This window comes from Lycium barbarum, chromosome 5, assembly GCF_019175385.1.
Source record: "Lycium barbarum isolate Lr01 chromosome 5, ASM1917538v2, whole genome shotgun sequence".
NCBI lineage: Eukaryota > Viridiplantae > Streptophyta > Magnoliopsida > Solanales > Solanaceae > Lycium > Lycium barbarum.
Genome location: NC_083341.1, coordinates 14393032 through 14537210, shown reverse-complemented (window position 1 = coordinate 14537210; position 144179 = coordinate 14393032). Strand labels below are relative to the sequence as shown.

At 37.3% G+C, this 144179-nt stretch overlaps 9 protein-coding genes across 13 annotated transcripts; 7 read left to right on the top strand and 2 right to left on the bottom strand.

Annotated features, from left to right (window-relative positions):
- Window positions 1-2845: 2845 nt before the first annotated feature.
- LOC132642317 (uncharacterized) lies at window positions 2846-3656 on the top strand. The gene has a single exon (XM_060359550.1). The coding sequence runs from the start codon at window positions 2979-2981 to the stop codon at window positions 3399-3401; it is 423 nt and encodes a 140-aa protein (XP_060215533.1). The 5' UTR covers window positions 2846-2978; the 3' UTR covers window positions 3402-3656.
- A 30683-nt stretch (window positions 3657-34339) lies between these two features.
- LOC132640537 (uncharacterized) lies at window positions 34340-51257 on the bottom strand. Its single transcript, XM_060357151.1, has 14 exons — window positions 50754-51257; window positions 47277-47353; window positions 46633-46791; window positions 43893-44106; window positions 43331-43417; window positions 43103-43242; window positions 42122-42202; window positions 40021-40085; window positions 38541-38716; window positions 37819-37949; window positions 37647-37734; window positions 36651-36864; window positions 36283-36389; window positions 34340-35473 (listed from the first exon to the last, which is right to left on the bottom strand). The coding sequence occupies exons 1-14, from the start codon at window positions 50919-50921 to the stop codon at window positions 34976-34978; spliced, it is 2205 nt and encodes a 734-aa protein (XP_060213134.1). The 5' UTR covers window positions 50922-51257; the 3' UTR covers window positions 34340-34975.
- A 5517-nt stretch (window positions 51258-56774) lies between these two features.
- Window positions 56775-58938, top strand: LOC132640536 (histone H3.3). The gene is made up of 5 exons (XM_060357150.1): window positions 56775-56913; window positions 57944-58015; window positions 58105-58181; window positions 58307-58397; window positions 58519-58938. The coding sequence occupies exons 2-5, from the start codon at window positions 57944-57946 to the stop codon at window positions 58687-58689; spliced, it is 411 nt and encodes a 136-aa protein (XP_060213133.1). The 5' UTR covers window positions 56775-56913; the 3' UTR covers window positions 58690-58938.
- A 136-nt stretch (window positions 58939-59074) lies between these two features.
- On the top strand, window positions 59075-63030 carry LOC132640534 (WEB family protein At3g02930, chloroplastic-like). The gene is made up of 2 exons (XM_060357148.1): window positions 59075-62192; window positions 62481-63030. The coding sequence occupies exons 1-2, from the start codon at window positions 60831-60833 to the stop codon at window positions 62895-62897; spliced, it is 1779 nt and encodes a 592-aa protein (XP_060213131.1). The 5' UTR covers window positions 59075-60830; the 3' UTR covers window positions 62898-63030.
- Window positions 63031-65198: 2168 nt separating this feature from the next.
- Window positions 65199-85208, top strand: LOC132640533 (ADP-ribosylation factor-like protein 2). Of its 3 annotated transcripts, none has more exons than XM_060357145.1 (6): window positions 65199-65387; window positions 70904-70987; window positions 71085-71195; window positions 80463-80625; window positions 84460-84540; window positions 84910-85208. In XM_060357145.1, exons 2-6 carry the CDS (start codon window positions 70923-70925, stop codon window positions 85045-85047), a joined length of 558 nt encoding a protein of 185 aa, XP_060213128.1. In that variant the 5' UTR covers window positions 65199-65387; window positions 70904-70922; the 3' UTR covers window positions 85048-85208. The 3 variants fall into 3 exon arrangements, with proteins under 3 accessions (XP_060213128.1, XP_060213129.1, XP_060213130.1); XM_060357146.1 differs by lacking the exon at window positions 65199-65387 and adding an exon at window positions 66193-66347; XM_060357147.1 differs by lacking the exon at window positions 65199-65387 and adding an exon at window positions 67906-68089.
- Window positions 85209-86318: 1110 nt separating this feature from the next.
- Window positions 86319-89408, top strand: LOC132640532 (prohibitin-3, mitochondrial-like). 2 transcript variants are annotated; one of them, XM_060357144.1, is made up of 3 exons: window positions 86319-86818; window positions 87384-87873; window positions 89063-89408. In XM_060357144.1, the coding sequence occupies exons 1-2, from the start codon at window positions 86465-86467 to the stop codon at window positions 87867-87869; spliced, it is 840 nt and encodes a 279-aa protein (XP_060213127.1). In that variant the 5' UTR covers window positions 86319-86464; the 3' UTR covers window positions 87870-87873; window positions 89063-89408. The 2 variants fall into 2 exon arrangements, with proteins under 2 accessions (XP_060213127.1, XP_060213126.1); XM_060357143.1 differs by lacking the exon at window positions 89063-89408 and having other exon boundaries at window positions 86323-86818; window positions 87384-88050.
- Window positions 89409-91244: 1836 nt separating this feature from the next.
- Window positions 91245-94028, top strand: LOC132640531 (pentatricopeptide repeat-containing protein At1g06143). The gene has a single exon (XM_060357142.1). It carries the CDS (start codon window positions 91549-91551, stop codon window positions 93238-93240), a length of 1692 nt encoding a protein of 563 aa, XP_060213125.1. The 5' UTR covers window positions 91245-91548; the 3' UTR covers window positions 93241-94028.
- A 1260-nt stretch (window positions 94029-95288) lies between these two features.
- LOC132642316 (disease resistance protein RPP13-like) lies at window positions 95289-98217 on the bottom strand. Its single transcript, XM_060359549.1, has one exon. It carries the CDS (start codon window positions 98154-98156, stop codon window positions 95541-95543), a length of 2616 nt encoding a protein of 871 aa, XP_060215532.1. The 5' UTR covers window positions 98157-98217; the 3' UTR covers window positions 95289-95540.
- A 2999-nt stretch (window positions 98218-101216) lies between these two features.
- Window positions 101217-117032, top strand: LOC132640530 (uncharacterized). 2 transcript variants are annotated; one of them, XM_060357141.1, is made up of 16 exons: window positions 101472-101489; window positions 102462-102550; window positions 102914-102952; window positions 103799-103865; window positions 103991-104106; window positions 108518-108584; window positions 108672-108720; window positions 108828-108913; window positions 109095-109360; window positions 109468-109523; window positions 111984-112069; window positions 113195-113287; window positions 113956-114247; window positions 115538-116067; window positions 116247-116472; window positions 116554-117032. In XM_060357141.1, the coding sequence occupies exons 4-16, from the start codon at window positions 103845-103847 to the stop codon at window positions 116769-116771; spliced, it is 2106 nt and encodes a 701-aa protein (XP_060213124.1). In that variant the 5' UTR covers window positions 101472-101489; window positions 102462-102550; window positions 102914-102952; window positions 103799-103844; the 3' UTR covers window positions 116772-117032. The 2 variants fall into 2 exon arrangements, with proteins under 2 accessions (XP_060213122.1, XP_060213124.1); XM_060357139.1 differs by lacking the exon at window positions 102914-102952 and having other exon boundaries at window positions 101217-101489.
- Window positions 117033-144179: the final 27147 nt, after the last annotated feature.

The following is a 144179-nucleotide window of genomic DNA, read 5'->3' as shown; positions in this document are numbered from 1 at the left end:
ATAAGTTTTATGTTGAAAGCGTGCGCACGTAAAATTTGCATAATTAACAAACGTACTTCGGACGATACTTTACAATTTCGATTCATTTTTAAGTATATTTAACAATGATAGTCTATTTGTATTTATTCTTTTGATTTTAAACTTAATTTTACCTTAAGTGAAATCTTTGTTAATTACTTATTTTTGCCAGCATGTACGACACAAAATTACAGGAAAAAATATTTTTTTATCTATAACCGGACGAAGAAATTTTTAAATAGCAAATGATATCTGGTAATTAACATAAAAAATAACAAATAGTATTATAAAAATAATATTGTAATTCAATAATTAAGCCCATATTATAGAATTTGATTGACATGATAATTACATTCTTTAAGTGTCTATAATAAATTCTTAAGAAAATATATAATTTTAAACAAATTTAAGATATTTCTCATAAAAGACTCAAATATGTATAAGCATGTTTTGTAGGGACCGCTAATCTTTTCCATGACATTATCATCTTTAGTGGCATAAAAAAAGCCCTTAATATTCTCAAAATTTACCAAAATTTGTAAGAGTTCACAAAGTAATAAAAACTTTCATTAGGGGTAAAAAGAGACAAAAATTCCATGTGAGGACTACAAAAAATTAGTATTCTCCCTTATATATATTAGTAATGTATGGGCAACACATTTTTTGGCCTCTCATTTTTTGGCATCTTGTGTGGGCAACAAGGCCGTGGTGGTGCAAGTACGTCTCCTGGTGGCAAAACATCTCGGAGTAAAAGAGCCTCTTGTACTTGAAGTTTTATTTTGAATATTTTGTTATTATAAAAAATGATGTATTACTTAATGCAATGAATTATTTTTGAATTATTTTGAACCTCTCGTATTAGATGAATTATTTTTTAATATAATATTTTTATTTGTACATTCGACTTGATTAAATAATAAAACACTTAAATCAAGACCCTATAAAATATGACACTTAGATCTAAAGATGACAAGTTTCCAAACAAACAAAACTTACTTCAGGGCACTTTACAACCCCTAAAATGACGATCCAAACGTTTAGGTATACTTGATGTAATGAGCCGACGTTATTGTACACAAAAAAAATATTAAGTTTTATATAAAATATTGATATTTCGGGGTTTTGAAACATGACTAATCTTTGCCCAAAATATGAAAAAAACGTGATTTTGATAGCTTAAAAAAAAAGTAGCCTCTTTCACGCACAGATTCGTGCGTGAAACCTACTTTTGTAACTTTTTTTTGTGTGTTATTTTGGTTCCAATTTTTTTTTTTTTTTTGTGTGTCACTTAAGTCGCGGACTCTGAATATGACAGTTGAACACTAAATTGATTTTAGTAAAATACCTTTAGTAGCTTAAAATGACTCTTTAAAAAGGTAAAAACTTGTACATTATTATTTGTTGTTTGGCTGAATCGTTGAAAATCATTAAGCGATACTCCAATGTTCGATAAAAAATATACACCATCTAATATGTTATAGCTGACAACAACGACAAAAACAACAATATAAACAGTTTAATCTCACAAGCGGGGTTTGAAGAGATTTGATATGTACGCGGCCTTACTCCTAATTTTCTGACCTTGTGAAGACAGAAAGATTGTTTCTGATAGATCCTCGGCTCAAATAACACATATTAAAAACTAAGTATGTGAAGCAAATACAGTACTAAAGAAGCCACACGGATAATAAGGGAGAACAGAATGGTAGCATGCAATAACAAATAATATGATAATCGAAGCAAAGAAAACAACAAGTAATATTAAAATAGAAGAATAAGCCAGTAGGAGGAATTTAAAAACTTTATACCCTATTCCTCGACGTCTATATCTTCCTATCTGTTACAATTGACTAAATTGTTGGTAAATAAGATCCAACTATAATGCTAAATTTGTAACTTCACAAAAATGATAAGCATTAAATTCTTTGTGCATACGCAACTGTCGGCCGCTCACGGTCCCCCAAAAACTCCAAAGGACACAAAGTCCAATTTCTCACTTGCCTATATGACTCATCTTTCAAACACCTTCTGCTTCTTCAATCTTTGACCCCGCCTATCCCATAGATGTGAATTTAACATTTGTAAGTTATTATTGTAATTTTAAGCTAATACTCATTCTATTTCAATTTGTTTGAATCTATTTTTTTTTTTAATTCGTGTCAAAATAAATGACATTTTTCCTAATTTGAAAACAAATTCACTTTATGAATGATTTACAACCACACAAATTTTCAAGACTTATTTTGAACCACAAGTTTCAAAAGTCTTCCCTCTTTCATAAATGTCGTGTCCAATCAAATGGGTTCATATAAATTGAAACGGAGCAAATATAAAATAATAATTAAGTTTACGATTAAAATATTTACAGATATTTAATAAATTTCTTCTCGGAAACAGCCATCCTACCTTGGTAGGAGTAAGGTCTGCGTACACTCTACCCTCCCCAGACCCCACGTTGTGGGATTTCACTGGGTTGTTGTTGTTGTTGTTGTTGTATTTAATAAATTTCTTCATATATAGATAAACTCAGTACAAAAGTTATTAGGTTCACTTAAACTCACGTGCAATTACAAGATCAGAACTATAACAAAAGAAATTCAATATGTAATTAAAGAATTAAATACATTAAAAAGTCAAAAATTTGACATCTATAATATATACATAAAGAATAAATTTTAACCTGATATATACAGTATAATTTTTTAATGAAAATATTTCAAACCCTAGCTCCGCTCGTACCCACATCTTAAATTGTATATCCGCACCTATATCCCACTCCCCATAACCCACCCCTAACATCCGCCCCATCGGTATGTCATTGTAGTCTATATATAGTATACTTAACGCCTCGTCTTTTATATTCCCCTCACATGCAATTTGGTCATTAGTCAATATTCATCATTCATTACGTGAGAGAAGAGCTATAACCTAGTCCAAGACAATATCTCAAACAATCAAAAATGGTTTTTGTTGACCAAGAAGTAATATGGAAGAAGCACCCACATCACAAGCAGCAGCCTGGAGTATGTTATTGGTGTCTTGGAGAAAGACTCATTAATCTTTCTACTTCAACACCAACAATATCACTAAGTTCTTCATCATGTACGTATTCTTCTTTGTCTTCCTCTGCTTCTTCCACTTCTGATTCTCCCCGCCATCGTCGGATCACCTCCGACGTCGTGGGTCCCTTCTCTTTCTCTTTCGTGAGCATTATCAGTGCCGGTGTCGGTGCCGGAGGAGTTTTGAAGAAGAGTAAATCAATAGCTTTTGTTGCAAGAGGTGGTAGAAGTGGATTGTTGAATGGGCAAAAGAAGAAAAAAGGATTTTGGTCAAAGTTGATAAGGTCCAGGGGTAAAAAGACCAAAAGTGTTCTTGTACATTAATCATCTTCTATTCAAGAGATGTTTTTTTAACTTAGATACATTAATGATGTAGCGGGTTATTCATCATCTTTTGCAAATTACCAATTTATACTTCCTATGAAAAAGTTACTATTAGTACTTACTTTTAAGTGACACGGTAATGTGAAAATTCTGTGACATGGTAATGTGAAAATTCTTTATAATGTCAGGCTCATGTAATAGTTAAATTCTTCAAGAAAATGTTAAGCAATGAGTAAGGTATTCCTTCTGTCCCAATTCATGTGAAGAGGTTTATGTAAATAACTCAATATTGATTCATAGTCGACGGAGTATGAGGGCCGGGTCAAGATACTTTATTTTCGATGTAGTATAAATTTTTGATATTTTTTAAAGTAAAATTTAAGTATTTGAATAATCAACACGGGAAAATCGTGTAACAAGTATAATTTGTAATTCACGTATAATGAATGTTACAATCTCTATAAATTCTTTTTTATTTTTTTATTCAGTCAAGAGCCTTTAAACTTAATCTCGAAGTTATGTTTTTGGCACGAATGATAATCATGAATTCAACTAGTACGAACATATGATTTGAACTTATACTCCTTGAATTTTGATTTGAACCTCATTCTTGAACTTGGACTTGGGCATTCGATCTTGAACTTGAACCCGAGTGCTTGAGTATTTTTTTCGGGTCTTGAACTTGTAGAGAAATTTGGGGTGTTTGATCCACAAGCTCTTTCTTTGATTTCTATATCTTTTCTGGATTATGAGGACCTTATTTAATTTACAGTAAGGAGTAATTGTAATGAGAGCAAACTGTTTTTGTTTGATTTAATTGGTTGACTTGAATTGCGGACCAATCAGATAAAAATAGTGCTTTGACTTGAATACCATATCAACTAACATTTGATTCATTCATTTGACTTGACGTCCGGCGTCATTTGATACGTAGCATCATTCCGAGCCTCTAGGATAAAATAACATTTTGGACTTAACAAATTGGGCTGATTATTTGAAACTATTGAGATCGGGTTTGATCGGATTAGTTTGTCCGTTCATGTAGGTTAAGTCGATGAGTCCCTGCGTCGGTGGGAACTCTATTCCAGTCTAATTGTAATAGGTTTGGTCTATTTATGGTGAATTTGTAATTATGGTAATATAGGATTTGTTGTTCTATTGAAATATGGTTACCTTATTAGATTAGGGTAACGAGAACCTTACTTGTATATAAGGAGATCATTATGATGAATGAAAAGTAGAAAGAACTCTCCCATTCCCCCATTATTCTTGTCTCTCTAAATTCTCGTCCCTGTCTTGATTTTATCATGGTAACAGAGTCACATTAGAAAGAGCACAAAAACCCTAAAACAATGGCAGGTGACGAAGAAATCGGTGATAAAAGCAAAGGAATTGCTAGTGAAGAAAACAAAACTCAAAGAAAAGCAATCTCTCCCTATGACATTACGTCGAATGATAAATCTGGAATTGTGGTTACACAAGTCCAATTGAAGGGTGAAAATTACGAAGAATGGGCTAGATCCATGAGGACAGCCCTAAAAGCAAGGAAGAAATTCGGTTTCGTGGACGGTACGATCAAGAAGCCGGATGAAGAGTCGCCAGACTTGGAAGATTGGTGGACTATAAATTCACTATTGGTGTCGTGGATTCGCAACACCATAGAACCAACGCTTCGCTCAACGATTTCACATAAAGAGGAAGCGGAAGAATTATGGACCAGCATCCGAGAGCGGTTTGCCGTTATCAACGGCCCTCGGATGCAACAACTAAAGGTGGAACTCGCAGGGTGTAAGCAGAAGGGAAGGACCATAATGGATTACTATGTAAAACTCACTCAGCTATGGGAGGAATGGAAAATTACGAACAAATTTTGACTTGCAAGTGCGGAAGGTGCACGTGCAATCTAGGGACAACCTTAGAAACCAAAAAAGAAGAATAAAAAATGCATCTTTTCCTCATGGGATTGGATGAAGCACTATATGGAATGGTGAGGTCGAACATACTGGCCCAGGAACCGTTGCCAGCATTCAACAAGGTGTATTCGAAGCTAGTGCAAGAAGAGCATGTGAGAGAAATTACACGAAAAACGGAGGATCAGAATGAAACCAAGTCTTTTGTTGTTCAAGGGAGAAACCCTCACCGAAGGTGAAGGGAAAACCGATGGTGCATTCTGCACTCATTACAAGAGATCCGGACACATTCTGGACGGATGTCTTCGACTCATTGGCTATCCGGATTGGTGGTCAGGAAATCAAAAAAGAGATGAAAAAACCAGAAGAAGAGGACAGAAACAGCAGCTAGGGGTGGATCGGGATCCAGTCATGGAAGAGGCAACTACCGGGCTAACGCCGTGGTTGCCAATGAAGGATCTCAAGGTAAGATATGACCGGTGAACATAGGCGGGGCAAGAACTCACAATTTAAGCGAAGAGATCCGTAAGACTGTGATCTGTGTTAAATTCCCAAGGAATAAACCCAAATGGCAAGATGGACGATAAGACCGAAAACTAATCCTAGATCATTGAATCCGGAGCTACCAATCATGTGACAGGTAATTCGAAGGAACTGAGCGATCAGCGGGACATTCCTGAGTGTTCGGTTGGGCTTCCGAATGGAAATAGCTCGGTGGCCATAAGAGAAGGAATAATCAGGCTAAATAATAGGATTTGATTGAAGGAAGTCTTTTACGTTCCAGATCTAACATGCAATTTATCTTTTGTGTCACAACTAGTTGATCATTTAGATTATGATGTAAAATTTAATAAAATTATGTGTGCTATAAGGGACCCACCACTAGGAAGCTGCTTGGAACGGGTAAGCGTCAAGGTGGACTTTACTATTTCCGGAATGTGCCGCGGATACGAGCTATGAAGGCAGAGGCAGTTGATTGGTTCAATTTTTGGCACAAACGGTTAGGTCATCCTACATCACAAGTAACGAAGTTTATTACGACATTAGGCCTAAAAGAAAGTAGTACTAGATTAGATAAAGAATGTGATGTATGCCAAAGGGCAAAGCAAACTTGAAGTGTTTTTCCTTTAAGTGATAATATAGCTTCAGATATTTTTGATATGATTCATTGTGATTTATGGGGACCATATAGAACCCCTTCATCTTGTAGTGCTTCGTATTTTTTTTTTTTACTATTGTAGATGATCCTCCGTGAACTGTGTGGATTTTTCTTTTAATCGATAAGAAAGAATGTCTCAAACCTTGAAAAAAAAAATCGCCTTGGTAGATAGGCAGTTTGGTAAGAAGGTGAAAATTATTAGAAGTGATAACGGAACTGAGTTCACATGTATGAAGACTTATTTCTTCGAACATGGAATTCTTTTACAAACATCTTGCACAGAGACTGTCACGCCCTAACCTTGGTAAGGTGTGATTGGCACCCGGCACCTTACTGGAGCGTAGCGAACCCAGCTGTAACTTGCATCTTCTATATCTTGAATGGCAAAATAAGGCCAAAGAGGCTAACTATGAATATAATATCATGCATGTGTATATGTACAATGGGCCCACGATACCGACATAACCACTGACAAGACATAACTAAGTTGTATACAAGAAACTGTCCGCGAAACCTCTATGAACATGATTGAAGTATACAAGTCGAGACAAGGCCCCCGACATACCCGTAACACACAAAAATACACATACGAACCCAGACTCGGCAATGCTCCAGGAAGAAGTAGAGCCCACCAATCAAGACTAGTACCTGGAGGCAGCCTACTATGGAAGGACCTCGTCTCATCTGTCTATACATGCGGGCATGAACGCGGCGTCCACAAGTAAAAGGACGTCAGTACGAATAGTGTACCGAGTATGTAAGGTGAAAATGTAACATAATAAACATGTACTGCAAAGAAGAAGGATAAAAATCAACCTGGCACTTCTGACTTACCAATGAGAATCTAGTATGCATGTCTCTCTATACTCTCATATATTTAACTACATCTATGTACAATATTGTGTCTCTAACTTACTTATCGTCCTGGTGCTAAAATGGCCAACTAATCAGTGGTAATTGCCCGACCGACCGTAGCACGGTGATAATAACTGCCCAACCAGCCGTAGTATGGTGATAAATACATATCTGCCTAACCGGCCGTAGCTCGGTGGTAATAACTGCCCAACCAGCCGTAGCATGATGGTAAATACATATCTGTCCAACCGGCCATTGCTCGGTGGTAATAATTGCCCAACTGGCTGCAGACTAGTGGTAAATATGAATGCATGTGCTGCGGAACGTGCAGCCCGATCCAAATATCCCCTATAGGTACCCTTTATATACTTCTAGTACTCATTCTTTACCTATTAGCTTCTAAGCGCTTCTCATGGTCATCACTTATCCGTTAATGCCTACATGATCACATAAGACATACAAGCATATTTCTGAGTCATTAGGACTTCTTCCCAATTAACTAAACCTCAACAAATCCTGAGATACATCATAAACCTCTCTTCTAGCATTAAATACCTCATTAGGGATCTTCTACTAGCTCACTATCCATGTCCTACAAAGCATTCCTTAAGAACACATTTCTAAATTCATCGAAGTGACGTAAGGTCGGTAAACCTCCAATTTCCATTATGAAGCTAGCATCATTGGCATATCTCACCTTGAAGGAACAATAATCATAAGGTGAGACCAACATCAATAACATCTTAAGAACATCAAGAATGTAAGCTTTTAGCATTTCTATGGGAGGAATCATTATGGACATCATTTGTAAAAGTTCGTAACAATAGGATCATGCCTTAAGAAAGAAAGGAATAGCCTTAACAAACCTTGTCGTCTCCTTACTACTTAACGCTTATCCTCCCGAACTTGTAAATCTACATTCAAGATGATTCGCACCAAGGTTAAGTGGTTGAAACGCTTATAAGATCAAACTACTTTAATTGGTAAGCTAACAAAAATCGGACAGCAATTCCCCTATACCATCTACTTCCTCCTATTTCCAAAACAACTCCTAAACATCAATCAACATCAACAACGACATAATCAAGATACTACATGACAAAAATATACAAATTCGAAACTTCCTTCGAAAATCAGTCCATAGACCAACAACATCAACATATCAAACTACGACCTTTATGCCACATTTTCCTTTACTTAAAACCATTAAAATCCTCCAAAACAACAACTAAATATCAAAGTCAAGATGAAGAACATACCTTATACTTGAATAACCTCAACTCACACAACTTGCTTCAAAACCAAACTCACCACAACATCACGTAGAAGCAAGAACAATCACTTTCCACGGACTAATTTAGCGGAATCTTGTTGAATCCTTAATCTAATGGGCTATAAGTCCTTAGGGGATGTGTTGAGAGGTTTCTAGAACTCTTGGAAGTGTAGAATGACGAAAAAATGGCGTGGATGGGGTATTTATACCCTTTTAAAGTCGGCTCCACCGACTTCAACTTTGGCCTTCGCGTTTGCGAGGCCTTTGGCTCGCGTTCGCGAAGAAGCTTCTGACAGCCAATTTTGAAACGTCCATAACTTTCTACTCCGATGTGATATTGACGAACGGTTTATTGCGTTGGAAACTAGACTTCCTGAACTTCAATTTAGGATTTTGTTTCACTTCAAAACTCCTAGTATATTAGGAGATATTCCTTCCTCAAATTGGACCAAAATTGTCCCCATCTTTTCTCCAAAGTTCCAACAAACTTAATTTCCTTAATTCACTTGTTCTCTAATCCTTCCATAGCTTAATTTATGAACTTAAACCCTCATAACCATAATATAGGCGCATATAATCTCATATATCCTAGAAGGTAACTCCAGTGTCCAAAATTAAAACAACCAACACCTAACGAATCTCAACGTACAAAACTACGAGGTGTAACAGAGACACCACAGCAGGATGGAAGAGTTGAAAGAAAAGACCGTCACAATCTAAATGTGGCGCGAGCATTAAGATTTTAGGGTCATCTTCCAATCAGATTCTGGGAGAATGTGTTTTGACTGCGGGGTATTTGATCAATAGAACAACATCTTCGATTTCGTATGGGAAAACCCCCTATGAAGTTTTGTACAGGGAAGCTCCCAATTATGACAACTTAAGAGTGCTAAGATCACTATGATATGCACACACAAAGGGAAGAACGAGGGATAAGTTTGAAAGTCGGAGTCATAGGTGTGTCTTCTTGAAGCGGAGTACAACATATTGAAGATTCCTATATTGCTTTGTTTTAAGGAGTCGCCACCTAATTGATTCTAAGGTGAATTAGGGCACCTAATTACTAACTAAGGTAAAGTTAACTAAACCTCCGTTAATGGTCTGCTTAATCAGGGTGATTCTAGGTAAGGGTTCTTTATTATCCTAAAGGAAAGGGGTTAGGCATCCTTTAGAATCCGTTAACTACGGTTATCCGGCCAAACTTAGGTTAATTAACTAATGCTAAATAAGATGCTTTGAATTTTAAGAAAAGGGGCTAGGAAAGGTTGTTAAGGTTTTAACGAAAATATAAGAATGCTGCTTAAAATAAGATTTAGAGAAAATATAATAATTTGCATAAAAGAAGACTTTAAATAATTTTAACATAAGAACTGAAACCTGGGGAATTAACTATGATTTCTCCTTTAATTTAACTACCTGTTACTACTAACATCATCCCCACTAATCCGCTAGGATTCATCGAATGTTAAGAAAACGAAACAAGGCAAAGCGTTAGTCATTCAATACCAAAGCAGAATGCACAACGGAGCATAAAATAGAAGAGGAAAGGAATTAAATGGATCGGCCCATTTCAGGCCAATTGTTGTGCACTGTTGCCGCAATTATGGGCCTCGGCCCGGAATCATTTTACACAGCTGATGGGGCTGACTCGATAGAATGTTTCGTTGGGCTTTGGCCCAACATCGAATGCGGAAGAAGATGAGTTCCTCAGACTCGCACGCGGTGGTCATGCATAAAAACGAAAGGAAAAATATTAGTATGTAATCGATAAATGTGGCTAACGATAGACATAGAACATGCTACAGAGATCTACTTCCTGACAGATTAATACTTCAAACAAATAGCAGATTAAATATTTCAAGCTTCTCTGAACTACACTACTATATTTGAATCATAGACATAATGGGATAAAGACTAGCAGCTAAATATACATGAAACTAACACTCCAAACTACCTTAAAACATTAACACGAAACAAGGAGGCAAACCATATAAGCAGCTAACATGAGATCATACTGTTGATTACTAACCAACTATATTAAGCGAGAAAGCGAAACAAATGAGCAAGAATTAAAACACACATAGGAAAACAATAAAACTAAAAGGAGATGAAGATTACCAACTAAACAATACAATACGGCTGAACCCGAAACAATGCTAAAAAGCTAATGCGCCTAAACATGCTTGCAACCACTAACGAACATAACTAAATAAGAATGACAATCAACACACATAAGCAGATATTGAACTAGTAATTAAAAGCTACCACCATACCATCCTAGAACACAACTAAAGCCTTGACACTTAGCAAAAAGAAGCTAATCACACCTGAGGTGTTTACCCACGTGAAACCAGCCAAAAACACATGTTATAACCACATCATATTCCCACATAGATCAGAACTTTCAGAAAAGTGAAATGATAGGAAGAAACTAATCTGAAACTACAGTGATCATCTATTCACACATGAACACACAAATGGATATTACCCGATCATACATGCTTCAAGCCGTAAGTGTACTTATAATACGATAAATAAGTAGTTTCATCCTTCATTACTGTTCAAAACATCATGCGAAATAACATTCATAGTATTTTGTGTGAAGCAGGCGATTTAAACTTAATTTGATACTGCAGATTTCATGGGTGTTTCTTATTTAGAACAGGTCTATTCTAACACATATGTAGATACCAAACTACACACACAAATCCCATAGGGTTAGTAAAATAAACTAACACAGGACAAACATTATTTAGCTAACTAACTCGTCACATAAACATTTTAATCACAAAAGTGGCAAAACTGAGCTAACACATAGTAACTAAGGAAACAGAAAAATGCAAAAATAAATGGGAAAGGGGAATTACCTTAATCGGGTGCAGCGAAGTGAGGCGTCGAATCTTCGAACTACCTCGAAACAACACAAACTCCGAGTTCTCGGCACTCAGATTCGAACGAGCAAAAAAACAGAAGGGATTTATAGTATTTTTGAGATAATACCAAGAAAACTGAAACTAATATTTTAAAAGGGAATTTGAACGATTAAAGACTTTGCATTTTCGAGTATTCAAGAGGGACTGAAATAACTCTTATTTTCATAGATTCGAAGCAGCTAAGAATAATCTTTTCTTAGGGGGATCTCGGCCAACTCTACTTGTTCTTTTCAGGAGATTTTGGGCTTCAAAATAACTATTTTTTCACGGGGTTTCCGGCGGCTAATCTCCACAATCAAAAAAAAAAACCCTGCAATGAACATAGACATCGGTATTTATAGGGAAATCTAGGGTTTGCGAAGAAGAGAGAGAGGAGCATGGGGGACAGAGGGACGTGGAGATGGCAGAGGCGTGGGGAATAGGGAGAGGTGGAAGACAGGCAACGTGGAGAGAGAAAGGGGCGGGAGAGAACGGGAGAGAAGAGAGAGACGAATGAGGAAAGGAAGAGAGAGAACAGGAGAGGGAGGCGGCGATGACGGTGACAAAAAAAATGAAAGGAAACCCTAAAAAGGGTTTCCTTTATTCTGAAGGATGGGCTGGTCCCAAATGTTTATGAGTTGATTGGGCTTTGATTTGGGTCAGATAAATCAAAAATACGAACTGAGTGCAAGAAATAGTTTTGCTTCTAAAATTAAAAAGAAGACCTATTTTAATTAACCATATACTGAGTGTGACAAAATATTACCTAATACAAAATGTGTAATTATTCGGGCTCAGGTAATAAAATTATATGATGTTGTAATAGCCGTGCAATAATATTTTAACAATGAATAAACGCTGTCATTTAATTGTGCGAAATAAATACGATGCGTATACATAAGGTGGTAAAAATGCTGAGACGCAAATTAGAATAATACTGGTAATAAATAATAGTAATGGTAGTGGTAACGGTAGTGAAAGATAATGACAGAATAATGAAATGACGGTATTAATAAAAGCTAATAATTATAGTGAAATATAAATAATTATTTTTTAAAGTTGCCAAAATATTAGAAGCGAAAAATAGGTATTTCGGAGGAAAGGTGGGACAAAATTGGGTGTCAACAATGAATATTTAGTCTCAAGAGATGTGGACTTCTACAAGACTAAGTTCCCCTTTGTTGTAGGAGTAGGTAACTTAGTCGACAGCATAGAAGTGAACCCGGACGAAATGGAGAAGAAAAGAAACCAACACAACTTTGAAGAAGACCAGACTGTTAATGTAGGAATGTACGAAACCCGGATGGACGAGTACTGACACCCGATAACAAATCCACGGAACAGCCAGAATTGGTCCAAACACATACCGGTCCAAATAGAGAAAATGTGGAAGAAGTACAGACAGAAGATATCGGGGCTAATGATATGCCACCGAAGGAACAATTGGGTCGGAGTAAACATCAGAAGCATGAATCGATTCGGTTGCATAACTACGTCACTGAAACATTCCGGAAAGAAAGTCTATCAACGCGTCCGCCCGATCCTCAGCAACCCTCAGGTGAGCCTTATCCTTTAGCTCACTATATATCTTGTGATAATTTTTTCTTGCAACACCAAAGCTTTCTGGTAGCAATCACCAGAGGAACCAAGCCAAAAAACCTTCTCGGAGGCCATGAAAAAAGAACATTGGAGAAAGGCCATGCAGCAAGAGATCCAAGCATTGGAGGACAATAAAACATGGACATTAGAAACATTGTCACAATTAATGATTAAATAGTAAAATGAAAAATAGTAATCATTAAATAGTAAAATGAAAAATACATATCACGTAACTATGATTAAATGGTCAATCGAGCGATATAAATATCGATTGTTATTTTCATAAATAAACAGGAGGAATGAATTGAATACAATGAAACGTTTGCTCCGGTTGCCAAGGTAGTAACCGTTTGGACCTTCCTGGCAGTCACGACTGCTCGTAAGTGGGAGTTGTATCAGATGGATGTTCATAATGCCTTTTTGCACTGTGATCTTACGGAGGAAGTTTATATGAAATTGCCACCGGGATTTCGTGTACCTTGTCCGGGCCAAGTATATCGACTCCGAAAATTTTTGTATAGTTTGAAACAACCCCCACGATGCTGGATTGAGAAATTATCAAGTACATTGATGAAATATGGGCTCAAACAATCGTACTCCCTACTCTCTATTCACGATGCACCGAGGAGGTATGCAGCTTAACGTCTTAGTCTATGTGGATGACTTCATTATCTCCGGCAACGATCATAGTGCGATTGAACGATTCAAAGACTACCTATGTGCATATTTTCACATGAAGGATTTGGGTCCTCTGAAGTACTTTCTGAGAGTTGAAGTTGCACGTGGACCGACTGGGTTATTTCTCTTTCAAGGAAAATATGTCTTGGATATAATCTCTGAGTCCGGTTTACTGGAGCTAAACCAATCAATACTCTTATAGAACAGAATCACGGTTTGGCGCTGGCCAAAGAAGTCTTATTGAATTTTGTCATGTAATATTGTCTTACCATTTAAAGGAGTATTCTTAACTATAATTAGATCCAAGAATATCAATTAATTATATTTCTCCAATCTAATCCACCAAATTAGGTGAGTGTTATGAATACATTATGTTATGAGATGGGAACATTATGTTTATGGTGGCTACCCATTTAGCTTCCCAAATATGTTATGAATCCATTTATAGTGTGAATGTTTTATTCAATGAACTACTAGCATACATGTACCTTATTAATGTATAACTTAAGTCTTGTATCTAAAGAATTATTTTTATATCCTATTAAAGGGTATTCTTAAACTTTGTGGAAGATAGACTCGAAGTGACTTGAACATACTTGAAATAAGAAGAAAAGTTTTCTCCTCCTCTCTACATCATTGTCTACATTTCTTGTCTTATATTGCTCTTATTTTACAACACGTTATCAACACAAAGCTCTAATCAACTGAAAAGGTTTCAGCATGGTTTTCATTTTTGTGTTACAAAAGTGAGGTATGTTTTCCAAACGATCTACTTTATTTGGTTCTTGGAATATAGAGGTATCATTATGGTTACATTCTATTACATGTCAATATAGAACTTAATTATATCTTGTTTTCTCAGGACATAAGCATGAAATAATACTAACACTATTGATTGCTCTAGTAGCTTAAATGAATTTGATAAGATTGATTGTCTTTAGTCATATAATTACAATCACGTTCTTGTCATTACCTAATCTTATCTTGATTCACTATTACGTTTTTGAATATGTGGCACGATGTAAGAAAATTATCACTCATATTTTGTATTATTTGATTATCCATAAAATGCCAAAGTTATTTAACACAGGTGAACTATGACAGTTTACGATAAGAGATTGCATATGTATTATTTTATTCGGTAGCTATATAGCATGTGAATTAGATGCTCAATTAACTATCGCATGAAATCTTTGTGTGAAAAATACTTTTCTCCATGATAAAAGACTCTACACATGTATGACTAAAATTTCCATTAAGATGTGAATGTCAGCAATTAATTGTATAAAAAATTTTATTCATGTTAAGGAGTGATGTCACCATATTTATTTGGTTATCAACATTTTCAATAAATTTTAAAGGTTATAATACGATATACATATTCGTTTCATATAACTTACGGAATTGCAAGAAAAACATGACCATTAATGTGATAATAAATATTTTCATAAAGGCATATTATGACTAACCATTTAACTTTATAACTGTTAAATTAAGTGACTACACGTTCAAAGTATTATTAATTATGGTTGGTTATTATGATTACTTAAAGTGAAAATATTTTCAAATGCTTACTATTACTCATGAACTGCTCTATTGATTGTAAAAATATTATTCTTTGTAAGCTTTCTAATAATGTGAAAAAGTTGTAGCTCACAGCTTTACAAGGAAAGATGAGCTTTGAAAGCACTCATCAGGTAAGCGGAAAGTTGTGTTTCCAATATTTTATGGCATTTAATTATTCCAACAGATCGAAAATACATGAATATTGATCTAATAAATTTGAGATCGATTACGAAAATGTATAAGAAAATATTCTCAATTTTTTTTATCTTAAATGTGCTCCTAAAGCAGCATTTACGAAAAAAGAGTTTTAAAATACATTATGAGATTATTTTATGCCTAATTGTGACTAAACAAAATTATGTTACATTCTTTAGTGAATAAGACAAAGTTTGATAAATATTGAATAAGACAAATGTTGATAAACATTATATAAGGGTGAGATGGTGGGTTCAAGTCCCAACGCACCATTAGGGTAAGACATCGGTTTCAAGTCTTGATACACCATGATGATAAGATATAGGGTTGGGTCCCAACACATTATAGCCTAACACGGCTTAAGACCTTGGGTTCTAGTCCTAGCACATCACGGCCTAACACGCCTTTATATGGGTAAGCGTTGGGTTTAAGTCCCAATGAACCATGGTGATGATAGAATGATGACTAAGGAAAAATAATGAGTTGCAGCTCGATCAGTATAAGAATAAAGCCACAAGGTTGGCAGGAAAGATGACTTTCTTTTCCTTTTCGACTTCTTCCTTTAGAACTTCATGTAAAGTGGAAGGGCAGGCCTTTGGCACCAAAAAGGTGAGGATCGAAATTCGGAGAGTGAAGAAAGGAAGGAACAAGATGGATTGTACCAAGAAAGTACCGAAGAACACGCTTCAAAGCTTTCCAGTGAAGGTCAGATGGTGATTGCATGAATTGAGACAACTTATTGACCGCATAGGAAATGTCTGGTCTTGTAAAAGACAGGTATTGGAGTCTACCTAAGACTCGTTAGAGAATAACGAGTTGCATCAGTTAGGTGAGTGCCATCAGATATGTTGAGTAACTCAGAGGCACTCATTGGCGTGTGGACACTTTTGCAGTCGTACATTAGCTCTTCATTCAAAATCTCATTCACATAGTTCGCTTGGGTGAGAATTAAACCTACAGAATCCCAGTGACAATAATGTCGTCGACATGGACGAGGACAAACAATGTGTCACCAAGACCATGCCTGACAAGTGGCGAGGTATCTGATTTGGTCTTAACAAAGCCCATGGATGAGAGATAATCGGTGAGAGCATTGTACCATGCCCGAGGGGCTTTTTTCAAGCCATAGATCGCCTTACACAACCGAAAGATGTCATTTGGCTTGTCATTGCTAGCAAATCTCGGAGGTTGCGCCATATACGCCTCCTCATTTAAGTCACCCTGAAGGAAAGTGTTACTAACATCAAGTTGACGGAGAGGTCAGTTGTAGCGAAGCGCCACAGAGAAGACGATGCGAACTATGGTAAGCTTGGCGACCGGGCTAAATGTCGCGTGGAAATCAATGCCCGGCCTCTGAGTGAATCCTTTTGCAACCAAGCGTGCTTTGTATCTGTCTGCATTCCTTTTGATCCTAAAAAGCCACTTATAGGATACAATATTTTTAGTCGGATCAGGTGGAACAAGTTCCCAAAGTCTGATTCTTCATTAAAGCATCAAATTCATGTTTCATAGCTTCTCGCCACTCAAGATGTTTTTGTGCTTATTTGATAGTGGTAGGTGTGATGGTGAGGTTCAAGTATGCTAGGTAATCAAAAATTTGTTTGGGCTTGCTAATGTTGTTTTGGGACCGATTGACAATTCGATGTGTGAAATAGTCCCACATCGAGGCTTCACGGCATGGGTGGTCTCTTTAAATGGCTTGGGAAATCTTCCTCCCTTTGAGCTAGCTTTTGGGGTTGAGTTAGGCGTAAGTTCATTCTTTATATGGTATCACAGCCAATACAACTCTAACGAGTAAGATCCAAAAAAAAAAATCTTCTGCTCCAATGCTGACAACACAACTGGTACCAACATTATTATTCAGTTCAATCCTGCTTCCCAATTACCCATCAAACTTAGTGGTGGTCACAACTTCGCCACCTGGAAAGCTCAGTTTTCCATGCTAATGTATGGCTACAACCTCTTTGGCCATCTCACCGGGACCACACTGGCTCCAAATCGCACTATCATCATTGGCACAGACATATCTCCAATCCTGCTTTTTCACCTTGGTTAAGTCAGGACCAACTCATTCAGAACGCCCTTATGGCCTCTGTTGAACCCACCATTGTCTCCAGTGTTGCAGCTGACTCGGCTAAAATGGCTTAAGACGCCTTGCATACCACTTATGCAAACAGGTCTCAAACCAGGGTCTTCAGCCTGCGTGATCAACTTGCCGGCATCACTAAGGACTCTCGCTCTATCACCGAATATCTTCAAACTATTCGGTCCCTCTCAAATGAGTTATCCACTGCTTGTGCCCCATTCATTAAACGCAAGCTTGTTTCTGTTTTCAAACTATGTCAAGATAACCTAAATTTTCTTGAATTTTTTCCTTTTGATTTTTTTTGTGAAGGACCTGAAAACGCGCAAACCATTGGTGCACAGCTGGAACAACAATGGACTGTATGAGTGGCATGTCTCACATCCCCAAGCTCATATATCTGTCTCATCCACTCCCTTCTTTACTTGGCATCAACGACTGGGTCATCCCTACTATAGAGTTCTTAGGTTTATTTTGAATAAATTCTCGCTACCATTTCATGAACGAGACAAATTTTCCCGTTGTAATTCCTACTTATCTAATAAAGCCCATCGAAATCCATTTACCCAATTATCTTTGTGTATCTCTAAGCCGCTTCAAATCATTTTTAGTGATTTATGGGGACCATCACCAGTTTTATCTCTTGATAAGAAGTTGTATTATTGTATTTCTGTTGATCAAGATACGAAATCCACTTGGCTTTACACACCAAAGAATAAAAGTGAAGTTAAAGAGTTTTTTCAAAAATTTCATCCTCTTATGGAAAAACATTTTGACACCAAAATCTTATCACTCTACACTGATGGCGGAGGAGAGTATAAAAATCTTAACTCCTGTCCAACGTGTAGTGTTCCAATAACAAGTACGTACTTGTAGAATGCTTAAGAAAAGTACGCACAAAGGAATAACTAATTAATTGATCTATTGTTTTCAATTTCCGTTTACAAATTTCTCCCCCTTCCTTTGCTTTTTATCCCCCCTCTCAAAAAGGAAAATAAGTAGAGAACTATGAAAATGTTAATATTAGTAAATATGACGATTCTTGTTCATGTCTTTCGTTTTAAAATAGATTTAGATCGTTCGAACAATGCATGCACGAATTGCAGGGAAATTATTTTCTGACCAGTTAAAATATTGTCAAGTTATGCTGACCATGAGATATCCATAGAGAATTATTAAAAAGATATTGTCATATATTCATTCATAATTAATCAAATTGAATTAGTATTCAATATGTATCATGTTCTGCTCCCGTTAATTGTGTCAAGTGAAGACAGATGTAGCATGTCTGCTAGCGGTTCAGCCGAATCCCGCAATTTTCATTTAAAAAATGGTATATTTTTATGTAAAAGCTATTGAAATTTTAACAAATAGCAAATTTTGAATTCATAATTTCATATGTTTAATAGGTTAACTTTTACATTGGACCCATCAAATTTAGATTTTTGTTCTGCAACGACTTGTACATATATTTACCAGAATAAAAAGAAATGTAACTCACATAAATAATAATTGAACTATAAAAAGTAGATTTCTTTAATAATTCATTGATAATTAGTTGTTAGATATTTTGCATAAAGAAAGTTTGTTGTTTAATTAACGACTGAATCTGTCTTACATTATCTTGTTTTGGTCGGGGGATAAACTTCTAGGAATAAGAAATGTGCATGAATATTTTTTTCAAAATCCAAGGATGTCTATATTGTCAACCAGCAGGAGGAGCAAATGTGCATGGGAAGGATAAAATCATTTTCATTATTATAGAAAAAAACTCTAATAGAAGCTTCGTGAGGGCAAGAACCTCATGATATTGATGCATGCAATGATTAAATAAAAACAAAACATTCATTTGAATGGAAAGAACTTAAAACAAAATTTGGTCGTTTGTTCACGAGACAATCTCACGTGCACAGAATGTACATAATTCTTCCAAAAGAAACAGACAAATTTGTCATACTATGTATCTTCATTTTTTTACCGTACGTTGTAGTTCTGATTATGAATCGACATTTACTAGCTAGAAATGATAGCAAAATAAGTAAATGTAAAGTGAAAAGACTTTATATAATGAAATTAAATTACATCTTAAACATTGATCACTGCCATTGGGTTTAAATATCTTCTCACTTTGATGAGCACAAGGTCGATCGGTCTAACACACGTGGATATTAATAGGAGAATGAAGTGAATAAGCCCAGGTGCGACATCAAAATTTGAAGCTTATGAATTCGAAATTCTAATGTTTAAGTTATTAGATTTTAAATTAATAATTGATACATATTTCATGAAATTTTAAAACAAAATTTGGACCAAAGTTACTGAATTTGGACCCTGTTTTAGTACTCTAGTGTTGCCCCTAAATGAACTGTCTCCAACAGTTTACTACATGTGAAGATAAATATAATGGCGGAAGTAGTACAATAACAATTAGGTGTGGTCCGCCCCTAACAATATCCATTACTTGCAAGTTACAAGTAATAATCATATCAAATACCAAATTACCAATCATCGTTATAATTGATTTGCCCTTTTCCTACCCTTAAGGGTTGTGGTGCAATGGTGGAGTGATCTATATCGGGTTCAAGCTTTTCGGTATAACTAACAAAAATCTTCTTTATGGTGAAATTTAAGCTGTCTTGTTATTATGTGCATTCTTTTTATTTAAGACACTCTGCCAGTCAGGGGAAGGATTTCAAGTTCGAGTGGGAGGCTATCCCACAGTTCTTCGTGAGAATCCTCTTTAAAGCTTATATCGCGCCGTTTAAGGCACAATATCATCTTCCATGTTAGATTCATTATTCGACCTTGTTATCGTATCGGAAAAAATGCTATAGCGACTATCCTGGACCTTGCACGATTATTGACCTATCTCGGACCAGAAAAAACGTTCTTCAAGCAGGACATATGATACAGAAAGAATCATTTAAAGATTTTGGTCACACCAACATCATTAAAGACCTCCATTTGACCAAAATATTGCAAAGGGAAAGAAAAAAAAAGAGAACATAGAAAAAGGGTCCACTAAACTAGCAATTGCATAGAGACGTAAACTGTTGGGAGTGATCATAAAAAACAGAAGCGAAGTCGGTAACGTCGTGACCCACACGGTCCCCCAATACGTCTATGTCCTTAATTCTCCTAAAAGAAGTCGCCAATTACAATTTTCACACTGGCCAATAACTCATCCTTGACACACGTTATTCTTGACTTCACCCGGGCTGGATCCCGAGGGCGCAAGAGGTTCATCTAAATTTCCGTTGCTGAAAAATTAGACCGTTTAATAATTCATCCTTGATATCAAAGATGAATTTACAATACATATTACAGATTTGACAAGGTTCAGTAATTTTAATCTAAACCTTGTATATATGTAAGAAAATTCATTCAATATGTAAAAATAAAATCTTTAATTCGTCCATGCTTGACACACGTTCTATACTTTGACTAGTACTTCCTCCCAACATTCACTCTACTTGTATATATATATGTCATATCTTTATATTCCTCCTCTCATGCAATTTGGTCATTAGTCATTCATTAAAAGCTAGTCCAAGACGATATCTCAACCAATCAAAAATGGTTTTTATTGACTCAGAAGTAATATGCCAGAAGCACCCACATCACAAGCAGCATCCTGGAGTTTGTTCTTGTTGTCTTAGAGAAAGACTCGCTAATCTTTCTACTTCAACCCCAACAATATCACTAATTTCTTCATCCTGTACGTATTCTTTATCTTCCTCAAAATCTTCTTCCACTTGTGATTCACCCCGCGGTGGCCGTGGCCACCGCAGGATCACCTCCGACGTCGTGGGCCCCTTCTCTTTCGTCAACATCATCGGCACCAGCGTCGGAGGAGGTTTGGAAAAGAGTAGATCAATAGCTTTTGTTGCAAGAGATGGATTAAATGGTCAAAAGAAGAAAGAAGGGTTTTGGTCAAAGCTGATGAGGTCAACGGGTAAAAGATCCAAAACGGTTCTTGTACATTGATCATCTTATCAAAAAAAAAAGGATTTAACTTATATACGTTGATAGTATTGGAAAAAAAATTTATACTATCAATCAACTTTTACCTGATGTAATAAGTTAATTATGTACTCTATCATCCATCTTCTACGTGTTTACACAAGAATCTCTAATATCTCTTTTGTCAATTCGTGATAATACGAGTGGCATAAGCTATTTGTTAAAAATGGGATCTCGAGTAAGAAATTGGAAAGGACTGCTGATTGATTGACCCCGAAAGTAAAAACAAGACAGTCCAACAAGCTCTTATTTGCCTCTGGCAAACTTATATATATACTCTTGTCATGTTGGGTATAAATACTTGTATAGTTAACTAGTGATAGGTTTAGTTTACCTTTACCTTTTGCTTAGTTAGTTTTCTCTGTTGAGAAATAGGTCGTCAGCACTTGTTTAGTTTTGTAACTATTCACTTTGGCATCAATAAAATGTTTGAAGCACATGGAGATCATGAGTATCCCGAGGACTTAAATTAAGAAATTATTTACTGAACGCCCTATACTTTATCTATCATTTGGTAAAGTGTTCACTTCCATTTCTTAGGGAAGAAAGAATCTACCTGTAATATGTTGTTGATTTACTTAAGGGTAGTGTAAAAACTATATATTCATATTTTTGTGTGTGCTAATTAAACTTTTCAAGAAAAAGTGAGGCAATTAGTAATATAATTGTTTGTACTTAGTGATAATTTGGAATTTAGGTTGAACAATTGTGTCGACTATTCTACTTGTTTAGTTTCTGTAATTATCAGTAGATGGAGGTGCGCGAAATTGCCAAGAACATTCAAGTGGTAGGTGGGGGGAATTGATCAGCCACTTGGCATTTGGATACATAGCTCACACATATAGCAATTTATCGTAGAAATTGTCAACCTCAAGTTAGATTTGGCAGCTTCCATCCAACTATATTAACTTATCATGGAGATACGTAGTTTATGTGATTACATTTTATGTATTTATTGATTTAGGGCCTGTTTGGAAAGCCACCCAGGTAAATAGAATTGGTTGTAATTGGGTGTAATTACACAGTTTGGCTTGTTTGTTTGACTAGATAATTATACAGTTAGGTAGGAATTAGGTGTAAATTGAGAGGGTGTAATTACACTCTCCAATTCTCAAGAGGGGGCTGAGAATTTGGTGCAATTACACCCTGTAATTACAGGGTTACTTTTTAATTTATTTCTTTTTAATTTTAATTTAATTTATTTTATTTTTTAATTTATTTTTATTTCTATTATTGAATTTATTTTTTATTTTTACTTTTAAATTATTTGTATTTTTTAAAATATATATTTCTTTTTATAGAATTTATATTTCATTTCCTTTCTTCTCATTCCCAACCTTTACTTCTTGTGGTTCCATGTAATTGCTCATATTTTTTTTATTTTTTTATTTTATTCATTTAGCATAATCGTGTTAATATTCTAGTTTTTTAAACTACATCTCTTAATATTAGAAAGAATGAGTCATTAGCAAACTTGGCATATAAAAAGTGAATTTATTAAAGTAGAATTTCGTTGTAAATGAGGTTATTAACTTATATTCTCCCCTTTTTTTTTTGAATTATAGGAGTATTTACTTATGTTACGTTGAAACTTACTTATGTAATGTTAGAATTTGACATAAGAATATTATGTTAAAAATATTCTTTCAGATTTTGAATTTAGGTTATATTTTTTATTTTAAAATATTTGTTTTAGTACTATTGACTTATTATTTCACATTGCATGTTATTTATTTTTCACTTACAGTTGATAGAATTATTGTCAAACATTTGAATAATGTTATGGCATTATATTTATAAATATTCTTTTTTTGTCAAACATCCAATCCCATGATGTTCTCACAAAAAAAGGTATGCTTTTAATTTTTATAATCAAATATTATTAATTTGAAATTATATATCAATTATTTTTTACAATATTAGTTACAAATATATGATATTTAATTAACATATTTTCAAGAAACAATGTATTAGTAAATAACTAATTTAATATCATTTATAAAGGCACATATTTTTTAAATATTAATTTTAAATTTTTTATAATTACATTTTATTTTTAAATTAAATTATTTGGGTAATTACATTTGTGCAACCAAATAGCACGCTTGTAATTACATTATGACAAACAAACAGGTCGTTGTAATTACAATACTGTGTAATTACTAGGGTAGTAATTATTGTGTAATTACTAGGATAGTAATTACACCAATTCCAATTACCAGGTGGCTTTCCAAACAGGCTCTCAATGTAAACGCTGAGTTACAGGGGGAAGGAAAAAAGTCCCGTATTTTAGACTCTATTAGTACTGTTTAGTTCTATATAAATAAGCTCCGTTGTAGTATACTCCTAACTTGAGTATGTACTGATCTCTATTAAAAAGGAAGTGTTTTTTCTTCTTTTTGAAGCAAGATTGATGTGTGGCCAAAACAAGCTTACGTGCTAAAGCTATATTCTTTTATGAACAGTCAAAATTAAGTGACATGCATGTTAGGTTCATATATTGGAAATTAGTTGTCAATGTTAGATATAGAGGCATATTATAACCGTTTTTCGCGCGGATTGCCGTTCAAAGGCGGTGGTTTTTAATTTTTTGTCCTCAAATTACTGGTCTTGAATTTTTGCTCTCGCTTAAAAAAGTGGCCGAAAATATCCCGAAATTCTGAGTTCGAACTCTTATAAGACAGAACTTAGTTATGCACTTATAAGGCAGAATTTGAATTTTTGCTCTCGCTTAAAAAAGTGGCCGAAAATATCCCGAAATTCTGAGTTCGAACTCTTATAAGACAGAACTTAGTTATGCACTTATAAGGCAGAATTTGAATTTTTGCTCTCGCTTAAAAAAGTGGCCGAAAATATCCCGAAATTCTGAGTTCGAACTCTTATAAGACAGAATTTAGTTATGCACTTATAAGGCAGAATTTGCCTTAAGGCAAAAATTTCGCAAGACAGAATTTTATTTTTTTTACTCTGTTGTGATTATACAAAAGTTAGGCCTTAAGGCTTAGCTTTTGCCCGAATAAGCCTAATTTGCTACGAAATTCTGCATTGTGAATTTTTTTTTTATACTCTACTAGAATTTGAATCCAAAATCTCAGTAACACTTTTGACCACTTAAAGTGCCGAAGACAAAAATTAAAGACCAACAATTTTAGTGGAAAAAATTAAAGACCGCCCCGAATAAGAGCATTTATGCGAATGACCCATATCATACTGTAGGTCTTACTTCTTGTATAAAGATTAATATAAGATGCTGGTCAAAGGAAGCAATATCTATTTGTTTGATGGGTTATTACAACTGTAAGATCGGACATTGAAAGATCCCCTGAGTGTACAAAGTAAATCGAGAAACCGCATCAAATCTATAAATCGAATCAAATTGAGAAAAAAAACTCAATTAGTGATTTGGTTTGACTTGGTTTGGTGTTGAAAAAAAAACTCGATCATAATTGGTTTGGTTTGGTTTTAGCTAAAAAAAAGTCAAACCGAACCAAACCAACCCGACATTACATGTATTCAATTTTTAAAATATTTTATACATAAAAAATTTTATTTGTAATGTAATTTATAAATATTTCTTAAAAAAATTCGTACTTTTTTTTTTATCTATTATCATATTATTCAAGCTTGAACTTAGAATTTTGAATGCTAATAACTCAAATAAAGTCCAAACCAAAACTAACTCAACACTAATGGTAACAAAAGAAATTCAATTTACCACTAGGAATGACAATAATATTGGATATTTATTCTTTAATTTTGCATAACTGGTTTAGAGAGTGAAAATACATAACTTAAGTTTTTTTTCTTTGTCATGTAGTTTGTACTTGTTAGCCTTACTTATTTTAGCATGACTTAGTATTTTTAGATTATGATCATTTTCTTTATGGCTTATTAATTAGCAATATTTATGTTAACCGATTTTATTATCTTTTGTTGAATATTTTAATACAATGTCATCACTCTTCTCACATTTTGTGCTATTTTCTTAAGAAACGCCTTAAGGGCCTGTTTGGAAAGCCACCCAGGTAATTGTAATTGGATGTAATTACACAGTTTGACCTGTTTGTTTGACCAGGTAATTACACAGTTAGATGAGAATTGGGTGTAATTGAGAGGGTGTAATTACACTCTCCAATTCTCAAGGGGGGCTAAGAATTGGGTGTACTTACACCCTGTAATTACAGGGTTACTTTTTAGTTTATTCCTTTTTAATTTTATTTTAATTTCTTTTCCTTTTTAATTTATTTTTTATTTCTATTATTTAATTTTATTTAAATTTCTTTTCTTTTCTAATTTATTTTTCATTTCTATTATTTAATTTCGTTTTTATTTTTACTTTTTAATTATTTGTATTTTTAAAAATATATTTTTCTTTTTATAGAATTTATATTTTATTTCCTCTCTTCTCATTCTCAACCTTTACTTCTTGTGGTTCCATGTAATTGTTTGTTTTTTTTTTTTTTTATTCATTTAGCATGTCCGTGTTAATATCTAATTTTTTAAACTACATCTCTTAATATTAGAAGAAAGAATGAGCCATTAACAAACTTGGTCTCAATTTTTATTTTATTTTTTAAATTCTCAAAAAACTCATTAACAAACTTGGCATATAATAAGTGATGTTATTAAAGTAGAATTTCGTTGTGAATGAGGTTACAGAATATTTTTCCTTTCTTTTGAATTATAGGAGTATTTACTTATGTTACGTTGAAACTTACTTATGTAACGTTGGAATTTGACATAAGAGTATTATGTTAAAGAAAATTCTTTTGGATTTTGATTTTAGGTTATATTTTTGATTTTAAAAATATTTGTTTTAGTTCTATTGACTTGTTATTTCACATTACATGTGGTTCATTTTTCACTTACAGTTTGATAGAATCATTGTCAAACATTTGAATAGTGTTATGGCATTATATTTATAAATATTCTTTTTTGTCAAACATCCAATCCCATGATGTTCTCACAAAAAAAGTATGCTTTTAAGTTTTATAATCAATTCAAATTAAAATATTATTAATTTAAAATTATATTAGTTACAAATATATGATTATTAATTACCATATTTTCAAGAAACAATGTATTATTTAATAACTAATTTAATATCATTTATAAAGGCACATATTTTTTAAATATTAATTTTAAATTTTTTATAATTAAAATTAAACTAACTGTGTAATTACACTTGTGCAACCAAACAACACGCTTGTAATTACACTGTAATTACATTATAACAAACAAACAGGCCGTTGTAATTACAATACTGTGTAATTACTAGGCTGTGTAATTACTAGGGTAGTAATTACACCAATTTCAATTACCAGGTGGCTTTCCAAACAGGCTCTAATTATAGTTGTATCTTACTAGGACTAAAGAAATATTTGAAGTAAAAGTATATATGTTTTGCATCAAGACTATTCCAGGAAAAAAAACCCGAAAAATCTGAAAAAACCGAATAACCCGAGAAAACCCGAGGTTGAAAAACCCGAATTTTATTGATTTGGTTTGATGTATAAATTTAAAAAACCAACGCAATTGGTTTGGTTTGATGTTTAAAAAATCCAAAGCAACCCGATTCATGTACACCTCTACCCCTGAGTGTGTCAACTGGCTCAACTTTGACAATGGCTCATTCATATCTCTAATCTCGACCATTCAAACACAAAATAGGTTAATAACCTTGGAAATTAAGGTTTCTTTTTTTTATTATTATTTTCAACCCCAGCGATTGGTACTTGTATTTCGAACTCTGATAAATTCAAATTTCATGTCGCGTAAGAGGGAAAGGTGGAAAGCGTTTTCTATCAAGATTTTTCCATACCAAAGACTTGACTCGAGACTTTGGTGGCATCTCACCACAAACTTTGGTGGCATCTAATTGGGGTTGACTATATCAAAAAATATATCCTCCCATCAAAATATACACTTGATCCTTTCCTCTTTCCATTTTTTTTTTTTTTTTTGGGAAGGTCACGCATGCCCCCTCAAACCAAAATAATTACACGCCCATACCCTTATTACTTTCGTACCCCTAGAAAAAATTAAAAGTATTTACCCGAGATGCTCCTCAGTTTATGATACCATCATAGTATATAAATATACTGAGACGGTATTATGAATTATCGTGTTCATTTACTGAAAATGACACACTTTTCTCGAAAAAAACCTGTATGATACCATTGTCTTATACATATATTGTGATGGTATCATGGAGGACTGCTTCAGTCCTTCAATGAGACACTCCTCAGGACCATGGTACCATCGTGGTCAGAGGCGGACCCACATGGAAGGGTGGGAGTGCTGCACTCCCATCCTTCGAAAAAATTATGTATATATATGTGTATATACCTTGAGAAATTAGTATACATTTAATTGTGCACTCTAACAACCGAAAGTATCTTTGAGGCACGTTGGTTATAACTGCTGCTTCCCTTACATGTCAACCTTGATCGAACCCGAATGTCACTTTTAATTATTTTTTTGAGCCTATTTTTAAAAAAAACAATAAGCGTTAAATGAGCTCGCCCAGATTCGAACCTGCACTGTCACCACATGTTGCACAGCCTTGGCCACTGAGCTATCTCTTTCATTTGCTTCACTGTGTTAAATTTTATTTATTACACATATTTGACCTATATACTTGTATTTTCGCTACTGCTACACTATTAGTGACCGGTCCGACACGGTATTATCCGTCAGTCGTCATTAAAAATTTTGTTGGCGTTTATATTAAGATAATGGTGCCCCCGCCGTCTTAAAATCCTGGGTCCGGCTCTGATCGTGGTATATAAATGTACTGAGACGGTATCATGAAGGATTGTTTTAGTCTTTCTCTTAGTCCTCCATGATACCATCATAATATATAAATATACTGCGATGATATCATGGAGGAAGGGGTTTGAGCGAGAGGGGCATGTCGGGTAATTAGTTTGGGCTGGACTGGGCAGAAGCGATAATAGTTTGAGAGGGAGCATGGACGGGCATGGGGTGCGGCGGACGATGGGCTTGTGATATTGAGGGATTTGATTTTGCATTTCATTACAAATATTTATTAGTTTTATTACTTTTTTCACAGTTGAGAGATCTGTAAACTAACACAGAAGTTATTTATCATATCATTTTCTTCTATAAGTTGAAACGCAAGTTGAAAACCGGCGCATGAGATCATTTCCTCTTGCTTAGGTATTTAGGGATGTCATACTCGCTTCCCCATGTTTGTTGAGCCGACATTTTTCATTAGTAGAAGTCCTAGCTAAACGTGTCAACCGGTTCCGTGTAACCGGTTTTAACCGGTAACCGGACCGGTTAAACCGGAATCGGTATAACCGGTTAACCGGTTCCGGTTAACCGGATATTAGTTAACCGGTCCGGTTTCAAATTTTTTTTAACCGGAACCGGACCGGTTAAACCGGTTAAAATTAAAAAAAAAATAAAGAGCCGTTGGGCCTCGCCTCGGTAATGGACCGTTGGCAACGGTCATTTTTTTAATTTTTGGCCCCCAAATTATTATTTTTTAACACTTTAACCCCTCCCCCACCCCTATATAAACCCTTCTTCATTTTCATTTCAATTCACTCTTCTTCATCTTTCTCTCAAATCTCAATCTCTCAATTATAGTTACTTTGCAATAATTAGCCACAAAGTCTTATTATAGTTTCAACTTTCAATTATTAATTTTGCAATTATAATATTGTTGGTGGAGTTGGTGATATTGCAACAATCCGAAGTAGCTTTGGTGGATTTGCAATTCTAGTCGTCTTCGCTTTGTTGGAAATTAATCCGGCAATTTGGTACCTTCGTTCCAACTCTGTCTTTAATTTTTGCAATTTAATTCTAGCAATTTATTTTTCGAAATTTAATTTACGCAATTTAATTCTAGCAATTTATTTTTTGAAATTTAATTTACGCAATTTAATTCTAGCAATTTAATTTGTTGTAATTTATTTTCTTGTGATTTATTTGATTGTGATTTAAATTATTTCTATTTAATAATGTCAAAGAGATTAAGACGTGGTGCCGGTAGTAGTAGTCGTACTGTTAGGGGTGCGCTTAATGAGGAAACTTTTGTGGAAGAAACACCTAATTTAGGTATTGATGTTGGTGGAAATAATCCACTTTTAGGTCATGAGGCAATGCAACAACATTTTACCGACACTTTTAATGAAGACTTAGATGATGATGATGATGAAACACAACCCCCCGAAAATCCCATAGGAGATACAGGTCCTGCACAATCACATACACAAGACAAACCGCCTAGAACTCGTAGGCCAACAGCTAAAGTTTGGAAATTTATGACTAAGGATAGGGAAAATCAATCAGTTACATGTACCCTATGTGGACAAGTATTTAGTTTTAAGCAAGGAACTGGTAAGGATGGTGGAACGGGTACACTAAATGCTCATATGAGAACCAAACATATGGATGTTTGGGGAGAGCAAACGGGTTCAAATGTGGGGGGGATTCAAATGACGATAGACCCACGAACCGGTAGAAATTTTAAGTATGACAAGAAAAAAGAACGCGTAGAAATAGCTAAAATGGTAGCTTATGATTGTTTACCATTTTCCTTTCCCTCGGGTTTAGGGTTTGTTACTTACATTCAACGTTGTTATAACCCGTTATTTGAGGGTATTCCTAGAAGTACTTGTAGAGCCGATGTTATAGATTTGTTTAAAAAATATAGATTTTATTTGCGCCATGTATTTAATTCTTTAAATTGTAATGTTTGTCTTACCGCTGATTTGGGTCTTAGTATTAACCATTTAGATTTCTTTGCTATTACATGTCATTGGGTTGATGACAACTGGGTTATGCAAAAAAGAATTATAGCTTTTTTATACGACGAAGGAAAAGGTCGTCACGATGGAAAAATTTTAGCCGATTCAATGTCTACTATAATGAGATTTTTTAACATTTATAGAAAAACACTTTGTATTGCTTTAGATAATGCTTCTAATAATACAAAGGCAATTGGTCTTTTAAAAAGAGAAATAAACCCTCCTCTAAGAAATATTTTTCATGTAAGATGTAGTTGTCACATTTTAAATTTAATTGTTAAAGATGGTCTTATGCATTTTGATGATTCTGTTCAAAAAGTTAGAAATGTTGTTGCGTTTCTTTTTTGTAATGCTAATAGGGGAAGAATTAGAGATTTTAAGAATGCTTGTGTGGAAAATAACCTTAGACCTAGGAAAATTCAAGTAGAAATTGAGACTATGTGGAACTACACTTACATTATGCTACAACAAGCATATGAGTATAGGATTCCCATACAATAAGTTCACAACAAATATAATATTGATAGTGAGGATTGGTTAACTTATAGGCATTGGAAAGATGTTAAAGAATGTATTGAACTCTTAGAAAATTTTTATAATGCAACTCTTGCTTTTTCTAGACAATTCTATCTCACGGTAACCGGAATTTTAGCCTACTTAGCGGAAATAGCTAGAGTTTTACAAGAGTATAAATATAAACCCGATTATCAAGTGGCTATTTTTGAAATGATAATCAAATTTAAGAAGTATTTTTTTCCCATCCCAACTTTATTTATATTGGGTTCCCTTTTAAATCCTTGTTTAAAAGTGTCTTATACTAAAAATTTGGTTAGTCAAATTTATACATTTTTAGAAATTGAAGAGGGAGTTCAACCATCTTTAGTTGAAGCCGATCTCGCTATTGATGATGAGTTTAGAAAAGTTTTTACTCATTATTCTAGTTTGGAAGAACGTGCTACACCAGTTGCTCCACGCCCTACTACTTCTCATAGTAGCAAAAAGGGCTTGTCGGGTTTAAAAGTTTTACATTCACAGCCTACTTCTTCTTCTACTGCAAACTTTGATGAATTTAACTTTTATTTGATGCAGCCAAATGTGGATATCAGCCAACTGGATGAGGTGGACGTCTTAGCATGGTGGAAGAAGTACAAGGCAAGCTATCCGATACTTTCAAGAATGGCTCGAGATATCCTTACGGTTCAAGTATCAACCGTGGCTTCGTAGAGCGCATTTAGCCAAGGAAGACAGCAAATTGGAGACCATAGACATTCATTATCCGGCTTTAGCTTGCAAGTACTAGTGTGCATTCGAGATTGGATTAGATCGGAGCGACGCAACCAAAACTCAGAAGCGGAGCAAGGCGAAGAGGAAGAAATTGAAGATTTGATAGCTAGTGGACCGGACCAAATGGAAGACTTTGAAGATATTTCCATGACCGAATATGATGTGGGGGAAATTAACGAAATGGTTCAAAATTGGTGATTTTATTATTCTACTATTTTTGTATAACTCATGTATTATTTGCAAGTTAAAAAAAAAATACAACTTGTAAATAAACGTTATCCAAGAATGAATAAAATATATGGCTCATTGAGCTTTCTTCTATTTACTTGTGTTCATATTTTTACTTTTATTAAGTTAGGAATATACCTAAAATATACTAAGAATATACTTATAAGTATATTAAGTTATATAGTATACTTAAACATATATAAGTATATATATATAGTATATAAGTAAGTATATATAGTATATAGTATATAAGTAAGTATATATAGTATATAGTACATATATACAAGTATATAATAAGTAAGTATATATAGTATATATACTATATATATTAAGTTATACACATATATAAGTATATATAGTATATAAGTATATATATTATATATATATATATAGTATATATATTAAGTATATATTGTATATATAGTAAACTTATACATATATATAAGTATATAGAGTATATAGTACATATATATAAGTACATATAGTATATATATATATATATATATATATTAAGTTACATATATATAAGTATATGTAAGTTATACATATATATGTGTACGAAAAGCACTATTCTGTATTGCTGACTTGCTGTTAGGCTGTTAGTCAGTAAATATTTAAACTTTAATTATAAAATTGTATAACATATGTAAATATACCTACAATATACAAATAAATACTATAATATATATATATAATACAAAAAATAAAAATAAAAAATATTTTAACGAATCCAAACCGGACCGGTTCCGATTTGGACCTTAAAACCGGTTAAACCGGAACCGGTTAGGCGGTTCCGGTTTTGGAACCGGAACCGGCCGGTTTCCTAACCGGTTCCCGGTCCGGTTCCGGTTGGAACCGGTTAGGCGGTTCCGGTTTTGGAACCGGAACCGGCCGGTTTCCTAACCGGTTCCCGGTCCGGTTCCGGTTGGAACCGGTTGACAGGCATAATCCTAGCCTCGGATAGTGAGTTCAAATGCACTTAACACTTTCAATTTGAATTTAAATGGCTTAATACCTAGATGGACCCTTAAACTTGACATGTTTTGTAAAATAGGCATATAAACTTATAAGGTGACCAGATAGACACTTAAACTTACTCAAAGTGTATTTTTCAAGTTTTTCAGTTGTTTTGAAAACAAAAATTATATTTTTCAAACACTCACAATTTTCATGGCCAAACAAGCCCTAAATATATCACAAAATATTTTTTTTAAAATGCAAAAATAAGGCAAACGCATATACATGAGACTATAAATGTGCACTTAAACCAATAAATACTCGCTAATCGCAATTTTGCAGCTTTCAATTAACTCGGTTTTTTTTTTTTACACTTGAATAATTAAAAAACAATAACTTTAACCAATAAAAATCCATAAAAAAAAAGAAATTTCAAATTAAGAAATTTCTAAGTTCAGTATTTCAAGTGTAAAAGAAATTTCAAATTAAGAAAACTATAAAGCCGAGAAGAAAATCCTTAAAAAAAAGAAATTTCTTAATTTGAAATTTCTTTTTTTAAGGATTTTTATTGGTTAAAGTTATTGTTTTTTAATTATTCAAGTGTAAAAAAAAAAAACCGAGTTAATTGAAAGCTGCAAAATTGCGATTAGCGAGTATTTATTGGTTTAAGTGCACATTTATAGTCTCATGTATATGCGTTTGCCTTATTTTTGCATTTTAAAAAAAAAAAAATTGTGATATATTTAGGGCTTGTTTGGCCATGAAAATTGTGAGTGTTTGAAAAATATAGTTTTTATTTTCAAAACAACTGAAAAACTTGAAAAATACACTTTGAGTAAGTTTAAGTGTCTATCTGGTCACCTTATAAGTTTATATGTCTATCTTACAAAACATGTCAAGTTTAAGGGTCCATCCAGGTATTAAGCCAATTTAAATATATCGTTGAAACATAATTGAAAACACAAGTTTATACTTAAATAGGTACGGAGTACCTGTTTATTAAGGAAGACTACTACCACACTAACTTAAAATTCTGGCTCTGCCCCTGTTTTTCAAAAAACATCAATAGCAAAAAAAGGTTGGCCAAATTCTCAAAGATAAATACTTAATCAAAAAATTAAACAAAAACAATTCTATTTCACAGAAGCTTAGTCAAGCTTGTTATTATACATATCTAATTCGTCAAAGCATCTCCTCACTTGAACACTTGATAAACTTCAATACGATAGGACATCATTGGCCTAAAATTTGACTTGCACGCTATACCATTTGACATTCCGTGAAGTAACAAGTGAGCCTTGGACTTGAAATGAAAGTCCACATAAATAGATATTTTAATTAAGAAAAGTCTGGTTTCTGTCAAATCAATGCATTTGGTCTTAAAGGACTGATCCAACTCTTACATGAATCAATGCAATATTGCATAACTTTGGATGTAACCCAAATTCATTATGGATTGCATGTAATAAAACTCAAGTGCTTACATGTTATAGAAATTTTCTCATCAAATAATTCTCATGGGACATGTTCCATCAAAAAAAAAAAATTACAAAACCACATCAAGCTGTGACTCCAATTTAAACCTTGAATTAGTCCATCTAAATTAACAGGTATTTTCATGCATAAGGAAGTACTCATGGATTTTATATCTAACCTTTTGTCAATAATCAATGTGACAGACCAAAATTTTATAGAATCATTCTGATGGATTATGTAATCGACACCCTCAAAATTTAGCAGTACATGAATTATACAAGAATCAACTTAAACAAAGTTGAATACACTGACCTACATGACTTCTCTTCATCAATGTGGACTGGATTTGTATTTCAGCTTTCCTATAACCTACAGTTCTGCCATGAGCCGTTGCACGATCTTGGAATCACTTTCTGGCCAGTTGCTTGGCTCCTATCTTTTCATACACAGCCCCTCAACTACATCAAAGGTCAGCTGTAAAGAATGAGTAAGCAGCTGATAGTTTCTCAGAGAACTGTACACATTGTTGGCTCTTTCTTCCTGATTTCTACAGTTATCGACAAGTATATTCCATCTAACGGAAGCAATTTACAGTATCAGCTCCTGGGCATTCTCTCATCATCGTCATCATCACTGTAATTTCCACTCTCCGTAGCAGGCTTTTTTAATTTCTGGAATATCTCATCAAGAGAGTCGGATGAGGAGGCACGAGAGACGTTCGTATCCTGAGATTGGCGTAAAGGAATAAATTCACCAACTTGACGTAGTGGAATTAACCTTTTTGCTTCGATGTTTGTTTTGAAGGTCTGGAAACCTGCTTTCATTGATGCCCATCTTCCAGCCAAACCTGATGGAGCTGCTACTGTGCTGCCAGAGTGAGAGCTGGCAGAATCAAGTAAAGAGACCTTAGTAGAGCCTATATCCTCCATTGGCTTCACATTAGATGTTAGCTTGCCCTGTTCCCTGAAGGCAGCATATTTGCTGCTAATTGCTTCCTTGCTCCCTGAATACCTACGGGCCTCATCCTTCAAAGGTTTTGAAGAACTCCCTCTGTCCTTGCTTGATTCCATGGATGCCTTCAATTCAATTGTATCCTGAAATTTTTAAGTGAATGTAAATAGGCTGAAACATGACGAGTAACTGAATATGACTAGATAACTTGACAGGACATGGTCACAGACATTAGTGATTAGAAATAAAATTTTACATGCAAAGAAAATAAAAGTTACATGCAGTTCTCCTCACGATAACCGGATTCACCGGTTTATCTCAACACTTTAAGAACAGAAGAAACTAAGCATACCTAAAGCATGTGGTGAAGCATGTGGGGATGAACTACTTGAACCTTATGAGTTCGAGTTTCGAAATTCTATCACAACCCATTTGATTCACTTGGTTCGAAATCTATTATTTGTACTTACTAGAGGATCTTTAACAAACACAAGGTATGAACCAAAACCAATGGTTTCGGCTGAAGACGTAATTTGTACATTAAATTCGCCCTTGTGATGAACACTCAAGGAAAAGACAACAACGAGAGCTATAATTTGATTGACACAAATAGGAAAAGGAAGGGGTACAAAAATAATATTGTTGCCTTCTTTTTGCATTTGGGAAGCAGGAAATATATGGATAAACGAATTATAGGGTCTCCCTTAAGAGAGAATTTCTTCAAATTAAGTTCCTGCAGATGTTAATAAACTTTTGAAGGAAAGTTTTTTTTTTAATCAAGAGTAAACTTTTGAAGTTGAAAACAGCCACTGCCTTCTTTCCAACCTTCATTTTCCAATCAACTTATGCAAGCAAGGAAATATCATCTCTTCCTTTCCCTTATTGAGAATTTCTAAATGCATATTTTTGAGCTACTCGATATCCAAATATAGCTCAAAGGTAAATCACATACTATGGCATTGCCATCAGACTCCAGATCCACTGTCATAGTGTTGAAATTCCTTGCCAATGGTAAAACATGTTCACCAAGTTTGCGTCCTTGTTCAAGCCAGCTTCGTTCTGCAAAGATTAAAGATAGGTGCATCAACATTTTGCAACATACTCAGTTCACTGTTGAAAAACTGCTGCAAGTCAATAGCTAAACAGCAGGTGTTACTACTTCCAATTCAACACTAACTAATACTCCAATATCCAGATGACTAAAACATTAAGCAATTAACGGCCCAGTTCCAGCTGCTAAGTGGACCACAAACTCGCGTTCCAACAAAAATACTGCAGAAAAGGAACAGATAAAAATAATATTTCCAGTGACCTGCTTACCTTTCTGCAAGATCAGTAACCCTGATGGATCAAAACCATCCATATCGTCTTTCTCTGACTGGAATCTAAATATCTTCCAATTCCCGAGAAAACTGATTATTCGGTCAAAGAAATTGCTTGCAACTAGCAGTGTGTATATAACCATAATAAGTGGGTAAATTTTGTTGAATCCTTGACCAAAGAAAGGAACAGCCTTGTCAACAGTTCCCATTCGCTGCAATCATAAATAAAGCATGAAGCAAAAGGGAATGAATTATAAAAGGAGATACGAGTCATATAATGCCCAGTGAATAAACTTATTTGTTTGTTGACGAGTCAAACCAAATACAGATTTGATAAAACAATACCATATGGGAGAAGAGAACATTCTCCACCATTCTGGACTCATGGCAAGGACAAAATCTTTTACCTTGCCAAACTGCAGTCCCTTCACTTAGTTTAAGTCAGAATTACAAAAGCATCATTCCCAATTTGAAAATACAGAGTTCCCTTTGGCATGTAAAGAAGTGGTAATCTACAACTTCATACTCCAATTCGCCCCTTGGGGGAAAGGTTATCTGTGGTTGAATTCGTTGTTTTGCTGGTCGGCTGAGGAAAGGGCAAATGGTATTTGGAGGAATAGACGAGGCATGATTTTCTCCTTTTTACCCTTTCTTTGGCATTATTGATTAATAGGTGGGATTCAGAAAACCTCCTAGAACTCAAAGGAGAAGTCTATGCAATTCTGGTAAAGTAGAAATGGTTTGTTTGATACCATATTCACATTGTTACAGTCAGCATAAATCAGGAATCAGCTTAACAGAAAACCACAGTATTTTAGTATCAATTAGCATCATTTACATATTATCCTAGACCACCATATAAAGGAATAAAAGTGAAGAATGCTTGCCGACTAATGTTGTTAAAAAACGCATCGAAGACTGCAGTTTTCTTCTTCAAGAATTGTTCACCATCATTGTTTATGGATTACTAAACTGAGGCTGACCATAAACTCACCTTCTCAAAAATGGTTTTCTTGTTTTCGCCTAGACTAATAAGGTTAAGAAAATTGTATGAGATTGGAGGTGCATAACGAGCAATCATCCTGCAAGGTACATTGAGGAAACACTAAATTAATACAGGAGACCAAATTTCTTATATTGTAATAAGATTACTAGGAAAAACTTACGAGCAAATCATTAACAAGCTCACTGAACTTGTTTGTCTCGGTGTCAATGAGTAAAACATATACATTCCAGCTTTGAACAGTGAATAGTAGGTGCAGACACACATATACATAAGTGGCAGAAAAGCAAACACCTGCAAAATAAGGACAGATTGGCTTGAAAGCTGAAGATTGTATTTAATGTTCAAGATGCATAAGAAGACATACACACGTAGAAGAGCATAGAACATTGACAAAAGTAGGATGACTCCTAAATAATAACATCCTAGTGTCCAGGAACTGTAATATCAATTACAAATGCTACAAAGTAATCACTACAGAGACAATTTTTTTTATAAGGTATAATCACTACAAAGACATCATAAGTGCTCCTTTTGTTATATTAAAAAAAGAACAAATAATACCTCTTTCTAGCAATTAAAAAATGACTATATTATCAAGTTCTTACAACCTCCTTAATAAGCAATTTTGTTACATTTTAACAATTAGTAGAATCTCTATCACAAATAATGACACAAGTATAGCTATTGCAAAAGCTGATGCCTGGACCAATAAACTGTAAGAAACATGACTTATTAAGCAGTTAACCCCAAACCAAAATTTTTATGGTACCATGATTAGCATGTCATGCCTCATGATTATCCGATAAAAGATGCTAGAAACACTAGAAACATTCCCGAGCAAGTGTAGAACTTCCATATAAGAACAAAATCGTCTGAAAATACCTGAACAAGAACCTCTTGATCTCCAACAGACTTTATAAGAATGGAAAATAGAGATAAATCAACTCCTCTGGGCAATAGAGTTGCTTCAGCTAATAAAATAGCAGCTGACATACAACCAAGAATTACAGCTGAGACTTTCTGTAATTGCTTCCGCAGGACACATCGCCAGATTAATTCTGGAAAAGAATGTAAACTTTTATTCCAAAAGTGGAGAAACCAAATACAAGCAGATCTTATATGACAAATCTAATAGTTCAAAAAATAAAATACTTGACTACATATTAGCCAGCTATGACTCAGAATAAACGATCAACCAAGACACCATCAAACAAATCATTAGTTGGATAACCAACAACTTGCGATTGAGGCATAGTAGTCGCTATTGTTTATAATCGACACACTCTGCAAGGCATATGTCCAAATCCTTCTATTCATGTGGGTTAGAGGGTATCCAAAGCTAAGGATGTCATTAATGGTATTGTCCTCAATCCTGATAACTTTGACAGAAGACTGACCAATGATCAAATAAAAAACTCAAGCATGAATTATCACTCCTATTGTCTAATTAGTACTCTATTTACTAGAGTATAACTGCATATTTAGTTAAATGACGAAGCACATTGGTATCTGTTCCTAGTTCTTTTACAGCATACTTGTAGCTAATTTACTATGTTTGGGATAACATTCGTGCCAACTTTGTAAGACCAGTTCTTGGTAAGAGTTCAATGTGTTTGTCTTGATTAACAATGCAATATTGTTGTACCCAGGATTTTGGTCTAGTGGTAAGAGCGAAACTTGTTATATGTCACAGTTGAACCCTGCGCTGACAAAAACCTGGTATTTTTTTCTTTTTTGATAACATTTATTCACAAAAACCTGGTATTTAAGTGAAGGGAAGATGGATGGGCTCATTATCCACCGAGTTAGACTGTCCAAAAAAACAAAAAACAAAAAAGAGTTTCAAACCATCCACCAGAGGGATTTCTCGGTTATTAAAAAAAAAACAATGCACCAATGGAAATCTGCCCCCTCTATGTGTTTTTGGATTCATTTAGCTCAAACAAACTAAGGAGTCCGGAATGAAACCTCTAGCTTACTGGAACAGATTAGAAGTTATGAAATCATGAAAGACGGTATATATCAACATTCAAACATAATCTTTTGTGGTTGGCTCAAGGCTTGGGTCTATAACCGCTTAACTAACATTTCTTTTTCAAGGTCTACTATTATCTGACCAGCAAAGGGACTCAGATGTCTTCTCCTCTCCTCCTCCACTGGTTCTCTTGGTATAACATTAGCTACTTCAATCGGAGAATCCCAACCAGAAAAGAAAATCCAATTATAGCATATTATGTCATCATCAAAAAATTCAAGTATAGTTATGAAGCAGTGATGCGGACTACTATAAGTGACAATGCTCCTCCTTTGAATCCATCTACCGCAGATATATAAACTACAGAATATGACCCTTGAAAAATACCTGTTGTGTCAAAGAAGGAACCCAATGTTCCAGCCCTTTCAGACCTCAAGGTTGAAACAAATTTCCTGCATAAATTTTAACACTAAAGTAAAAATCTAGCAGCAAAGGGACTAGATTTAGATCAAATTATTGCAAATAATTGGAGTTTCAAACTCTTGTGCAAAAATGTCAAGGACTGAAAAGCAAAAGGAAACTAAAGCAGAAGAAGAGGGAAAAGAAAAGAGAGTAATAAAGGCAAAAAATAGAAAAGGTCAGAAAATGTCAAAAAGATTTCATTTCACGACAATAGACTATCCCCTTACCAAACAAGTCCCTCTTTTTTAAAATCTATCCTTAAAAAGCCAAATATAGTTTGTCAATATTGAAATCAGTGCTTTAAGAAGTGAAAAGTGAAAGAAAAAGAGACTCCTAAAGATCTTATCTGTTGTATTAACATCTTCTAGTCTACACCCAAAAGCCAGCCAAAAAAGATATACATCTATATTTCAATACATGTATATTTTCAGACTTGGGTAGAAGGTTTGTAGGTAGTAGAGCGTTGTGTCGCTTATCCTTCTATATTAGTGTTGTAAGATTACTCGGGTAATTTTTTGCCCTTCGATTTCTAATAATATCTGCTGTTTCTTGTACTTCACTTGTCGTATTACTTTGTTGTAGTTAATTTGACATGTTGTCTATAGTATTTTGCCATGGATCCTTCACTGCCACTATTTCTTTTTCCGACATGCTTTGAAATGTTTTTCTTTTGAGCCGAGGGTCTATGGGAAACAGCCTCTCTACCTCCTGAGGTAGGGTTAAGGTCTGCATATACTCTACCCTCCACAGACCCCACTTGTGGGATTACACTGGGTATGTTGTTGCATGTTTTCATATTTGCTTTCAAAACATCGTTGATTCCTTTCTTTCCAATCACCCCCCAATTATTTCTTCTTTTCTTTAGTTCAATCCTCTACCACCACCATCAATTATTTTGTCTTCCATTTGTTCAATCTTCGATCCCCAAAATTCTTTCTTCTTTTTTTCATTCCATCCATATCCTTCCCTGCCCCCCCCCCCCCCCCCCACACACACACACACGCGCACAAAAATTCTTTCTTTTTACCTTTTTTACAGCTTCTGCTTCCTTCTGCTTTGGTTTTAATGGTTGATTTGTGGCGGCAGCAGAATGGTGGTGTGAATGAGAGAGAAGGACAAAGGTCAATAGTGATGGCTATGGTGGTTACAAGGACAGTGGTGGTGCAGAAAGTGAAAACCAATTAAAAAAGGAAAGAGAAGGAAGAAAATAAATAAAAAAGAGTATGAAAATAAATAATTTTAAAAAATATTTTAAATGGGAGAAATGTTGTATAAAAAAGAAAGTTGTAACTTTCTTTCCATCTCATGCACTATAGGGGTGTAACCATGCCAGCTGGGCTAAAAAGGGGTTCTTAATACCCACTTCGAATGAGTTCTAAGGGTACTAGGACCCCTGCATAGTTTAAAGTCGTAACTGAAAAAGAGTACTTTGGGGGGTATTTATGTACAATCCCTAATTGCTTTAGCAATTGCACCAATAACTAGATTTAGATGCATCATTTTTCATTCCAGACAATCTTCCCATAAATCAAATTTTGAAGAATCAAAAAGGAGTAAGAGAGAAGAGAAGCACAACGAAGCAGAAGTAGCAAAAGAATAGGACTTGCATGCCAACAACAACAATGCTGCCTAAATTGAAAGCTGCGAGAAGAGACAACTTGCTCACCAGAAGAAGAAAGCTCATTGTGAAATGAAAGAGAGCAAATTGAGAGAAGCTGATAAACAGAAGTAGTTAACGAAGAGCAGTTGTAAACCAGAGAAGAAGAACAAGGGTTGCAGACCAGAGACATTCCTAATTCTCAGATAGCTACCCACCTTACTTTTTCTCTTCTTTTTTTTTTCTTTTTTTTTTTCAATCTTTTTTTCTTTCAAGTCGTATCGTTTTACCAATGAGAAACGATAACCCATCGCTTCTCATCGCTCCATATTGCGTGTCACAACATCATTGAAAATTCTGTATACAATAGTTTCGAAAGATAAATATAGAACAGCTACCAGAATTCAAAAGTAGAATAATAACACATACCAACCAGTTAAATCGCGCTGCTCATAATTCTTTATTGTATCTTCCAGTTCAAGAGCCTCTGTTACACATGTCAAATACTCACTGCATGTTAGAAGATAAAGTTATCAGTTGGCCACTGGCGAAAGCATTAAATTTCTACAGACAGAAGATAATGAGACATCACCAATATGTTGCTGAAACATACTGAGAAAAAAATGTGGATACAAAAGAAAGTTCTAGCAAGAATTGCAGAATAAGGAGTTTTATATAATCGACGTTTTTCAAACACAGATATAACAAGCAAAATAGGAGCCAGTGAAGGGCATAGAAAACCAGGACAAAGTGGTTAGTCATGAGCGTCAAAAGTTTAATTCTAGCTTCATTCAGAAGCTTAAAGAACAGTATCCATCTTTAGCCCATGATGTATAAAATGTTGTTAAAGGGAAAGACCTGTAAACAATCAGTACCAAAGGTGAAAGCCAGAACAAAAGAACAGCTTTCCACAAGCATCTATCAAACATCTGTACCAATGGGTAGGCATTGTGAACTCCAAAAATCTAAAAACAACAAAAGACCATTTGAAGTCTAGTAATAGATTTCATTACGGAGGTAACAGACGCTTGTTATCAGTAGGAACTAGAAGATATTATCGAAAAGGGCCCTGTGCTCTTCGACATTCTACATGACCCGGTATATTTGCATACTACATGTCTTTAAGGAATAAGTAGACCTGGATCTGACGCTTATTCTTGAACTAGTGGATAATAAATTTCACTGTACAAGGATTCTTTTCCTGATGAATAACAAGTACAGAAGAATAGGTTCATGTGCCTTCTTGCACTGCTCGTCCATGTGAACCAATTCTTCTATACTTTTTTTTTCCTGATACCTTTATCAAAAATCAAAAAAAAAAAAAAAGTATAGAAGAATACAAGCAGTGCAAGAAGGCACAATAAAGTTGGTGTATAAGAAGAACAACTTGACATGCAGCATTGACTTTACCTTTTGTATCTATAGTACTCCTCTCGAGCTATACGAAGATTACGCCTAAGTTTTGCCATTGATTTATCATCTGTATCATAATCCATGTCATCTTCCCCCAATTGACCCCCTTGCGGTTTGAAAGATGGATCCTCCCTAAACTGTAAATGAAATGAAATATCACGCATGTATTTAGGAAAAAAAAAGGAGAAGCAGTATAGTTCAAAGGGAATGGAAAAGGAGCAGTACCATTTGAACTAACATACTATCAATAACATCCATGTAACGCCTCAAAGGATCACGCTTGGACATCTGCTTCGATGTAGCCTGAGCAACCTGATCAGTTTCACCATGCCCATTAATTCGCAAGTGCAGGGGAAGAGAACCAGTTAAACTGATGTAATTTATTTCCTACTCCTATCAAATATCCAACAACAACAACAACAAACCCAGTATGATCCCACAACTGGGGTCTGGGGAGGGTAGGATGTACGCAGACACCTTACCTCTACCTTTGTGAGGCAGAGAGGCTGCTTCTGGTAGACCCTCGGCTCACTCCTATCAAATATCCAACGGGCAAAAAATATAACTTACTGGACAAACATAAGAGTAACAAACAAAAATCTTTTACAATACAATTTGCAAATTCTTGCACTCATCAAAATTGTTCAAAAACGGACAAATCAGATTTACATGTCAAATGCAAGCTGTACTTGAGTCAGAAATGAGCCCAAACCCACAGAACAAGTTAGCAAGCATATTCTGAACTAAATTGCAAAATCCTAAGCCAGAAATCCTAAGCCGGACTTACCACAATAGCATTTGATAATTCTTGATGGGCATCATCAAGCTTCACAGCCATTTTGGCAATTTTATGAGAAAGCACCTTCTGACGAGTTGTCCAATCTGCATTTTTCCACATGCTCTTTGGAATTTCACTCATACCAAAACCAAGAAGAAAAGCGCCAGTCACAAGCCCAAAAGTATTTGAACATGCCATAGCAAACCCCAGTACATTACCATCCCTGTCATTGTGAAATATGGACACAGGGAATATTTACTAAAATAATCATAAAATAGAAGATGCTATGGTTGAGTTGCTTCTTCGACATGCTGACAAGATTCGGTCTCTAATCATTCAAATACAATAAGCAACAGATACAATTTGGGATTTATTTGTTCAATAATGGATGTGAGGAGACTGGCAATGAAAGACAAAGCTATGATAATGCCAATGAAGGGCAAAGCCGAATTATCTGGTTCGGACAGAGTAAATAATGAACTGGATAACAGCCCGTATCTCCTTCCATTGTCCCCTCCTGTCTCCCTCCTTTCTCGTGTTCCCCAGGACACATCACCTTTAGTTGCTCCTCCTCTATTCCCTTTACAGTCATTCCCTTTATTACTTCATTCAAATGAAGCCTCAATCAAGAAAACAGTGGACATAAAACAATGTACTACTTGAATCAGGACAACAACTTCATTCAAGAATTGGCAAAGCGGTGAAAGAACAGAAAACTTCAATTGGGTTAGAAGAAACTGGATTATAGTGAGGAAAGTGGTGAGAGTAAAATGTGCTGGTTTCGAGTAAGAAATCCTAGACCTCTTGTGGAGAATGGAAAAGAAAAGGGCTGAAACCTGGAGGAATCTAATTCCACTATCAAACAGACTGAAAACTCAAAAGGGAGGAAAAAATTGAAGATTTGGAGTTTCACATCAACTACAAAAGTAGGACAGGCAGCAAAGAAGATAGGAAACAGAGTTGTAAAATTTTGCGACAAAGATGAAAATGTTAAGTCGGAACATAAGACATTTAATGACTTTTCCAAACCTAGGACTGTTAAATTCTTGACGCAAAAATGGAAGGCTGATTTTATTTTATTTTATTTTTCCTGATTGGTTAAATTTCAATGGAAGGCTGACTTGTTTGTTTGTAAAGAAACTAAGAAGGCTATATGGCACGATAGAGAGGTGAGACAAATCCAGGCAAGTAGTAGAGCGGAATACGAGGCTTTTGACGCATGCCATATTAGACGTGGAATAATAGTCTAATGGGATAAAAGGAATTGGAAAAGGTGGATTGTCTTAAGGGACAATATTCTGTTTCATGCAAGTTTGAAAAAACACATACAGGATATAATTGGCAACTATCAGGAGTTCATGCACCACATAAAAAGAAAGGGAAGAAGGAGGTATGGATGAACTAGCAGGAATAAAAGAAATCAGGAAAGGACCTTCGGTTATATGTGCTAACTTCAACGTGACAAGATACACACATGAAGAAACAACAACCAGAGATTGTCAAGGAGTATGGTAAAAAAAAAAATGGAACTAGTTAATCCTCCTCAAAATGGGCAGAATTTACGTGGTCAAGAGGCAAGTCAGACATAGCCTCAAGAATAGATAAGTTCTTATTCTCGACCGAATGTGACGAAAATTTCAAATACATAAACAATCTTCGCTTCAAAAAGTAGTGTCAGATCATAGCCCTCTAATGTTGTATTAAGGGCAGTGGAGAGTAGAAAGACATACTTTAAATTCAAAAAAATGTGGTTGGAACCTGAAGGTATTATAGACATGGTAAGAAGTTGATGGAATGATTTTGAAGTAACAAGGAGAACAGATTTCAAACCAGGCAGCAAAATCAAGATGTTAAAAGGAAGCTGATTGAATGGAACACACACATCTTTGGCAACATGGAGAGGAGGAAATCAGAAGCACTTGAAAACTTCTTGAAATGGAAAGCATCAGAATATTCCTGGGAGACAGAAATCCAGAGTTGGTGCAGAAAGCATACTTGATTACGGAAATCGAAGAGATAACAAAGTATGAGGAAATTTCTTGGAGACAGAAATCCAGGTGCCTTTGATTACATTTTTCACAGCAAGGTGACAAGAACTAATTAAAACTTATGTCTCATATGTAAAGTAAAATAAATTTTAATTTAGCAACCATAAACAAGTCTTACAGTTGTGCTCTATAATTTTCAAGGTGACTTATACATCCTCAACAACTAATTAAGACTATGTCATATGGTAAGAACTAACAAGATGAGCTTAATATGGATCCCTTTCCATTGGAATAGAACTTTCGGAAAAAATTGATGATACTCGCCACCCCAAAAATAGTGTGTTCATGCAGTCGAAATAGCAGCCAATTGCTAGATCAATCCAATATAAGTCAGGTAAAAGAATGAGAGACCAAGCTCTTCCATCCAATTCAATATCTAAACCGAGTGCAGCTCAATGTAATAAAGGAACCCGCGTCTATGATTAACTATTACTCCCTTTGTTTCATTTTATGTGTCTTAGTTTGATTGTGCACTGAGTTTAAGAAAAGTAAGGAAGACTTTTTAATCTTGTGGTCTTAAACTAAAGATGTGTATATTGTGCCAAAATACCCTTAAATCGTGTGGTCTTAAACATGCCATGTAGAATATTAAAATTACTAAATATGGGAAGTGGCATTCTTTCTTAAACAGACTAAAAAAGGAAAGTAAGAACACATAAGTTGAAACATCTGGAGTAAATGTTTAGAGAAAAAGGACACACCAACTTTTCCGCATCGTAATGAGGAGAATAAGTCCAAGAAGGCCTACAACCCCCAAGATGGCGTAGAAGACCAAGTTGGCATGTATGCTAGTCTTCAATCGCTCTACAAGTGTGAAGTCTCCAGCATCTTCATAACCTTGAATGAGGGGAACCACGAGCCTATTCGACAATATAAATAGATGTGTGTTAGACGCATCATAGAAATGTGAAATCAGAGATCGCTCCCCAGAGAAAATTGGAAAATATGATATTTGAGTAGTTGCCTTCCAGCTTACAGCAAAAGAGAGTGTTGCAAACCTAAGACACAAATATTAACACAAAGCTCTTTGTAACAAACAACAATGCAAAAGGTTAAGTGAAGCGATCTAGAATCTATGTAATTTAATTTTCTTTCAGAGAAGCTTCTAAATTCACATTTTTTGGGAAGATTACAATATGCGGTACCTACCAGTCAATCAATCAACACATTAGTTGAGGTTGGCTATATTGCAATAATTGGTCGTGGAGATAATTAACTGTCCAGACAGACTGAAATAAAGAGCATCCGAAAACATATATGAAATAGCACAAAAAGTATAGGCATTTGCTATATCAACAGATCCACCTCAAGAAGCAAACAGATATAAATAGAAGTCCATTCATACCATGTGAGTAGGAATGTACTCCAATATGACCAGCTCCAAAAGAACGATATGCCTCCGTTACCATGCCCAATGATTGTCTTAACAAAAAGACAAAAAAATCAGCATAAAGTAAACATCATATACTTTTGTACGAATATTTACATCAAAGACAACATTTTTACCTATCAATAATTTCACTAAACTTCGTAACATTCCTAACGTTGTTAGATACAGAGAAAATCCATACACAAGCTAGAAGCCTAGAAGAAGGTGGCCAAATATGTTCTTTCAAAACTCAGCTACCGCAAGAAACCAGACAACCAGAATCCCATTACACATGCACTAGTTTCGTGAACAAGACTTGTTCACCATCAACATGCACAGCATACAGAAATATAAAAAAGACGTCTTTGAAAATTAACCACATTGAATCAAGGTTATTCATTACATTACAGACTAAATATTAGAATTAAAACTGTTAAACATTTGATAAAAAGTCCATTCCTCATAACCCCCAGCAGAATTATTTCAAAAAGGGCTACCTGTTCCACACACACAACATCCCCCCCCCCCCCCCCCCCCCCACACACACACACACACACTCAGTGGACCTACTTCATTCCAGTACTCAAAATTCAGGTTTTAAGACATAATCAGAGGAGCTCTAAAGTGTACCATCAACATGCGCAACATACAGAATTATAAAAAAAAAAAAGCCTTCGAAACTGAACCATAATGAATCAAGGGTATTCATCACATTACTGATTAACTATTAGAATTAAAACTGTTAAACATTTGATGAGAAAGACCATTCGTCATAAACCCCAGCAGAACTACCTCAGTGACTTGAAATAGCTACCTGTTCCACACGCAACATTCCCCCCCCCCCCCCCCCCCCCGGTTGGACGTACTTCATTCTAGTACTCAAAATTCATCTTTTAAGGCAAAATGAGAGGTACTCTAAAGTGTACCAACAACAATTAAGCTTTAGTCCCAACTAAACCATATCACCCATATAAATCCTTAACCATCACTCCCTCCGTTTCAATTTGCTTGTACTTTCCTTTTTAATCTGTTTCAAAAGGAATGCATGTTTCCCTTTTTGACAACTCTTTAATTCCAACTTTCCACATGACATGTTTAAGACCACAAGATTAGAGGGCATTTTGGTACATTCCACGTATCTTTAGTTTTAGACCACAAGACTCAAAAGTCCTCTTTACTTTCTTAAACTCCATGCCAAGTCAAAACCAGATAAACATCAGATGAATTTAAACTAAAAAGTCGTATTAGAAGAAGAATGTACTGTCCACACAACCCCCCCTGTTGGACCTACTTCATTCCAATATCTCAAAATTCATCTTTTAAGACAAAATGAGAGGTGCTCTAAAGTGTACCGACAACAATTAGGTTTTATCTCAACTAATCAACACCAAATATCGCCTAATTAGCCTTTAAGGTCTCCGACACTCTGAGTACATCCTACCCTTCCCAAACCTCACATGTGGGACTACACTGGGTATGTTATTGACCAGGTAGAGAGGTTGTTTCCGGAAGACCCTCGGCTCAAGTGCAGCAAATCAAAATAGTTATGAGAAGGAAAGACGGCAGTGAAGAAAACATGGCAACTATAAGGAAAGCAGTAAAGAGCATTCAGACTAAAAAATAGTAGCAACAGCAAAATAGTGCCAAAATTCATCTTTTAAGACAAAATGAGAGGTGCTCCAAAGTGTACCAACAATAATTAGGCTTTAATCCCCAACTAATCTGTATGGCCTATATAATTGCTTAGCTTTTATTCTATTCTACTTCTTAGTTAAGTCCACATTAATTCCCGGCTATTCTAGTCTCTCAAGACAACTAGTTTTAGGTTTGCCTCGTCCCTCACCAACTCCAAAAACAAAATTAAAATGATGAAACGTAATCCTCCATTTCCATTTATTTGTCTTACTTTCCTTTTTAAGTCTGTTTCAAAAAGAGTGCTTCTTTTCCTTCTTTTTTTTTTTATTAAGCACCGGGTGTCCGGGTCTCTTTGAGCCCCGACTAATCCCGGGGGTGCACAGGCCCTCGGCAAGGAGTTTCCCGCAAGTGCACCACGGGTAATTCAGGGTTTTACCCCAGTCCGATGGCCCTCAGAAATTGTTTGCACCCAGTGGGTTTCGAACTTGAGACCTTGAAAGGGAGCAAACCCCAAGGCTCAAGTCAATTACCACCAGGCCAACCCCTGAGGGTTTGCTTCTTTTCCTTTTTGACAACTCTTTAATTCCAACTTTCCACATGGCATGTTTAAGATCAAAAGATTAAAGGTCATTTTGGTACATTCTACATATCTTTTAGTTTCCACACGATTCAAACGTCCTTCTTTACTTTCTTAAACCCCGTGTCAAGTCAAACCAGACAAACATTAAATAAATTTAAACTAAAAAGCCGTATTAAAAGACCAGTAGCAACAGCAAAATTGTGCCAAAATTCATCTTCTAAGACGAAATGAGAGGTTCTCTAAAGTGTACCAACAACAATTAGGTTTTAATCCCAACTATTCTGTATCGCCTATATAACTCCTTAGCTTTTATTCTATTCTATATCTTAGTTAAGTCCACATAAATTCCTAGCTATTCTAGTCTATCAAGCAACAACAACAACAACATACCCAATGTAATCCCACAACTACGGCCTAGGGAGGGTAGGATGTACCCAGATCTTACCCCTACCTTTGTGGAGTAGAGAGGTTGTTTCCAATAGACCCTCGGCTCAAAAGAAAATAGCAAGATACAAAACAAATGCAATCGTAATACACATCAAAAAATAAGTGACTACGTAACTGAGTACTACGACCAAAGGTTAAAAAAAAAAAAAAAAAAGACCGGAATAAATACTACAGTCCAGGTACCCCCCTCCCCTCTTCAGTTACCAACCACCCTTCTACCCTAATCCTCGACCTCCATATCTTCCTATCTAATGTAAATTAAACTGAAGAAACGTAATAAGTCAGGGAAGAAACAACAATAACATACCCAGTGTAATAACTCAGGTCACCAACTGTAAAGAACACGTAACGAGGAACTTTTGGACTAGAAAAGTACTTTAATTTCAACTTTCCACATGACAATTTGCTTGTCTTACTTTCCTTTTTAGTTCGTGTCAAAAAGAATGCCTCTTTCTAAATTTGGAAACCCCTTAATTTCAACATCCCACATGACATGTTCAAGACGATAAAATTAAATTGCATTTCCGTACATTCTACGTATGTTTACTTCGAGCTTTCTCCGCCAGCGGCTTATGTAGTGGTCGGCCTTATAAAGCTCGCATGTTTAGTGTAAGACCACAAGATTCAAAAGTCTTTCTTTACTTTCTTAAACTCCGTTCCATGTCAAAACCAGACAAACAAATTGAAACAAAAAGGAACAACTAAACAAATTAACAAACAACTCAGCAAAACATTAGATAAATAAAATGAACTAAAATGCTGTAATAAAAGAAGAAATAATAAAAATGTACCGTCCAAATATCAGCAGGGACAAGAATAATAACGGCAATAGAGCAAAACCATGTATAACCAACTGTAAAAAACACGTAACGAGGTACTTCTGGTCCAGAAAAATACTTTAGTGTCCAAATCACCATGCCTAGGGTTAAAGGCAACGAGATCAAATAAAACACCCACATTTTTAATTAATTTTAATATATGAAATCGCAATTAATGTTGTAATTGATTGTGAATTGATCGGAAAAGTTGATCGGACGGTCAGAAGGAAGTGATCGGTGATTGCGATTGCTAGTTTTTGTAATTTTTTATTTTTTTTTCCTTCTGATCGTCTGTGATTTTTTTGGCAATTTGGTGAAGAAGGTACTAAAGCGGTAGTAAGCTAACGTGCGCTGATTGACTTTTCTTTACGTCTGGTCTAAGTTTCTTCTAACGTAAGCGGGATGTGACGTGCGCGTCGTGTTGTACTTTTTGGTAGACGTTGGGTTGGGTTATAGTGCTTTGTGGATTCACTAAGCACAAATTGGGAGCGTCACCTATAGATTAATACCCCATTTGTACTAAAGAAGTTGCTTCTTAATATACTACTAATAAAGTACTTGCACTATTGCACCAATAGGTATTTACAGAAAAAAAAAAAAAATTGATGCACCAAGTATCCCGCGTTAAAAGGGTTTGGAGAAAATCTGCACCCTAAGGGGTATGATTTAAACAATCTAACCTAATGCAAGCACAGAAATTATTGCACAAATAGCTATATAAAATAAAAGTTATCTTTATGTGATTTCGAACATAATTATAAATATATTGAGTTATTGTTGTCGCATACATCACAACGCTTCCACTTAACAACTATCGTAATGATACACGGTTCAACTCATCGTCTCTCTTGAATTCTCAAAAAAAGTTTTATTGCTCCATTCTCATAGAGGTAGATAACTCGTTGTTATCTTGAATGTGCTATCGGAGGACCTAGGAAGTCGAAACAGGAGAATACTTATTTTGGGGTCGGCTTATTACTTAGATGCTTTCATTAGTTATTTGTCCCGCACTTTGCTACCAAACGTTTACTGTGGGCATGATAACCACTACATCATAGATGCATCCATCTCGATCCTTTCGTACTAAGTAAAAATCGTCTCAATACTCTAACGTCCACATTAGATATAGATGGAACTATCTCACAACATTTTGAACCCAATTCTTGTACTGTTTTAATGGGCGAACAACTCAATCTTTTGAACATACCATAGCTCAAGTGGCGAAGAGCCAACATCGAGGCACCAATTCTAGTGGATGTAAGCTCTTGGGAAATATCAGTCTAGATTAATCTTTTTTTTTTTAAATGTGATCCTTTCGTGTTATTTATACCCTATATTCGATTAAGTATTGAATTGTTAAATATAAGAAAGAAAGAAAATAAACTTTCAACACATATAAAGCGCTATTGAATTTTATTCTTTTAAAATATGTCATGACATTTGTATATAATTGCAGGAATATATCATTAAAAATAAAACAAGAAATTAAAGGTAAAAGAACTTTTAAATATAAAATGTACATGTTTCTGAATAGATTAAAACGAACAGCAGTGTATAAAATGAAATAATTAGAATAAAATATTTATTTATTAATGGTTAGACACTAATTTCACTTGAAAAAAATTAAAGTCTTGCGAGTAAAACCTGTAATTTAAAATACTCCGCAACATGTTTTCGAACTTCAAAATTTCTCATTTATGAACATGGATGATTATATTAAAGAGAAGTAGTGAATATTTATATTTAATAATAATAATAATAGGCATTTATTAAGGAGCGAAATCTAAATTAATCATCTTAAATCAAATTCTCCACTTTCTTACTTCGGTAAATCACTTTAATCTTCATTCAAAACTATAATCACTTTAAAAATTTATCTTTAGGCATAAAAATACTTTACTGGATTTTTAAATTACTTTTAGTTATTAAGAAAGTAAGAATAAATAAGTTGATAACTATTTCAGTCATCGTGGGATCAACACTTTCTTATACTATCGTTGATGTACACGAGCTTAGTTTTATTACCATTCGCCAATTATTTGGGGTCTTATATTAAGTTGTCTGATCCCATTTTTGAAAAAGCTTCAGAGTTGTGCTATGCAATCTTAAGATATTTAAGTTCGAAGTTTAGCTTAGTAGTTAAAACTTGAGAAATACATGTTTGAAGTTTGGGACTGTCAATCTTAATTTTAGACTTACATACATGAAAGTTAGGCTTAGGCAGTGCAAATTCAAATTCATATTTCTGATGTTCTTAAAACTAGAACTTCAGAGCCACAAGCTTAAAGCGATTAATTTTACCAAAACTTATAAACTTCAGCTATTGTTTAACATAGAGATTCTCAAGACGGCTATTTGTAATTTCTTCTATATTTAAGACCACAATTTATCCTCTCATTTGGCTCAGAGCCCTTATCCATACAACTCTACCAACCAACAAAAAAAGTATTCTCAATATAATGCTTCTTCCTTTTTGTTTGCGGCATCCTTTATTACATAGAAACTCACATATCTTCCAACGTTCGTTGTCCCCTCTTCTTCCTTCAACTACACTCTATAAAGCCATAGAGTTTCACTGTATCGGTAGTGCTCACTCCATTCCTAACCCCAGAAAACCAATCCATATTAATTGGAGTCCTCCCGCCCCAGACTATTTTAAATTGAACACTGGTGGTGCGGTTAGTCCTCATACTCTTTTGGGAGGACTTGGTGGAGTCATCAGAGACTCCAGAGGCAAGTGGGTTACGGAGTTTGTTGCCCCTCTCCCTAATCCTACTAGCATACAAGCTGAACTCTTAGATTTGTAGCAAGGGCTGGAATTAGCGCGACAATGTTGTCTAACACCTCTCATTATCCATCATTCCATCTAGATATGTTTGTTTTTGCCATATCTCTCCTTTATGCCCTTACGCCTCGTTATGCTAATATTATAAGTGATTGAAAGTGTTTGATGATGTTGTTGGGTGATCCACCAGCGCAGCTTCTGCTAAAGGGAGGCTAACGTAGTTGCTGATATGTTATTTAAGTGTGGAAGTCGAAGTAGCTCCATCACAATATAATTTTTTTTATCAACCGCCGTCTTTGTCCAGCAAGCTGTTTCGCGAGGATCTTCTTGACAAGCAGGCTGCTTGTTTTGTTCACTAAGCCGGCGTTAATACTATAGCCAGTAGTACTAGTTCCCCGACTATAACAACAACAACAACAACATATCTAGTGTAATCCCACAAGTGGGTTCTGGGGAGGGTAGGATGTACGTAGACCTTACCTCTACCTTTATGGGGGTAGAGAGGTTGTTTCCGATAGACCTCAGCTCAAAAAAAACGAAGTCAATGTAGGATTGCAAGAGAAATAAGAAAGCAAAATATCAAGATACCAAACAAATGGAGCAACACATAGTAATACAAGCATAAAGGATAATGATCTATGCGATACCAAAATTATACTACTTAAGAAAAGGAGAAGATGAGATGGAAAGGCTAGACCCCCACCTCTCTCACACATATCACTACAAAATTCAACCACCCATTAACTTTCTATTTTTTAATCCTCGACCTCCATATCTTCCTATATGAGGTCATGTCCTCAGTCGGCTAAAGTTGTGCCATTTCCTATCTAATCATCTCCCCCAGTTCTTCTTCGGCCTACCTCAACCTCTCCTAACTCCTGCCATCGCCAATGTCTCATACCGCCTCCTCACATGTTTGAATCATCTCAGTATCGCTTCCCTCATCTTATCCGCCACGGAGGCCACTGCGACCTTATCCCTTATATTTTCATTTCTAATCATATCTCTCCTAGTATGAACTCACATCCATCCGAGCATCGGCATCTCCACTACCTTCATCTTCTGAACATTGAACATTTTTTACTGGCCAGCATTCTGCCCACACAACAATGCTGGTCTAACCACCACTCTGTAGAACTTACCTTTCAGCCTAGGCAACACCTTCTTATCACAAAGCACCCGGAGGCGAGCCTCCATTTCATTCACCCTGCTCCAATACGATGTGTGACATCATCATGAATCTCCCCGTTCCCTTGTATTATGGACCCAAGATACTTGAAACTTCCTCTTTAATTTTGGGTATAACTTGTGCCTCGATATTCATTTTCATATATGTATCTTGCGTCACGTCAATGAACTTATACTCCGTCTTAGTCCTGCTTAACCTGAAACCTTTTGATTCTAAGGTTGTTCTCCAAGCTTCCAACTTATCGTTGACTCCACTATGCGTCTCGTCAATCAAAATTATATCTTCTGCAAATAACATACACCACGGCACCTCTTCTTGAATATGCCGCGACAATTCGTCCATCAATAAAGGAAATAGGAACGGGCTAAGGGTCAATCCCTGGTGCAACCCCATCACGACCGGAAAGTGTTCTGAATCACCTCCCACTGTCCTAACCTGAGTGTTCGCACCCTCTTACATGTCCTTAATTGCCCTAATGTAGGCCACAGGTACACCTCTAGACTCCAAGTATCTCCAAAGGACCTCCCGAGGGACTTTATCATATGCTTTCTCCAGATCAATGAATACCATGTGTAAGTCTCTCTTTTGTCCCTATACTGCTCCACCAGTCTTTAGACAAGATGAACAACTTATATAGTCGAGCACCCCGGCATGAATCCAAACTTGGATACCGACACATCCCTCCTCAACCTCATCTCGACCACCCGCTCCCAGAATTTCATATTGTGGCTTAACAACTTGATACCTCTATAGTTATTGCAAGCCCGACTATTTCCACTTTTTGTAACGTCCCCTTAGTTCATATGTTTTTGATAGTTACTTTTTAGTCGTTCCTTTGAGCCACAATTCTCATGTATGATCAACTTTTAATATTACTACAACAATGCCTCCATCCACTTAATAGGCCCTTGTTCTGTATATAAAACTAACTTATTCCTATTTATTAGACGTTTTTCGGGAATTGAGCAGTATTAAGATGAATTACTTTTTTAATGCTAAAGGCATAATTGAAAACACTTGTTAATTTTTGTCTTGAATTTCAAAGATAACACTCATTTTGAGATAAATTTTTTCTAAGATGACACTTATCTTGAGATTGAGGGAGTAATGTATCTTTCATTTAAAAAAAACTCACAAGTTCTAAAAAAGATTCATTCATCTCTTCCACGTGTCCAATCACATGAGCTACATGAACAGAGGGAAGAATAGATCAGTTACTTTATATACGTCAGTAATTGCAACAAATTGAAGATTTATAAGATCCTAATCCTATTCAAAATTAATTCGCCAAAGCAAAATTATTACCAGAGTCTAATCAAAGTGAACCCAATACTTCAACCAATCAAAACCAAGCATTGGGTCCTCTCAATCCGGCACAAACCCCAAAGTCCAATCTCGACCGTCCAATCATTTTCAGAAAACACAGCTAGCACAATTAATGACCGTAGATACTAGTACTAGATTAAAAAGAAACAAGTATAATCATTATGAACCATCAGATATTCTCATCTCGACACGTGTTTTTCCGTTAAAATTAAGAATAAATTTGTATCAAAGTATAATAAAAAAATATATTTGAACCGAAAGTATAATAACAGGATATATTTGAACCGAAATTATAATGAGCACATCTTTGATCCTTTTCTAGCACCAGAAGGGTATATTTGACCCTTCACCAATAAAAAACAAAGACTTCTAAAAAGTTCATTTATTTCTTCCACATGTCCAATCACATGAGCTACATGAAGAGAGGGAATAGTAATCGTTTAGTTACTTTATGTACTTTAGTAGTTGCAACAAATTAAAGATTAATTCAAAATCCCTATAATTATTACCAATGTCTAATCAAATTGAGCTCAATAATTCTAACCAATAAGAACCAAGCATTGACACCTCTCAATCCGGCACAATCTCTAAAGTCAAATCGTAACCGTCCAATCATTTTAAGAAAACACAGCTAACACATTTAATAACCGTAGATATTGGATTAAAAAAGCACAAGGATAATCATTATGAACCGTCAGATTAAATTATATACACGATCCCCACCACAGCCTTTATATATAATCCTTAACCTCCACTTCATTTAGAACTTTATTCAGTCACAACACCAAAAGAAACAGAGAGAAAAAAAGAAAAGAAATAGTTATTCAAAGAAGGTAAGTTAAATCTTATTTTTTACAGTATATATTTGGATTTTAAATTTCTTGTGTATTTGATATATATGAAGATCATGATCCATTATGCCTTTATTTGAAATTCATGTCTTTTGGGTTTGCTTTTTTTTTTTTTTTTTTTTTTTGAAATTTATGTCTACGGTTTCTATCATTTCTCTTTTTTTTTTTTTTGGGTTCGTTTTAAAAAATATTTTTTTTCTTCTGTAGAATTGTAAATCTAGGGTTTTTATGGAATGTTGGATTTATTGAATAAATAGTGATTTGCTTGTGATTAAGTATATTTTAGAATTTTGAATTTGTCTTGTGTTTTGATATATCAAAATCATGATTGATTTCTTTTTTGATAAATGAAAATTTGAGGCTAGGGTTTCTGATTATATTTCTTTTGTAGTAGTTGATTTTTTTTTTTTAAATTTATGTAGAATTGTAAATGTATGATCTTAAAGCTAGGGTTTTTATGGAATGTTCAATTTATTGAATATATAGGGATTTAACTAATATTATATTTTAGTTCATTTACTAGTTTCGGGTATTGCTGTTTTATCTTAGGGATTTTTTAAAATGCCCCCATTGTTTTTAAAAAAGAATTGTAGTGTTGGAATCAAATGAGTATATAGAGAAGCAATCTTAGGGCCTGTTTGGCGATGAAAATTGTGAGTGTTTGTTGGAGTTGCTTTTGGCCATGAAAACAAATTGGAGTAGTTTTTGCATTTTGTGAGTGATTTGGAGTGAAAAAAGTAAATAAGAAGTTTTTGGTGTTTTTCAAATTCCGGAATTTTATGGCCAAACATGATTTCCAGAATTCAACTCCGGTAAAAAGTAAAAAATATTCATAGCCAAACAACCACTTATTTACCTTCTTGTAGGTAGTGCAAAGTTGAAATCTTTCATTTGGCTTGCTTCTTAATTTTGTGAAATTCTGGGTTTGCTTCTTATATAGTTGCAAAATTGACATTTTCTCATTCTTGATTTGTTTTTTTTTTTTTTTAAATAATTGGGATGTGGTTTTCAGATGGCTCGTACCAAGCAAACTGCTCGTAAGTCAACAGGAGGAAAGGCTCCTAGGAAGCAACTTGCCACAAAGGTCTATTTTTTGCTTTTAGTTTGTTCTTGGTCTCTACTAAAATATGTTTATATGTATTAGTTTTTAACTTTGTTTTGTATGTGCATTAGGCTGCACGTAAGTCTGCTCCTACCACTGGTGGTGTGAAGAAGCCGCACAGATACCGTCCTGGTACTGTTGCTCTTCGGTAAGTACACAAATGACTTCTGGTAATTCAATATGTTGTTTATGTTTTCTTGGTCTTTAAAGTAAATCATATGCTTTAACATACCATTGTATGCATATTATTGATTGGGATTTTACATTATGCAGTGAGATCCGTAAGTACCAAAAGAGTACTGAGCTCTTGATCAGGAAGCTTCCATTCCAGAGGCTTGTCCGTGAGATTGCACAGGACTTTAAGGTAAAATTCGCGTATCATTATTGTCTAAATTGATGATACTGCTATGGAAACGAGGATGTAGCCTCTGGTTTTTTTTTGGGTATCTGATTGGTTTGCGTTTGTGCCTTTTTTTTGCTTTCAGACTGATCTCCGTTTCCAGAGTCATGCGGTGCTGGCTCTGCAAGAGGCTGCTGAGGCCTATTTGGTGGGTCTGTTTGAGGACACTAACCTTTGTGCTATTCACGCCAAGCGCGTGACAATTATGCCAAAGGACATTCAGCTCGCCAGGCGAATCAGGGGGGAGCGTGCTTAGTTTGATTGCTGAAGTAGTAGCTTTGTTGGTCGTATTTTTACTGTTTTCGTATTAGACAAAGACAATTAAGGAATTTAGTAGTAGTTTGTTTGGTGGCTGTAATATGGTGTTGTTTTGTTGTGCGTAGGGAAAACTTGGTATATTTTGTTTGGATCTCTCTCATGTTTTGTTGTCACACCTCTGGTGTCGAACAATGTTCAGTGTTTGCCTCTAATGGATAGTCCAAGTTATTGTAGATATTATTGATTATATCGTGCTTTCACAAAATTAGGATGAAGCTGTTGTCCCGGTTGAGTGGATGATGGCTTGGAATTTGATATTGAAATTGTGGACTACTGTCTCCGATGCCTCTTTTCGGGGCGCGTATGAGATATTTGCTTCTGTTGCTACTGTGAAAATGAATTAAATTTTAGAACAGAAGAGAAGTGTATCCTGCATTTAGAATTTGCTAAAGTCTGCAATTACATGTTTTCTGCTTTTTCTCTCGGAACCTCTATCTCGTAACCGCTTAGCAAATCAGAGAAGCAAGTTCTTGTCTTCCTGCTACCAGTATGGTATAGTTCTTGGCTTCCTGTTACCAATATGATTTGGTTGCTACTGTCAATATTGAGAACTGCTGTATTTTGGGAAAAAGAACTTGGAACAATTGTATCTTCAAAGCCGAGACTTGATTTTGTAGTCTAAGCGACTTTCTCCTTCATAGTTAAAGAGTCTAACTTCAACATCAAGCCAACTAAAGGAATTTTAGAATGCCTGCGGGCTCTTTGACAGACCAATCTTTAAAGGGTGAAGCATTTCCCTCGACTGAAAAACAATAAAATCAAATTTTAGCTTGGGTGCTTGAAGATATGATATAGGTGTTTTCTTAGCCACCGGACTGAACCCATGGCAAAATTACATCGAAGAGTTATCCGTATCATATAAACCAAGAAAGAAATACTATTTCAAGATAAAAAGAAAACAATTCTGCGCACTAAGAGCCCGTTTGGATTGGCTTATAAGTTGCTTATAAGCTGTTTTCAGCTTTTTTGAGTGTTTGACTGGCCAGTTTAAAGTCATTTTGTGCTTAAAATAAGCTCAAAAAAATAATTGGGCCCATTTGACTTAACTTATCTAAAGCAGCTTATAAGCCAAAAAAAAATAAATTAGACTATCCAACTTATTTTTTTTTAGCTTATAGGCATATAAGCCCATCCAACCAGGCTCTAAGAACGTACTTTTAAATTGCCAAATGTCACGTTTGTACAATGCAATGAAACATTAGGCTCACATCCATTTTGCAGCCAAAAAAAAAAAAAAAAGAGAGAGATTCAGGGAAACTCATAGATCTCTTATAGAATGTCAGCAAAATTTTAGTAGTGTTTTTTTAAGTCCCCTCCCTTTTCTGTTTGTCTAAGATCTCTCACCACATTTCCTAACCAACACCCGTTAATTTCGGGCATTGACACAACCAGAATGTTCTCTCACACGCACATAACCCTAAAAATTCTTACAGGTATTTCAACACGTAGACACGAAAATGCTATCTAGAAAGAATCCTCACAATGGTTTCTGAGTCATTTGTATTGGCTGTCAATGTTTTTTCCTAGTGTTATGTGTGTATACTGTAGATTAGAAGTTCAGAGGTTTTCTCGGATACAGTTTTTTCATTTCATTTTCTATCCTTTTAAGGTTTCATGGACTTATCTGGTCTCTTTTTTCTTTAAGTGTTTGCATGACAATGAAGATTGAATCTTTAGTAATTTTGAAGGATTTGTAAATCTGGATTACAGATTGATTCAAACACCTTTCATTTTCTTGAAATATATCCCTCCTAGGCTGACCATTTATCCAAGATATAGAACTTTTTCTTTCATCGTTCATAGTACTACTTTTTTTGGGTAATGGTGGTATCTTGACCTGCTTGTGCGCACATTTTGACTATTTAATCGGGTACCTTGTACCTCATAATGGATAACTCTACCTTACCGAAACTTAAGCAGATAGGAAGAATTTTTTGCCTTTTCCATAATTTTCATCCCGTTTCGTTCAACTTTAGGCCGCACCTTGGATGCATTTTTGTATAGGGAATTATATGAATTCATTCTTGACTTTTATCTTGTAGAAATTTGTATTGTTTTTGCTTGTCGAATTGGATCAATATGCAAGAGCAAATGGGAAAATTTGAGGAGGAGGTTAGGCAGGGATTAAAGGCTGGGGAACTGTTAGCAGAGCTAAAGAATTTAAAGGAATTACATTCTAATACTCAAGAAGAATTGAAGATTAAAGATAACAATATTATGTCTTTGAAATTTGAGCTTGAGAGAGCAAAACAGTTTCAGATTAAGTTAACAGAGAAAGATGATAGTTTAAGGAAATTGACAGAGGAATTGACTAATGCAAAAGAGAATGAGGCTCATGCAATGGATTTATTATCCAATTTCAAGAAAAGGGTTCATGAACTAGAAGCTGAATTAGCGAATAGACGATTATCGGAGTCCAAAATATTTGATTCATTTGAGCAAACTAAGATTGAACTTGAAGAATCCAAGGTTGAGCTATCTTCTCTTCATGAGGAAATTGAATCACTCGAGTCTTCTTCCGAGCAAAATAGAAACGGAAAGATTGCTTTGGAGAAGGAATTGGGATGCCTCAGGTTTGAACTTGGATTGGCGAAGGCGAATTTGGCTAAGATTCAAGAAAGAGAGAAATTTGCTTCATCAAAGGCTAAGGCATTGAGTGATGAATTGTTCTTGCTCAGAAATGAACTTAAATTGGCAACTGATGCAGAAATTAAGAGCCAAAAGGCCTTAGATGATTTAGCATTAGCGTTGAAGGAAGTTGCTACTGAAGCTTTTGAGGCCAAGGAGAAACTAAGTGCTTCTCAATTAGAACTAGAACAAGTAAAAGATGAGGCAGGACAATTGAAACATATGGTCAGAAACACCGAGGCTCGGTATGAAAAGCTTTTGGATGATGCCAAAAAGGAAAATGAGTCACTTTTGGCTGAAGCTGAAGAAGAAAAAGCTCTTGCTCAGCACGAGGCTGCTAGACTCACGGAGTCTCTTAAAGCATCAAAGAAAGAAATGTACAAATTGAGGGGTATTTTGAAGCAGGCTATAAATGAAGCGAAGGCTGCAATAGCTGCTGCTGGCCTAGCTGGAGATGAAAATATTCAACTCAAAGATTCCTTAGCTGAAAAGGAGGAATCGATTCGTCTTCTTACTCGAGAGAATGAACGACTTAGGATTAATGAAGTTGCAGCTCATGAAAATGTCGAGGAGTTAAAACGGTTGCTCTCTTCATCATCACTCAAAACCGAGGATAAGGAGCAAGAAGAGGATCCCCAAGGCAAGAAAACTTCCAGCCTCAACATTAGTGAGCTGAATTTGCAACAAGAACAAGAAAATGGAGACATGAAAATCCAAGATCACAATCACGAAAAGGCTGAGGCACTTATGGACTCAATATCTGATACTAATGAATCACCAAAATCAAAGGCAGAGCTCCATACACCGAAACAGGTACGTATGGACCTCTCTGTAACAACATCCTTACACTTATGACTAAAAAATAAAAGCCAGTTTTGTTCGGAACAGATCTTTAATGTTATGATTTACCTCTGTATAACATTGTTTTACCTATAACAACGACATGCATCTTTATAACTGCAATCTCTTCGTAAAATTACCCCTTTATAACGTCCTTACTCAAATATTTATTGATTTTAATTTACTATTTTCCCACTTTTGTTGTTAGTCATTTATTTTCGTAATAAAGAAAGCAATACTAAATGCTTTGTTGTTATACAGCCACATACAGCAAGATCTGCCTTCTCAGATGATGGAGGAACACTAAAAACAGAATATTTGTGCAATTCATCATCACTCAAAACCGAGGATAAGGAGCAAGAAAAGGAACATTATGAGGATCCTCAAGTCAAGAAAACTTCCAGCCTCAATATTATTGACCTAAATTTGCAACAAGAACAAGAAAGTTTAGACGCGAAAATCCAAGATAAGAATCCTGAAAAGGCTGAGGCAATCAAGGTATCTCATCATCGGAGAGCGACCACATCTGCCTTATCAGATGATGGAGGACCACTAAAAACAGAAGACTCGGATAGTGATAGAAGTCCTCCTAGTAGGAAGAAGAAAAAAGCGTTGTTTCGAAGAGTTGGTGATCTCATAAGGAGGAAGAGTTTTCATAAGAGGGAATCATCCACTTAATAGGCCCTTGTTCTGTATATACAACTTGAAATTGTACAGTTATTTTCAGTGTTTGAAGTTTTGACACTAGTACACAAAATGGTTCATTTATCAGAACACAAGAAATTGCAGCCTGACATTTGTGTTTATTTCGTTCATTGTTCTTTTATTCTTCAGTATTAGCTTCATCAGATGTAAGCACGAACATTCGTTCAACACCAGGTACACGATAATAGTTTCATTCGAATTAAGCTACACATTACCAATTTTTAGCCCTTTTCATTCTTAATAATTTGGTAGGGACAGCTTTACCCCAAAGTGGGACTTCCCGACATGAATCGGGATTAGTGGGCCTCAAGTGGATATCGGACAACGAGTGAGAAATCAAAAATAAAATAAAATTAGCACTTTCAAAGGAACATGAAAACCTCGCTCACCTTCTATACAAATTTGCTACCCGGTTTCTCCAATTGCATTTACCGTGCATCAGTTTTACACTATCACTTTAAATCGATTTACAACAACATGTAGCTCTTGTAACAAGGCTAATGTGCTCGGATTTAGGATTTAAACTCTTGGGGTTCAACCTTTCAATTTTTTAGCATTAAATCACTATATGTCTAAAGTTATGAGTTCATATCTATTATTTATTATAAATTTAGTAAATTTTTACTTATAAATTTGTACACCGCATCGAAAGTTTGAAGTTCAATTGAACTCAAATTATAATGCTTCATTCGCCCCTGAATGTGCTATAAGCGGTCAAATTGTATTGATAGCGTAAATATTCTTTATACTGTCGGTGTATATGACTTGAAGTTAAACTTTTTTGATACACTTGTGGCAAACAGATGTAGGTTTTTGGTGGGAGTATTCTAATTTTGATTACTAACTTGACCACAAAAATATTTCAAGTAGCATCAAACGACGCAGTCAATGAAATTGGAGTCTTTTCTTCAGTTAAGCAGCCTAGCTAAAACTGGATTACTATCCAGGCCATTTGACACCATATGAATGCATCTGAGGTTAACTCATTCATCCCAAAAATTGGTATAGCCAAATTTAAATATTCCAACATTTAAATTCAAATTTATTTAGTAATAATAAATGGCCAAAGTTGCTTTTACTCCAAATCCGAAATTAGAAATTATTGCATCAGCAATGAGTAAGTAAGTGCACAAAGATCCAATAATTTTCAATAGGCCCTTGTTTTGTATATACCAGTAAACTGAAATAGGCAATTTGCAGGATTACTCTTAGCTGGGGTGGTTTTAACTTTTGGAGAATTTCAGCTTAAGACAGAATTTACCCATGCAAATTCGGCAGAATTTGGGCCTTAAAGGCAGAATTTGCCTTCGCTGGGGTGGTCTTTAATTTTTGGTCCTCAAAATGGTGGTCTTTAACTTTTGCAGAATTTCAGCTTAAGGCAGAGTTTGCCCATGCAAATTCGGCAGAATTTGGGCCTTAAAGGCAGAATTTGCACATGGCTAGAATTAGCAAATTTCAGCCTTGCGATTTTTTTTTTCCTGAGCTGGAATTCGAATCTATAACCTCGGGGTATTAGGCGAAGGGCAAAACTTAAAACCACCAATTTGAAGGGCAAAAATTAAAGATCACTCCAAACGAAGAGTAATCCGCGCAAAAAAAAAAAAAAAAAAAAACTAATTGAAATACTCTATGCAAAAAGGTTGGCCTTTTTTGTCCTAAACCTAAAAATTGAGGGGTCATTTGGTAGCTGGTTAAAATTATGCAGAGATTAGTCATGAAGGAATATATGTATTATTTTTATGTAAAATTTAGTTATTCCATCTTCTATCTTGCATTAAATAATAAATATATATTTTTTTATAACTTATACATGTATTAGTTATACAAATTTTTAAATTGCAACCAAACACCATATTAGATGTGTTGAATTTTATTCATACTAAAAGAATGCAACTAAATATGATATTACTTATCCATAATTTAATACATGAATAAATTAGCTCCGGCTACCAAATGACCCCTAACTGTATAAAGAGATCAACTTTTTGTACATATCTACTTTGCACAGTTAGTTTTTAAGTTTTGAACCAAAATGTCAACTCTTTGTATACTCTGCATTTCATAATAAATGATTTTTTAAGCTTATGCACGCCTTTTTTTAAGCTCATGCACACCAAAAAGTGATAAGCGACTCCTAAACTTGTTCATAAATTCCTCATAGCCACCTCAAAATCACTTTGAATTTGAACCATTTAAATACTTTTGCTCACATGGCAAAATGTTCACACGCGCGTAAGAAGCTTTTTTTTGCCCAAGTTTCCTTTTTTTTTTTTTTTTTTTTTTTTTTTTTTTTGTCTTCTTCTTCATTGGGTATTATCTCCTTACCACACTCTACTGCCACTCCGTCACCGTCGCCACCATCATCCACCGCTCCTTCCCCCTTCTTCGTGAGAGGCATCTAATCAAGCCTTAAAAAAAAAATCTTGTTATTTCCTCTGTCCAGTCATATTCTCAGGGATTCAGGTATGATTCTTATCTAGTTTTCTTATTCTTCTCTTTATCTTATTCCTCTGTCCACTCCTTGTATCAATGGGTTTCTCAAGATGGATAAAAGAAGAGAAACCGATTGGTTGAATGAAGAATAAGGGCTAGAAGATTTGGGGACGGTGGGCTATGGAAGTTCCGTTGCAGCTTGCAGGGAAGGGTTTGGTGGGTGGGGTGGGTAGGTTTTTTATTATTAAAATATTTTCTTAATTAGTTAATGGATTTTAAATATTTTTTTCTTACAATTAATTTCTTAATAATTCTTTTGGACCCCAATGCCACATGTCACTTTTTAATTAGTCTGTTTGCACATCATCATGAGTGGACTACACTCTTTATATTTTTTTCTGATTGTCAAAAAGGTGTTTATGTGGTACAAATTCATAGTAGTTTAGGTATTAAATTGGAATAATCTTAGGTTTAGATAGTCACGAGGAATATGTGGAAAAGTTTAGGGCTATCTATGACTTTTGCCCCTAACTGTATAAAGAGATCAACTTTTTGTATCGATCTACTTTGCACTGTTAGTTTTTAAGTTTTGAACCAATAAGTGATTTTTTAAGCTCATGCACACCCTTAAGAAATTGATCACTCCTAAAAAAGTAAGAGCATTTTTACTAACTTACTTCTAATTAAGTTTTACTACTTTCTAAAAAAAGAAAAGATAGTTAGGGCCTGTTTGGAAAGCCACCCATATAATTGAAATTGGATGTAAATACACTGTTTGACATGTTTGTTAAGCCAAGTAATTACATTCTTAGAAGGAAATTGAGTGTAATTGGAGGGGTGTAATTACACTCTCCAATTCTAGGGGAGTTGAGAATTGGGTGTAATTACACTGATAATTATTACATGCCTAGCTTTTTAGATATCTTTTTTCGGTCAAATATTATTTCATCCGGAAAACAAAAGGCCATATCATCTCTTTCCAACCTCCAGGTAAGATCTTTTCTTTCCCCTTTTTTGTTTCATATATTTGATTTCTTGGTAGCTAACTCCTACATGTTCCTGAAGAATAGAATACAAGAACTAAAATTTTCTCTAATTTCTGATAATAATATAAGAAATAATTTTTATAAAATATTAAAATTTATTTACCTAAGCCTAGTCTCAAGTAGATTATTATCTGATAAAAAATATGTTGATGAGATATCTCAGTACAACCTATGTACATTCTTTTTCTTTTTTTCTTTTAGCATAGGTATGCTCTACAAACATTCTTTAGCTCTAAAATTAGCAAGATCCTCACTGTTCTTACGATGCTATATGACGTTGGATGATATTAGGGGAAAGCTTGATTTAATTTTAATTGATTACAGTGAGGTGAGCTTTTGGTTGAATGCATTCTTTGTATTTTAAATTATTAGCTTCTATACAGAGTCTTGATGGTGCAAATGTCAAATGGGTTAAGCTAGAGTACAAAAGGGGAACTTATTTTGAATACCTCACAATATTACTATTATATATAAGAGCAAATGTGGGGACTTTTGTAGTCCTCACAATAATTTCTCAATTTTTTAAAAACTTTTTAATTACTTTTAGGTCCTAATCTTATTTATTTAAGTCAAATTTTTTATATTTTGTTTTTAAAGTCTACTTTTCAAAAGCTATCGAACCTGGGGGCTTTTGTAGTCCTCACAATAATTTCCAATTTTTTTTAAAACTTTTTAATTAATTACTTTTAGGTCCTAATCTTATTTATTTAAGTCAATTTTTTTGTTTTTTGTTTTTTAAGGTCTACTTTTGAAAAGCTATCGAACCTCCTACCTCATTTTTCATGTTCTTTGGTTTTCTGGTTGGTGCTCGATATCCGCATTTGAGCCCAATTAATCCAGATAATTCGCACTGTGTCGCGCCTATTCGGGGGGAGCGCTTCCTCCAATGATTTTTTTCCATATCCATGTTCGAACCCCTAATCCCTAATTAAGAGAGGAACAACTCTATCCGCTGCACAAGTTAAATTATGTATTTGTCTTAAAAGTTCATTAACTATGTATAGATTATTATATTTCTTTAGTTAAAATATCTACTTTTATATCTTGAGTAAGCCCGGGCCTCACATAACTAGTATATATATATATATAGTAAAACTTATTTATACGTTAATCTGTTTTTTTTTTTAGCTTAGCTGTGTAATTACATTTGTCCAACCAAACAGTACAGAGAGAATTGCACTGTAATTACGCTCTGACAAACAAATAGTTCATTGTAATTACTATGCTGTGTAATTACTAGGCTGTGTAATTACCACCCTAGTAATTACACCAATTCCAATTACTAGGTGGCTTTCCAAACAGACTCTTAGTGAATCTTGACTAGTTAAATAAGGATAATCTTGAAAGAATCTGTTTAAAGTCTTCTTGAAATCCTAAAATATCACTTATTTTGAAAAAAATTAGAATGCCTGAAACACCACTTATTATGGAGCGGAGGGAGTATATATTAAGTATCATTTCAGCCAACTAGAATATGTCGAAGGACTGAAATAGTCCAAGCCCTATACATTAAGGACCATTTTGATCATCTCATCAAAATCTGACCATAGAAATTTGAAAAAAAAAAATTGAAAAAGGAAAATCTGACTGAAAAATTCGGAATTGGAGCAAAAGGTGTGTAGTGCCAATTTTGTTGATAAAGAAGAACGATTAAACACTTTCATATACTAAGTATTCGAAAAATAGGTCAGTGATTTTTCTTTTTCTTTTTCAGTTCTGAAATTTTGAAATGTGTTCATATTTTTGTTGTCAGTTTAATTTGTTGATGTTACCATGACTATAGATGTTCAGCATGCCTTTGTTGATATTTTATGCTATTACGATTCAAGTGTCAATCCCTAAGGATTCTCTTGTTTATGCCTAAAATTAGGATTTAGTTGCTAATAAAAAATGGACTTGTATTACCCGTAAGGGTGGCTCAATTGGTTGAGCATGAGGTTTTCATAATGGAGGTCTCAAGTTCAACCCCCTGTCTACGACAACAGGGGATTTACCTTCTGGGTCCAGCTCGTCGCACGGGGCTTGCCTAGTGCGATTATCTCTCCCGTGTGGTTTGCAAGCTATTGTACAGGAGCTGGATTTACCCTGTGCGCAGCCGGAGGGTAGCGGCTGCGGGTTCCCATGTCATCAAAAAAGAAAATGAAAATGGACTTGTATTGATGATTTAGGCAGAGTTTTGGTTATGGGTGTGTTCGCTAGGAAGGAAAAATGTTTTCGGTGGGTTTCTTACTTATTTTCGTGTGTTCAGTATGTAAGCAGAAATTATTATCCTAAAGGGATTTGTATATAATCTAAACAAATACTATATGGGGTAGGTGTGGGGTTGTGGGTCTGGGTGGGTGGTAGGGGTGTGGTGGGGTTGGGTGAGTGGGGGTGGTGGAGGTGGGGCCGTGGGGGTGGAGGTGGGTTTGGGTGAGTGGGGTTGGTGGGTTGTGGGTGGTGGGGTGGGGTGGGGATGAAGATGAGGTGAGTTCAAGGGTGGGGAGGAGACGGTGGGGACTTGTTTTCCCTATTTCCATTAGGGAAGTCATTTTCCTTATTTTTAAGGAACTTATTTTCGCAAAGAAAACGTTTTTAAAAAATTTGACAAACCGAACATGAGAAAATTGGAAAATCCATACCGAACACACCCTATATCTATCTTATCCACTTATATATAACATTGAATTTTGTTCGACACCGTTAACAGGATAGAGCCTAGCTTAACTTGCAGTTCATGACGCAATGGAGCATCTTAGACAAGATGAAATTGAGGATTTGGCATTGTCCGCTCCAGCTGTTGACTCCATAGATATTGCTGGAAGCAATGGCTTTGGCTATAACATAGAGTTCATCTAGCTACGTCTTGTGTTTGGATTCATAAAAACGTGATAATAGTATTACTTAATACTTATTGACTATATATGTTTGAATGATTCTATGAAAAAATTTGTCTAGGAAACCATTATTCTTTAGGGTTTTATGTCTTAGAGATCCTTAACAGTGTTCTGTTTCTAGATATTAGAAGATCAAGTTTAAGGTTCGCTTTTATTTGGACTTGTTTATGAAGTAGTAACTGCATGATTTAAGATAACTTGCTTCTTGCTCTTTTTGACTGAAACCTAAGTGTAAAGCCATATCCCACACTGAGCAATCATAACTACAGACAATGTCTATAGGTTTGGTAATTCTTACTATGTAGGATGATAAGAATGTTATACCTTCAATTTTGGTAAAAAAAAAATAAAAAATGTAAATATGCTTATTACGAGTTTCGGTTCAGAAATGATATTCTGTTGCCTCATTCTCTAGCTAATTTGACAAATATATCTGTAAGGATCTTCTGTTATATTGGAGGAATACTGAAACCATGTTAATCTTCTGATAGATTTAAGCTTAAATTAGATCTCTTTTACATCCTTATAATTAAAAAGGATGAAGGAACTTAAGGTAAGTTTTTAGTCCCTCCCAGCTCAACTTGTTACCACATGAGAGGAATTTGTATAAGATGCTTTACCATGACATGTTTTCATAAGTTATACAGGTACTGATTAAGAAGTTTAAAGTTGCTTATTTTTTTGAGACCTTTAAGCAATATACATTTATGAAGTTATGTTGAGGAATTTTGACTTGAGTTCATCTTTTACTGTTACTTGTAAAAGCATGCCGTAGGGTATTACCATGACTTATAAATCATTCATTTTATGACTTCAGATAGAAATGGAGGTGTCCATGTGAAAAGCACATATTTGGATGATTCTAATATTCTATGAAAAGTTTGTTTAGGAATCATGTTCTATGAAACCATTATTCTTTGGGATTTCATGGCTTAGAGATCTTTAACAAACGTTCTGTTGTGGATATTAGATCATGTTTAAAGTTCGCTTTTATTTGAACCTGTTTATGAAGTAGTAACTGCATGATTTTAAGATATGTTAAGACCCTGTTTTAGCGTGTTTCTTGCACCTTTTGACTGAAACCTAGATGTAAAGCCACATCCGACACTGAGCGATCATAACTAGAGATTCTTACTCGACTTGCAGACATGACAATGGAGAGCACAAAAACCCAGAAAATTGAAAGAATTGTTTGTTTAATTTAACAATTTTATATCCATCAAAATGTAAGAAAATGTGGAACACGAAAAATCCAGATAAATCATCAAAAAAGGCTGATGGTGATTACTGTTAACTGTTTGTAACTTCCTTTTACATGGGGAGGAGAGGAACGATGTTTGTTGCAGTTAACTGTTTGCAGCTTCTTGATCCTTTTGGGTTGCTGGTTTTAAATATTGTACATTTGGATTGATTCTGAGAAGGAAAACAAATCTACCTCATTTAATATTTATGAAAGACAAAAAATGAAAATAATAGACTTTACTGTCAGATATAGTCGTTTGTTTCTGTTATGTATTTATCATGAGCCAAAACATATTGTTGGACATCACACTGACATATTACTTGGTTGTATTTTTTGCATGCTACTGTCAACTTCTATTAATGAATATCAAACTTTTCCCAGGAAACTAGGAGCGGACGCAATGGGACTTCTCAGCATTATTCGAAAGATCAAGCGAAAGGAAAAGGAAATGCGCATCCTTATGGTGTAAGTCTACAAGCTAACACACTAACACGGGGCATGTGAGATTTTTGCAGACATAGAGTGTTTATTTACTATTCGGTTAATTCTGTTTATTCTATAGGGGTCTTGACAACTCTGGTAAGACAACGATTGTTCTAAAAATAAATGGGGAAGACACGAGTGTCATCAGTCCGACTCTTGGCTTCAACATCAAAACCATCACGTATCAGAAGTATGGTTTCTCTGTTTCCTTTCTCTATTTTGTTTCTCAGATTTGCATGCCGCTGTCCTGCTCCAGTAATATGTTGGTTCTTGTTTGTTGATATTACTCAGTTAACTGTAACCTGCACGTCGAAGATGTACTTTGTCAGGCAACGGTTATGTGGTTATCTGAATATTTAGATTATTTTATTCCATAAGATTTGAGTCATTTAAAGATACTACACTTCGTCAGAGAGCTGGAGACCTTCCTGGGCTCAAGAATACATGCCATCCATTTCAGCAGAAGAGAATCAGTGGTTGCAAAGGCCTTTTCATGAAGAAGAAATTTTGGGGGTAATTACAGACTGTAACGGGGACAAGGCTCCCGGCCCGGATGGTTTCACTATGGAATTTTACAAAAAATGTTGGAACACTGTAAAGTCTGATCTCATTGCAAGAGTCAACTTTTTTCACACTCAAGAAAGATTTGAGAAAAGTTTGAACGCATCCTATATTGCTCTAATTTCCAAGAAGAACGGAACAAAGGAATTGAAAGATTTTAGACCAATAAGCCTAATTGGTAGTTTCTACAAGGTGCTGTCTAAACTACTGGCCAACAGGCTTATAATTGTGATGGATAAACTAGTGTCGACTTCTCAAATGGCGTTCGTAAGGGGTAGACAAATAGTGGATGCCGCACTAATTGCGAATGAATGTATAGACTCCAGAGTGAAGCAAAGGAAGTTGGGAATCTTATGTAAGCTAGACATCGAGAAAGCTTTCGACAATGTGCATTGGGATTTCCTCTAAGACATGCTAAAGTTGATGGGGTTTGGAGGAAAATGGATAAAATGGATATCCTACTGTATTTCAACAGTAAAATTATCCATCATCATAAATGGCTCTCCTAAGGGTTTCTTCGCCACTCAAAAGGGCCTAAGACAGGGCGACCCTCTGTCCCCCTTCTTATTCACTTTGGTTATGGAAGGCTTGAGCAGGATGCTTGTAACAGCTGGACAACACTGGTCGATTAAGGGTTTTAACCCCTGTATCAGAAATCAGGGGGAGCTGGAAATCACTCATCTTCTATATGCCGATGATTCTTTAATCTTTTGCGAACCAGAAAGGGAGCAAATTTATCATCTAAAACTGATTCGTTTGCTCTTCGAAGCAGTGTCCGGTCTCCATATAAACTCCACAAGGAGTGTTATTTATCTGGTCAATGAAATACCCAGCATCCAGGAAGTTGCAGACATCATTGGCTGTAAAGTTGGAGTCTTTCCAGCTACATATCTAGGCCTACCCCTTGGATCCAAAGCAAAAGCTGTAACAATATGGAATGATATAGTAGAACGCTGTGAAGAGAAATTGTCTAGCTGGAAAGGGAAGTATCTTTCTTTGGGAGGCAGAGTTGTTTTGATCAATAGCGTGCTCGACTCATTACCCACCTACACTATGTCCTTGTTTCCTTTACCAGCTGATGTAGCTAAAAGACTGGATAAAATTCGAAGGGATTTTTTTGTGGGAAGGTAACATGGAACATAAAGCTTTTCATCTGGTGAAATGGGAGGTCGTTTCCCAAGACAGGAAAGTTGGGGGCCTCGGGATAAAAAATCTGAAACATCAGAACATCAGCTTAATGCAAAAGTGGCTCTGGAGGTTTAGTCAAGAGGAAGAAGCACTATGGAGGAATGTTATTAGTGCAAAATACGGTCTCCTTAATCCCTGGACTACCAAACTACCATCTTTTTTTTTTGATAAAGTAAGTAATTTCATTGCTGGCATCAAGTAGATGCATAGTAGTTACAGAAGTAGAGTAGCAAAAGGAACTTATCATCTCCAGTACATGTCTAGTTAAGAGCTAAGGAGTTGATAAAGTTCATAAAGGTAACAGGGGAATCTATTGGGGACAAGTAAACCCAACTATACAAAAACATAAGGCATTTAGCTTTTAAAGATTGGAATGAAGTTGATATTCCATCAAAGCATCTCCTATTCCTTTCATTCCAGATGCTCCAAAAAATAGCAGCAGGTATCATCTTCCAGATTCTCTTGATGGTGCTATCAACTTTCCAGTAACTCCAGCTTTCAAAGACATCCCTGATACTCTGTGGCATGATCCAATTGAGTCCAAAAATTGTAATAAACATATTCCATAACTCTGTTGCCACTGGACAATGTATGAAAAGGTGGTTGTGTGATTCTGCTACCTTCAAACACATATAGCACCTATTTGCCAGATGAAAATTCCTTCTGGCTAGGTTATCTTGGGTCAAGCATGCTTCATGTAGTGCTGTCCAGCTGAAACAACTAATTTTAGGAGGTAATTTGACTTTCCAAATAAGCTTCCAAGGCCAATGAGCTGTGATTGCATTCTGAGGGCCAAGGAGTTTATATGCAACCTTAACTGAAAATTCCCCCTTTCTTCTATTCCCCCATTTTAGTTGGTCTGGCACCAGGTTGTTGATTGTGGCATTATGAAGTGCTGCTAAAAGGTTGATCAGTTCTTCCATCTCCCAGTCCTGAATGTTCCTTCTTATGTTGAGGTTCCATGTGTTTCCATCTCTGTGTTGGTGAATTGTAGCATCTGGTTCATTGGCTATCTGAAAAATGTTGGGGTATGAAACCTTAAGAGGGGTGTTGCCCAACCACTTATCTCTCCAAAAACTGATGTGCTGGCCATTCCCTACTACCAGATGTTTGTGCTGAGAGAACACATCCCATAGTTTGCTTATGCTCTTCCAGCAACCAACCCCATAAGGTTCATTTGAGACTTTTGAACACCAGTGGTTCAAGGCTCCATGTTTGGCAATAATGACATCCTTCCATAGGCACTGATCCTCTCGTGTGTATCTCCATAGCCACTTCATTAGTAAACATTTATTGTGTAGTGCAAGGTCTTTGATGCCCAGGCCTCCCAGATCCTTTGGCAGCAAGACTTTATCCCACTTGACCAAATGAAATTTGTGAGTGGTGTTGTTCCCTTCCCATAGAAAGTTCCTTCTAATTTTGTCCAGCTGTTCCAAAGCCTTACTGGTGATAGGATGGAGTGACATACTATAGGTTGGTATGCTATCAAGCACACTATTGATTAATGTTAGTCTGCCACCCATTGAAAGGTATTGCATCTGCCAAGAAGCAAGCCTCTTTTCAAACTTTTCTATGACTCCACTCCAAATGCCCTCTGCCTTGAATTTAGCACCTAGTGGTAAACCCAAGTATGTGGTAGGAAAAGTTCCAGTACTACACCCTAATATGCTTGCCAGTTCTTCAATGTTCAGCACCTCATTAACAGGGTAGATTACACTTTTGAGCATGTTAATGTGAAGCCCTGAGACTGCTTCAAAGATGAGCAATGTGAGATTTAGATACCGGACCTGTTCTTTGTCAGCCTCACAAAAAATCAAAGTGTCATCTGCATAAAGTAGATGTGAAATGTTAACTGCTCTGTTCCTTCCTATATCAAAACCTCTCAGCCACTGCAATTCCTTAGCTTTATCCAGCATTTTGCTTAGCCCTTCCATAGCTAGAATGAACAGAAAAGGTGATAGGGGATCACCTTGTCTTAGGCCTCTGTGTGGGGAGAAGAAACCTACTGGACTCCTATTGATTAGGACTGAATACTTCACAGTAGTGATGTTGAATTGAATCCATTTTATCCACCTATCACCAAACCCCATCTGCCTGAGTATAGCTATGAGGTAAGACCAATTCAATTGATCAAAAGCTTTCTCCACATCTAATTTGCATAATAGTCCAGCTCTCCTTTGTTTCAATCGCCAATCAAGCACCTCATTTGCTATGAGTGAGGCATCTGTGATCTGCCTTCCTTTTGTGAAAGCATTCTGTTGGTTTGAAACTAGTTTTCCCATCACTCTTTTCAGCCTCTCTGCAAGAACCTTTGCTATGATTTTGTATGTGCTCCCAATCAAACTAATTGGCCTATAGTCCTTGAGCTCCATTGCCCCTTTCCTCTTGGGAATAAGTGCTATGAATGAGGCATTGCAGGACTTAACCATCCAGCAATGTTGGTGGTAATACTGCATAGCTGCTAGCAAATCTGCCTTAATAAATTCCCAAGAGCACTGGTAGAAAGCCATAGTGTAACCATCAGGTCCTGGCGCTTTATCAGGAGCACTAGACTTGATTGCTGCTAATACTTCCTCTTCTTCAAAGGCTGCTTCTAGAGTGTTGCTTTCTTCTGTATTGATGGATGCAATTCCATCAAAGTTGGCAGCTGGCCTCCAGTTTTCCTGTTCAGTATACAGTCTTTCAAAGAATTCCAGTGTCTTCCTTTTAATTGTCTCCTTATCTTCAATAATGACATTGTCCACCAGTAGTTTGTCTATGCTGTTGGACCTCCTGTTTGAGTTAGCAATCCTTTGAAAATATTTAGTGTTTCTGTCACCTTCCTTGAGCCAAAGACATCTGGACTTCTGCCTCCATGAGATCTCCTCTATTTTGGCCAGCTGCTGTATCTCGACTTTCAAATTTGTCATTTGACTAGCCTCAGCCACACTCAATTGCCTGCCCTCTGTGTTCTGTTCAAGTAACATCAGCTCATCTAGTGCTCTGCCTTTCCTAATCTCCAACTTCCCGAATTCTTCCTTGTTCCAATTAGTGATATCCTTCTTTAGGCTCTTCAATTTTTGCATAAGAATGAAGTCTGGCCTTCCATTCAAATTGTAGCTCTGCCACCAAGTCTTCAATTTATCTAGAAAGCCATCTACTTCCAGCCACATGTTTTCAAATTTAAAATAGGAGGGAGTAGCATCCCAGTCCCCACTTTCCAGCAAAATTGGTTTATGGTCTGAGATCACCTTGGGCATTGCGATCTGTCTCACATCTTTGAAAGAATCACTCCATTCTGGTGAGATGAGGAATCTATCGATTCTGGCTGCTTGTTGATTGTTGTCTCCTCTGGACCAAGTATATTGGGCACCCTGTAATGGAAAATCAATGATCTCAAGGTCTTGAATTGTATCTGAGAATGTCTCCATTGCTCTTGATCTCCTCGTGCAATTGAATCTTTCACTTTCAAATCTGCAGACATTAAAGTCACCCCCTAGGACCCACTGGTTCTCCCATAATCCCCTTATCCCTGCTAGTTCATCCCACATCTCCTCTCTTTCCGGATTTGTATGTGGCCCATAGATGCCAGTGAAGCACCACCTGAAGTTCTCAATTGTACTCTCAAGCATGCAAGTAATTGTGAAGCAGCCCTGATGTGAGTCTACTTTCACCCATCTCCTTTTATCCCAGATCACTATCATACCCCCCTTTGTGCCGATTGCTTCAAGTTCCACCCAATCAGCCCATCTATTACCCCATAGCTGCTGAACTATATTGCTATTGATGCCTTGGATTTTTGTTTCTTGCAAACAGACCAAGTCGACCTTCCACTTTTGAATGAGGGATTTTATAGTGTTCCTCTTCGCATCCTCATTCAACCCCCTTACATTCCAACTTAGGATTTTTAAATTCATCCAGACAGAGATTTGCACTGCCTACCCCTGTTCCCACTATTTTGTTGTTCCTTTTTGTCATAATTAATCCCACAAATTAATCTTTTCCTCTCCCCTTCTCCTCTGTTTTTCTTCTCCTTCCCTGGCCTCTGCTGGTTTAGTTCCTGTTCAAGGATTTGTTCCTGCCTTCTTTGTTCCATCCTTAAAATTAAGCCTAAGAGATCATGTTCAAATCCTGCAGCATTAACTCCAAATGCTTTGCAAGCCTTGGCCATTGTGAGTTTTGTCCATTTTGAAGTTTCAATGACAGTTGGATTGTCAATCACCTGAGACCTGGGACCACCTTCACACCATGTTAATGGTAGTGCTTCCCTTATTATTTGAGAAGAAAATTCTGCATCTGAGCAAGAGAAAGGAACAATATCTTTACTTGGTAGATGTTGTCGCAGTGGTCTGTGTATTCTCTCTTGAGGGATTCTTTCATCATCGGCATCTGATTGTCCTTCTTCTTTTCTCTGCTCTACAGGATTTAATGGGGGGTTTTGCATAGGACTATCAAAGTCGCTGGAGTCTATATAATTGGATAGAGCATTGAATCTATTTGATGGGCTGGGCTCCTTAACTTGCCAGATGGTTTTAATATTAAAAAGTTTGGCCTCTCTTAAAGTCCTTGCTCTTCCCTTCTTAAAATTCTTGTTATTTGGGCCTGGTTTATAAAACTCCTTGTCAGCTTCCAAGCCCAAATTGCCATGAGTGTGGTTTGGCCCATTACATGTTGAACAGCTGGCTTCTGCCACTATCTCCCTTTTATCTGTTGGATAAAACTCTGCGTCCTTCTCCCTTGTATCTGTTGGACAAAGCCCTCTGTCACTTTTCAAATTAAAGCTGTTTTGTTGTACTTCCTTGCTTGATATGAGGTTCAATGTGTCAGCTTTCTCCATCACCTTTCTTATGTCATTGCTAGGGTTTTTTCCGGCGAGTCTGATGGAGGTGTGCAAGTCCTCCATGATCGAAATTTCAAAGACCCAACCCTCTTTAAGCAACTCAATGGACCTCGGAATTTCCTCCTTGTTCTTCCCCACACAGATTCGAGCCCATAGAAGGTGGGTTCTGTGTTTGGTATCCTCATCGATTCCGACATAACCTCCACATTTATCTCCGATGAATTTGAAGGTTTCTAATGACCATGCATGAAGTGGGATGCCGAAAACCTTGACCCATTTTTGCTCTGCCCTCTTTGATGTTAACTTTGAACCGGCCACCGGTGACCACCATTCAAGGGTTAGCCTTCTGCCTTTCCAGAACCAGTTCCCTGCTTTGACCCTGCTTGCCTCTAGCCTGGATGGAAGCTCAAATAGAAATTGATTGTGATTAATGGGAGTGATTTTTAGCCCTGCTGTGACTTGCCACCTGCCCACGAACCACTTTTGTATTGTCTCTGCATTAGGACTTGTATTAAATGCATCATTAAATTCGCCTACAAGACATCTGGAGAGAAAATCCTCACTGCTGGCTTGCCCTGTTTCAGTGCTGTCAGTGTTTGGCCATTTTTGGATTCTAGCAGCCTCCATGAATGACTTGGCCTGTACATCTGCTAAGTGGAATCTTGGATCCACATGTGGACCTAAGAATCTTTGAATCCTCCCTGCTATTCCATCCCAGCCTTTATTGTAACTGCTTTCCGGAATGATGACTGAAGCCCTTTTGTCCCCTAGAATAGTTTCGATTCTCACGAAACGTCCGTAGCTGTTGAAATTTTGTATCGCCCTGAAGGAATATGCCTGTACTTTCCTTCCCCATCTTCTGCATTTGTTACCTCTCTGCAAAGAAGCCTGTTTCAGTGCTTCGCAAACCCAACGGAGATTGTCCTTGTCTATTCTGATGCTGCTTGTGAATCTTTTACTGCTTTCTGTTAAGGTGAACCATGAATCCCCACTGCTAATTAATCTAAAGAACTTCCCACTCGACCACCATCGCAGCATTGTTTTTAGTTAGTGTTCACTGTCAGTTTGAACCCTCACATGGAATTGTTTAATGGTGCGTTGTTCAGAACCAAATATAGAAGAAGCATTAAAGAGCTTACGGAAAAAGAAAAAAAAAAAAAACTTCTCTGGTATATGGCGACACATCAGAGTACATTGGCACTCTTTCTATTCAAGTTGGAATTGGTAGAAAGATAAAGTTCTGGTCGGATATTTGGCTCGGGCACTCTCCATTAAAAGGGCAATTTCTAGTACTATTCAACTTAGCACAACATCTCGATGCCACTGTCTCGGATTACTGGTCAGAGCATGGCTGGAACCTCACTTTTAGACGCAATATGAATGACTGGGAGTTTGACAGTGTGTCCTCCCTATTGCTTCAGCTACATGGCCAAAGCCTGGTCCAGTCAAAAGCTAATAATTTAATACGGAAAAGAGATGGAAAGGGGAAATTCGAGGGTAGAATCTGTTACCAGAACTTGATGAGATCATCAAACAACATTCCTAACTGGCCTTGGAGAATCATCTGGAGAAATAAGGCACCTTTGAAGGTCGATTGCTTTTTGTGGCTGGTGGCACACGGGGCAGTTTTAACTCATGACAATCTTCAGAAAAGAGGGATTACAATCTGCAGCAGATGTCTATTGTGTGAGAAGGAAGGGGAGAGTGTCAATCACCTTTTCTTACATTGCCCCTACACCTCACAAATGTGGTATCTTCTCTTAAATATTTTGGGGGTCAGTTGGGTGATGCCTAAGACTACACTCAAGCTTCTGCAATGCTGGCATGTGAAAGGACTGGGCAAAGGCAAACCAAGAGCTTGGAACACACTGCCTGCCGCCATCTGGTGGTGTATTTGGAAGGAAAGAAACTCGAGAACGTTTCATAGCAGAAAGGAATCTGTAATTAGTTTGAAGCACAGATGCATTTCTTTTCTGTTTTTTTGGTGCAACATGGCAATAGCTAATGATGCAGAAGCCATGGTTGACTTTTTGAGTTCATTACACAACTTGTAAAGAGGCTTTCCTCTGTAAATTCTTGCCAGCAGTTTTGCTGCTTATCAATACAAAATACCCTTTACCAATCAAAAAAAGAAAAAGGTACTCTAGTTGTTTTTACCTTTTTATTGATCTTCTAGGGCCCCTTGGTTTATACCATCAATCAATCGACTATGTTTTAATCCCAAATCAGTTGGGATCAGCTATATGAATCCTCCTTTTTTTATTTAGCTTTGTTTTGGTTATGTTTTAAGTAGTTGGTGGAGTCTCGGATTTATGATGCCAGACATAAAACTTCTGGGCTTCATCAGTGAAGTCCAGAGTCCAGACAAGTAGGTTGGATGAACTTTGGCGAACTAAACAAAGTTACGTAACTTGTATGTCTTTGAGATTACTATCAGATGTGTTTAGATCATTTTAGTAGCTTAAATTTCTTGTGACTGGTCCTAGTTGGAAATGAGATTGTCTTTTTGAAATTTCATAAGTTAATGAGTGTTTTCAAAGGCACGCTTAAAGCATACTTAAGCCCTGAAGCGAGACGCAAAACGTGTTGAGCACTTCGCCTCACTTAGTGGGCGCTCTGCTTAGTAGTCGCATCTAAGTCATACTTTTCCTTGCCGATGAGCGTAATCCTAAAGAGGCGACACTAAACAATGGACATTTCACTTTATCGTAATTCTTTTTCAATTTCTTTGTCCATATATCTGTTATTTCTTGGACTACACATACATATTTGTGTTTTTTCTCCATTTGCGCCTTTCTTCATTGAATTGCGCTTAACGCTCCAACGGACCTTAGAGATTTTCTGCACTTTTCGTTTCTGATAGCACTGAGTTAATCTGGGACTCTGCAGGTATACCCTCAATATATGGGATGTCGGGGGGCAGAAAACAATACGGTCTTATTGGAGAAACTACTTTGAGCAAACTGATGGCTTGGTGTGGGTTGTGGATAGTTCTGATCTGAGAAGGCTAGATGACTGTAGATACGAGCTACATAATCTTCTGAAGGAAGAGGTATATATCATATTTGGTTCTCTTTTCTGTTGCTGAAACTCATCTACTCTGCAAAACTAAAACTCCAAAAACATATGGATTTTTCGGGTGGTTTACTAATCCAATTATCCCTTTTTCTCTTCGACGAACCACTGTCTACGAGTTGCACCAAGTAAAGGGTGCCAACTCGTTTAAAGTTTTCTTGTTTTTATATAGTTACATTCTGTTATGACTTATGAAAGTGAAATTGAAAACTGTAATAGTGAACACAACTGTGAATTTTATTGATTAGTGGAATGGTTACAATCTAAGTACTATTAAAATTGTGAACTTGAACTGACTACAATGGAGATTCTAGATTGATAACCTGCAAGAATGCAAGAAGAATTTGGGGTAAGAATTTAGGAAGAAGAAGATAGAAAGTAGAGAGAGAATTTTTTAGGAGGGAAAGAATTATTCCAAAAATTAGCTGAAGCCAACTGCTTCCAGCTGGGTTTGTTATATGGGCCTGGCTGGAGCATAACTGCCAATTTAATCTGAGCCTTAGGATCCTCTCAGCTATTATTGCTATTATTGTAACGATTGAAGCAGGTGCATATATATATTTGTGGTATAAATCCAATGTCGAGATTGATCTAATAGAGGGTGGTTCGCGGAGTGGCAATTGGTCTGGGCTTATTGTCTTATCTGCTGGCCAAGTATTGCATATGTTCGTGAAAAATCGATGCGTAAGAACAATGGGGTATGGTTTGTATTTCACTTTTGACCCAGGAGGTCACTTTGAAAAGGGAGCGAACACGATTCCTCAAATTCCGAGGTTAGTGAAACCCTTATTTTTGCACATAACTTGTGCGCTGATTGTTGAGACCACGCATCCAATTTATAAGTTCCTTGTTCGTGGACTGCCGGTAGTTGTCAAAGCAGGGGATGGCTTGTTTAGATCTATAGATACCTGGTTAACGGGGAGCCTAATCGATGGTGTGGATGTCTCTAATATGTCCAGGACTATGTTGCTGAATATTACGCCTTTTGATATGTTAGATTGTATGGAGCCAATTGCCGCAGATTTTGTTTCGAGGTTGGACAAGTATGCTTCAAGCAAAGTGGACCAGTTCCATCATGTTGTATTTGAAGAAAGTGACGGCGCTAATCAACATGTTGTGGGGCTTCGTGAACAGTGGAGTGCGGCACCTGAAATGATTGGCCTAGAGAACCAAGCTGTTGGGTTGCATTCCAAGAAAATGCAACATATCGATATTTTACACCAGCACACATGCATCTTCACTGGATATATGACATTATTCTTCCCTATTCCCTCTTGGAGTCCAACATATAGAAGCAAATTAAGCTCGAAGGATGTTCGTCTTATTTTTCTGTTGGTGGAGAAACTTGCACTACACTTTCTACATAAGCAACTAGACAACTTTTGTTGGTCTATGCTTAGCATTAATGAAGAGGAGTGTTGTCTCCTTGCTATGAAATTGAGTAACTTGATTGCTACAACACCTGAAACTCGAGGTCTTCGATATCAAATTCAGTTTGATCCAGGAAGATCCTTCTTGAAGAAGTGCTTTTACTTGGGTGATTCATATCAACAAAAGGTGGACCTTCCTGTTGAGATAACCGTTAAGGAATGGAGCAAAGCTTTCGGATGGAACAGATATTATCCATTCTCCTTGTTACAAGATATAACCAGAGATAATCAACTTCTACGTGCTCAACTTGGCGAACACTTTTTGAAATTTCCTTTTGATCCTGGTTCAAATGTGCTTACTAGCATCTCTAGTAATCCGCTGCTTGGTGTTTACTATGACAATAAAGAGATGAACTATGCAGTCAAGTTGTTTAAAAAAGTACCTCACAAAATTCTTGTTTTCTGCGAAATGGTAATCTCTTGTTATACCAGAGGGTTATGGTGTCATGATTCTGTGAGTGTATTTTCTGATTATTCGGGTGATATCCAGTCCAACAACAGTGAGATTGAAAAGATTCGGCAAAAGTTGGAAGAGAAGTGGTTTGAGCATTAGGTGAAGTTTGTAGATTCAGAATTTGAGTATTATTACTTAGCTGCAAGCAGGAAGGCTTGGCATGTTATGGAAAATAAGTGGCACAGTTATCGGGTAAAATTTGAAGATTCAGCTTCTTGGTGCCATTGCAATTCATGTATAGCTAGTTGCTCAAGGGTGAGATGCCATAGTCAAACACATGAAGCTTTTGATTTGTGTTGTAAATGCTTCATCAGTGACAAATTCGAAATTGGCATGATTCCTTCAGATTTCATCTTTGTCGAAATTGTTGAGGAAGAACTGATGAAGGTGGAGTTTTCCCAATTTTCATATGACCCTGGTGGTAGTCTTTCTCGGGCATATTACTGTCTAATTGCTTATGACAATTTTCATTCCTCAACTGCCACTACCCCTTTGTTGAGTTTCAATAAAGTGCTTGAACTAATCATTGCAGAGGAAAGTTATCTATGTAAGGCCAAATCCAGATCATGTGTCGCTGGAGGTATAGTCCCAAAGGAGCAGAGGCTACAAATAGAAGAAGCTGCTCATAATTTTCAAAGAACAGAGACTATAGATGATATATATATATAGCATTCTTACGTCTTCTCCTTGTTGGTTTCACGTATATTCTTGTGGGTAACAAGTTTCCATTTGATCCCGGAGGCATTAATGTTCCATTTGTTGGTCTTTCACATCAATTCTCATTCGATCCTGGTGGCTTCCTCTTCAGGTCAACACCTTGAGGGCGAGGGTGTTATTCAACAAGGGGATGAGATTGTTTTCAAATTCCAGAATTTCAAGATCATCCTTGAGGTCAAGGATTATTTGAAGCGGCAGGGAATGTAATGACCTGGATATATTGGCATAGTGAAGTATAAAAAAGCGACGAATAGAATTATAACACGTGGGCGCACGAGATTAAGTCTGAGTTAATGAAGGTTAAGGGCTGTGATTGCGTGAGAATCCTATAACTAGACGCTTGAAGGAGCAACAAGGATATCGATCAATTGAGTATTTTCTCACCTCCTTTAATCCTCTTTCTCCCTCTCTTCTCGTCTCCTTCTTCTTCAATCCCTAAATTCTCCTTTTCTCTTCTTCTGTTACGAGTTCAAGTTCATCAATGGAGATTTCTTAGCGCAGTTTATTTTCATTCCATATTAGTAGCTTTATTTGTAACAGAGTTCAGTTTCGCTTAATATAAACCCCAGAAAACTGCCCCGAAATTATTAGTTCGATTTAATTAGTTTAATTTCCGAATTTAAATAGTTGGATCATTACACATTCTCAACTTGTAAGACCTACAGATTTCTGATTTTGGTTCTTACCACAACCATTTAATTTGCACTTCTCCGATGGTCCTTTTACCTAATGAGATATTTGGATCCCAACATTGCTTTGCGTCATGAGCTATGTATTAAATGCAGCATCTTGCTTTAGCGGGACAGATGGCTCTTGTTTCTTCATGTCTTAGGGGATCGAGTTGTGTTCCTCTTTTATAGTGGAGACGCGATGTATGATGTCCAGGCAACATGTGCCCCTGCCCTTGTTAAAATAAAATCCATCCCCCTAAAATAAAATGCTATATATAATACATAGCTCATGATGTAAGACATAGGGGATGGAGATGTTCAAATTGCTTGTTCCTATTTAGCATGGTCTTAGAAGAATGCCTGTTTCAAATGCATCACGGGCTCCAACACTTGAGCATTTCTGGTGAGCCTTGGTATCACTAGTGACAAACAGAATGAGAAAGAAGGAATCGACAAAGTTGAAATTTACCATTGGAAGTGATTTTTACTTAAATGTTATATATGTTCTGTGTCCTTCACAATTCTTTTCTCCTTGGCAGAGGCTATCAGGAGCATCATTATTGATTTTTGCAAATAAGCAGGACATACAAGGAGCTCTTTCTCCAGATGAAATAGCCAAAGTAAGAATGCTTCTTATTATATACCTTAAACTGTGTTGAATGAACATTTAGGTGAAGTTTTTACACTTGGAGCTAGTAAGGATTCTTCCTATGATACCCTTAACAGTTATGTTGGGGGTCAAGCAAGAGCTGTTCTATGGCGTAGTATGATTGCATCAGTAATGTGATTTCTACACTTTGAGAACTCTGAAAATCCAAATAAGAAAACCGAAATACTAAGATCAGGAGAAAATCTTCATCTAGCAGTTTTCAAAGTAGCAACTTTTTTCTGCAGATTCTTGTCTCTTTCTTTTTGCTGTTGTATGTGGCCAATTGTTCATAAAGTTGACATCCACAGAGAGGGGAAATTATTTCTTTCTTCTGATTCAGGTGCTTAATCTGGAGGCTATGGACAATAGCCGGCACTGGAGAATCGTGGGATGTAGCGCATACACCGGGGAAGGTCTACTTGAGGGATTTGATTGGCTGGTACAAGACGTTGCTTCACGAATCTATATGCTTGATTAAGTGAAATTTACATTAAGATTTTGATTCCTGCAAGATGACCTTTTTACACACTGTAGTGTAATACCATTTGGAGTATATTTTTAGTGGATATAAAGATCAAATAGTCATTAAGATATAAAGATCAAATATTCATTAAGGAGCATTTCCCTAGTTGCTGCTCACCTGTGCACTGCTCAAAAGACCATTTATGTACAAATGTTACTGCTAACATCTAGTGTCAAAGTCTGTGCATGAAGCTTAATCATATGGTATAAGCAGTAAAAAAGACTTGTGGGCTTATTCAGTGTAAATACGGATTAGTTGAGCAAAAGCGTTTCAAACATCAGATGATTAAGGGCTCACTTGGATTAGCTGATTAAAAGTAGTTGATAAGCATCAAATGTGTGTTGAAGCTAATTTCTCTAAGTAAGTAGTTGCATGTTTGTATAAAAATATTGAACTGATAATAAATATAAAACAAATATCCCTTCATGTATGTCGTGTACGATCCCATATTACAACCTAACGCATTATCTAGGGAGCCTCTTTACCAAGGACTAGAACAAAACACTTGGGACAATTCCCGACTTAAATAGAAGAAGAAGCAACATACTAGCTACCACGGAATAAAGTGGTGCCTCAACATGTGCCTTAAGAAGAGAGTCACCTTAGCCCTGTCCGCTTATCACGTGCATACTTCATCTTGAAATATGAAAAATAGAAGGAGGAGGCGGGGGGTTGGGGAGGGGGGTGGGGGCAAGAGGGCTGAATCACTGTCAAAGTGCTCAATGAGTATCATTGACTCTCTCTCACTCAAGTTTTTAGGACAAGACTTATAAACAATTATTTCAATCATTCTCTTTTAACATTTTAAATGAAATATCAAGTGTAAAATGAATTCCATGATATAAACATTTCAAACATATATATCAATTCATGATTTTAATGAAAATCATACAAAACCATTGCAATGGAATTAAGTCCATTGAGATATCACTTTCGGCTACTTAGGCCTAAATATCAACACTGAAACAAGATTCAAGAACAATTAGGTGATCAACCTAGTGACAAGTATCATATGTCTTACTTGCTTAGATCGTCTCATCGTAGTGTCGTACTAATCGACTCATCCATGGCATTTACATAATTTGTATCTAAATATTGCTGCATATTATTGTGTATACGTATAATGCATATAATCCTGACTAAGCATAAAATAATTTGTGTCTCACAAAACTTAAAACAGCGGTCCTAAAATTGCATTTTGGAGGGGAGCCCCATGTAAATGTGTTGGGCCTCCAACCTACCCGACCCGTTTAAACCCACTCACCCATTTCTCCGTTTCGGGTCTTTCTTGAACAACACTCTAGTCTTCCCCCACCAAAACTTCTTCTTCAAAATCCTCCTTACCAAACAAAACCCTAATTCCTCCCTAAAAATGGCAAACAATCCAGCAGCATTATCATTTCTACGCAACCTAGCGGTAGCCGCATTCGGTCTCGGCGCATCCGCAACAGTACTCAACTCCACGCTCTACACAGTCGATGGCGGTGAACGCGCCGTACTCTTCGACCGTTTCCGAGGAGTAATCAACGAAACTGTGGGCGAAGGAACACATTTTCTAATCCCGTGGGTTCAGCAACCTTACATCTTCGATATCCGTACAAAGCCTCATACTTTCTCCTCTTTCTCCGGGACGAAAGATTTACAAATGGTCAATCTTACCCTCCGTGTTCTCTCGAGACCACAAGTTTCTCGTCTTCCTGACATTTTCAAAACCCTAGGTCTCGAGGTAACACATTTACTTAAATAGTTTTGTAAATATTGCTGTTTGGATGGTTTTGTTACCTATTGTATTGCATTGTGGTGTTAGTTTAGATACAGTGTGTGTGTTTGTTTTGATTGTTACTTAAATTTAATTGTATCCTATTGTTAAAACCCTATTTGTATCTAAACATTGCTGCATATTATTGTCTATAAGTATAATGTAGGGAAACTTACCTAAATGTACCATTTGGCTAACTAGTTTATCAACATGGCCGGAGTATACACTACCTATACACTTTGTTTGTATATGTTGTGTATAGGTATGTATACTATATGCATATTTAGTGTAAAGTATGCACTACCTATACAATGTGTACATATTCTGTAAACTAGATGGTTTTCCCCATAATGTATATAAGTACTTGTACGTAAGTATTTGCATATTACTATTGTATATAAAGGTTTTGTATCTAATATTGTTTTAATTCGTATTTAAGTGTTATACAGTAATTTTGTGTAGAATATATAAGATCAATGTTATCCGTAGTATAATACTATATAAGATTAATGTTTTCATTTTACTATTACAGTATGATGAGAAGGTCCTTCCTTCCATCGGCAATGAAGTTCTCAAAGCTGTGGTCGCACAATTCAATGCGGATCAGCTTCTCACGGAGCGTCCACAGGTGTCTGCATTAGTTCGGGAGAGTTTGATTCGTCGTGCAAAGGATTTCAACATTGAGCTTGATGATGTGGCGATAACACATTTATCATATGGTGCTGAATTTTCTAAGGCTGTGGAGCAGAAGCAGGTTGCCCAGCAGGAGGCAGAACGGTCAAAGTTTGTAGTGATGAAGGCTGACCAAGAAAGGAGGGCGGCAATTATTAGGGCTGAAGGAGAGAGTGAGTCCGCTAAGTTGATTTCCGATGCAACTGCAGCTGCTGGTATGGGTTTGATTGAGCTTAGGAGGATTGAGGCTTCGAGGGAGATCGCTTCGACCTTAGCTAAGACTCCTAATGTGGCTTACTTGCCCAAACAAGGGAACATGCTGTTGGGACTGAACGCAGCACGTTGATTAGGTAATTAGGTTTACTTACTACTATCTGTCTTTCATTTCTAGTTTTGATATAAACGCTTTGCTCGCTGAGGTTGAATATTGTGAAGTTGATATAGTACAATCTAATTGCTTCAGTAGTACCAATCTGTGCTGAATTGGGAAATAAAGAAATACAGAAGCACGAATCAAGAGCGAAAAAGTGTTCCACTGCCGAATGTCTGCCTTTTGATTTTTAAGTATGCAGTGTGTGTCAAATCTTGGAACCAATCTATCAATGGTTTGGTTGTTGCACTGTTTAGTAACTTGGTACTTTTGTTATCTGATATACTATGTCTGCTCAGAGTTACATCTGTAAATGCTATCAGATGAAGCTGAGTTTATGAAGAAGTATAACTGCTATTCATATAAATTTGAAGGGTAAGTTGGTTCATAATTTTTTGTTATTGTTGCCAGAGAAATAATGAAGGGATAGTAGGGGAATATAATTTTAGTAACATGTGACAGAATGTTGTTATTTGCAAGATATCCAACCTGCGAGAGATTTTCTCTGCCAGATTTGGCATACAAGGGTGACCCACACTATGTAACCTCTATGAAAAGTCTTCCTTTTTTATACTTCAAAAATAACTAGAGTTAAATAAGGTTATACCATGAATCCTTGATTTGGAGTTTTATCCCCAGGAATGAAATGGGATAAGAAACTGGAGATTTTTTCTCTACACTTACTCATAATAGGCTCAAGACGTAGCAAAATCTATGTTGCAAGAAACGGTCTTCTTCTTTAGTTGAGCTTTTCAGTGTTTTCTTGAAGGTGACAGCCTCATCAATTCATTTAGACCTAGTCAATCTGGTGCCAGTAGATAAGTTCTTAAGTTTTACTTACTATGACCTACATAATGGCTAAGTAGAAGGAGTACTTCTGAATTTTAGCTTTAGATAGGTATCTGAAGGGAAAAATAGAGTTGATGGTTAATGGGAAAAGAATCTTTTGTATGCTAGCAACTCCAGTAAGCTATAAACTAAATGTTCTTCCATATTCTGGTGGATTTGGAAATTACTTGGGGAGTATCCTGGTCATCGAGCCTGTGTCAGTTTAGGAACTTAGAATGTTTTGGTTCAACAATGAAGAGTAGAATGACCTTCTTATGGTGATCTGTTCTGTTTTGTTTTTTTCTTCATGTAATTAAGCTTTGTGTAACACTTTTGTTCAGGGTTGGTATCTCCTTGATGCTCTATCATGGCGATTTTGGCTACTCTACTTGATCTCCCCCCCTCCCTCTCCAAAAGAAAAAAAAAAGGGAGAAAGAGTATGCAGGTAGCACTGGAAAAAGGGTAGAAACACTTTTGAATGTATTTTCTTCAATATAAGTTACATTTCAATCCAATTTAGTTGCTTTAGGACATGATCTTCAATTTAAGATACAGACTTCTGAAAGGTTTTACTGAACAAGGAGTCCAACCCCAAAATCAGTTGAACGTGGTTGTTTATTTAATGATAATGAAACATATGTTTGTATCACAATTTATGTATGGGTTACAAGTATCGCAAAATCTTAGAATCTGAAGAATTTTATGGCCCTGGCACTTGACAGAATTAAAAGATTAGATGATTTCAATGTGCAGAGTTAACAATTCAATGAGGACTGAATTTATGCAGTTTTGTGTAAGTAAAAACTGGAATAGAAATGAGTCCCAGTCTGCTAGGTACCGATATCTTGATGCATATTTAGAACTCAGTTAACTATAATGAGTAAAAAGTACTCAATTTCATATTTGTAGCTCCACGATTTCACATTTTTTCATCCATCCTTTTCAGATGATTTTTGTTGTTGTACCCTTTGGCTTCCTTTCATTTTCCACGTCGACTTTGTGCATATTAATTTGGAGATTGGAGAGGATTGCATCAGTACTTTGTATTAGTTTCCGTTGCTGAATTTGTGTACCAAAGTCTTCTAATCTGACTATGAAGGATCAAACTCCTTTTGCTTATAATGATATTTTATGAGTTTATCACCGAGGGTTGTGGTAGGATGTTTAAGATCATTTCACCCTAATTAGAGGTTTCAGGCTTTTGGGTAGGTATTATTTCCTCCATAAATGGGTCTTATGCGCCCTGAATCCGGGACTTGTGGGGTCCCCAATGCGGGTGACACCGCATGGGAAACCAAAAAAATAACTAAATATTTCTTATGAGTTTAGATCTGGTATATTTCATGTTTAGTTGAAATTGCATCAGTTGTGTTGAAAAGCAAATTGTTTATTTGAGTACTAACAACAAATCCATTTATCCCAAGCAAGTTGGGATCTGCTGTATACATTCCCATTGTTCATGCTACTCTATTTAAGTTTGCATCGGTCTTATTTTGCATTGCAAGAATTCATCGTAAGTTTGACTAATCTTACGCTGCTGGTCAACTTTACCGCAATCCTCCCTATTGTAATTTATTCTAAAAAGTTCCTCAATAAATTTGATTTTACTTGATATAGTAAAACAAACTTCTTATCAAGCATGAATATGATTCTCCAGTTTATTTTACAAACCGCATCCAAAGCAATAGCAGGTACAGAAGTGAAGGAATACCATAATATTTTTATAACAGCTCTACTCATACCCTAGTTTTCTTCAAATTGTTGACGTGTGACATTATATAACAAGAAACGATACAATCTATCCAAATGTTGTGTTTATCAAAATTACAACACCATACAATAATACGATAAAGAAACAATGTGTAATAACCATCCAGACAGCATGTAAGTTTACTGTGAAACGGTTTAGATCTTGGCTTTGGGGCAATTATTAAAAAGAAAAAAAAAAAGGCAATTTCAAGAACTACCTCCATTTTAAAAAAAAAAAAAATATCTTTCTAATTCAATTAAATCTTGTAATTACACTATTGTAAAAATCTTGTAATTATCAGTAACTTTCAACCCCTTTGAAAATTGAAGAGTGTAATTACCTCCTTAATTACACTAATTATATTTTGACCAGGTAACTGTATAGTTGTACCCAATTGCACCCAAATGGCCAAATCTAATTATTAGGTGGCTTTCCAAACATGCCAATGGAAGACCAGACAGGAAATACTACTAGTACATGTCAAGTTTGAGTGCACAATTTGAATTTGCTGCTGCTTTTGCCTCCTTCAAGCTTTTCTGTCCTATTGACTATCTCCTTCCATTAGTTCCTTTCAATATGCCACTAATCCTAACGGTCATTTGGTATGCAGACTAAATTATTCCATAATTATAATTTTGAAATAATAATTTTAAGACTATTTTATCTCACCTCCCAGGTGGATAGAATAATAGCAAGCTTGACGAGATAAGATGGATTATTCAAGATTAAATTTGAGATAAAATTTATACCTTCAACCAAATAAGGTATAAATTTTATCCCAAAGTTAATCCTGGAATATTTTACTTTATCCCGCATACCAAAAGAAAACTTATTATTAGATGAATAGATGATATCTCTTTTCACCTCTCCCAAGTGTACCCATTTCTTTACATACAAGCAGCTATATAAAAGGAGGAAAAAAATGTGTTAAAGGGGAATCGATTTATATTCATCTAGATAAATAACTAAATATTCAACCAAGTACACCTTTCGGCTTTTAATATTATACCAATTTTTTTATTTTTTTTAAAAAAAATTACTTATAGCAGTATTTCTCTTATAAATTCGCCAAATACAATGTCTGGAATATCAATGTCACCAAACAACATTATCCTTTCAATTGTAAACCAACTAAAATTATGTTCAAATACAAAGCAACTCCAATCCCTATACTCCATAATGCTAAAAAATGGCACAACCAAAGACTGTTTCTTGATGAACCAATTCATTTCCACATGTTCTACACTTAACACCCCACATTTTGCATCACTTACATTTTCCCACATGGAAAATCCAAATGTATTCGTTTACAACTCATTAATAAGAGCTTTTGTTCATTGTCACAGCCCATTTAAAGCTATACATTTGTATATACACATGTTAAGAAGTCAAAATATTCCAACTAGCTATACATTTTCATCAGTCATTAAAGGTTGTACTTTAGTATGTGGTTTAAGATTAGGTGAATGTGTACATGGACAAATTTGGAAATATGGGTTTGAGTCTCATGTTTTTGTACAAACTGGGATAATTGATTTTTACGCGAATTTGGGTCGAGTTGATTTAGCGCGATTAGTGTTCGATGAAATGCCTCAAAGAGATAATTTCGCTTGGGCTGCTATGGTTTCAGCCCATGTTAGTGTTGGTGATTTGGGTTTTGCTAAAAGCTTGTTTGATCAAATGCCTGAAAAAATTACTGCTGCTTCTAATGCTATGATCAATGGGTATGCAAGAAAAGGGGATGTCGAGTCGGCTGAAGTATTATTTAAGGAAATGTCGAGGAAAGATTTGATCGCGTGGACGACGATGATTAACTGTTACTCGCAAAACAGGAAATATGGACTAGCTATAGAGGTTTTTAATGATATGAAGAGTGAGTTTATCACTCCTGATGAAGTAACGATGACGAGTGTTATATCCGCTTGTGCACATCTTGGTGCCCTGGATAAAGGAAAGGAAATGCATTTTTATGTTATGGAAAAAGGTTTTGATCTTGGTGTTCATATCGGGTCTGCATTAATTGACATGTATGCAAAATGCGGGAGCTTGGAGAGATCACTCTTGGTGTTTTTTAAGTTAAGGGAGAAAAACCATTTTTGTTGGAATTCTGTTATCGATGGATTGGCTGTTCACGGTTATGCAGAAGAAGCGTTAGCCCTTTTTGGCAAAATGGAGAAAGAAAGGGTAAAGCCGAATGGTGTTACTTTCGTTAGCGTTCTTACAGCTTGTACTCATGCAGGGCTAGTTGAAATGGGTCGAAAGATTTTTCTCAGTATGACTCGGGAATATGGGATCCGTCCTGAAATGGAACATTATGGATGCATGGTTGATCTATTGTGTAAAGCCGGTTTGTTAGAGGAAGCGTTAGAGATTATAAGAAGTATGAGAATAGAACCAAATGCTGTTATTTGGGGTGCTTTACTTGGCGGTTGCAAGCTTCAAAAGAACTTGGAAATTGCTCGAGTGGCTGTTGAAAAGTTGAGCGTTTTGGACCCGAACAACAGTGGCTATTACACCCTACTAGTTAACATGTATGCTGATGCAAATAGATGGACTGAAGTCGTGAGGATAAGGACAATCTTGAGAGGATTAGGAGTAGGAAAAGAATATCCAGGTTCCAGTTGGATCGAAATAGAGAAAAAGATTCATCAGTTTGCTGCTTGTGATAATTATCATCACTCTTCACAGGAGATCTATAACTTACTAGATGGATTAGATGGGCAACTTAAGATGGCTGGTCATGTTCAGGAGCTTGGATTTGTTCTCTAGTGACAGGCAAAACCATTATTGACAGCATAGACTTCATATTCAAATTGGCTAACTCTTTTTAGCAAAATAGAGAAAGAAAAAGTAAAGCCAAATGGTATTACTTTCGTCAGCGTTCTTACAGCTTGTACTCATGCAGGGTTAGTTGAAAAGGGTCGAAGGATTTTTCTAAGTATGACTCAGGAATACGACATCCCTCCTAAAATGGAGCATTACGGATGCATGGTTGATCTATTATGTGAGGTCGGTTTGCTAGAGGAAGCGTTGGAGATTATAAGAAGCATGAGAATAGAGCTGAATGCTGTTATTTGGGTGCGTTACTTGGTGGTTGCAAGCTTCAGAAGAACTTGGAAATTGCTCAAGTTGAGTGTTTTGGAGCCGAATAACAGTGGATACTACACTCTACTAGTGAATATGTGTGCTGATGCAAATAGATGGAGCCGCTAGGATCAGGGTGATCTTGAAGGATTAGGAGTAGGAGTAGGAGTAGGAAAAGAGCATCCGACTTCCAGTTGGATCGAAATAGAGAAAAAGATCCATCAGTTTGCTGCTTGTGAATATTATCACCACTCTTCACAGGAGATTTATGCCTTACTAGATGGAATAGATGGGCAACTTAAGCTGGCTGGTCATGTTCAGGAGCTTGGATTTTTTCTCTTATGAGAGGGCAAAGCCATTGTAGCATAGTCTTCATAGTCAAATTGACTAAATATTTTGTATTCTGTTGTAGTGGATTTAAAGCGGGAACTGTACATTTGAAGAGGCAAAAGAAATGCAAAGTTGTTTTCGTCACTATGTTCGACTAAATTTACGTATATTAATTTACTGCTTCTAACGCATAGCATATTCAAATCGCATAGCATATTCTAATCAGGATTTGAGTTATATACAGTGAGTACTTGACAAGTGTAAAGTTCTCTCTAACACGATTAATGTAATTTAACTTATATAAACTTTTTCTTCTCAAACATGTATTCTGGTGAAAGCAACAAGGCAAATATAACATGGTGTAACGACCAAATGCAAGGTCTAAATTACAGGGAACAACCAATTCCAACATTTTGGAATTGGAGTCACTTCATTCACCTCAACATATGGTGAGAGGAAAAAAGGAGGTTGGATGGGGGTGGCGTGGAGGGGGAGGGGGGGGGGGGGGGATCAAGGGAGTAGATATCTACCACCAGTAAGCATGGCGGGATAGTTCAAATCCATTATCAAGAATTTTTCACCAATTATTCTTTTATGGGACAACTGTTTAATAAGTGACCCTTTTTATTTCTCTTGCAGCTTATGAACCTTTTAGATCACGATTTAAAAGATTTCTTTTGAGAAACTCTCTATATGACGATGATTATTTTTCAATTATAGGAGCTAAGATATGCCTATTTGTGAATTTTAGCCAAAACACAAAAAAATGTAGGCCTTTGATTAAATTTCAAAGTGGGCCTTGACCAGATTTCAAACTCAATAATCTAACACATTAGCCTAAACCTTCTTCAGTTCAGTTTCTGTTAACTCCCCTCTGTTTTTCCCTTTGCCAATTGCCACCATCTCAGATTCTAAATTCTGAGAGGCATTTTTTAACATTCAAATGGGTGGGAGAGGAAGGTCAAGAACTCAGAGAAAGCACTTTTCTCATAGCAGAGAAAACAGCTGGAAATACACCAAAAATGGTTCTGAGCAACAACCAAATACTACCCCTGATAATAATAATAATAATAGAGGAAACAGTAACCCCACTTGGAAACCCTTTACCACCCAAAACCTTGGCTTTGAAGAATATTACAAGGTCCTTCCTTATTCTTAATTTTATTTAAGGCTGTATTAAACTTGAATCTAAGATGTTAATTTGACTTGTATATATTATTAGTGAACATGAAAGAGATAGTCCTTCTATCCCAATTTATGCGATACTTTTCGCATCTCAAAATTCAAACTATATCTGTTGGAAACGGTCATTGTGGATGGGAATTTATGTGTACACAGTTCAGTTCTATGAACCTATGGTGTAATTTTTTTTTATACAAATAGGTTACTTGAAAGACAGACTACATGTAATCCTTGTTACTCTGTAACTTGAAAAATGATTTGTCCGTTATCACCTATTATAACATGTTAAACTACGTCAATAACAAAAAAGAAACATTTATTTTAGCATATATAACTTAATTCCATTTGTATGTACCTTTCAAATTGTGAAAGAGGTTGAATTTAATAAGACATCATATCATTTATGCTTGAAAATCTTCATGCAAAACTAATGACCTTGAAATTAACAAGACATCATATATGCTTGAAAAGCTTCATGTAAAACTAGTGACTTTGTAATATTCGCCAAACTCTTGTTCAATACCCTTCAACCTCTCCAAGATAGCAACGTCTTCCATCCTATGGGGAATCTCCTTCAGCTTTGAACAATCATGGATACCAAAAGCTATAATAAGAGGCATGGAACTTGAGGATAAATGCCATCTTTCTAGCTTCTCAAGGCCATCAAGACGAAGAAATTCTAGTTGACAAAAGCTGTTATTACTGCACGTAATTTCTTTTCCTTCATAAGCTCCTACTAAATCAAGACCCCTTAGATTTGGCAACAGTCCCAGAATAGGCATCGGATCTTCCATGAGATGTGACTTCCAAAGGACCATCATTGTGATGGAATTTGGAAAATAGTCTGAGAGAGGCAGTTTCTCTATTCTCCCCTCTAACCACAATCTGTCCAGCTTTTGACAAGAAGTAAGATATTCAAGGGCTGGAAATGATTCATCAGCTTTACAACGCAACATGAGAGAGCTAAGGTTTTTCAAGCTGCCAATGTTATTTAAGGAGTAAGAATTCATAATATCGTACATGCCTAATTCTTGAAGATTGACTAAATCAACAGGATCAACGTCTCTCCATTGGTCACAACAAATGTATTTAAGAACTTGAAGACTTGTGAGTCTGCTTAAAAGCTGCAGCGGTCTTGAATACAAAGCAACTAAATGTCTTAGATTTATTAGGTTAGCTGTCTCAGGGGGTAGTCGGCATAAGTGTCTATAGTCATTCAAGATACGGAGTGTTTGTAAATTCTTGAGGTTTCCAATGGAGGAGGGGAGATTATACGTACCTCTCAAGCTTAAGAACTTCAAATGGTACAAACTTCCTATGGCATTAGGTAGTACAGTACCGGAACGAAACTCCAAGTACAACACATATGTATGTCGGAACACATTACGAAACTTTATAAGACTCATCGTACAAAAATCTTGATCAAGGAACATTATTGACCTTAACTTCAAGTTAGAAAGATCAAGTGAGAGGTAGCTTTCTGCTTGACCATGAATGACATGTCTGAGACATGAGGAGGATATGGAGTGCTTTCTTGGATCATAAGTATAAAAAAAGTTTACCTCCAATGCCTTCTGCACGGCAAGATCCCGAAGTAGATCATGAGTCTTGCATCTAACATCTGTTTTCCAACTTGTACTGACCAGTTGAATCAAGCTTCGTCTTACTAGCTCATGTAAGAAGCCCTCAGCAATATCCTCCGTTCTTTCTTCTCCTCTTGGTATGAATCCTTCCGCCATCCACAACCACGTTATGTTGTCAACATAGATCAAATGGTCTTCTGGGAAAATAGCAAAGTAAAGAAAGCACTGCTTGAGCACAGTTGATAAATCATTGTAACTCAATGATAGTATGCAGGAGATTTCAATAGAATCATCTTTCATATGCCGCCAAAGGTGTGCCTTCACCTTTTTCCATTCTTGTAGCCCCCTTTTATGCGAAAGTAGCCCGCTTAATACAACAATCGCAAGAGGCAAGCCTCCACATTTGTCCACCATATCTCTACCTAGGCTTTCCATTGTTGGGACCATTGCTTGAACGTCAAGTAATTTCCTACGAAAGAGATCCCAACTTTCTTCTTGGCTTAGGAAACGGAGTTTATGGACAAAACCTTTGTCATCTGCTCTTTTTGCAACATCCTCCTTGCGTGTGGTAATAATAATTCTGCTGCCATTCTTGCTATCAGGAAAGGCCCTTCTCAAACTTTCCCATGCTTCTCTCTGCCATACATCATCAATCACCAGTAGGTATTTACGTTCTTTCAATATATCGCGAAGGTAAATTTCTAGATCGCTTTCTGACATCCTTTCCAACAAATCTAGAATTTCCTTGGTGCGACCTTTGATGGATTTTATGATATTCCTAAGGAGATCCAAGGTGTTGTATTCCTGAGAAACACATATCCAAGCACGTGCACGGAAGCTAGTGATTAGACTCGGAGAATAGTAGAGATTTCTTGCAATAGTGGTCTTGCCTAATCCACCCATACCAAAAATGGAGATGACACTTCGACGTGGCTCTGCTTTGAGAACTTCAGCTAGCAGTCTTTCTACAACATCCTGAAAGCCAACAAAAATCTGATCTTCATCTGCATAAGAGGTAGTTCTCCTCAATGTTCTAACCATAGAAGACTGATTGTTTGGCCCATTTTTTAGCCATTCTCCTGCATTATTGATATCTCTAATGCCATAAGTCTTTCGTTTTCGAGAGATATCCATGACTCGCTGCTTGAGGCATTGGATTTCCTTGGCCACGCCGTAGAATTTTGTCTCCTTCCTACCGATGCAATTAGTGCAAGCTTTCAGACGACTAGCAAATCCTTTGTCATCATCACCTTTACCAGCCTCGAAGCTGTAAGTCTCCAATATAGCGACAACATCATTAGCAATAGAGTTGATTTCAAATACCCATTGTTGCACTCTTTGATCTTCACTTAGATTTTCTTCTGCATCTTTGAGGAAAGACTGCATGAAGAGCAACTCATTTCTCAGCCACTTCACATCCTCTCTGAGACTTAAGCGCAGGGAAACTTCCTGTATAAGGAAATCCCCTAGTTTTTCTACTGCAAATGACACAAATGCATCAACCATCTTCAAGAGATAAAATTGAGAACAAATATCAAGTTGAAGTAACGGAAGTCGTTAATTATAATTGTAGCTACAAAAATTTAGATATTATGGCCATATTAATGTGCATGACATATATATAGGCCAGGTCAAGTCCACGGTGGCCTTAATTATCATGGTCATTGGTCAGTGTAAATAGCGTGTTGAAAAAAGAATAAGAATTTTTCCAATGATGAAAATGGAAGGTAAAACCAGAGTAATGAGAGTGAAACTATGTGCCCCATCAGACAAAGTAAGAGAAAATGAATGGCTCAATATTTCTGTATCAGTTAAGGTTAAATACCACGAAGCTAACAAGTATATTCTGAGTTACTCCCGTGGAACAAACCAGCAGATTCCTCGTTCTTTAAAAAGGCATGATTTTTGTTTAAAATTAATACCCAAATGTCTACGTGTCATATTCTTATGAATTACTACGTAATGTGAATCTAAGCCATATATTTTGCTAAGAAAAACTAATGCTAATAATTAAAACTCTACCTATGTGTATCTGGAAAATCTTTTATCTTAACATTTCTAGTTAACACTTAATGGTGACGTGTTGAAGATATCTATACATTAAAACACTAATGTTAATATGTATACATGTTAAATTATTTATTATTTTTTTAAATTTTCAGTTAAACAGAGGGAATATGTAATGAACCCATATTGTATTGAAATGGATAAATCAAATTACACGTACAATTATAAGAGTTCATCTTCAAACTAGTAACCAAATATTCAAAGGGAAGAAGAAGATAAAAAAGAAGGAGAAGGGAGGTTCCAGAGATTGAATCTAGTATTTCTGGAACATGAGTTTACCACTAAAAAAAAAGAAGGAAAAAATGTATTAAGTGGACTTGATCCCTAGCCCTCTTGATAAATAATTCAACCTTTAACTAAGTGGACCATTTAGCTTTTTAGAGCATGGGTTCCATGCAGATAGTATATACTATTAATTTAGAAAATATATACATAAAATACCTAGTTTTATGGAAAGACCGTGTATTCAAATGTCTCAATTTTAGCACCTAAAATCACCCCAGCCCTCATCCCACAATGCCTATGCTCCTTTTAGCCAGGGTCCCAAAGGTAATTTGCTAACTCCCCAAACATGTCTTCCACCGTAACCACATTTGTTGCGGAGTAAGTCCTTTAATTCGTATTCTTGGATACCATGGTCTATTTGAGGATGTTTGGAGGTAACTTGCAACATACCAGAGACTGCTGGCCCAAAAAAGGTGTAGAAATAACATTACTGGCCACTTTGGCCCTATCTTTTAAAATAACCATTATATTGATGTATCAAATTTACTAGTGGAACTTCAGGACAGTGTTTGTGTAATTTGATATTCTAGTACAGTGATTATTCCGAAATTTTCACCAATTATTCCTTTTTGATAGTTGTTTATTAAAATGACCATCTCTTTATTTCTCTTGCAGTTTCTGAACCTTTTTATACCACAACCTGAAGATTACTTTTGAGCAAACTGAAACTCCTATAAGAAAATGTTAGACAACAATCTAAAATTTGTAAGTTACTACAAACGTTACACGATAATCTAATGCTATATTTATAAAACTAAGAAATACATGAGCAAACATTAGACCTCAATCTAACATTTTTTGGTAGAGTAAATTTCCAAGGTCTATATTTGTAAAACTTCTAAAAATAGAGAGAAAATCTAAATTGGAACAAAAAAAAAGAGACGTTTTCATAAATCAACCGTGATTAGTTTTTAATTATATGAGCTAAAAATGGCTATTTGTGAATTTTTTTCCCAAACAAAATAAAATAAAATGTAGGCCTTGGATTATTTTTTGGGAAAAGGACATACAGTGGTCATCAGCAATTTGTTTGGCCCATGTTTGGGCTTAATTATCCGAGTTGGCTGTTCGGTCCAAAGTATTGCGAAGCGCTAGCCAAGCAGCCCATTCACTATCACAAAAAAAAAAACAGACTTTTTGTGGCGAATAGTCGCCACAAAAGATCAAAAAGTCGCCACTAAAGATCGATGAAAAAAAATTCATATTGAGCCTCAAAAAAATATCCCAAACATGTATAATTAGTAAGTATACGTTAATTGAGCCTTCAAGAAATATCCCAAAACATGTATAATATGTGTATAATTATTAGTGTACATTAATTATACAATTATTAAACAAAAATTATACACCAATGATACATTTTCTAATATATGTTGATTATACACAAATTATACAACAACGATACAATTTCTATACGAATGATACATTTTCTATACATATACAGTAGTGATACATATACAACAATGATACAATTTACACACATATGCTGGGATTAATTGAAAAAAGGACTAGAAAATAAAATTATTTTGAAAAGGCTAAAAAATAACTTTTAAGATTCTTGGGCCATCGGGTGTCAATAGTTTCACCGGATGGCCTTTTGTGTCTTTTTACATTGTTTTTTCATTTTTTTGTGCGGAGTGCCCTTCAAATGCACTGGCTTTAATTTTTGCCTCTTAAATTGGCGGTCTTTAATTTTTTCCCTTCGACTAATACCATGAGGTTTGAGGTTCGAACCCCGACTCAGTAAAAAAAAAGAAGATAATTTCACAAGGCAGAATTTTGTAGCAAAGAAGCCTATTGGGGCCAAAATTAGGCCTTAAGGCAGAGTTTTACATGCAAACCTTTCAGAGTTTGAGGGAGAATTTTGTATTCAAGACTCTGCCTTAAGGTAGAATTCAAAACTCTGGCATGCCTGAAGGCAAAACTCTACCTTAAGGTAGAGGTTGCCTCAAAACTCTCACTCTGCCTGAACTGTGCCTGAGGCAAATCTCTGCCTTGCGCATTCAAACTCTACCTTGAAATTTTCTTAAAATTTTTGACTAAGCGGGAATTCGAACCCGAAATCAGTGAAGGACTAAAATTAAATAGCACCAATTTGAGGGCCAAAAATTAAAGACCACCTCCGAATAAGAACAATCGTGCAAATTGCCCGAGTGGGCCTTGACCAACTTTCAAACCCAATAATCTAAAACCCATCCTAAACCTTCTTCAATTCAATTTCTGTTAACTCCCCCTCTTCCTTTCCCTTTGCCACCATCTCAGATTTCTCAAATTCTGAGACAGGCATTTTTCAACATTCAAATGGGTGGCAGAGGAAGGTCAAGAACTCAGAGAAAACACTTTGCTCAAAGCAGAGAAAACAACTGGAAATATAGCAAAAATAGTTCTGACCAGCAACAAGAAAATGATAATAATAATAGAGAAAACAGTAACCCCACTTGGAAACCATTTACCACCCAAAATTTTGCCTTTGAAGAATATTACAAGGTACTCCCTAATTCCCAAGATATATATATATATATATATATATATTTGATTTTGGTCCTGGTGATATCTGATGAACCACATTTAGCCTTCAGTTAATCGAAATTTGTGTTTTAATCGTGTTATGTAAGAAGTATGTTGTATTTGAACTACGTTAGAACTATATAACAATTAATTATGGAGTAGCAATACAAAGTTAACATAATACATGGATAATTAAGTGGTGAAACGACTAATAATTATGGTAAATTTGTGAATATTCATAAGCAAAGGGATCAGAAGTGCACAATTAAATTGAAGTTGAAATATGCTTAGTCATATATCACAAGGATCAAATTTAAAATGTACCAATAATCGAGTGTACAAAAATGCTATTAACTCTATATTATTAGTGAACATGAAAGAGATACTAGCTCTGTCCCAATTTATGTGACAAGTTTTGCTTAACGATATTCAAACTATGTGAACTTTGATTAACATTTTAAACTGTAATTTTTCATCATATTGACATAAAGAAGAATTACATTTTATGTATTTTTTTGAATATCTAGACTCTAATTTTAAGATATTGAGTGGATCTAATCCAATTTAGCTTTGAAGATTAGTTAAATTGAATTTCGATAAGAGAAAAGTGTCACATAAATTGGGATACAGAGAGTATTAAGGTATGATGGAAAAATTAAGAGGTATGATGGAAAAATTAAGTTTGATAAATCATAGAATATAAAGAAAACAACCTATCAAAGTTTGATATTTGAATGAATTTGAATTCTTGAAGTTGTGAAATTTGTAAAGAAATAGATCTGTGTCAAACATTTTGAGACAACCAAAATGGAAATATTGTCGAATAAGTTACTGTGATATAGTATAAATAGGGATGGAAGGAGTAAGTTATCTTTTTATTTGGTTTTCATATCCATGCAATGGGTATATACCAATTTATGGACTTGGGTGAGAGTGTGTGTATCTGTGTAGGAGCAAGGAATTGTGCCACCAGAAGAATGGAACACTTTTATGGAATGCCTTCGAAGTGAATTGCCTGCTGCTTTCAGGATCAATGCAAGGTCTGTGTCTTTTCATTATCATTGGATAACCTTTACTGTTTATTAGTTACACAAACAGTTATATAACATAGCAAAGACGTCCAGAGTTTTTAGCCAAAATTGTCCCTTCTGTGGGAGTATGTCTATTTTTGCTCCTTAAATGTAACCCTGATCATCTTTAGTCCCTTAAGTTTGATAAAGTGGAGCACCTTTGTCCAACTAACAAAATGGACTTAAAAACTAACGGTGACTACCAAAAGCACCACTAAAAACACGGCAAAAATCGACCGACTTTTGAACTGACCGACCCGGTCTGTATGATCTCAAATTTTAGTTTATCTCTTTAATAAAACTGTCCTAACTCGGTTGGTTTTTCCCGTGCAGTTTTGAGCAACTGTCTGTCATGTAAAGAACTTTCACAAGGTTTAAACTTCTCACTAGTTCAATAACTTATATTGTTTGTGTTCTGGATCGTTTACATTAGCTACTGTAGTAGTCATATATGCCCATATTCAGGGGTGGATTTATTACCAAAATTAGGGTTCACGTGAACCCATGGTCTCTCCGCCAAACTAGGTATTTTGTGTATATATTTCTTAAATTGATATCTGACTTCGTTTTATGCTTTTATTGAGCCGGGGGTCTTTCGGAAACAGCCGTCCTACCTTGGTAGGAGTCAGGTCTGCGTACACTCTACCCTCCCCAGACCCTACGATGTGGGATTTCACTGGGTTGTTGTTGTTGTTGTTGTTGATCTAATATTATCTGCTGGCCTCCATGCGCCAAAAAGACTGAATTGTGCACTTGGTTGAATGATGAGTTATTTACCTAGAGGAATATGGATCGGTTCCCACATAATACTTTTTTTTCTCCTTTCTTTAGTGGTGCACCCATGTTCTAGACATCCTAGATCCGTCTCTGCTCATATTTCATGTTTATTTGTAAGTCAACCTTTTCCAGAGTAACTGCAGACTGAATAAACTGCAAGTAGCATATACCTGCTGCAATAACTTAATATTATCTTTAATTATTGTTATAAGAGGCACAGTTTTAGAAATTTCAGATTAAGTTAAAAGGGAATCAGGAGAAAAAATATTCCTTTAAACTTCGGATTAAATGAACAAAAACCTAGAACTTCAAGTTCCAAATTGTAAGTGTAAACCAAATAAACTTGCTTGTACTGAAAGTTCACATTGCTCTGATCGCTTCAAATAAATGAACTAATCCGAGCTAATTTCTAACATATTCATCGTTGTGTTAATGTTGCAGTAGCCAATGCTACTTGGAAATTCAAGCCAAGTTGGAGAATGATTTTATGAAATCTCTGCAGGAAGAGGTGGTTCATCAGCTTATTATGATTACTTTTTCTTACTGAATTATGAACTCTCTGCAGTATGTATGCAGCTTCTAGCTCAGAGCCTCTGCTATTCAGTAATATTTCCAAAACGGTTTGTGATTCAGGGGACAGATGGGAGTGAGGTTGTCGCAATAAGACCATTACCTTGGTATCCCGAGAATCTAGCCTGGCAGTCAACTTTTTCTCGAAAGCAGTTGAGGAAAAACGAAATACTTAAGAGGTTAGAGATGCAGTCTCTTCTTATGCTGTAACTTTTGAATATTGGAAACAACTTCAATCTGAAAAAAATATAGTACTCAAGCAGATAATAATCCCTCCGTCCCAATTTATGTGGCGATGATTGCCTTTTCGTGAAGTTTATGAAAGAAAGAAAGACTTTTGAAACTTGTTGCCTAAAGCTAGCCAGTTATTTTTGTGGCTATAAATCATCTCATTAAGGGTACCATGAGAAGTTTAAAGTTAAATCGTTTCTAAATATAGAAAGATGTCATTCTTTTTGGGTCAAACTAAAAAGGAAAATACGCCACATAGAATGGGACAGTGGGATTAATAAGTATGGCTTTTTGGAAAAGTCACTTCAAGTTACCAATCCTTTTTATGAGCAACCTTTTGAATCAGTTCAAATGGTTGTTGACGGTGGTGCTAAGCTCGAGTCTGAAACAAGTTCTGCCTTTTGAGTTTTATTAGTTCCTTTCTCTCTGCTGATCTCACGTGTAGGAGATTATTTTTCCTTTTTCTCTGTGTAAAGCATCTCTGTAGTACTGCTGATCTTTCTTCAATTGAGTTAACTTATAACTTTCTATCGTATAATTTTTGATAATTTCCTCCATATGATTGTGACATGAATGTAATTGTGATCTAAGATATGAGATTCATATCACAATCATGATCAATTCCGAAATTCCATTTCTTGGGAATTTTTTATCCTGATTTGAATGAAAATGTGATCCGGACTTTGTATGTGCTAGAGAGGAAAGGAGATCATCTCAAGTACATAAATTCAATAAAGGATATGTATGAAGGAGGTGTCACAAATGTAAGAACTATGGAAGAAGATGCAGATTTTTCCGTAACCATGGTTTATCAAGCAATTTTCTTTCAGCCTGAACTAGTTTATCCTATTTATGAATGAGTTAGCCGATAATATACAAGATTGAGTTCCACAGTATATGTTATTTGCAGGCCTATATTTTTTTTTGAGAATGATAATATTGTATTCCTCAGCATTACCTCCAAAAATATCGGCCCAAAACAACAAGAGAAAACTAAAATAACTATACAAAACCTAAAAAATCTACTAACTGTTCAGCTTCTTCTAAACCTTGCTCTTTACACCACCACCAACAACAACAACATACCCAGTATATTCCCACATGGTGGGGTCTGGGGAGGGCAGTGTTGTTAAAGGCGAGCGCCATCTCGCCTTTGGCGAGAGGGGTGGCGAGGCGAGGCTGCAGTGCCTTTTATGGATGTGGCAAGCAGCCCTTCAAAAGGCGCGCCAAAGGCGAGAAAGGCGCTAATGGCGCCAAGGCGAGGCGAGATGCCCTTTTTTTTTTTTTAAAAAAAAGTAATTAAAAGAAGTGGAGGACTTAAATTAAAATAGCAGCTAGGTTTTTGTTTTGCCTCCTCCTCTCTTCTCCTTCAAGGTTTCAGGTACGTCTCTTTCTCCTTCTTCTTTTTCTTCAGTTCTTCTTTCTTCTTCTTTCTTCCTCCTGTATTTTCGACTTCTGCTTCTTCTTCTGTTCTTCTTCTTTCTTCTTCTTTTTTTTTCCGGCGACAACTGCCCTATTTCCGGCCACCTCTGCTTTTTTTTTTTCCTTCTTCTATTCTCTTCTTCTTTTTCTGTTTTTTCTCCTCTGTTTTTGGCTCTGTTTTTTTCTCCTCTGTTTTTTCCCCTGTTTTTTCCCCTCTGTTTGGACCAGTGAGGCACTATTGCTTTGATATTAGTGTTGCTTGTCTTGTCACTTATGAATTATTGAGTCATTGACTCATTCAAGTTCTGGACTTTTAGTATCTACTATCTACTTTTAATTTTTGAATCGAAATATTTGCTAATATGTTATTGCTAGTGAGATTTTAATTATTTACATATGCAATTAAATATTTTAATTTTTGGTATTTATTGGCGCTGCACTTCAAAAAGGCGAGGCAGGCCTTTTGTCGCCGCGCGCTGTCCAAAACACCGGGGGGGGGGGGGGTAGAGTGTACGCAGACCTTACCCCTACCTTGGGAGGCAGGAAGGCTGTTTCCGATAGACCCTCGGCTCAAGAAAAGGCAAAACATCAAAAGAAAAAAATATTGACACAATTCTCTTTGATTTTCTAGATTGAACTAGAAGTATTCTCAAAACATCTGTTGTTTCTTTCTCTCCAAGTTGACCACCCTATGCAAGGTGGTATTATCTTCCACCATTTCTTTTGGTTTCTGCTTCCTCCTCTCCTTATCCAGCCACTGAGTAGGTCTGCAGTGTGTTCCGGCATTATCCACTTAGTTTGAGACATGCTAAGGAATAGTAACCATAGCTGTGTTGTAACTTTGCAATGGAGAAACAGGTGGCTGTTGGTTTCCTCAGTCTCCTTGCAAAGGAAGCATCTAGAAGCAATCTCAAATCCTCTTCTTTTTAATTTTTCACGAGTGAGGCATGCTCTTCTAGCCACCAAGTGGAACACTTATACCTTAGTTGGGACTTTATACTTCCAGATATCTTTCCAAGGACCTGATATACCCCCTGGTTGTTCCACCACTTCCTTTCTATATAGCCTGCCCACAGAGAACTTTCCATCGCTATCATACTTCCATCTTATTTTGTCTGGTTCTGTAGAAATGCCTTTAAATCCACTTAGCCGTTGTAGTAACTCAGCAACTCTACCCACTTCTCAGTCATTCAAGTTTCTTCTGAATGTAAGATTCCAACCTTGAGGGGACCAAGTGTCAGCTACTGATGCTTCTGAATTGCTGCAAAAAGAAAACAAATCTGGAAATGAGTTCATCAGAGGCTCATGTCCAATCCAGTTCTCTTTCCATGTCCAATCCAGTTCTCTTTCCAAACAAGGATCTTGGTACCATTCCCCACCCTGTAGAGAACACTTCCAGCCAGCTTAGTCCATAGATTTCTAATTGTCCTCCATACTGAGACAGACTATGTTAGAACACCAATGAACACACTGCCCATATTTGTTGATAATCACTTCCTTCCAAAGTGCATGATCCTCATAAACGAACCTCCAAAGCCACTTTGTCAACAAGCATTCATTCTGTAACCCCAAATTTCTAATGCCAATTCCACCAGAATCTCTGTGTTGGCACAACTAGTGGGAGAGTTAACTAAAAGCTTAATTTATGGCGAAATACTTGAAACTGAGTTTTTAGGATAGGTGAAGGATGATAGAATATACACACAATAATTGTAGCCAATATAAGAAAAGCAAAGTTGAGATGAGATTAGACAGGACTGCAGTCCTAAATATTGACACTTAAGACATCTAGGCCGAGTCTTTCAAGAGAATGACATGATAATGTAGTAGGAGGATATTATACAAAGTGCAGGTAAGTTTCTATCAGACGATTGTGAGATTAACAATGCCATATTGCAGCGAATGTTGGGATAAAGTTTCACCATTTCCGTAAGATGAGTGTTGTAAAATGCATGAGACGATTAGAAGTGAGATTGTGTCCTGCAATGATTAAGACCTTAAGAGCCTGTTTGGATGAGCTTAAAAAATGCAGCTTATGAGGTGAAAACAGCTTATAAGCCAAAAGAAAAAAAAGTTGGGGTAGCCCAACAACTTATTTTTTTTGGCTTATAAACTATTTTCAGCTTATAAGCTGCTTTAGATAAGCTAAGCCAAACGGGCCCAATTATTTTTTTGGGCTTATTTTAAGCACAAAATGCCTTTAAGCTGGCCAGCCAAACACTCAAAAAAGCTGAAAGCAGCCAAAAACTAAAAGTTGTTTTCAGCAACTTATAAGCCAATCCAAACGAGCTCTAAATCATATGAAAAGAAGTTTTCTAAAAAAAGACGTATAAATTCCTGGAATCCATGCAAATTTGGCATAACACAACAGACGCGAAATATCCTTATAGGTGGTATCAATTAGTTGGGATTAAGGTTAATTGTTACTGGTACTACTTACATCTGGTCCTTTGATGAGAAATCCTCTTTAAGTTTGATTAGATATCTCTACCTTTTACTTATAAAGAAAGGGTTTGTTAGAGGTTGCGTGATAGTATACGGATAAGTGTGAGAATTAGAGATAATGTCTAACTTCAGAGAGTCCTTAATCTGTCCTTACAGAGAGATTATTCTAGGGTGGAATGAATGGGTCTGATCGAGCAGAATAAATATAGAGAATTATTATAGCCGGTGTGAACTACTCTAGGATTGATGTAGTTGTATAATTATGTTCGAATAAAGAAAATGCACATCTCGCATAGAAAATTGTGTATCTAGAAGTCCATGTCCTTTTGCCCTCTTTGGATATAATAAACCTTACTCCCTTCCTGGTAATTGTTCCCACCTCCGTAGAGAATTATGCAATTCTTTTTCCTAGAATCTAATAAACGGTCAAGAAATTTACGGAATTATAATTGAAGATTGGTATTGATTTTTGTCATCACATAAAACATTCAGGTTCCACGAGTTCTTGAAGCTACAAAATGAGATTGGTAACATTACAAGACAGGAAGCTGTTAGCATGGTGGGCCAACTCTTGCTATACTGCTTTGTTTGGTATAAATGAGTTAACATTGTGCCCTTTATTCATTCTGTGGCTGCTTTGACTCAGGTTCCTCCTCTGTTCCTGGATGTACGGCCAGATGATTTCATTCTTGACAGTAAGCTATTCTTTAATACTCTGGATCTGAGTTCATTTTGCATCTCTTCATTAATTATGAATACCAAACTGGATAAATAGAATCTTTACCGTCCCTTTATCCTGCAGTGTGTGCAGCTCCTGGTTCGAAAACGTTTCAGTTACTTGAGATGATACACCACTCAGCTGAACCTGGATCATTACCTGGTGGAATGGTCGACCTCTTTCTTCATTTTTTCTCTTAAAATCATTGATGTCAATGCAACTCTCTCCTTGGTTCTTTCATCCATCATTGTTGGCGTCATAATACACTCTCCGCTCCATCCTTACCAAATAATATTCTCTGGATCCTTGTCACATATTTAATGTTTCTCTTTGAAATGCCTCGTTATATAGGTCTTGGCAAATGATGTTGATGTTCAGAGGTGTAACCTTCTCATCCATCAAACGAAGAGAATGTCCACTGCCAACTTGATAGTCACGAATCATGAAGCACAACACTTCCCGAGCTGTCATTTGAATAGAATTAATGCAAAAGGTTCTGAGCCAAGAGAAGCGAAGGAACTTGATATTGATCAACTTCTATTTGATCGTGTCCTGTGTGATGTTCCATGCAGTGGTGATGGCACTTTACGCAAAGCCCCTGATATATGGAGAAGATGGTCGTTATTTATGGACTACTAGTACTTATCACTCTCATTTTGCATTCTGCAATCAATACAATTGTCTTATGTCCCCTCCACATCCCTCTATTTTTCCTTCCGTACAGGAATGCAGGAATGGGTAATGGTCTACATGGGCTACAGGTTCAGATAGCAATGCGAGGTTCGTTATACTTTCACTCTCTCTTAATTGTACATTAGTGTTCTAAACAAAATAAGCTGACCATCACTAACCTATCAGACGGCAACTTAATATTTTAGTCGGCAAATCACCTTTGAGTTTGTGCTTAAGGATGGGTTTGTTGACTACTTCAGAGATTTACCAGCATTAGTCTACCAGTGGCGAAACTTCACTATATTCGAAGTAATTTTTCTCATTATGGGCTCAAGACACATCTTGATATCCAAGATCAAGATCGAACAGTGGTAAAAATGATCACACTCGTGCAAGTAACACAAACATAAAATATGATAAGGTCGTTTGAGATGATTAAACCATGTCCTATCCTATGCAGACCTCCAGGCTTTCTGGTCCATAGGTATGACATTATAATTGAAGGTAAAAAAAGTACGAGGTAAACCTAAAATTATGTAGAGGGAGTCGTCTCAAAAGTTCTAAATCTATCGAAATCATACACTTAACTAAGAATAAAATATGATGGAAGTAAGGGATCCATATAACCGACACCAACATGTTGGGACTAAACTAGTCATCCTTGTAGGAGTAGGGATAAGTGTGACATTTCGAGAAACCCTGATTGCCTTAAAAGGCAATTTATTTAGTATATTTGAATGAAATGGATCTGAATAGAGTCGTATAGATGATTTCATATAGACACCGCAACTTATGCAAGTGAAGCTTAATTGATTGATTAATTAATATTTCCTCTATCACATATAATATGTCCATTTCTGTATTGAGAAGAATAGTGGTAGTGAAATACATTTTATACTTATGTCTCACAAAGGTGAAGTAGTAGTGGTTGTCTCATCCTAGCAACTGTAGCATATGTAAAGGCATGTTGGTGCCTTCATTTAGATAGACCATATCTTGTTTCTTCCCTTGTGAAAGACGTCCGAAGTCCCAACTAATGGAGCGCAATAGCAATCTAAGGGTAGGAAATCCCTGTCGTGACCTGAACTTACAAACTACTTTTATGCCACAATAGGGCAATGTTATATGAAAGTGAATGTTGGGCTGCTAGAGTCCAACGTATCCACCAAATGAGTGTTGCTGAGATGTGGATGCTAAGATGGATGTGCGGTAATACCATTTTAGATGATATTAAAAATGACCACATTCACAAGAAGGTGCAAGTAGCACGCATTGAGGATAAAATGCAAAAAGGTCGCTTGAGGTGGTTTGGACATTGTCTGCGTCGACCTAAAATACACCTGTCCATAGGTGTGAAACTATGGTAAGTTAAGGTGTTAAAAGGGGACAGGGTTGACCTACAATCACATGAAGTAAGTTGTCTCGAAAGACCTACAAATGGTTAGTATCAATGCAGACTTAGCTAGAGATAGGGTACAATAGGAAAAGATCCATATAGGTGATAGCTACTAGTTGAGGATAGGTTTTAGACTTGTTAGAGAGCTTCTAGTATTATATATATATATATATATTACTTATTTTTCACTTTTATTTATTTAGTATTATCTTATGATGATATGAAATGAGCTCAAATGAAAGTGGAGATTCATATAGCCGATTCCAATTCGTTTGGGACTGAGGTGTAGTAGTAGTTGTTGTTTTATGCCACAATAGCACCAGAGAAATACAACAACAACATACCCAGTGAAATCCCACAATGTGGGGTCTGGGGAAGGTAAAGTGTACGTAGACCTTACCCCTATCTCGGAAGAGAGGGAGGCTGTTTCCGAAAGACCCTCGGCTCAAGAGAAAACACAACGAAAAAGGTTAGATAAGCAGAAGCAGTTCAAAGCAAAATGCAAATGAAACTAAAGAAAGCAAATAAGTCAAAATAGAGCAGTAGCTACCACAGATAAATAAGATAGTCGAAGTACAAGAAACAACATATAGTAGCAAGAAACAAAGGACAATAGACTATAGATCGAAACCGCGACTACCTACTAGCCTTCTGCCCTAATCTGAGTCCTCCAAAACCTCCAAAACAAATAAGAAAAGAATTGTCCATACACATCAAATAGGAATTGCATAAACAAGCTATTTCAATATGCTTGATTAAATTAAAAGATTCTGCTCTTCCGAAGTAAGGATAGAAGGAAATGATTCTAGTTACTCAAACAAGATGGATTAGAAGACCATAAAAGCATGAGATGAACTGTATGTCTTTCAAGAAGCAACATCAGTTAAACTATAATTTAGTTGCTCGGATTGTTGCGGAGCCCTGGCTATATTTTCCCTGCTAGGGATGTTGTTCCTTGAGCTATATAGAGTTGAGAAGCTTAAGTCTTTAGGAGAAGTTTTGTGTAAGTCTGAGCTTTGAATAGATGCTGGTAACTGGACCAGCATAAAAGTTTGCTGAAACTTTTGAGGGGTTAGGACTTTGGAGCGCTATGCAATTTCTTCTATGCAAGACCCCTCTTTCTTTATGAAAAGTCTTCAACTGACACATGGTTGTTCATACTTAAATTTCAGGCATGTCTTTGCTTAAAGTTGGTGGAAGGATGGTTTATTCAACTTGCTCAATGAATCCCATTGAGAATGAGGCTGTGGTTGCCGAGGTAATCTCAGAAAGAATGCATCAAAACAACAACAACTACATACCCAGTGTAATACCACAAGTGGGGTCTTGGGAGGGTAAGATGTGTGCAGACCTAACCCCTACCTTTGTGGGGTAAAGAGGCTGTTTCCAATAGACCCTCGGCTCAGAAGAAGTGAAATCAAAGCAGGATCCCACATATTGATTATGATTCTGTTAAATGAGTAGCTTTTGTCACAGAATGAAATTTTGCTCATTTTTAGCTTCCCAGAAAGTCAATGAGTGATACTACCGAAAGTAGGAAAAAGAACAGAAAAGAAAACTATTGAGTATAGGTCTTGCTCGATTGCGGTAGGGTGGGAGAGCGGAAAAAAAGAGAACCCCTTAGTGAGCTCTTCAATCATTGCATTGGCTGCACATTTAATAGCTGAATTTTCTTATTTACAGCCCTCCTTTTATTGTTCCTCCTGTCCCGACACCCGGTTTTGTCTGAATTATATATGCCTATTCTTGTTCTAACTTATATCAACAAGTGGGCTGATGTGGTGCAAGTTTCTTTCTCTTTGATTTCTTTGTATGTTTTCCATTGCTACGTCAACTACCATACTCCATTAGTATAATGGACACAATAGTAATTACTACCTCCGGTTCAAAATAAGTATCCAGTTACATAATCAAGAAGGAATTAACTTTATTTTTTCAGGTTTGCCCTTATTAAGTGCTAAGTGACTGGATCCCAATGTGTCAAGTTAACAGTCATCAAATTTTAATTAAGGGTAGTTTAGTCAAACTACCTATTTTCTTCTAGGAGTTAGTATTTTCGTAAGGGGTGTGCTAAAGGCTAAGTGGACACTTATTTTGAACCGGAGGGAGTAGTTTATATATTATGGATTTCATGGAAATTACTTGGATTTCTCTCTTCAGTGTTGAACAAAACTGTCAAAATAGTAGCTGAGTGTGCAGCCTCTCTATCCCTAGTATAACAATTGTTCCCATAAGTACCCTTTTTTTTCCTTTTTCTGATGACATAATCATAATAATTCTCCTGAACGACAGAGAGTAACAACTTTGATATTGCATTGCAACTTTATAAATTCTAAGTCTTCCATTCCTTCTCATAAAGCCTGATTGTTCTCTTGTTTCTCAGATTTTGAGAAGGTGTGGGGGGTCTGTTGAACTCGTTGATGTCTCCAGCGAACTTCCTCAGCTTGTTAGAAGGCCAGGTCTGAAAAAATGGAAGGTTTGTGGTTAATTTTCTTGGTGCTCATTTTGATCTCTTCTCGGAGATGACAGATTTGGTCAAGTTGCTTTGATCGAGGTGCCTTTGATTTCAAATAGATTTCCAGGGATATGTTTGTGTTTGAGCATTTTCTGCAGTAGGTTCTCATAACACGACTTCACACTAAAATTTCCTTTTCTATCAGTTTCCACGATACTTTTATCTTCCTTTGCATTATTCCCCTGCCAGCCCTGCAAAAACAAGAAATTCTGGTAATCTAAAAAGCTTCCAGTCAGCCATATTCCTCCTTAATGTGATGTGTAACCCGCTCTTAATGTTGAGAGGTCATTAACTTTTCTGGATTATACTGTCAGCCAAAGTTTAGTATTATAACGTAATTCAGCTGTATAGTTTTTGCTGGTCCAAGATGTGAAGGACGAGAATTACGTCACTGGAACTAGTTACATATCAGAAGTTCTTTCTATTTTGTTTCATTTTATAAGACCTGGAAGGCTTTCAGTGATCCTGACTTTGTTATGAGTTCCACTTATTCTATATTCGCCTGTTAGTAGTACAAGCCCAAGTAGAAGTAAACACTAATAGCCATCCTTAAATTCTTAATTCTATTTATGTTACACAGGTATGGTTGCTTTACACTGCTTCCTTGAGTCATTCTTCTGTGCATGCAGGTTCAAGATAAAGGGATGTGGTTGACTTCTTTCAATGAAGTTCTTGATTCTCGCAGAGCTGCAGTTGTTCCTGGAATGTTCCCCTCTGGCAAAGGATATGTGGATGCACTTGAGCATAATGGTAATTCTCAAAATGGTACTGGGATGGTGCAGGATCCTGCAACTCCTACTACAATCTTGGGCGAGGAGGCTTCAAGTCTACCATTGGAACGTTGTATGAGGATAGTGCCACATGATCAGAACAGTGGAGCTTTCTTTATTGCTGTCCTTCACAAGCTTTCTCCTTTACCACGTGAGTTAAAACGTCAACTATTCCTCAGAAGTAGAAACTTGGGGCATCTGCACAGCTATATCTTCTTTTGTGGTTCAAGTTTTGAAATTCAGATTCGAAACTTGAAGCACAAGTACTCAAACATCAACAATGGTGGAACTCCTTTTTTTGTTGTGATATTTAGATTTTAGAAAAGCAAAGACCAAGGATTTTAAGTACAACTCCTAAGCCTAAAGCTCTGATACTAAATGATAGAAACCAAGATGCAAAACGAGGAAACAGAACAAGTAATGAAGAAACTAGATAGAACACAAGGATAGAAGTTGTAATTAGATTGGGGTTAACAGAAAATCAGAAGAAAGAAAGGAGAATTTTAACAATCAAATAAACATTTAATTACTAGAATAATACAAGGGGGAAGAGAGTTGAACTCATACATGGGTCCATGGCAAGAAGAATTCCAGGAAGGTTCCATAAAGAGATACAAACAATCACCCAGAAGAGTATGATCTTTAATCATCTAAAAACTAGCTAACTTGCCAAAAGAGGAAACTAAAATATTTATACTAGGTCTAGGAAGAAGCTAACAATAGTAAAAAATATCCTTAAACTAGGCTTTCAATTACACTTAGGCCGAAATTAGTAAAATCGTGGGGTCCTAAAACGTCTCCACATTCGATAATCATGGAGCTGCTTTTGGTGAGCTTCTCCTACAGTTGGCTCCATGTTTGATTATCATGCCGTGCTCCATTTCCTCCTTTCCTGCCAGGCTCCACATTTTGAAATGTGGAGGCGTTTTTTGGTCCACGTTTCTCTCCTCTTTGTGTTTCTTGTTTTCCTTGGATACATTTGATTTGAATCTTAGTTTCCATGACCTTTTTGAGCACTCCAAGGACTTGATGTTGATTGGGCTTGGGCGGTCAAATTGGATTCTTGGTTTATTTGTCTTTAACTCCTCTTTTTAAATAACACAAGTATATTATGGGTCTTGAGGTATTTTTTCCATGCTCTCTTGAAACACTCTAGGCCCTTAATAAGTTGGAGGCCGCCAATGCCATGATTGCCAATCCGTGAGCTATCAGGAGTTAAGTTGCTCTGACTCTCTAAAATGGCTGCCGTACCCGTGTCGGATCCTCCAAAAATGCACTACTTTTGGAGGATCCGACACGTACCCGTCAATATTTTTGAAGAGTCCGAGTAACATAGATCAGGAGTACACACCCTTGATGTCATTATAATTAATACAATTTCTATCGTAATTTTGCTCTGTACTTTGTAATTGTTAAGATTCCGTTCTTTATGACTTTGCAGTCATACAAATGAAGACAACTTCCAGAGGCAATTTCCAAGCACAAAATTTTATCGAGGTCAAAGATATAAATGCTGGTGAAGTTGAGAAAGTGGATTCTGTAGGTAACCAGCTATCTGAAGCGACTATAGATGATGCTGATATTCTTGAAAATGGAAAGGATGAAGCTCCACTGGATACTGACCCCAGCAAAATAGTTGAAGAAAAAAGGCCGGAGCTGATTGAACCTTCCAGTGATGGAAGAGCTGGTCCTGAGTTGGTTAAAGGGAGAAGAAAGTTACAAATGCAAGGATATTGGAGAGGGATTGACCCAATATTATTTTACCGGGAGGAGGCAGCTGTGGATCAGATAAAGGCCTTCTATGGCATCAAGGAATCCTTTCCATTCAGAGGCCATTTGATTGTGAGGAATAGTGATATCAGCCATGTGAAGAGAGTTTATTATGTATCTAAATCTGTGAAAGAAGTTCTTGAACTCAATTTTCTAGCTGGTGAGCAGCTCAAGATAGCTGCCGTTGGGCTCAAGATGTTTGTAAGTCCCTCAAATTTGACACTTGAGATTTCTCTTTTTGGAACTCGTCTCGCACTATAGTTTCGTGTGCAAAGAACTCACCCGAACCCCCCTCCGCCAATCCCAAACTTTCTTTCCCAGTGACCTCTGTCCATTGCATTATTAGATAACCTTTCTGTTTTCTCTTTTCAACGCTGCAGGAGCGGCAAAAAGATGTTTCTGCACAATGTGTATTCCGCATAACATCTGAAGGATTGCCACTGCTGCTTCCACATATGAGCAAACAAATAGTGTATGCATCTCCTACAGATTTCAAGCATCTTTTGCAGTACAAGAGCATTAAATTTGGTGATTTTGTGGATGCTGAATTCCGGGAAAAGGCTTCAAAGCTGCAGTTTGGTTGTTGTGCAGCGATTTTGAATAAAGGTTAGATGTGCATACAATCTTCATTTTAGTAAACACGATTGGTTTGTTTCTATCGTAAAATTTGCTCTCTATTTCTTTTAGACAATAAGACCTTGTCAGAACTTCGAGTGGATGCTTCAACTATCGCTATAGGATGCTGGAGAGGCAGGAATAGCATCACGGTGATGGTGATTGCACTTGATATCCAAGAACTTCTAGAAAGGATGTTGATGTATTTGGAGGAGGATTCAGATTCCTTATTGCTGGAAAACAAGCCATTGATTGCTGCCGAGGCAGATGAAATAGTTAAAGCAGATTAAGCTGAATTGATTATATTGAATAAAATTGAGACAAATCATAGTTTGTTACAATTTTGGAAGCTGTTATATGTGTACCATTACAGGGAAATTTGTAACATGTTGATGTTTATTTGTTTGTTTCTTCTGTTTAGGCAATTTATACAACTTTAGATTTCAGAAGAATATGGAGGGAAGTGTCCTCTTTGTAATCTTACTTTTATGTGTTGTAATCAGAATGTCGAAGAACCAAATTATCAACTGTGGTTGGATGACAAAATCAAATCTCAATCGATAGGAGAATATGGATATTAGCTTTTCACTCTTAAAGAAAGACAACAAATATTCACAAATCACATATAGCATTATTCTTAGATATTGCTATAGCCAAAATTTAGCGACCTGACTCTTCTCTGGAAGTCTAATGGTTTGGGGAACATCGATTCCTTATATATTCCGACTTCACTTTTCCTTCAACCATCCACTCTTAGTTCTCTCTAGTCTTGTTTCCTCACCTGTATACGCCTGTCTTATAAATGGTGCGGTTTGACTCCAAGAAAATACGTATCGAGTGAATTTATGTACCTATTATATCCTTGTGTGTAGAAAATCAACATATTAAGTAGTGTTAAAAAGGCTTAAACAGTATTAAGTAGCGTGAAATATCATTAAGTAGTGTCAAGCAGGATTAAGTACATAGAAGCTATAATCAACTTCAATCTTCAGGCCTGCAATAAAGATAGAAGTTGTGCTATTGTATCAGTACCATTTTATCAAATTTAGTCAAACTTTGATATGCACTCGTTTAGATGTGTTTATCTCGAATTTAGGTAATCAATTGAATTTGTAAGTGAGGTATATGATATGTGGATGAACTTTAATCTATTTTGGGTTTATAGAAAATAATTATAGATTTGCGTGTTATAGCATGTGTATGTGAACATATGCGTTAGTGATTCGAATCAAGATACAAATGTTTATGATTAAGCCAACTATATTGGAAGAATAAGCATAAAATGCCACTGATCCGGACCAAAGGAGAGAGAGCTTCAATATATAATTTCTATTACAATGTTCTGATCTTGAAAAAGCTAACCCTTAAAAGTAGGGAAATGCCTCCTATTTATAGTTTTGTTTTATGGGCCTTGCCTACAACATAAAGCCTTTTTCAGTATAAAGTTAACCCTAAAAGGATAAAGTTGGGCCATACGGTCTGACACCGGTACGGTCGTCGGTACAATATGACAGAACGATGTTGACGCGTGACAATTTTATAACTGATTAACCGGACTAACGGCCACGATCAACTCGGTCATGCTGAAATCGGACTAGCTGTGATGCGGAGTTTGGTCCGGTGATACCGGACCAAACAATTTCGCTTCACTTTTCTCAAGTCAATCGCAGTCGGGGCAATATCACCAGTTCTAAGGGATGACTCGGTGATCATGCCTGTCTCTTCTTATCTCCGGTCCCTGATCTCACCGGTCTCGCTTATATCCGGTTTTTACCGTATACAGATAGTCCCCACACTTCCCGGACCGTAGTTTTACCGTAGTAATGGGAAGTGGATGAATCAACAAACCGGTGGTGCCATAAGCCCGTTCTTATCTTTAAATTTTGGCGGGAATAGTTGTGTCACGTCCCTCAGCCGTCAGTCACGTGTCTCACCCCGAGTGGTCGACTTTGGCAACCACCGTAACACACGTCTTATCAACTCACGTCTCATTAATTGTGGGATATGTGGTGCCCCCCGGTTGGCTGGCTTCTGTAACCGTTTCAGTCCCCATGCCTATATAAGGCCTTTAACCCCCTTTTTTTACCGTTTTTCACTTTCCTTTCTCCACTTCTCACTTACTGATCGTCCTTCTCTCCAATTTTCTTCTTTGATTGTGAGCATTCCCCTTCTTATTTGTTTCGATCATAAAAATACCAACTTTGTCAATTTCCCTACTATCGTTCTTCTGATTGAAAGTGCTACTTTGCTTCTTCTTTCATTTTGCCATTTTGAAATTCTCTCAACTGCTTCTTCACTCCACCTTTTTGAAACTTGTTCCTTTTCCCTCACCGAGTTCATCGAACCTCATTATCTAATTCAAATGTCTGCCAACACCGAAACCACCTCCCAGGATGTTCCCTCGGTTTCTTCTCAAGGAACCGAGCCAACTTCACAACCCAAAGGAAAAACCATCATTGAGCCCATTGCTTTGGACATTGTACCTTCAAAACCCAACTATAACAGGGAGTTTGAAGTTACGAAGCCTTCTCCGGTTGCTGATAGAGGGTTTGATGTAAGGCGGTACCCGTCGTCCATTACCGAGGACAAACTTGATCAAGTCTGGGCTGATGGCAGATGGGATAACCGTCCGGTACAAGTGTTTGCCCCCGGACCTAATGAATCGATCAACGATCATCGGGAGGGCTTTGTGTACGTTTATACCTATCCTTTTACACTCAAGCTCAACTCTCTAATCGACCCGGTTATTTTGGATATGTGCCAGACATATAATGTAACCTTGGCCCAGATTGGTCCGATAGTCTGGAGGACTGTGGCCTGCCTCCGGCTGTTGGCCAACAACTTGAAGAAGGAGTTTACGATGGCTCACTTCATCCGATTATATTCCCCGAGGTTATTCCAAGGGGGTGTAATAAAGCTCGCCAAGCGACGCCGGAACCCAACCCAATCTTTTCGAAGATGGATGAAGATAGAGACCAAGGTTGGCTAGAGCGCTACGTCCGGGTGAGGACCGCGGACATTATTCCGGCCAACTATATGCCCTTTCCGGAGAGGTGGAATGATAATCGTAAGTGTCTTAGTTCTTTTAATAGTTACCTTTGAATGCTTTGTCAAACGCTTGTCCTTTCATATTATCACGATTTGTCCCCCTCTTTATACCAGCCGTGGCATTGATACCTCCGGCTATCCGGAACATGAACGAATGGGTTGGTGCTCTCCTTAGCCAACACACCCATGAAGCACAGACATGGGGAGTCCTGTCGCGTGGCCGATGGGTCGCTCAAAACCACGGTAATACTATGCTTGGGTCGGAGTTTATCGCATTTTCTACCTTTCCTTTCCCCCCTTTTTGTAACCTCTTCGGTATTCAGGTCTACCCAAGGGCTCAGTGGACCCAAGACCGGAGCCAGCAGCCGAACCCGCTGCGCTGGCACCCGAATTTGATTCAGCAGGTACATCCCGTATTATTGCTGCTGCCAACAAAAGGCGAAGAAAGCCCTCGGATAAAGGGCAGAAACCGAAGATGAAGGCCAGAAGCGTCATTCAGACTATAAGAGATGAAATAAAACCCGATTTTCTCGTTCGGAGGGTCGGTGTGGCCCCTTCCATTTCTTTAATTCCGGAGGAGGACACCACCATTCTACCACTTCCTTCAGCCGGGGAAGGACCATCAGCACCGGGATTGCACACAGGTGGGGAAGAATTTCTTTACCCGACTCCTCTAAGGTCGATTGAATATGTTGACATTTGTGGTGATGCCTTCATCCGAGGAGACCCCCCTGCAAAGGACCAGAAGGTTCGGGCATGCACCTACTGTCGAAGCCGATCAGAGGGATGAGCCGGTCCCCGAGACCGAGGCTTCAATGGATGCTGGTCACTGCCCGATGAACTGCTGCAACCTTCGAAGTCCCTGCCTCTACCGAGACTGCTGAGGCTGCTCCAACTTCTCCAACTCTAGCTTCTCCGACTCTAGCTCCGAGGTCGGATAACTTTGATGATATGTTCTCGGATACTCCTCTTGCTACCGGGGAAGCTGTCGGTTTCGGACATATCCCTATCCCTTGAGTCACGAGGGCAGCTAGCCGGTCCACCGAGACTGGTGTAAGAGATAGCCTGGTGCGCATCTTTCCGGCCCCAAGTGTGGAACTTAGAAGTACAAGGTCGGCCGTGATTACCGTCCCCGAGGACTGCAGTTTTTTATCGCGTCCTGTGGGGGTTGCAAGCTACCTAAGGACCCTCGTCTCGGAATCGGATAAGCGGAAGATGAACGGGATCCCCTGGCAGAGTCTTATTAACAAGGGCATGCACGCGGGTAACCGGGTAAGCTTATCAGCTTATCCTTCCATAATTCGATGTGAACTTTAGCTTTTCCCCATTTCCTTGTATAATAGACCCAAGATACTTGAAATTATCTTTCTTCTGTATGGACTGAGTGCCAAGCTTCACTTCCACGTCAGCCTCATGCACTATATCACTGAACTTGCACTCCAGGTACTCTGTCTTGGTCCCACTCAACTTGAACCCTTTAGACTCCAGAGTTTGTCTCCAAACCTCCAGCTTAGCGTTAACTCCGCTGCGAAACTCGTCAATCAGGACTATGTCATCCGCAAATAACATACACCATGGCACCTCACCTTGAATTTGCCGCGTCAATCCATCCATCACCAAGGAAAATAAAAATGGGCTAAGAGCTGATCCCTGGTGCAACCCCATCACCACTGGAAAGTGCTCCGAGTCTCCTCCCATAGTCTTTACCCTGGTCTTGTCCCCATCATACTTGTTCTTAATCGCCTTAATGTATGCCACAGGTACACCTCTAGCCTCCAAGCATCTCCATAGAACCTCTCTCGACACTTTGTCGTATGCCTTTTCTAGGTCGATTAATACCATGTGCAAGTCCCTCTTTCTTTCCCTATACTGCTCCACCAGTCTCCGTACAATATGAATAGCTTCTGTAGTTGAGCGCCCCAGCATAATTCCGAACTGGTTCTCTGAGATAGACACGCCTCTCCTCACCCTCATCTCCACCACCCTTTCCCACACTTTCATATTGTGGCTTAGCAGCTTGATCCCTCTGTAGTTGTTGCAACTTTGAATGTCGCCCTTGTTCTTGTACAATGGAATCATTTTACTGCATCGCCATTCTTCGGGCATCTTAGCCGTCTTAAAGATGACATTAAATAACCGAGTCAACCACTCCAAACCTGCCTTGGCTGCAGTCTTCCAAAATTCCCCAAGAATCTCATCGGGCCCGGTCGCTCTCCCCTACTCATCCTACGAACAACACCCTTAACTTCCTCAACCTTTATACTCCTACAATATCCAAAATCACGACACCTCTCGGAGTACTCCAAATCTCCTAACACAATATCTCTGTCGCCTTCGTCGTTCAACAGTTTGTGGAAGTATGACTGCCATCTCCGTCTAATGAGAGTGTTCTCCACTAGTACCCTGCCATCCTCGTCCTTGATGCACTTCACCTGATCCAAGTCACGTGCCCTCCTCTCCCTCTCCTTGGCTAGTCGGTGCAACTTCTTATCCCCTCCTTTGTCCTCTAGTTCTGCATACAGGCGTTTAAAAGCTGCTGTCTTTGCCGTCGTAACCGCTAACTTTGCCTCCTTCCTCGCCATCTTATATAATTCCCTATTCGTTCTCTTCTCCTCATCATCCTTGCTGTCTACTAACTTCGCATATGCCACCTTCTTTGCTTCCACCTTCTCTTGAACTTCTCCATTTCACCACCAATCCCCTCGGTGCCGACTGCGGCTACCCTTCGAGACCCCCAGCACCTCTCTAGCTGCTTCCCTAATGCAACTGGCCATCCTATCCCACATGTCGGTCGCCTCCCCACTACTCTTCCAGGCTCCCATAGCCCTCAACTTCTCCCCCATCTCCAGGGCACCCGTCATGGTCAAACTCTCCCATTTGATCCTAGGCCTGTCATCCACGAACCTCTTTCTCTTCCTCATTTTGATTTCCAAATTCATCACCAAGAGCTTATGCTGGGTCGTTAGATTCTCACTCGGAATCACCTTGCAGTCTTTACAAAGACCTTTATCTTCCTTTCTAAGGAGTAAAAAGTCTATCTACGTCTTAGCCACCGAACTACGAAAGGTTACCAAGTGCTCCTCCTTCTTCGGGAAACTCGAATTGGCTACCATCAGCTCAAAGGCTTTTGCGAAATCCAACAATGCAACTCCTCATCCGTTCCTGTCCCCGAAACCACAACCTCTATGCACATCGTCATATCCCCCGAAATTGACCCAATGTGCCCATTGAAATCTCCTCCGATGAATAGCTTCTCAGTGGGTGGTATACCTCCCATCATCTCTTCCAAATCCTCCCAAAAATGTCTTTTCTCCTCCTCACCCAAGCCCGCTTGCGGCGTGTAAGCACTAATAATGTGCAAAATAAACCCTCCAACGACCAGCTTAATCGTCATCAACCTATCACTGATCCTCTTAACCCCGACCACCTGGTTTCTTAAGTCATTACCTACTAAAATGCCTACCCCATTCCTATCTCTCGACCTACCTGAGAACCATAACTTATACTCGTCCACATCTTTAGCCTTGGATCCTACCCATTTAGTCTTCTGGACATAAGCTATATTAATTATCCTCTTCTTAAGAATCTTAACTAGTTCGATGGACTTCCCCGTTAGAGTCTCAATATTCCAAGACCCTACTCGCAGACTAGAGACTGTTACGGATATGCGATATGGATCTTGTCACAGGGCGATTCAGCGAAAAGTCTGCGGTTAACAGATCCTTTCCCTTGTTTTTATTCCGTTAATGACCTATTTTGCTAAAGGAAACAAATAAGCTCGTCAGAAGGGAGCCTATAGCTTTAGGACTCGTTAGAGAGAGTCCCAAACCTCTTGTTTTTTGATAGAAATTTTCCTCCCTTCTTTTATTCCATCTGCGTCTTTAAATAAAGAACCCTATTACAAGATATTAAGAAAATCTAGGAATCTACTAACATCGAGAATCTATTCAGATACAAATTCTAGTAAAACTAAACTACTGCCTATTTTAGTGCAAATAAAATCTGCCAGCTGTATCAGATCTCCTTATCCTATTTGACGTTACTATCTTTCTCAACTTGAGGGCCCCGCCTTGCATAAACCTTACCCACGAATGAGTCTATAACATTACCCCCTCATCTGTAAAGGGCTTGTCCTCAAGCTCGAAGTCTGGATAGGCGTTACGAAAATGTGCAACAACTTCCCAAGTAGCGTCTGATCAATCAAATCCACACCAGTGCACTAAAATTTCCTAAGTTCCCCGATTAAGATGAGCATGTATAACAGAATAAGGCATAGGAACAACATGACCATCTTCCAGTGGTGGCAAGGTCGGAGGATCTGTTGGAGCAGCACCCTTAAAAGCCTTGAGGAGGGATACATGAAACACATTATGCAACTTACTATCGTTGGGTAGCTGTAACTCATATGCAGCTTCTCGTATTCGACGCAGCACAGGAAAAGGCCCAAAGAATCGGGGTGCAAGATTATGGTGCAATTGACCCGCAACAGATTTTTGACGATAAGGATGTAAACACAGCCAAACTAGTGAACCTGGATCATATGCAACCTCTTTGTCATAATATTCTTTCATCCTAACCTGTGCTTGTTGCAACTTGCTGCGAGTGTCACGCAAAACTGAATCACGATCAAGTAAGGAATTGTGAAAAGCCTCTACTCGTGAAGAACCAACTATATAGGACAATAGACGAGGAGGATCTGGACCATAAACAACCTTAAAGGGAGTTGTTTGCAATGCAGTATGAAAGGAAGTATTGTAACAATATCCAGCCTATGGAAACCAGTTAACCTATTTCTTTGGATAATCCCTAATCAAACAACGTAAATACATTTTAATAATACAATTCACAACCTCTGTTTAACCATCCGTTTGAGGATGATAAGACGAAGAGAATGCCAACTTCGTGCCACATAGACGAAATAATTCTCTCCAAAAGGTGCTCGTAAAAAACACATCCCTGTCACACGTAATCGATTCGGGTATCCCATGCAAGCGAACAATATTCTCAAAGAAAATGTGGGTAACACGAGTTGCATTATAAGGATGAGACATGGGTATGAAGTATGCATATTTGGAAAATCGATCTACTATCACAAACAGTACCGTTTTGCCCCACGCCTTTGGTAAGCCGTCAATAAAGTCCATTTCGATATCAGCCCAGACTTGCTCAGGGAGTGCAAGTGGTTGTAGTAAGCCTGCTGGACTTAGGTGTTCAACCTTGTTACGTTGGCAAACTGGACAAGCAGCCACATAATCCTTAATAACCGACTTCATTCCATTCCAGTAAAATCTTGTCGTATGCGCTGCAATGTTTTCTATACCTCTTCATGGGCATTATCATGGTATAGAAACAACCTTTATAAATGAGTAGATCGTCTTTGATGACCAGGAAGCATCAAGCTCGTGATGGAGCACTTGTTGGACTAATTCTTGCAAGGAGGCATCCTTACGTGTCTCCTCTCTAATCGCATCAAGTAATAAAACACGTGGTTGACTGATAGCATACACCGATTCCTCCATAGTAGGGTGACAGGACAAAGCATCAACAGCCTTATTCAAGTGTCCGGCCTTATACTCCACACAAAAATCAAACCCCATAAGCTTGCTAATCTAATGTTGTTGGGGTGAAGTAGTTAGCCTTTGCTCCAACAAATATTTAAGGCTATAATGGTCTGTGTGAATCAAGAATGGTCTACCCCATAGATAAGGACGCCAATGTTGCATTGCTTTAGCTAAGCCAATCAATTCGCGTTCATATGCAGCCAATTTAAAGTGTCGAACAACTAGTTGTCTACTGAAAAAAGCAATTGGATGGCCATTCTGTTGCAACACTGCTCCTATACCACTTGCTGAGGCATCACATTCAATTATAAACGGATCATCAAAATTTGGCAATTGTAAAACAGGAGCAGTTACAAGTGCTTCTTTGAGAGCTTCAAAAGAGGCCAAAGCTGCATCATCCCACTGGAACGAGTTCCTTTTAAGCATGTTAGTTAGAGAGGCTGATAATTGACTATAACCTTTTATGAACTTACGGTAATAACCTGCTAAGCCCAAGAATGCGCGCAAGGTATTGATGGACTGTTGTTGAGGCCAATCACTAATGGCCTGAAATTTGCTTGCATCTGCTGCCACGCCTGTTTCTGACACCACATGGCCAAGATATGCTACTAGTCTCTCTCCGAAGGAGCATTTGGACTTCTTGAGGTATAGATTATGAGCACGCAACAACTTAAAAACTATGCGCACATGTGAGAGATGATGGTCCCATGCCTTGCTAAATATTAAAATGTCGTCGAAGAAAACCAACACAAACCGACACAAGTATAGTTTAAATACCTCATTCATAAGTGCTTGAAATGTTGATGGTGCGTTTGATAAGCCGAATGGTATGACCAAGAATTCAAAGTGGCCATAATGCGTACGAAAGGCTGTCTTCTCAATATCCACATGATCCATGCGTACCTGATGATAGCCAGACTTCAAATCCAGATTCGTGAATAATCTAGTCCCATACATCTAATAATTCATCCACCACTGGAATTGGGAATTTATCCTTCAATGTCTTGGCATTCAGTTCACGGTAATCTACACAAAAACGCCAAGTCCCATCATGTTTGCGGACCAAAAAAACTGGGATGAGAATTGCGATTTACTAGGCCGAATGATCTCTTGTTGTAACATCTCTTCACACTGTTTTTCTATCTCGTCTTTCTGTAAATGAGGATAGCGGTATGGTCGAACCACTAATGGTTCGGAACCAGGTAACAAACAAATGCGATGGTCACAATTTCTCATAGGAGGCAGCCCTATAGGTTCTTGAAATAAGTCAACGAATTCAGCCAAGAGTTGCTCCATTTTAGTGGGGTTCTCACCTGAATCATGCAATAAATGAAGCTTCAATTTCGAACTGGTTTGCTTCCCATGAAAGACAACTTTCTTTCTATCTGTAGTAAAACTCATTGTGAGTGAAGCAAAGTCCCAGAGAATCGGTCTCAGCGTTTGTAACCAGATTACCCCCAGAACAATGTCAAAGCCACCTAATGGAATAACAAAGAAGTCGGCTTTAAAAATAGTATCATCAATATAAAAAGACACCGCACGGCAAATTCCTTTGCTGTAAACTTGTTCTCCATTAGCAACTAAAACATTGACATTTGTCCCGGGTTGTACTTGCATCCCCAAGTGTTGGGCTGCTGTATAACTAATGAAATTGTGTATGCTGCCTCAATCAACCAAGCTCAACAATGCTTGACCCTTCATTAGTGACCGTAACTCCATTGTTCTTGCGCTCTTCTATCCCTTGATGGCATGCAAGGAAATTTCAGGTTCTTCCATATCTTTATGGCCAGTATTTTCATCATCTGGCTCAGCTAGTTCTGACCAAAAAAACTTCTGACATTGACGCCCAGTTGAATACAACTCATCACAATTATGACACAATCCCATTGTCCTTCTCTATGCTATTTCAGCCCTTGTCAATTTCTTTATAAAAGGTGCAGATGAACTTACATATTTTGTTTCAATAATCTCACTTAGTGCATTGCTACCCTTAGGAGTTGGAATTGTTGAAGTTGCAGTATTATTGAAATAGCCTTTAGTCCCTTGCCAGGTCTCCTTCCGAAAAGATGTTGCCCGCATTACCTTCTGTTTCTTCTCAAATGCTCGAGCTATATTCAAGGCATGAACCAAATCTGGTGGACTCTGCATCTCAACATCAAGACGAATGGAATCAATCAAGCCGGTAGTAAAGAGATTAACTTACTGGTCTACGCGAACATATTTGCTGGCACTGGCTAACCGTTCTTGAAATTGTCGCTGATATTCTTCAATTGAGCCTGTTTGCTTCAAGTTAACTAGATCACCTAATGGATTACTTCCTAGTGGAGGCCCGAACCTGAGAGTACAATATTCTTTGAATTCCGACCAGTCAACTGCGTGATACTCTTGTTCTACTTGATGATACCATAACTGTGCCTCACCTAGAAGATGGACTGCAACCAATCCCACCATATCCGCTTCAGCTGTTCTCTGATTAGAGAAGAATTTCTCACAGTGGTGTAGCCAAATCAATGGGTCATCGGATCCGTCAAAAGTAGGAAAATCCAGCTTTGTGTAGTTTGGTACCACACTATTTCCCGTCAATTGATTGGATTGATTTTCTGGTCTGCAGGGCTGGTTACCTATATTTCTGCTCACTCCCGTATTAGAATCTCTTTCTTGATTTTTTCTAAACCCGACCACGAACTCCTGCAATTGTAACGTTAATTGTTGCAATTTAGTAACTATTCTTGATTCAGATTATGCCACTGCTTCTGCGATTCATGCTTCATTGGCAGCCTGCGCCTCTTCAAGGAGAGTTTGTAACTCTTCCAGTTTGATTGGCTTGCCTATTGTGTTTGGCTCTGATACCAAGTTGTTACGGCTATAAGATATGGATCTTGTCACAGGGAAATTCACTGAAAAGTCTGCGCTTAACAGATCCTTTCCCTTGTTTTTATTCCGTGAACGACCTATTTTTCTAAAGGAAACAAATAAGCTCGTTAGAAGGGAGCCTATAACCTTAGGACTCATTAGAGCGAGTCCCAGACCTCTTGTTTTTTGATAGAAATTTTCCTCCCTTCTTTTATTCCATCCGTGTCTTTAAATAGAGAACCCTATTACAAGATATTAAGAAAATCTAGGAATCTACTATCATAGAGAATCTATTCAGATACGAATTCTAGTAAAACTAAACTACTGCCTATTTATGAGAATTCTAGTAAAACTAAACTACTGCCTATTTTAATGCAAATAAAATCTGTCAGCTATATCAGATCTCCTTATCCTCTTTGATGTTACTATCTTTCTCAACTTGAGGGACCCGCCTTGTATAAACCTTACCCACGAATGAGTCTATAACAGACTCCCTTAACCCACCTACCCCCTCCAACCCTCACCCCCGCCCGAGAACATGACCTTAGTCCACCATCGTCTACTAAATCCAGTAAAGCAAATATAAACTACTCAAACAGGCAGGAATCAATACTAAAACACAAGTTAGCAATAATCTAGATGAAAGTGTTACTACTAAGACAAGAACTATATAAGTAATGCGAGAATGTAAATTAGCTGCAAGGATAAAATACAGAGAATTAAAAAAAAAAGAGTTAGCCAACTTTTTAAAAAAATATATCAAAAGGCGATGCCTTAGTCGCCATATGACATAGCCTCGCCTTTTAGGATATTCCACGCTTTGGCTGTCCATGGCGAGGTAGGCTCGCCTTTCCACGCCTCACGCCAATAGGCATAAGGCGAGCGCCTTTCACAACACTGATAGGGAACTAATGAGAGCATGTGAGTGGCATGTGATATAGATAGAGACGTTGCAAAGATCCTTGTCTTTTAGCTGACATGCAGCTACTGTTCCGCTATGGCTATGAAGGTCGGAGCAGTGCCACAACTTTACAGCTGTCACGTTCGTACAGTGCTCAGGGGACCTGATCAAGGACCTGGTCCTTGGTATATATATCAATCATCCAAACTATGAAATATCATAACTCATCAGAAGGTCATAGCTCTAAAAAGCAAATTGAGAGAATGGAGCCTAAATAATAGAGGGGGAGCTCTGGTGGATTAAATTTTGTATCAGCACTATTAGATTTTCTGTTTTGGTAAATGATGTTCCGTGAATTTCGGCACATTTAATGCCTTTGTCACTAGAAGTTTCTTGTTTTTAAGTGTTTTTACATCGTTTCTTACGTTATTTTGGTGTTTTGTAGGGTTGGTTGACTAAGGAATGGAAATGATAAGAAATGCTGAAAAACGGATAACTTGGAGCAAAAAGGACGGTCCGTAACTTAAGTTACGGACTGTAATGAGATTCGTACCAGAGAGAAAGATCCAGATACGTGCCGCTATAAAGGACGGTCCGTAACTCAGGTTACGGGCTGTAACGTGTACCGGAAGCTGAGAAAGATTTCCAGTAAGAAGCCTAAGTCGTGTCACAGGTTACGCCCAGAAGGACGACCCGTAACTCAGGTTACGGGGCGTAACGTCATGGCATAGCGCATTGGCTACTAAAGACTGAGGCCATGATCTGCTGGAAGATACGGACCATAACCTGTGTTACGATCTGTCGCAAGAAGCCGTGACGGTTGACCCAATCAAGCTGACAAAATACGAAACTGAAGGACGGACCGTAACCTGTGTTACGGTCCGTAACGATGCCGCGTAAGGGTGTTTTTGTCAAAAATATTGGCGCGATTTTTAGCCCTATAAATACTTAAAGTTAGGGTTTTAATTCAGAATTCTAATTTTATTTGGAGCATTAACTTAAGCCTTGAATATTAGAAGTGGTTGGGGCATTTAAAGCACCAACTTCACTTTCATTCCATATTGTATTAGCATCGTAAGTATATTATATTAACTTTTAAGCTTTGTTTGTTAACCAAAATGATGAGTAGCTAATTTTAATTCTAAGGGTGTGGATCCCATGATAGGTATTATGTGAATGGGTTTCTTCTATTGATATACGCATAATGGTTGTTGATATTTATTCTATCTTTGTGCATTAGCGTTAGGTAATGATTTCAAGCATTAGCCTAAGCCATTATACTCGCTTTTCTTGGGAAAGAGAGTCAGTATGGGTAAGATTGAATAACAATGACTCGGGGCGTTAACCCTCATTTAATAGACTAACTTAGGGATAAGAACAAGTCTAAATTGGCATTATTGGTCGCTCTTCGATTTCAACTCTTTTACATTTGGAAAAATCATAAAGAGGAAATACGGCCTAACTGTTGGGAAACATTAGGAAGTACTTAAGAGATCAAGTGCATACTCTTAGAACAACTATATCACATTGAAACCTGAAGCATAATATCTAATCAAAATGGGTAACACAACCTTAGTCTCTCTCTCTCTCTCTCTCTCTCTCTCATTAAGTACAATTCAAGTCAAAGCATTCAATTACATTACTCAACAAATATTTCAAACTATTCCGAATAGGATTAAAGCCTTTAAAGATCAGTATCGTATACAATTAGTAGCCTTTTCTCTCCATATTCCCTGTAGGATTCGACCCCAACCTTGTTTGGGTTACTATATTTGACAACGTCCACTTTACGCCATTACTAGGTGTAATTTGAGCGTATCAAATTTTGGCGCCGTTACCGGAAATACGGTTTTGAAATTACTGATTGTGCTTACTCTTCTTTAAAACATTTTCTATTCCATCACACCTTGTTTGCTGTTGTGGTGAACCAGGTGAACATGACTGGAAGACAGAATCGAAATCAAGGAAACCAAAGTGGACTCCAAGTGAACCCACCTGCACCAGAAGAGAACAAAGATGATAATATATTTGCGGAATTCATCAATGAAGCTGATTTTGCTTCAGCTGTGGTCTCTCCTAGGGCTGGAAATGCTACGTTCAAAATTGATAGTTCTATCTATCAGCTGCTGAAACTTGAAGGCTATTTCCGAAATTCTTTGGAGGATTGTCCAGTTCGACATTTGAAGAACTTCCAGCACGTGTGTGCTCAACAATTCCAAGGTGTTGTTTCTGTTGATGCACTTCGGTTACGGGTCATCAAATATTCCTTGGCTGGCCAAGAAAGGGAATGGTATGAAAAGCTTCCCAACAATTTTATTCATACCTGGAGCGAGCTGGCCAATACATTTCTGAAGAAGTGGTTTCCACCGAGCAAAAAGGCTGAACTTCGAGATAAGATCTTTGAGTTCAAACAGCTCCCGGGGGAACAATTATATTCGGTGTGGGAGCAATTCAAGTACTATCTAGCTCAATCTCCAACTTACGAGTTTTCGGATGCTATTATCACGGAGAAATTCTACAAGGGCTTAGATATAATGAATCAGATTGCTGTCAATACTGGCGCGGGAGGATGCTTCATGGTCAAGTCATTTATCGCCGTCACCCGTTTGCTTGATAAACTCACCACCCACAATCAAGTTTGGCATTCAACTGATAGTGAGAGTCTCTCTTATGGTAGTCCATCACTAGCTGCCGTTGCAAAAGAAAACCATGATAGTGATCATGCCTTTGCTCAATTGCAAACCACGATGGATCTATTATCAAAGAAGTTGGCAGAAAAGGATGCACAAGGGGTAAATGTTGTTGAGGAGTTACCACCTCATCAACAGGGGATGTATCAAGTCCCTGAGCGGATGTACCAACATGGGCAACAACATTATGAAGATGCTAATTATGTCAACAACTCACAAGGGGGTTATTAAAGGCAAAATTATCAAGGTCCGGGTCATCACCCATGGCAAAGCCGCAACACCAATTTCAATGGAACAATTATAACAAAAATGATCAGAGAAATCCAAATAAAGGGAATTACAATAATAACAATTATGGTAACAAGAGCTCGATACCTTACATTCCACCAAGGGGGCAAGCACCGAGTTCCCAACAGTAGAGAGACAATTCAGCTAGCAACTCTGCTAGCAATGCTACTAATGATTCTGCGGAGCTGAACAGTATGATGCAGAAAATGCTAGCTAATCAGGATAGAATTGAGAGCACGATAAAGAGAAAGTCTCAGGTTTAACTATCTCATTCAGCTTCCATTCAGAAGCTTGAATCTCAATTCAGAGACCTTTCTACAGAAGTGCATACTCCTCAACGTGGACAACTATCAAGTGATACAGTTCCAAATCCAAAAGGTAGTGGGGTAAACTCTGTGGAGCATGTAGCTGCTATTAGCACCCGAAGTGGAAAAATACTTCAAGGTGCTAATAAAAAGGTGATTGATCTCTAGCCAATTGTTGAAGAAGAGGCACAACCTGATGTATCTGATGTTATTGTGGAGGAAAAAACACAGGAGGAAGTCCCTATTATAGCTGAAGAGGAGAAAAATCTTGATAATCTCAAGGCACAAGGAGAAAAACATGAAAAGGGGAAGACAAAACTTTCTGGCACTCCACGCCCTTTGAGCCAAATGTTAAAATCTTCACCGCCTTTTCCTCAATGGCTAGTGAGGAAAACAAAAGATGAAAAGTGTTTGCGATTTTATGATCAACTCAATCAACTGACGATGAACATTCCTTTCATGGACGCTATCCAAGAAATGCCTGGGTTTGCTAAGTATTTGAAGGATCTCTTAACAAGGAAGAAGAAGCCTTTGAAACACGACACTGTGGGTATCACTCATCGCGTTAGTGCTATTATTTCCGAGACCACAGTGCAAAAAAGAAAAGATCATGGAGAATTCACCATTTCATGCACCATAGGGCAGCAGGATTTTGCCAAGACGTTGTGTGATAACGGAGCTAGCATAAATCTTATGCCCCTTGCGATTTTCAAGAGATCAGGATTAGGGATACCAAGGACAAATACCATGAGGTTGCAGATGGCTGACAGGTCGATAAAAAGGCCAGTTGAGGTAGTTGGTGATGTGCTTGTTCAAATTGGAGAATTCCTACTGTCGGAAGATTTTTTGAGTCTTGACTGTGCTATTGATCAAGAAATTCCTATTATTCTGGGGAGATCTTTCCTTGCTACAGGGAGGGCTCTTATGGATTCAGAGAAGAATGAAATCAAGTTTTGGGTGAACGATGAGGAGGTGAATTTTCACGCCAGCAAGGGTATAAAATTGCCTAGTCTTTATCAAAGTATTTCAGTCATTAATTTTGTTGATTTGGTGGATGTAGCGATAGAATTCAAGATGGAGGAAAAATGCTTGGGTGAAGCATTATCGGCCATTTTGGTAAATTTTGATGCAGAAGAAATGGAGGGATATATTGAGACGGTTAATTCACTCACCGGTCTGGGGTCTTACTCTTATGAGCCCAAGAAATTGTCTCCTGATTTAGAGAAACAAACAACTCCTCCAGTAAAACCGTCAATTATTAAGCCACCGAAGTTGGAGCTCAAGCAACTTCCATCCCATCTTAGATATGAGTTTCTTGGAGCAAATGCCACTCTCCCAGTTATTGTGGCATCACTTCTGAATGAGGGCCAAACTCATAGACTCATCGCAGTTTTGAGGAAACATTTGAGAGCTTTGGGTTGGACTATTGCAGACATCCGGGGGAGTCCCTCTGGAATTTGTGAGCACCGAATTCAGTTAGAAGAGGAAAGTTCACCAAGTGTTGATCATAAGAGAAGATTGAATCTACCGATGCAAGAAGTGGTAAAGAAAAAAATTATTAAGTGGCTAGATGCTGGGGTGGTTTACCTGATTGCCAACAGTCCATGGGTAAGTCCATTCCAGTGTCTGCCAAAGAAAGGGGGCATCACTGTTGTCCCTAATTCTAAAAATGAGTTGATTCCTACAAGAACTGTCACCGGTTGGAGAGTGTGTATGGACTACAGGAAGCTGAACACTACATCTTGCAAGGATCATTTCCCGATGCCTTTTATTGATCAAATGCTTGATCGGCTAGCTGGAAGGTCTTGTTATTGTTTCTTGGATGGGTACTCAAGTTACAACCAAATCAACATTGCATTGGAAGACTAAGAAAAGACTACTTTTACTTGTCCCTATGGGACATTCGCTTTAAGCCGGATGCCATTTGGTCTTTGCAATGCCCCAACTACTTTCCAACGATGCATGATATCCATATTCTATGACATGGTTGAAAACTATCTTGAAGTCTTCTTGGATGACTTCTCTGTGGTGCGAGATTAATTTGATGAATGTTTAGACCATCTTGATCGGGTGCTACAAAGGTGTGAGGAGACAAACCTCATTCTCAACTGGCAAAAGTGTCATTTTATGGTAAATGAGGGAATTGTCCTTGGCCATAAGATTTCCGAAAGAAGGATTGAGGTTGACCAAGACAAAATCGATGTGATTTCAGAACTCCCTCCACCCGTCTCAGTAAAAGGAGTTCGGAGTTTCTTGGGGAACGCCGGATTCTATAGAAGATTTATCAAAGACTTCTCCAAAATTGCAAATTCAATGTGCAAACTCTTGGGAAAGGAGTCCAAATTCAATTTTGATGAGAAGTGCATCAAGGCTTTCGACGAGTTGAAGTTAAAATTGACCTCATCCCTTATTGTTGCGGCTCACCAAAATCTTGCACCCAATTTATTATTCCAGCAAAACACTAAATTGAGCTCAACTGAACTATACAGTAACGGAGCAGGAACTACTTGCTATTGTTTATGCCTTTGAAAAGTTCCGGAATTATTTATTGGGTGACATGGTAGTGGTTCACACTGACCATACTGCCTTGTGGTACTTAATGGCTAAAAAGGATGCTAAGCCTCGGTTGATAAGATGGGTGTTGTTGCTACAAGAATTTGAATTTGAAGTCAAAGACCGAGAGATAAAAAGCATCTTGGCAAAGACGGTCATTGTGAATCGCACTGACTGGTCCAAAAAGTTGGATGATGCTCTATGGGCACAACACACGACATTCAAAACGCCTATTGGGACTTCACAGTATAAGTTAGTATTTGGGAAGACATGTCATTTGCCTATTGAGCTTGAGCATAAGGCCCTTTGGGCATTGAAAAAGCTGAACATGGATTGGCATGAAGCAACAAAACTGAGGTTGTTTCAAATCAACGAGATGGATGAATTTAGGTACAATGCCTACGAAAGTGCAACACTGTACAAGGAAAAGATGAAATACTATCATGACTCGAAGATCCTCAAAAGGGATTTTCAGTCGAAGGACTTAGTCTTTGTTGTACAATTCGCGCCTAAAGTTCTTTCCGGGCAAGCTATAGTCTTGATGGTCCGATCCGTTTGAAATCGCAAGCGTTTCCCCAAATGGAAGTGTCATTGAGGTGAAAACCGAGGATGACACTCGGAATTTTAAAGTTAATGCACAAAGAGTAAAGAACTACCATTGGTGTATTGATGATGGTAAGGTGGTTGATAGGTATTGTTTGAAATACGATTCCTGAACTGGAAATTGAGGTATCACGTCGAGCCGTGACGTTAAACCAAGCGCTGTGTGGGAGGCAACCCACATTTACTGCTTTATCAATACTTTAAATTTTGTATTTCCTTTATTTTCTTTTATGTTTTTGATGTTTGATGATGTGGTAGGATTCTGAGGACTGAAGAGGCTAAAATAAAGTAAGTGCTAAGTTTGCAAGGAAAGGACGCTCCACGTTACTGCCCGCAACTCATGTTACGGTTCGTATAATGGAGCGTAACAAGAGAAAAAAATGCAGAAATCACTGAAGGATGAGGGAAAAGTGTAACGGTCTGAGTTACGGACCGTCGATCGCGTTACGGACCGTAACACATGAGCGTAACCTTGACAACAATCTGGGAAAACACTGAAAAAATTGCACCTGTTACGCCAGGTAATACGAACTGTAACATGAGTTATGGTCCGTCGGATTTAATGCCATGTCATTAATGAAAACTGAAAACGGGGTCGTTTGGTTGACCGTAACACGAGTTACGTCTTGTACCTCATGTTACGGTCCGTAACTCTAAGCGTAACGGTCGGGCATGTTTAAATACATCACCCGACGGTTACACTTTCAAAATCAACCAACGCTTAACTTTTTTTTAACCCCCTCTCCCTCATAACTTCCCTTATCCTCTCTTCATTTTCCCCTCACCATCTCTCCATATTTCTTTCACCATAGTTGTTGTTTTTCTCTTCAAAATCTATCGCTGTTTTCCTTTAATCTCGAGTTTCATCCAAGCATCGCCAACGATCAGGTGTGATAATGTGTTCACTCTCTCGTGTCTTTCATCTATCGATAGGATTGGTATGATATTCCGTGATTAAATTCATATACAATGACATGTTGTTGTGATTTTGAATGCTTTTGAATCCCCATTGAATAATTGCGTGAGATTTAACAATGGTGGGGGGTTGGGTTTAGTATGATTGCTGTTTGAGAGACTCGTGGGAACAAGAACATTGTCTCCCACTGCCTCGTGTTTAAACAGGAAAATTTTGCAAAGCTGTGCATCTGTGAACTGATTGCCCGACGTTCAGTGTTTTGGGCCGTAACGTGTGTTACGGACTGTAACACCCCATCGTAACACTTATGATTTCCATGAAAATTCCTAGAAATTTTGGTGACGTTACGGTAAGGTGTTACGGACCGTAACATCATACCGTAACACCGATGATTTCCCCAAAACTTTCTGGAAAATTGGGTCAGGTTACGGTCAGGTGTTACGGACCGTAACACGTATGATGGTCCATCGAATGTGTTACTTTTCCTGTGTTATAAATGAACAAGTTGAGTTACAGTTGAAGATTTGGCCCGTAACACCATTGACGATCCGTCGACCGTGTTACGGTGCTTGAGCTAATTGAAGTCCTGAACTTAAACTAATAAGTTGTATGATTGAAAAACTTCTCGTATATCATCACTAACTTTGCCGTCCATAGGTATGGATAACCCAAGACAAGGAAAGAAGGTTGCACCTAAGGTTGCAGGCAGAGGAAAAGGTCGCGGTGCAGGCAAAGTAACCTCATGGTGGCGCGATGAATATCAAATCAAAGACACAAGGGCTACAAAGAAGCCCGCTGCACCTAGCAGGCCAGCCTAGCCATCCGAAAGTTCCTCCTCGTCTTATGAGGAGAGTTCTTATAGTTCATCTAGCCATAGTGGACCCAGGCAGACTGTCACACCACCACACCAGCCTCAACCACCCATTAGACAGCCTACTGCGGAGGAGCGCGAACAAGAGCGCGAGCAAGAAAGGAGAGAGACTGACATCTGGATGAGGGTTATGTATGAGCAGGACCTCCGTTTTTTTGTGGAGGAATCTCAAGAACTGTACAACAAACAGTGTGAGCTAGCAAAGCATGAGGGGCAGGGCCCGAAGAGAAGTATTTTCGAGGAGAGGAACGTCAGCTTAGATGGTCTCGATGGATATTCGGGCATCCGTGACACTCTCCGCTTCCACAAGTTAGAGTTTTTGAAAAACCCCTATGGGGTCCTACATCCCGGCTCTTGTTCGGGAATTTTACGCTTCTTATGGGGCTGCTGTATTCAAAGCACAGAAAAAAAGGCCGCGCACAACTCAAATGCCGGCCATAAATGAGGTAGTAGTGCGTAAAAAGAAGATTGATGTTTCTCCGACGACCATCAATGCAGTACTATTCGGGGAGGATTATATTGTGCCTACAGTGGCAAAAAAAGGAGATTTTGTCTAAAAAATTGCACAGAAAGATACGATCTTAGTCAGAAAATGGGTGGCTTCAGTGATTGCACGGTCGGCAGATCCCGAATGGGCAATATTTCCAAAGTTGACAGCCACTACGCAGATCTGGAAAAACACCCTCACACTTGAGGCAAAGTTTTGGTGGCAGATTGTTTTGTTCCGCATCCGTCCTACTCAAGCAGATAATTATTTGACCCTGGACAGAGCTGCTCTTGTGGCTGCCCTTATGTCGAGGTATAAGATCAATATCAGACGACTGGTAGCGGCAGATCTTCGTGAGAGAGCCACCCAACCAGCCAATTCCCTAATTCATCCATGTTTGCTCACGTTCTTATGCCTGCGGAGGGACCAGAACCCCTCCCCTTTATTGACCACAGTGTGATCATCAGGAGTATCTATGACATCACAAAGGGCAGAGATGATATTTTAGGCCAAGGCACAATGTCATCTGCCTCGTCTTCTGATGTGCCGGAGGGGCCAACGGGATTAGATGTTTTACCCTTAGCTGTCATGGGTGCTGAGGCAACTGCTGTGGGTCAACCCACAGATTCTGAGGCTCCACCAGCTGACTATGCTACACAGCCCATGCCAGCTCCAGCTCAACCTACTTTGGGTGGTCCGACTTCTTCCAATGGAGCGAGCCCAACACCGGCTCAACCCATACCGGAAGTCCCACCTGAACTTGCGAGAAAACTGATTTTCAACCGGGAGAATTTTTTAGCAGTGGTCCTGCAAGCAGATAGGATAGATAGGGAAGTCAAGCAGCTCATGACCGAGCTGAAATTGTACACCAAAAGGGATATTGATGCAGCGTTAAGGCCGATAAAAGAACAGATAGCTGATGAACACCTACAGATCCACTCTCGGATAGATGGTATTGAGAACAGAATGACGAAGTTGACTAGGACAAACCCCGCTGTGGAATTGGGCATTGTTCGGAGTGAGTCACAGGCCCTAAAGGATGATGTGCAGAAATTGAAAGGAAGTGGTTGTTGTGACGGACCGGATGCCGAAAGTACACATAGGGTTGGTACAAAGCTTATACCACCCGGTTCAAAGTCTACTTGGGGATGATGAGATCGAGGACACGGTTGATGAGGAGCAAGACGAGGAGTTAGAATAGGATACCCATTCTTTGGCTAAAGGGAAGCGCATGAGAGCCACGCCAGATGATGAAAACCTCAATCCCATTCTCAAGAGTCTTGATCCATTTGATGCTTTGCGCCCACATAATGAGAAAGAGGAGCGGCGAACATTGAAGAAGATCCAACATGAGTCCCGGCTGGGTTCTGACACCACTGGAGCGACTTCTAGCTCGGCCCATCCCATTGAACCGGCTCACCATACTTCTGCTCCACCCATTGAGACTGGAACTTCTAGTGTTGGCCAGCCTGATACCACCATTGCTCCTACCTCTGAGGTTACCCAACCTCATGATGCTGCAGCAGATCCAAACGCCTAGTGCGCTCCAGGGAGGCCCTCCATTCTATTGATGGACTATATAGAATCCTTGAGGGCAATGCATGTTTCTAAGTTAGGGGTGTAGGGTAATTGCTGGTATTGTTTTGGTATATCGGATATTTTTTGTTATTGTTTTTGTTGGTATTATTTTTGCTTTTGTTGGTATGGTTTTTAATTGTGATATTAAGTATGTGTTTAGGACCCTCTTCGGCTGTTTTTTTGCCATGTGTTCTTTTCCCGAAGAATGTTATTTTTATGTTGAACCTGAAATGTTTAGGATGTTTAGTTAAGAGTAAAGTAATAATGACTTAAGTGGTGGTGGTACATGTTTTCTAGCATATATAAAAGTGCTTTTACAAGTAAATGATATCCCTCCGAAAAATAATTTGTGATGTACATCGAGAATGAGTTGTTGATATTGACATGTATGGTACTATTAATGACATTGCAAATAAAGGGTGTCCATGTGTGTGAAATCTTCAAACGGAAGTGAAGTCAAAGTATTTAAACAATCCTTGTGCCTGTCACGACCCGTCTAGAGGGCCGCAACGAGCACCCGGTGCTAGCCCACCCGGGCACCCTTGGCTTACACCTATACTTACATCTAGGTGAGCCATACGATTAAACATTCATCTCCTTTCATTAATCACGCTAGTCCCATTGGACGACAACATCTTTAAATCATCATTGACATCTATGCCACATCAAATGTACATAAGCTGACGAGGCTATCAAAAGATATACAAAATATATGCCGACAAGGCCGGACACGTCTAATCATACACACATGACTACGAGCCTCTAAGAAGAGTATAACATATCACATGAGCGGGACAGGACCCCGCTATGCCCATGATTATGTACACAAAATAATAGGTACCCAAAAGCTATGGCTCAGAATGAAATGGAGCTCTGCTATGAAATCTCTGAGAAAGCAGCTATGGATCAAGCCTATCTCCCTGTGCACCTGCGGGAATGACGCAGCGTCCACAAACAAAAGGACGTCAGTACGAAGAATGTACTGAGTATGTAAAGCATGATCAATATCGACATAGAAGCATAAATAACAACATAAGAAATAGCATAGGGTGGGAGATAGCAATATTTTCGTCATATGCACTTACTTGCCTTTCATAGGAACTTTCCATTGCTAATACGTATTGTGTACATACATCATTATCCGTATCCATAATAGTACCCGTACCATATTTGTGCTCGCATTCGTATACATGCCCTTATTCACATTCTTAAACATAATCATATCATATTCGTATTCATATCATTTACATAATCACATCATATACATAGAATTTACATAGCATACCCGACCTCGTAGGTTCGGTGTTTCATACATACTTGGCCAACCAAGGCTCAAGGTTGCTCATACCTGGCCCTACTATGGCTTCAGGGTTATATCTACCTGGACCTACCAAGGCTTCAGGGTTATCCGTACCCTCTGCAGAGGTGTGCGCACGTTACATAATCATATACATACTCTATACATATTCATATACATATATTCCACCCGGAATCATAAGCTCGGGGTCTTATTATAGCCCTTCATAGGCACACACACATATAATAGCTCGTAGGCATCTTTACTATTAGCATCATTATCGTAATCGTCATTGTTATTATCAATATAGCCATCATCAATACCATTATCATTATTATCGTCATTCACTACATCTATTTTAATAGGCCTACTCGTCATATGAGGAACTTAGTACAATCGTGGCGTATCAAGAACCGTGAGCTTACAAGCTCGGAGGATCAAATCATTTGAAGACAACACACTCGTATAGAGGATTTAGATGTTTGGCCAAAGAACCATGCCTTATGAAACAAGGGTTAGCCTTACATACTAGCGTTTCTACCTTCATTAAAGTAATACTATTATTAAAATCGATAGCTAGCATATATGACTAAAGCTAGAGAAAATCGGACAGCATATCCTTTATTTATACTACATTCCATCCATAACATATATCAACTCCCAAACGTCAATAATTCATTCACAACACCATAACAATAGCCGTTATTCATCCATATTATCCACATCCCTCAATTCATTTCCAATTACCCATATCTATGGTCATTTTACACACGACTACATCCATTCACATACAACGTCTATTTCATGATCTTAATGTCATTTATAACCTATTCATGTCACAACACAACAACAATCATGCTTCAATTCAAACTATTTCTCAAAATGACACTATTCAACATTCATGACCCATTTTACCAAATTCTTCTACAATCAAAGTATTTCAACTCCCCAATGCCTTAAAAAACATATAAATATCATGAATCTTACCTTATATGTTGTAGGAACAAGCCTTAGTTGATATTACTCCACTTGAACAAAAACCCTAGTTTTCCTTCAATGAGATTTCCTGACTTGAATGACCTTTAATGGGTTTCCTTACTCTTGATTCACTTGATTTATGTTGTTGGTCACTAATAATCCTTGAGAACTTGTGGAATATATGTAGAGAGATGTTATAGAGAGAAGGGTTGTGATGTACAAGTGAAATGAAATAAGCCTTGGTCCCTTTATTTTAATGACTTAAGAATCTAATTTGAAGTGCACAGTGGTCGTATACTTGGTTTACGGTCCGTATTCCATTTTACGTACCGTTTTTAGTGGTAGTATTTAATCATAACTGAACTAGAAACTCCAACTGAGACGTGGTGATTTACGGACACAGTTTACGGGCCATAAACCACTTTACGGTCCGTATTTCATGTCGTATTTAACCATTTGATCATTTGGCAGAAAGTTGAAGTTTTGGGAGCCAAAATACGACATGACAGTTTACGGACCGTATCCCACTTTACGGTCCGTATTTCATTTTACGACCAACTGGCCAGAATGCAAACTTGCAACTTTGCACATTTCCAAAACCTATAATTAGTCATTGTGGAGCATAACCTATCTCTTATCGCAATTGCCTTTGGAATCTTATTTAGGGTCATCAAATGTCGTTTCTTACTCATGGAAACATCATGCACTCGTGGTCATCACTAGGTCATTCCCTTGCGTACCAACGGAAGATGTTTCCGAGGTGTAACATTTTTCCCCCCTTAGGAACATTCGTCCTCGAATGTTAAAGCCTTCGGGAATTCTATAAAAAATTTGTCAGAGTTTCCCCTATAATATGGAACTATGATCTTGCCACAACAACCCATAATATAGATGCCTCACAGGGACACAACACAATAGCATGAAAAATTTGGCCACACACGACCCAAAAAGCATAAAAGGAAAACATACGTACCTTATGATCTTGACGTCTTATCTTGGACTTCTTCCAAGGGCTGAAATAAATGTGGGTACCTGGATCGCATACTCTCTGCGGCTTCCCATGTCATCTCTTCTCGTTTACTGCTTCTCCATAAAACCTTAACTGAGGCCACTTCTTTGTTTCTAAGCCTCCGTACTTGCCTGTCCAGTATGACAATGGGTACCTCTTCATAAGTCAATTCTCTGTCACTTGCACATCACTTATTGACACAATCTTAGTAGGATCTCCTACACATTTCAGAAGCATCGAGACATGGAAAACTGGATGGACCGACTCTAAATTCGGAGGTAGATCTAACTCATAGGCCACTTTGCCTATTTTGCGCAAAATCTCATATGGCCCAATGTACCGGGGACTAAGCTTCCCCTTTTTGCCAAATCTCATTACACCCTTCATAGGCGACACTTTCAAGAATACCCAATCTTTCACTTTGAACTCCAAGTCTCTTCGACGATTATCCGCATAGGACTTTTGACGACTTTGAGTTGCCAACAATCTACCTTGTATGATCTTAACCTTCTCTATGGCTTGCTGGACCAAGTCTGACCCTATCAATTTATCCTCTTATGTTTCAAACCACCCGATCGGGGATCTACACTTTCGCCCATATAAAGCTTTATACGGTGCCATTTGAATGCTAGAATGATAACTGTTATTGTAAGAAAATTCAATGACTGGCAAATGGTCATCCCAATTTCCTCCAAAATCTATCATACATGCCCGTAACATATCTTCAAGAGTCTGAATGGTACGTTCAGCTGGCCCATTAGTCTGTGGATGAAATTCCGTGCTAAGGTGCACTTGGGTCCCTAGACCCTCTTGGAAAGACTTCCAAAATTTATCCGTAAAATGAGTCCCTCTATCGGAGATAATAGATACCGGAACGCCATGGAGTCGCACTATCTCTTTAACAATCTTCTGCCACATAGGTCGTTCTGACCGGTAAGAAATGAGTTAAATTTGTGAGTCTATCCACAATCACCCATATGGAATCATACTTACATCGAGAACGGGGTAAACCTGAAATGAAGTCCATATTAATCACTTCCCACTTCCAAGTTGGGATTTCTATAGCTTGCAACAATCCACCCGACTTTTGGTCTTGATTTTCACGTATTGACAATTAGGACATTGAGCTACGAACTCCGTTATATCTTTCTTCATCACATTCCACCAATATATAGATTTAAGATCATGATACATTTTTGTTGCCCCGGGGTGAACAGAATAACGGGAGCAGTGAGCTTCCCTCAATATCTGGTGGCGCAAATCTGCCACATTGGGAACACATAATCTGCCTTGGCATCGGAGAACTTTGTCTCCTGAAATATCAAATGGTGATTCTTCCTTCCGAAGGAGTGTATCTCTGAACTGCATTAGCATGGGATCTTCATATTGTTGGTCCTTCACTTCTGCTACTAGCGACGAGACTGCAGAGTTCTGAATAGTAGCTCCTCTGCTACCTGAGTCCACTACTCGGACTCCTAGGCTAGCTAACTGCTGGAGCTCATGGGCCATTTCTCTCTTCTCTGGTCGTACATCACATAGACTTCCCATCGATCTATGACTAAGAGCATCAGCCACAACATTTGCCTTTCTGGGGTGATACAAAATATCAACATCATAATCCTTTAGCAATTCCAACCACCGTCGTTGTCGCAAATTCAACTCTTTCTGCTTGAAGATGTACTGAAGACTCTTATGATGTGTATAAATATCCACATGTACACCATATAAATAATGTCTCCATATCTTTAATGCATGAACCA

What these genes read in the sequence shown, in the direction of transcription:
- LOC132640536 (XM_060357150.1), top strand. Translation starts at nt 57,944, where the DNA reads ATGGCTCGTACCAAGCAAACTGCTCGTAAGTCAACAGGAGGAAAGGCT. An exon ending in GGAAGCAACTTGCCACAAAG is followed by an intron (nt 58,016 to 58,104) that starts GTCTATTTTTTG and finishes TATGTGCATTAG; the next exon opens with GCTGCACGTAAGTCTGCTCC. An exon ending in AGATTGCACAGGACTTTAAG is followed by an intron (nt 58,398 to 58,518) that starts GTAAAATTCGCG and finishes TTTTGCTTTCAG; the next exon opens with ACTGATCTCCGTTTCCAGAG.
- LOC132642317 (XM_060359550.1), top strand. Translation starts at nt 2,979, where the DNA reads ATGGTTTTTGTTGACCAAGAAGTAATATGGAAGAAGCACCCACATCAC.
- LOC132640534 (XM_060357148.1), top strand. Translation starts at nt 60,831, where the DNA reads ATGCAAGAGCAAATGGGAAAATTTGAGGAGGAGGTTAGGCAGGGATTA. An exon ending in AGCTCCATACACCGAAACAG is followed by an intron (nt 62,193 to 62,480) that starts GTACGTATGGAC and finishes GTTGTTATACAG; the next exon opens with CCACATACAGCAAGATCTGC.
- LOC132640537 (XM_060357151.1), bottom strand. Translation starts at nt 50,921, where the DNA reads ATGTGGGTGTTTTATTTGATCTCGTTGCCTTTAACCCTAGGCATGGTG. An exon ending in TTCCTTCTTTGACACAACAG is followed by an intron (nt 38,717 to 40,020) that starts GTATTTTTCAAG and finishes ATTCTTTTCCAG; the next exon opens with AATTAATCTGGCGATGTGTC. An exon ending in AGAAAACCATTTTTGAGAAG is followed by an intron (nt 36,865 to 37,646) that starts GTGAGTTTATGG and finishes TTATGATTGCAG; the next exon opens with CGAATGGGAACTGTTGACAA.
- LOC132640533 (XM_060357145.1), top strand. Translation starts at nt 70,923, where the DNA reads ATGGGACTTCTCAGCATTATTCGAAAGATCAAGCGAAAGGAAAAGGAA. An exon ending in ATAATCTTCTGAAGGAAGAG is followed by an intron (nt 80,626 to 84,459) that starts GTATATATCATA and finishes TCTCCTTGGCAG; the next exon opens with AGGCTATCAGGAGCATCATT. An exon ending in CTCCAGATGAAATAGCCAAA is followed by an intron (nt 84,541 to 84,909) that starts GTAAGAATGCTT and finishes CTTCTGATTCAG; the next exon opens with GTGCTTAATCTGGAGGCTAT.
- LOC132640532 (XM_060357144.1), top strand. Translation starts at nt 86,465, where the DNA reads ATGGCAAACAATCCAGCAGCATTATCATTTCTACGCAACCTAGCGGTA. An exon ending in TCAAAACCCTAGGTCTCGAG is followed by an intron (nt 86,819 to 87,383) that starts GTAACACATTTA and finishes TTACTATTACAG; the next exon opens with TATGATGAGAAGGTCCTTCC.
- LOC132640530 (XM_060357139.1), top strand. Translation starts at nt 101,304, where the DNA reads ATGGGTGGCAGAGGAAGGTCAAGAACTCAGAGAAAACACTTTGCTCAA. An exon ending in AGATGATTTCATTCTTGACA is followed by an intron (nt 108,721 to 108,827) that starts GTAAGCTATTCT and finishes TTTATCCTGCAG; the next exon opens with TGTGTGCAGCTCCTGGTTCG. An exon ending in CCTGATATATGGAGAAGATG is followed by an intron (nt 109,361 to 109,467) that starts GTCGTTATTTAT and finishes CCTTCCGTACAG; the next exon opens with GAATGCAGGAATGGGTAATG.
- LOC132642316 (XM_060359549.1), bottom strand. Translation starts at nt 98,156, where the DNA reads ATGGTTGATGCATTTGTGTCATTTGCAGTAGAAAAACTAGGGGATTTC.
- LOC132640531 (XM_060357142.1), top strand. Translation starts at nt 91,549, where the DNA reads ATGTCTGGAATATCAATGTCACCAAACAACATTATCCTTTCAATTGTA.